This window comes from Hyperolius riggenbachi, chromosome 3 (genome assembly GCF_040937935.1).
Source record: "Hyperolius riggenbachi isolate aHypRig1 chromosome 3, aHypRig1.pri, whole genome shotgun sequence".
NCBI lineage: Eukaryota > Metazoa > Chordata > Amphibia > Anura > Hyperoliidae > Hyperolius > Hyperolius riggenbachi.
The window spans coordinates 184,865,809-185,009,987 of NC_090648.1; the positions used below are offsets into that span (position 1 = coordinate 184,865,809).

The 144,179-nt window shown below is 43.8% G+C and overlaps 1 protein-coding gene and 1 long non-coding RNA gene across 2 annotated transcripts in view; one reads left to right on the forward strand and one right to left on the reverse strand.

Annotated features, from left to right (window-relative positions):
- Positions 1-231: 231 nt before the first annotated feature.
- On the reverse strand, positions 232-66,139 carry SLC24A5 (solute carrier family 24 member 5). The gene is made up of 9 exons (XM_068272514.1): positions 65,868-66,139; positions 36,156-36,335; positions 32,546-32,629; positions 28,194-28,300; positions 26,775-26,875; positions 23,199-23,482; positions 21,574-21,780; positions 5,053-5,154; positions 232-574 (listed from the first exon to the last, which is right to left on the reverse strand). The coding sequence occupies exons 1-9, from the start codon at positions 66,046-66,048 to the stop codon at positions 252-254; spliced, it is 1,569 nt and encodes a 522-aa protein (XP_068128615.1). The 5' UTR covers positions 66,049-66,139; the 3' UTR covers positions 232-251.
- Positions 66,140-78,585: 12,446 nt separating this feature from the next.
- Positions 78,586-144,179, forward strand: part of LOC137563232 (uncharacterized) — a 237,068-nt gene continuing 171,474 nt past the window's right edge. The window contains exon 1 of the long non-coding RNA XR_011030296.1: positions 78,586-78,732. This is a non-coding gene — a long non-coding RNA (uncharacterized lncRNA). The remainder of the gene's footprint in view (positions 78,733-144,179) is intronic.

The window sequence follows — 144,179 nt, forward strand, 5'->3', positions numbered from 1 at the left end:
TACATAGTAAAGCAAGTGTAGTTTTTAACTGTACCCCATCCAGAATAGAGGCACTTTAATGATGGGTCCACTTATGAGTTAGAGGCAAGGCGGCACAATAATGGCCACTCTCCACAAATGGTTAGCCCTTGCCCTATCCTATTCTTACAAACTGTTTTAGTTCTACCTTTCATAATCATATCTCACATGCACAAAGACCTTTGATGACAATAAACCACAGACATGTTGAGGTTTTTTTTCCATGGCGTTTATTAGTCACCACAGGTACGTATAGGCATATTTCCTATAATTCCCAGTTCATACAGTATTGATAAAGTGGCAAATAGAAGATACATGATTAGACATATCACACCAAGCTTCTTATCAAGCTTCCATCCATTTACATGTATTGCCACAAATATAAAGACGATGGAGAACAAAAGGGAGATGGTGGTATAAGTTAATCCCGTACTATTCACTTCCACAGGGGATGAACGGTCTATGAAGACTGTCTTAATGAACCAAGGGACGCCCAAACATAACATGTCAAATACATTAGAGCCTACAATGTTTGACATGGCCATATCTCCTTTACCTGCAAGAGAGACAAAAGTAGTCACTGGCAGCAGAGATGATCAGTTCACAAATGTACAAAGTTCTAGAAAACAGCTCATGTAAACAGTTCTACCAAATCTTATAGGGAACTTTAACTGAAAAAAATATCTTGATTTTTACTTACCTGGGGCTTCTTTCAGTCTATCCGGTCCCTGATGTATCGCCGTCACCCCATGCACTGTCCTGGCCATGAACACCATCGCACTCCCATAGCCAGGAGCTTTCTGTGTGTGTAAAACTTGCAACTGCATAGGTGCAGAACACTCACAGCCAAAGGAGCACTACCAAGGAAGTGCGTGGCTAGGGACCCACATGCACAGTAGTCTCAGACCGTCTCAGTCTGGGATTTTACTGTGCCGACAGTGGTGAGTGACCAAATAGACTGTGGGGGCTTGTAGGGGCTTCAGCCCAGGTAAGGGAAAAAAAAATCAAGGTTTTTTTTCTCCACTTAAATTCAATTTTAAAGGAGTAAGTTGCATATTGTCAAGTGGCTATTGATCAGGATACCATTATTAAGGTCCGGCCCATAACTGACCATACGAGTACCAGTGTTGACGCATTAGCATTCTGCTGTGATATGTTCAGCAATATGCTTCATGCAGGTGCTGAATGTACGTTTCATGAGGTATATAGAAGTAGCAGCTGTCCTCCGAATACTAGTGAAACGTTTATTTTTTCCCCCAGCAGTCCCAAGCATGATATTGTGAATGTTGCCAAGTTAATTTTGTAATAATGGGTTTAACTATTTAAAACATTCATTTGATTACTCAAGATACAGAATGTTGTGGTGCATGGCCCGGCCCCTGTGAGGTTTTACCCAAATAAACGAATACACATCTTTATTTTATTTTTTTTGCTCTGATGTCATGTTCCTCTCTGTGTAGTTGATCAGCACATAATCTCCAAAATACTCCCTTTATGATGATGCCAGGCACCAGCACCAAGTAAATTCTCAGAGTTTCTGTTGCCTCTTCTTCCACTAACAAGACTCTCCTCTCCGCAATACTCTATAATAAAAACCTGTGTCCCTGCGTCACGCTGTCCCTGTGTAGCTGGGTCCATGCTTTTTTCTATTGCGCATGTGTGCAGCACGGACCTGGACAGGAGCGGCGGGTGAGCTCATGCGCACTTACATGCAGCGGCGGTATCACTACCTAGAGCCCGTTTTTAAACGGGCTTAGGTAGACTATTCAATCATAAATGTTGCAGCTAGACTTCAGATACGCCTCATCTGCTGCTATGCTGGCTCTCAATTCATCTCAGCTAAGGTGTAGCTATAAATTATGATAGTTTAGAGTATTATGTCAATGAAGACTCTAGCCCTAGGCACACTTGAAAATACCCTAAGGTTAGGAGTTGACATGACAACATACCAGGGCCGGATTTCCCATAAGGCACTGTAGGCACATACCTACAGGTGCCTGATTAGTGAAAGGTAGGTCTCTCCCGCCCCCAAGTGCCTCCCTTCCTCCTTTCCTACACAGAGACCTGAGTAGGGAGTAAATGATATTTACTCACCTAGCTCTTTGCATTCCACTGACAAAATCTCCCTTCAGTCAGGGGCATCTCGAGCTACTCAATACTGAGAATACCTCAGGCTACCTAATGCTAAGGGACATCTGTAGCTACCTATGACGGGCAAGGGAAGTAACGGCTCATACACACGGGTACCCCGTACCGGCTGTCGCCGCAACCACGAGGCACGCGCGTGTTGAGGTGACAGGTCGCCCGTGTGTATGACGCGCGCGACCCCCCCCCCGAACCGTCGGAGCTGTCTCCAGGCGATTGACATGTTCAATCGCCGGCTACAGCTTTCGCCGCAACTGTCGCTAGTCCGCGTGTGTATGCGGACTAGCAACAGGAAACACAATGCAAGTGAGTGGAGCATCCGGCCGGGGGATGCTCCATTCACAGACAGCTTCCGCCGTGTCTCTGCCTTTCTGGCGAGACGTGTGGATAGCTGTCGCTCCCTGGTCCCTTGTAGCCATGCAATGGGGGACAATTGTCCCCCATGTGTATGTAGCTTAAGGGATAAGTGACAGCTGGGCCAGCCAGCACACTTAAAGGGCACTTCAGCAAGGGGGTTTGTTGGTTCATGGGTGGTGAAGTCTAGGGGGCCAAGACATCTGTGCCTATAGGCTCCTGTGACGTAAATCCAGGCCTGCAACATACTGTATGATAACATAAGTGCAGTAACCCAAAGCTTTACAACACATTTCTCAATTTCCTCAGTTTATCCTAAACGCTGGCATGGCTATGGTCCTCGAGGAATGGAGTTGGACATCCCTGTAGAAGGGCAACCATTAGGGTGAGTTTATTCCCTTTGGGGCAAGGTAAAAGTGAGGGCACACATTTGCAGCTCACTTTAGAGAATAACTGATGGACAGTTGTAGATATGTCAATTTATTTGTATTAACTATTAAATATTTTGAGTTTTAATATCCTTTATATTAGTAACCAGTTTTTCTTTTACATTTCATATGTTAGAGAAAGCAGTAAGCCTTATTCAGAAAGATATTTTTTTAGATGACCTTACAGAGAATAACCCCCGGAGGAAACAACTCAGTAACAGTCCATGTTTCGCAGGTAACCTCACATATGCATAACGGGGTTGATTAGCGACTCATCTGTCTGTCTAGTGGCTGAATAGTATAATGGTTAAGGGCACTGACAGAAGAACCGGGTTCAAATCTCGGCTCTTCCTATTTAGTAAGCCAGCACCTACTCAGTAAGGAGTTCTTAGGCAACACTCCCTAACACTGCTACTGTCTTAGTGCACTATAGTGGCTGCCTTACAAGCAATTTGAGTCAGATAGGAGAAAAGTGTTATACAAATATTGTAATTATTATTATCTATGTGGATGCTACATTTCTGAAACACTATGATCATTACCCCTTCAGTGCATATGAAAGGTTACCTGCAAAATTTGGCTGTGAGGCCAGGTCTGGGAAACATTCATATCTATGCAACATAGTGTCTACATAGTCAAATATAATAATAGATGTGCGCTGAGATATTGTAAGTCCTTCAACACATCAGTCCATAAATTGCATAAAAATATTCAGCCTCCTGTATCTTGCTATCAACAGTAATCTCTTCAGGTCCACCACCAGATGCACCCTTATAAAAGACACACTCACCAGACGTCTCTGACCACTGTTAGACTGGTCAGAGAAAGCATGAATCCAGGAGCCTTGGTGCTTCAGGGTCCTGGCACAGGTGATCCCCTTCAGATATTAAATATCTTTCTTTCCTCCTCATTAATAGATTACCTTTAAAAAAAAGCTTCTCATAGCGTGATACAGTATAAAAATATAAAAAAACTTTATTATTAAAAGCCACTCACCTGGTCCTTGGCATTATGTGCACATAGAGTTTTTATGGCGGGCTCTCCCCCGCTGCCTATGCTGGGCTGATGGTTATCTCCCGTCCTGCCACTTTATCCCTGGGATCCGCCGCATACATCAGACAGGGGCCGCCGTGCACCTCCACTGCCGACTTCCTAGTATCTCCAGTCTCCGCCCTATCGATTTCGTCACTGCCTCGTGACTCATCAGGGGAGATAACCATCAGCCCAGCATAGGCAGCGGGGGAGAGCCCGCCAAAAAAACTCTATATGCACATAATGCCAAGGACCAGGTGAGTGGCTTTTAATAATAAAGTTTTATATTTTTCTACTGTACCACGCTATGAGAAGATTTTTTTAAAGGTAATCTATTAATGAGGAGGAAGGAAAGATATTTAATATTTGAAGGGGATCACCTGTGCCAGGACCCTGAAGCACCAAGGCTCCTGGATTCATGCTTTCTCTGACCAGTCTAACAGTGGTCAGAGACGTCTGGTGAGTGTGTCTTTTATAAGGGTGCATCTGGTGGACCTGAAGAGATTACCGTTGATAGCAAGATACAGGAGGCTGAATATTTTTATGCAATTTATGGACTGATGTGTTGAAGGACTTATAATAATAGATGTGCGCTGAAATATTGTATTTCACTTTGAGAACGGTTGTAGCCTAAAACCAGATTGAAGCGCACTCTGATAACGCATTTTTTGTAATAAGTTTTATATACTGGAGAGCTTAGATATTGATTAACGATAGTGCCTACATAGACAAGACAAAGAACATTTATATCACGCTTTTCTCCTGGTGGACTCAAAGCTCCAGAGCTGCAGCCACGGGTGACCAGGATCATTAGGAAGCTTTGCCCAAAGACTCCATACTGTATTACGTACTGGCTTGAGTTTATATTCAAACCTTGGTCAAAGGGCTCAAATCCCACATCAAAGGCAACAGCCTTACCAGTGCGCTATCCAGCTGACCCTACATAGGACCAAGTAAACATTTGTGATCTAGACTTGGCTTAATCAGATCCTAGAATACAAAAGCTTTGAGCCCCTAGATCAAAGACAGAACTTCAGAAATTCGAAAATTGAAAGCAAGTAAAAACGTAATGTACCTTCTCTTGCCACAAGCACACTTGCAACAGTGTCCGGTATGCTTGTTCCAGCAGCTAGTAATGTAAGGCCCATCACAGTGTCTGGAATTCCCAAGGTTTCACCTGTAGTTAGTAGAGAATGAAATTATAATAGGTGACAGAAGTTTGTAGGTCAGATGTGTGCTCACTAATAATAGTTACCTTCCTAATTATTGTTGTAGTTACCTTAAAAGGATAACGGCCATTCTTACTGAAAAGGCCCTTCTGACATCACAGGGACAAACTGCCCCCCTCCCCACCAGGGGCCCACCAGGGAGGTGAGTGTAAAGGCATTTGCACCTCCCCCCTCAACCCCTTAAAAGGGAACCTGGACAGAGTAAAATTATTTAAAATACACACATGATGAGCCGGCAAATGAATATTACATACTTACCTCTGTGTCAGTTCCTCTCAGTAGCTCACCATTTTCTTCTTACGAGGATTCCTTTCAGTTCGGTCAAGATTTTGTCAGAACTGAAACATCAGTTGCTGTCAGTTATATATCAGTTGCTGTCAGTTATAACTGAAAGGACAACTGATGAGCAAGGTAATGTCCCTATTTCCCTATGGCTCAAGTGGGCTATATTATAGTTTAACCTATTTTGGTTCCTGGACGTAGAAACTACGTCCAGGAACCATGCGCGCTACCGCGAGCTCCCGCGGCCGATCGCACGCGTGCACGCGCACTCCCGGCCGCGGATTCGGTAGCCAGGGAATCAATGTATCGGGCTATGGTGCCCAATCACTGATTCCTCTCCCCCGCTGGAAAAGCGACAGCTTCTCTCTGGAGCTGCACCTTTTCTGCCCGTTCCCTCCCCGATGCGTCACTCTAAGCGTGTGTTACACTTAGAGTGACGTCATGTAAACAAACTCATGGCCGCCATCTTGTGGCCAAAAAGTAATACTATAACTGAAATTAAAAATAAATTAAAATGAACACACATTTACATTATAAATCTATTGTTTACCTCCCACCCTCCCGAAACTACCCAAATAAAAGGTTTACTATAAAAAAAAAAAAAAAAATTACAATAAAAAAAACAAAAAAAAAAAACATGTAAATATTTACCTAAGGGTCTAAACTTTTTAAATATCAATGTAAAGATGAAATATTTCTAATTTTTTTTATTTTAAACTTGTTAATAGTGATAGATGCAAAATGGAAAAAATGCACCTTTATTTCCAAATAAAATATTGTCGCCATACATTGTGATAGGGACATAATTTTAACGGTGTAGTAACCGGGACATATGGGCAAATACAATACGTGAGTTTTAATTATGGAGGCATGTATTATTTTAAAACTATAATGGCTAAAAACTGAGAAATAATGAATTTTTCCATTTTTTTCTTATTCTTCCTGTTAAAATGAGTTTACAGTAAAGTGGCTCTTAGCAAAATGTACCCCCCAAAGAAAGCCTAATTGGTGGCGGAAAAAACAAGATATAGATCAGTTCATTGTGATAAGTAGTGATAAAGTTATAGGCTAATGAATGGGAGGTGAACATTTCTCACGTGAAAACCACGGAACCTGAATGGGTTAACAGTGTGATGACCAGGAAGTTATTATGTGGTAATGGCCATTTTCAAAATGGAAAATGGAGAATTCAATTGATTACAGTGGACAAACAGGACTCAGGAGAGGAGAAACAGATTGAGGAATACACTACACGGGAGGAAAGTATGACATTTACATGTTTATTTTGACTTAATTTACAGTTCAGGTTTGCCTTAAAGAGAAACTCCGACCAAGCATTGAACTTTATCCCAATCAGTAGCTGATACCCCCTTTTACATGAGAAATCTATTCCTTTTCACAAACAGACCATCAGGGGGCGCTGTATGACTGATATTGTGGTGAAACCCTTCCCACAAGAAACTCTGAGGACCGTGGTACTCCTGGCAGTTTCCGGTCTGTGAACCTTGTTACATTGTGGGAAATGGCTGTTTACAGCTGTTTCCAACTGCCAAAAAAAAAATAAAAAAAAAATGCAGCAGCTACATCACCTGCCAACAGTAAAAATGTCACTATGTAATAAATGTCAGAATGTAAATCAGGGATTTAAAAGATTTTACAATGGGCAAACACTGACTAAATCATTTATACATAATTGTAAAAATGATGCACTTTTTTTTTTATTACATTATTTTCACTGGAGTTCCTCTTTAAGGTGGACCCTGGAAATTTTGATGTCAATGTCATATTGCCACACCTCCTTGCAGTGCAGCACCCCTGCCATAGCAATGTTCCCTGGTGAATGAGAATGGGAGCTGGAGGTAAGTGGTTGCAATAGCCATTTTCCCCCTTCTGTTAGCAACACATTTTCTGGATCCCAACAGCAACTCCTAACCTAAATACCAGTACCAATAGCTCTGACAACTTACAACACAACTGACAACACCGCTGTATACACAAGTGATCAGCCAAACAACAGTAACTCCACAACATCCTAAATGGTATATACAAAACTCAAAAAAGGCATTTCGATGAAGAAAATAGAACCAAAAGTATGACTTCCGTAGCACATTCCAGCTTTCTGGAGCAGAACTGCAAAGATCTGGCATCCAAAACAGAATGTTGAAACTTTATTATTATTATTATTATTGAAACTTTGTTGCTCATCACCAGAGTTCAGGTACTGGAAACTTTGTAACCCCTGGGGATTAATGGACTTTGCAATACTAACAGATACTGCTTTCTGGCACTCCATTCCAAGAATTGGAGACTTTACAGCCTTATGGATACATTACATGACAGCAATATAAATAATGCTTCCTCGTATTTACTAGTCAGCCAAAATACCATAGGCATTTTAGAATTAAGGATAAGGGACTTTGCAATAATTGACAGATACGATTTCTTGCTATTTACTTCAGAACCCAAACACGGGTTGCCTTCCAGCCCTAGGAATGACTTGCAGTACTGTCAGATACTGTTTTCTGAGATTTACTCTGAAGATCAAGTATTGGAGACGTTCCATCACTAAGAACAAAAGACCCTGTAACCTTGACAGAAAACTGTAATGTTTGGGATAATCTGCTTCTACCTACTTCTCAGAGGATTTATGAGCCACTGCATTCTTAAACTTTTACAAGCCATTGTGTTAAGAATCTTGACACACACTCCCAAAGCTACAGGTTACCAGGAAAAAATGCAGCTTTATCACTTGCTGTGTTTCTTCAGTCATTCTGTTGAAATAAACCTGCTATAACTGACTTCTTTGTAATGGGATCTCAAACTTATCCTCTTTCATAGCACAGTGATGAGAACAAAGTTTAGACATTTTGCTGTATTAACATTAACTACTGAGAACTTTTAATTGTCTAGTGTATTGAAAGACAAAGCTTTATTTCTAGAACATTATAAAAATAAGTGCTTAAAGAGACACTGAAGTGAAAATTAAAAGTCAAAATAAACACACACGTCATACTTACCTCCCGTATAGTCTGCTTATCTTATCTCTTTCTCCTCTCCTGCATCCTGTTTGACGTTGGAATTCTCCATCCTCCATTTCAAAAATGGCCATTACCCCATAACAGCTTCCTGGTCAGCACACAGTTAAACTAACATCGTCCACTTGAGCCATAGGGAAACATGGATATTAACTTACACATCGATTGTCCTTTCAGTTGCAACTGACAGCAACTGATATATAAACAGCAACTGATGTTTCAGTTCTGACAAAATCTTGTCAGAACTGGAAGGAATTGTTGTTAGAAGAAAATGGTGAGCTTCTGAGAGGAACCAACGGCGAGATAAGTATGCAATATTAATTTGCAGCTACATCATGTGTTTATTTTAAATAATTTTACTTGGTTCAGGTTCACTTTAAAATTACTCTTATCCAGTACAATGTCAGAAAAAAAGGAGACCTGATGTCATCTGTTTCAATATAAAATCCGTACATAGGTATGTCCCTTTATTAAAGGCATACCCTTCACTGCAGATAAGCTCCCGTTTCTTTCACTGCTGTCTCCCGTATGGTGCCAGTTAATCTTTTGTCTAATAATTCAACTATTTTTGCTAAAGGAAGAGGCTAAACTGTTACAGCAGTTCCACCTACTTACGACCCCTGCTGCGATGTCATGCATGACAGCCTTCCCCCCGTGTGCACTCTTCCCTGCATTGCGCTACACATCAGGATGAGTGACTGCGCCTATGACACCTCCGTGCACAGTGCATGCACAGGACCTCATGCTCAGATGTATCAAAAAGTGCATGCTGCCTTCCCCCGGAAGTACTTCCTGGGTCGCAGCCATCTTGCTTACAAAGTCGTTTTTTTTAAATTGACACTAAATTTCACTAACTTACTATTCCTCTCTGCTTAGAAGTCAAGCAGAGAGGGCTAATTGCACAGCGAGAAGGCTTCATCACAATCACATGACCAGTGGGATGTACAGTAGATTAGTAATCTCCCACCACAGGGATGTTAATCTACTTTAGGGCTGCTCTAAAAGACCTAGATAAATCAGGATACAAACATTAAATATTAGATTTAGCCACTTTTCTTCCAACTTTACTGACTTAACTCAGAATTGAGGAACAGTAAAAGCTCACACATGCTTACAACTTAACCACTTGAGGACCGTGGGCTTTACCCCCCTTAAGGACCAGACCCTTTTTTTCCATTCAGACCACTGCAGCTTTCACGGTTTATTGCTCGCTCATACAACCTACCACCTAAATAAATTTTGGCTCCTTTTCTTGTCACTAATAAAGCTTTCTTTTGGTGCCATTTGATTGCTGCTGCAATTTTTACTTTTTATAATATTTATCAAAAAAAGACAAATTTTGTCAAAAAAATGTTTTTAACTTTCTGTGCTGACATTTTTCAAATGAAGTAAAATTTCTGTATACATGCAGCACGAAAAATGTGGACAAACATGTTTTTGATTAAAAAAAAAAAAACCCATTCAGCCTATATTTATTGGTTTGGGTAAAAGTTATAGCGTTTACAAACTATGGTGCAAAAAGTGATTTTTCCCATTTTGAAGCATCTCTGACTTTTTTGACCACCTGTCATGTTTCATGAGGGGCTAGAATTCCAGGATAGTACAAATACCCCCCAAATGACCCCATTTTGGAAAGAAGACATCCCAAAGTATTCACTGAGAGGCATGGTGAGTTCATAGAAGATTTTATTTTTTGTCACAAGTTAGCGGAAAATGACACTTTGTGACAAAAAAGAAAAAAAAAAAAAAAGTTTCCATTTCTGCTAACTTGCGACAAAAAAAAAAAAAAAAAATGAAATCTGCCACGGACTCACTATGCTCCTCTCTGAATACCTTGAAGTGTCTACTTTCCAAAATGGGGTAATTTGTGGGGTGTGTTTACTGTCCTGGCATTTTGGGGGGTGCCTAATTGTAAGCACCCCTGTAAAGCCTAAAGGTGCCCATTGGACTTTGGGCCCCTTAGCGCAGTTAGACTGCAAAAAAGTGCCACACGTGGTATTGCCGTACTCAGGAGAAGTAGTATAATGTGTTTTGGGGTGTATTTTTACACATACCCATGCTGGGTGGGCGAAATATCTCTGTAAATGACAATTGTTTGATTTTTTTTTTACACACAATTGTCCATTTACAGAGAGATTTCTCCCACCCAGCATGGGTATGTGTAAAAATACACCCCAAAACACATTATCCGGTTCAGCGCCGCAGTGCCGAAAATCTCATGCATCCGAGCAACGTTCACCTCCCATTCATTCGCCTATAACTTTATTGCTACTTATCACAATGAATTGATCTATAGCTTGTTTTTTCCGCCACCAATTAGGCTTTCTGTGGGTGATACATTTTGCTAAGAGCCACTTTACTGTAAATGCATTTTAACAGGAAGAATAAGAAAAAAACGGAAAAAATTCATTATTTCTCAGTTTTTGGCCATTATAGTTTGAAATTAATATACGCTACCGTAATTAAAACGCATGTATTTTATTTGCCCATCTGTCCCGGTTATTACACCATGTAAACGATGTCCCTATCACAATTTATGGTGCCGATATTTCATTTAGAAATAAAGGTGCATTTTTTCAATTTGCGTCCATCACTATTTAGAAGCTTATAATTTTAAATAATATAATAACATATTCTCTTGACATGCATATTTAAAAAGTTCAGACCCTTGGGTAACTATTTATGTTGTTTTTGTTTTTTTTTTTAACTGTTTTTTTTTTTTTTTTTTAATAAAAAAAGTGTATGTGGGTAATTTTTGGTGTGGGAGGGAAACTGCTAATTTTAAATGTAAAATAATGTTTTTTTTTTAATCAAAAATGTATGTGGGTGCAGTTTACTATTTGGCCACAAGATGGCCACAGTGAAAAAAGTCCTAGATGCGAACCAGCTCGCATCTGTAACTAAAATGCTGAGGAGTTGTTTCCTGGGGGGAGAAATACCGCGCTCTCTGGAGAGAAAGCGTCGGTATTTCTGCGGGGAAGTTATATTCCCATTCACTGATCGGGGGGCTAGCGGCGGGCAGCGGGAGCACGCGCGGGGGCGCGCCCGATCGCGCGCACGAGCCGGCGGCAGCACCAGTGCCTATCTGGACGAGGAAGCTCGTCCAGATAGGCCGAACTGGTTATACTACTTTTCCTGAGTACGGCGGTACCACATGTGTGACACTTTTTTGCAGCCTAGGTGCGCTAAGGGGCCCAACGTCCTATTCACAGGTCATTTTGAGGCATTTGTTTTTTAGACTACTCCTCACGGTTTAGGGCCCCTAAAATGCCAGGGTAGTATAGGAACCCCACAAGTGACCCCATTTTAGAAAGAAGACACCCTAAGGTATTCTGTTAGGTGTATGGCGAGTTCATAGAAGATTTTATTTTTTGTCACAAGTTAGTGAAAAATGACACTTTGTGAAAAAAAAAAAAAATCAATTTCCGCTAACTTTTGACAAAAAATAAAATCTTCTATGAACTCGTCATACACCTAACAGAATACCTTGGGGTGTCTTTTCTAAAATGGGGTCACTTGTGGGGTTCCTATACCGCCCTGGCATTTTACGGGCCCAAAACCGTGAGTAGTCTGGAAACCAAATGTCTCAAAATGACTGTTCAGGGGTATAAGCATCTGTAAATTTTGATGACAGGTGGTCTATGAGGGGGCGAATTTTGTGGAACCGGTCATAAGCAGGGTGGCCTTTTAGATGACAGGTTGTATTGGGCCTGATCTGATGGATAGGAGTTCTAGGGGGGTGACAGGAGGTGATTGATGGGTGTCTCAGGGGGTGGTTAGAGGGGAAAATAGATGCAATCAATGCACTGGGGAGGTGATCGGAAGGGGGTCTGAGGGGGATCTGAGGGTTTGGCCGAGTGATCAGGAGCCCACACGGGGCAAATTAGGGCCTGATCTGATGGGTAGGTGTGCTAGGGGGTGACAGGAGGTGATTGATGGGTGTCTCAAGGTGGGATTAGAGGGGGGAATAGATGCAAGCAATGCACTGGCGAGGTGATCAGGGCTGGGGTCTGAGGGCGTTCTGAGGGTGTGAGCGGGTGATTGAGTGACCTAGGAGCAGATAGGGGTCTAATATGATAGGTAGCAGTGACAGGGGGTGATTGATGGGTAATTAGTGGGTGTTTAGCAGAGCAGGGACAAGGTCCTCCAGCACCCAAGGCTGAGACACTGAAGTGCGCCCCTCCACCCCTACCACCCCAGCTGTCACTCACTGATTGCTGTTAGACTAAGAGGGCCACAGGGCCCACAACCTCCCCAACACCTTAATATCTAGTTATTTGGCTTGCAGTCACTGCTATGTATCCCCTTTTCTTATTTCTTTATGCTTCATACACAATTAAGAATGACAGCTGAATGAATTGTGCGCCCCCTCCTACACTGCGCCCTGAGGCTGGAGCCTCTCCAGCCTATGCCTCGGCCCGGCCCTGGTGTTTAGGGTAGAGAACAGATGTAAACAATGCACTTGGGAGGTGAACGGACGTCGGATCTGCGGGCGATCTATTGGAGTGGGTGGGTGATCAGATTGCCCGCAAGGGGCAGGTTAGGGGCTGATTGATGGGTGGCAGTGACAGGGGTTGATTGATGGGTTGCAGTGACGGGGTGATTGACAGGTGATCAGTGGGTTATTACAGGGAAGAACAGATGTAAATATTGCACTGGTGAATTTGATAAGGGGGGTCCTGAGGAGAATCTGAGCGTGTAGGCGGGTGATTGGGTGCCCGCAAGGGGCAGATTAGGGTCTGATCTGACAGTGACAGGTGGTGATAAGGGGTGATTGATGGGTGATTGATGGGTAATTAGTGGGTGTTTAGGGTAGAGAACAGATGTAAACAATGCACTTGGGAGGTGATCTGACGTCGGATCTGCGGGCGATCTATTGGTGTGGGTGGGTGATCAGATTGCCCGCAAGGGGCAGGTTAGGGGCTGATTGATGGGTGGCAGTGACAGGGGGTGATTGATGGGTGATCAGGGGGATAGATGCATACAGTACACGGGGAGGGGGGGGTCTGGGGAGAATCTGAGGGGTGGGGGGGGGGGGGTGATCAGGAGGGAGCAGGGGGCAGTTTAGGGCAAAAAAAAATAGCGTTGACAGATAGTGACAGGGAGTGATTGATGGGTGCTTAGGGGGGTGATTGGGTGCAAACAGTGGTCTGGGGGGTGGGCAGGGGAGGGGTCTGATGGGTGCTGTGGGCGATCAGGGGGCAGGGGGGGGGGGGAAATCCGTGCGCTTGGGTGCAGACTAGGGTGTCTGCAGCCTGCCCTGGTGGTCCCTCGGACACTGGGACCACCAGGGCAGGAGGCAGCCTGTATAATACACTTTGTATACATTACAAAGTTTATTATACACTTTGTATGCGGCGATCCGGGTGCTAGTAACCCGCCGGCGCTTCCGAACGGCCGACGGGTTACAGCGCGAGGGGGGCGGAGCCAGTCCCCGGCGGAGGATCGCGTCACGAATGACGCGATCACTCCGCCCATGCCCGTACAAGGACCACCGCCATTTGTACATGCGGCGGTCCTTGCGGGGTCCACTTCCCGGCCGCCATTTGTACATGCGGCGGTCGGGAAGTGGTTAAATGGCCCCAAAATGGTTGTTCAAGTTAGAGCCTTTGCCAAGTGCATACAGGTGTCCACCAACAACTTGTTGGGGATCAAATTTGTAAATCCTGCCTGATCACTATTATGTCCAACTCACAGCCACTCCTACGCTGCCCTCTCCTCTCCATAGAGCTAAACATGGTACTTGCCTAACCCCAGGCAGTATGGTTTTGTAACAATCAATTATACAAGCAATGCCTAAAATTATCCGCAAAGAGAATGTAGAGTGGGTGTGAGTGTGAGTGTGAGTGAGTGAGTGTGTGTCCTAAGAGTGTCACACCTTGAAAAAAACGTATGTAGTCATTCCTAAACATATAGGGGTGAAAGTTCTAGGTGCCCAGCACGGATCCAGACTTCCTTTCAAAGCTGCCCTTAAAACATGTTTCATTGGTAAAAGGAGCGGCCAGTGTGAACGCAAAATGAGCAACGGTCATGGTATGCAAGAGAAAACCATAGTAAGATCTGCAGTTTGTAGTCAATTTTTTTACTGGATTTCAGAACCAGACCGGAAGAGTCTAGTCTCTACAGTATGCATCTCTACAAGTAATTCCAGACATGCATCTGCCATCACCCAGGATTCCTGACAGCATTAGCATCCACAGTGCTGTAGAAGGGTGTATGGGCATGCATTTCCTTCTGCTTGATCATAGGTGGGCATACACATCTCTGTCCAGGTATAATGCTGAAGCTTGGTAATAATAGTAGTTGCTTATGTACTGGAGGCTGATAGTAGTAATGGGAACAGCAGTAACCAATAAGAACTACTACTGTGTCAGGTGTTTGCATTGCAAGGATTTAAAGTGGATCCAAGATGAACTTTTACTCATTGCATAATTGTGTTCCTTTCCTATTGTTTGTAGGGCATTCCTCAAGCCAAATACTTTTTTGTTTTTGTTTTAATACTCTAATTCCCTATAAACTAAACAAGCCTAGCCTACAGCTTTTCAGAGAGCCTTTGCATTTTCAGACAGTAGCAAGGGCTCATGGGAGCGCAGTCTGGGCAGGAGGAGGGGGAGGTATTACTAGCCAGAGATTTCAGAGGCAGAGGGAGGAGGAGGGGGGGGGGGGTTCTTTTTTTTCTGAGTGCTGAAGATGCAGATTATTATTATTATTTATTTATAAAGTGTCAACATATTCCGTGGCGCTGTACAATGTAAGAAAACAAACAAGGGATACATAATGATACAGACAATGATATACATCAAATATGAACACTGATACAAGATACAGCACTGCTGATCACAATTTGATTTAACATGATGACTAAAATGTATAAATGTCTAACAGTGTGCAAGCAATTAAATTAATAACATTCCATGACACAAAAGGGTGAGAGCCCTGCCCTTGCGAGCTTACAATCTAAAGGAATGGGGTGGAAACAAGAGGTGGGGAAGTATACAGTATATGTACAGGCAGTGCGTAATTAGGTTATTTAGTGGGTGCATGGCCTAAGCTAGAGAATATGCTTGTCGGAAAAGGTGGGTTTTGAGGGAGCGTTTAAAGATTTCAAAGGTTAGAGAGTGGCGGATGTGTTGTGGAAGGGCATTCCAGGGGAGGGATGAGGCACGTGAGAAGTCTTGTACACGTGAATGTGAGGAGGTAATTGTAGAAGAGAATAGAAGAAGCTTGTGTGCAGATCTGGGATTGCGGTTGGGTTGGTATCTGGAGACTAGTGAGGAGATGTACAGGGGAGAGAGATTGTGGAGAGCTTTGTAGGTTAGGGTAAAGAGTTTGATCTGAATCCTCTCATTAATTGGTAGCCAGGGCCCTTTCACACCAGAGGGCTTTTTCGGCGTTTTAACGCCACAGCCGAAGTTGGCGTTTTCCAAGTTAAAATGAAGTCCATAGACTTTCATTTTACCTTTCACACTTAACGCTGCGTTTTGGAGCATTGCGTTTTGAAGCTCCCAGGAGCTTTTTTAGGGCTGACCGCGGCGTTTCTCATTACAATTGATACTAATGTATTGGCGTTAAAACGCCTTAAAAACGCCCTGAAAACGCCTTAAAAGTGCCAGCAGCCAAAACGCAGCGTTTTAGCCTTTTACCGCTGCCTGTAGTGTGAAAGAGCCCTGAAGAGCTTGACAGAGAGAGTCAGCAATGGAAGAGCGAGAGGAGAGATGAGTGAGTCGAGCAGCAGAGTTCAGTACAGAATTGAGCGGTGCTAGTCGGTTAGTTGGAAGTCCACCAAGCAACATATTGCAATAGTCCAATCGAGATATAATAAGAGCATGTACTAACATTTTGGTTGTGTCATGGGAGAGAAAAGGTCAGATACGTGCTATGTTTTTCAGTTGGAAATGGCAGGAGCTGGTTAGGGAGTTAATGTGAGGAGTAAATGAGAGAGAAGAATCAAATATTACCCCCAAGCACCGTGCTTTGGGAACTGATGTTAGACGTGTTGTTAACATATATTGCAATATCAGGTAAAGGGGTGGACAGGGATGGTGGAAAGACTATTAGTTCAGTTTTATTCATATTAAGTTTTAAGAAGCGAGAGGACATGAAAGAGGAAATAGCGGACAGGCAGTCGGGAACCCATGTGAGGAGGGAGTTAAGGTCTGGGGCCGAGAGGTACAGTTGTGTATCATCTGCATATAGGTGGTATTGGAAACCAAATGAGCTGATAAAGTTACCAAGACCGTGCATGTAGATGGAGAAGAGGAGGGGACCGAGGACAGAGCCTTGAGTACCCCTACAGACAGAGGATGTGAAGAGAAGGCCTGATCTGAATAGGAAACAGTGAAAGACCTTCCAGAGAAGTAGGAAGATATCCAGGAGAGAGCGAGGTCCTTTATTCCTATAGATGAAAGGATCTGTAGGAGTAGAGTGTGGTCGACAGTGTCGAATGCTGATGACAGATCTAGAAGGAGGAGTATGGAATAATAGCCTTTGGATTTAGCTGTGAGGAGATCATTAGCTACTTTGGTGAGGGCTGTTTCTGTGGAGTGGTTTGGCCGGAAGCCAGACTGGAACTGATCAAGCAAGGAATTTGCAGATAAATACTGACTTAGTTCAGCATGAATGTGGCGTTCAAGTAATTTAGATAAGCTTGCCTGTGTGTAAATGTTTACAAACAACATTGCTGCTGTCATTGTATCACAGGAAGAAATAATCATATTCTATTGAAGCTGTTTGCAGATATCTAAAAACTTTAGATATATAGACAAGTTACTTGTTATAGTTAGTTTTTCATCTCGGATCCGCTTTAACCATGAACCTTATTCTGCATCTGATGCTTATATACAACAACTATTGCAGTGTTTTTCTAACAGTAAATGCTAAATGTGTAAATCCGTCTTGTAGCCAGGACTTTAATTAGAATAACCTGCTGTCAACACAGGTACAAGTATCAAGAGACCTCTAATACTTTACATCAACCATTCTGTACTACCCCCTTCCGGCATTTCAGGGCTACTGTAATGGGTATTAGTATTATTGTGTGTTTAGGAGTATAGTAGTGCCAACATTACTACAGCGATTTAGGCACGAACACACGCATGATTGATGTCGCCCAACAGGGATCAAGACCCAATCCCTCGAGTAAAATTGCTGGCCAGAGGCTGTTAAGACACAAAGTCAGCTGTAAAGCTGACAATGTGCTCTGTTGCTATGTGGGGAGGCGGAAGGCCGAAGGAGTGGCACAGAAGTGACATTATGCAGCTGGCAGGGCGAACAGCGAGAGGGAAGGCATCACCAGTTGCTTGAGCTGCTTGCCGGGCGGTGGTCGGGGTCCACTGTACTTACACCGGATTAACATCAAAGGCCATTGTTATTGGCCACCTCAGCCTACTTTAATCTAGCAGGTGTACGGGGCTTTACAGAGTATATAGTCATGCCACTAAAGGTTCGTACACACGCTCTACTTTCAGTAAAGACGGGTTCGTCAGACCCTCCCACTGGGCGGGTGTTCCAGCGACAGTAGAACGTGTGTACAGTTTGTCGGCAGACTGAGCGGATCGTTCAGAAACAGCCTCATCAGTTTGCCTGACAGACTGTACACACGCACTGCTGTCGGCAGAACGCCCGCACAGCGGGAGGGTCTGACGGACCAGTCGTTCCTGAAAATAGAACGTGTGTACGAGCCTTAACTGTTCCTCAGGAGGTGCTAAACCCTATAGGCATAGCTCCCTTATCTGTAGGTCTAGTATTTTTACGCAGATAGGGTCCTGGCCCACATTTTAATTTGGAACCCTTGCACTGCAAGGCGAGAGCGATAGCCACTACACCACGGGGCTGTCCAATAAACATGTTCTGGACCACTGCTCCCCTTTCCTGTAAATCCACCCTACCACCTACCTCAATGCGAGAGGTAGTGCTGAAAGTCTCAGTCCCATTCATACATCAAGGGAAATATATGGGCTGCTATGCTATTACTGAATGTAAAGAAGTGGAGTCTACAACGTTGTTCATCAAAGTCATCTTCCTCCCCTTCCAGTCATTCGCCTTTAGCTGCACTGAGCCAGAAGCTTTCATCAATTTAATGACTGCTGAAGACTGGCTCTCCCATACACCAATTTCTAGTAGACACCACATAAAGTAAGAAGCCCAAATCACGTTTGTAAAAATCATTGTACACAAAGAGCAGACTTGGACTGCATTTTCCTTAACAAATCTGTAATGCCACATAGGTTTAAAAAGTTTAAAAGTGCTACAATGCGATTGTTAGAAATACACATTTTTATTGCTAGAAAACTTCCATTCAAGTTTTGCTGAGAATATACCAAGTGCAAGTGATTCCCTACAGCCATAGTCTTGAGGTTTCCATGTGAATATTACTCTAACACCAACATAAAAATGTCATTATTTTCAGGCTGACTGGTCATGTCAAAAGTCAAGTCATGTGACAGCCTTCTTTTAATCATGCCTTTTTAGAGTGAAGACATGTGACAGTAATCCCTGGGCTAGGAATGAAAGGGATGATCTATGAGAATTCCAGCTATGCACTTCTTGGCAGTCTTCGGTATAACTGTAATATTTGTTCACACAAGTGGCTGATTCCAAGGATATGAAATTCTACAACCCAAGCCATTATATAGAAGAAGAGAACATTAGAAATCTGTGAAACATTTTATACATCAGTTTTCTTGTACTAAAAGATAATAATGCTACTATCTAGTCAGTCCTCTCCTATACTAATAATGCAAATACCGGTACTCAAAGTGTGGCTGTTAACTATGTGCTGCAGAAGCAGACAAGATTTTCTACTTCACTGAAAAATGTGGATATATATTGGATCCTCTATCCTCAATGTGTAATAAAATCAGTGCGTGAACAGGTTTGCCATTAGGGAATAAAATGTAACCTATCCAAATGAAAAAATATATATATATATTTTGATAACTAAATCTTATTTTATACCTCAACAAAAAAGTCAAACATATAACTGGTGTAAAATGTGACAAAATAACTCATTAATATTGGTCTACATGTGAGCTGTGTGTATTATCTGGGTTTAAAGCTGATCTAAACCCAGGACTTTCTCTCTGCTCTAAAAAGGTAAGCAACAGCATAATGACCTATACAGAAAAACATTTCTTTGTTAGGCTAGGTTTCCACTTGTGCGTGGTGTCAGATTTTTCTCTCAGAAAATGTTGGACATCGTGTATGATTCGCATACAATGCTTTGTATAATACAAATTTTCACGTTGCGTGAAAATTCCCATTAGATCTATGGTTACAGGAAGTTGTCAGCAGTCATGACTAAGCTGTTACTAGGCAGAATATGTTATATTTAACTAATGCGAATCTTAGTGTAAGCATTAAAACGCGTAAAAATTTACATGCAAATTTTCACAAAGCAGAAAAATCTTACATGATTTTTTGCAGGCGGAAATTTTACTCTACAGTGGAAACGTAGCCTCACTGCTTCTAGAGCTTCCAGAGATGCTGCAGTGTAGTTACTTCCTGGTTTCATGGAAGTGCATACAGGGGTAAACACCTGTGTTTACATATAGCCTGTGTGAACGGCACACCGTGGCATAGTTCAGACAGAGATGACAGCTCAAATACAGGGGCTCATTACCTCCAGATAAGGGGGAATTAGACATGCTGCTATCTCTAAATACAAACAGGGTGAGGTTCTCTGTGTTTTCCTTCTCTTCTGTGGAAGAGTTTAGGTCCTCTTACTTAAACTGTAAGCATCTAAAGTAGAGCATGGCTTGGTGCCCAAACAGAATGGCCACCTAACTTGAGAGAATCTCCCTGCAAAGCTTTCATTAGATATTCATAAGGACCTATCCCATCATCAACAATGGGAAAGATCACTAGAACTCAGTCCCATAGCAAACCGCAGAGGGACTCCCAGGCCTCTCTGTGTATGGGAGATTTCTGGTAAAATGTTCTCCAGAGTGCGGCCTCTATGGACTGTGAAGCATCTAAGATGGTCCTGCCCTGTGGACTCACCTTATCAAACTTGCCAGACAGGAGCACAACAGAGGGATCATGGGGGCAATAATTGAGATGGCAGAAGAAATTAAACAAACCCTTACTGTCATCATAGTAAAGCGAGGGAGGGAGGACATTGAAGCCATTATGGGGAGGCTTATAACCTCTTTGACTGATAACCAGAGGCTGGTTAAGATGAATAGACACATAACCCAGAAGACCAAAACAATCTCAGCGTCCCTGAATCTATCCAGCCAAATCAAATCTGAACAGAGAAACAGTCTTAACAGATTTTCAATGAATTGCTGGAACTCCCTAAGGAAGAGCCTATTGATCTTATTAGAAAGTATCATGCGTTGAGACCCAGGGGTGATGAGGCCAATGTGGGCGAGGAGGAAGATCACCTCCTCTCCAGGGATATTGTTTGTTGCCTTCCTTTCTTTCCAACTAAAGGAGGACACTATGAAAGCAGCCAGATCCCAGGATGCTGTACTATTTAATGGTGCTCAGGTTTCTCTTCCAGGATTTATTATCCATCGCCCGACAGAATCATAAACTCTTAAGGCACCTGGAATGTGTTTTTAATGACCAATTGTATTGTTTACTGTGTAGTCATAAAGATGGAATGATGTTCTTACTTTAAGATACTGTAAACATTAATTGATTAGGATGACTGAAGGTATCTGAAAACTGAACAGGAAAATAATGTTTATTCAACATATTTACCTCATGTAACTCATTTATAAAAGGCTACGTTTATAACATTTCCCTTGCTGCTGGAAACATTCTCTCAAGTAACCTTGACAGAGGTTAGTGCTAGATAGTTTTTAATGAATGCTTTTTTTTAACATTAATTTATGCAGGTTTTAAGTGCCCCCTTAGGCCAACACAGGGCTTTGTTTACTGAGTGTTACAAGCATGAGATCCGGAGTGTTGCAAATTCATATAGAGATCAGATAGAGATGCTCCAATGATAAGCATGGCAAACATTTTCATGGACAGAGAAGAACATTTCCTAAATGCAGGAAGAACACAGCGGATAAAATCCATGAAAATACCCATACCTACCCACAATGGTCACCATCCACACAAGAATATAGGTCACTCCAGAGATCCAGACAGCAGCCATTATAAATGTCAGGATGAACCAATTATGCCAAGCCTTTCTTCTGCAGTCAGGTACAGTCAGGTAGAGCAATGTAATGATTGGCAGTGACAGGACCCATAGAATTCTTTTCACATCATCATCAGGCATCGTGAACACACTTGGAGGGTCTATTATATAGAAACGTACAACAAAACAAGATAAGCCAAAGTGACATATGTCAGAGCAGGGATGGAGAATCTTCTCAAGACAACCCTTGCAACTACAACTTAATTAAAGTTCTCCATTTTCTAAGGGCAATCTTGGTTCTTGCCATGGGAAACCGTAAGCTATGAAGTCTTGTTTTCTAGACAATAAATCTATTTATGTCTTGGCTATTATAATTAGTGGCAGGAGTGACTTAGATCTACCTCACTGCACTTTGTATACATTATTGGAAAGACTTGGTTTCATATTGGTTTGTGACTTAAAGTGAATCTGTAGCATCAGAAAGCTTAAATGACAACTGTAGTGAGAAGAATATGGGGGCTGCTAAATGTATTTCCTTTTAAACAATGCACACTGCCTGGCTGTCCTGCTGATCCTCTGCCTCTAATACTTTTAGCCATAAATGCTGAACAAGCATGCAGAGCAGATGTTTCTGACTGGATTAGCTGCATGCTTGTTTCCAGTGTGTGATTCAGACACTACTGATGCATGAAAGGTTAACAGGACTGACCGGCAACTGGTATTCTTTACATGGAAATAATTATGGCAGCTTCCATTCCAGGTGTCCTTTAATTATCAGAAATCTAACAACACTGCAATAGCACAAGAGTCTCAGGTGTGAATCTTGGCCAGGGATATCTGCATAGAGTTTGTATGCTGTTCCCAGGTTTGCATTAGTTTCTTCTGGTTATTGAATTACTTACCAAAGGCCAAAAACACAATAGTACGTTAAGTTATTAAAGGAACACCATCACAAACAATTGTAAAATTTATGTATGTATCTTCCAGAGTAAAATGAGACATATATTACTTTTCTCCTATGTTGCTGTCACTTACATTAAGTAGTAGAAATCAGACAAAACTGACAGGTTTTGGACTAGTCCATCTCTTCATGGGGGATTCTCAGTATGACCTATATTCTTATTAAAGACACTCCCTGAAAACGAGTTATACAAAGATGCTGGCCAGCCTCCCTGCACACTTTTCAGGCAGTTGGACAGAGCAGCTGCCATGCACCGTGTGCTTTTGAAACTAAAGAAAACCCTGAGAACCTCCCATGAGGAGAAGGGCTAGTCCAAAAACCTGCCAGTTCTGTAAGTGACCGCAACATAGGAGGAAATAAATGTATGGCTCATTTTACTCTGAAAAAAAATGTACTTATTTGTATGTGTTTACATAAATTTTAAATTGTACAATTTTCATGATAGTGGTCCTTTAAAATTTCTGTTAGGCTGTTGGTAACTGTATTACAAGTACTGGCTATACATGCGTCTCCTGCAATTTTCAGTATGTAAGCAGCTGCAGTTTACGGGAACAAATAACCATCCAACCAGAGCACATTTTTTCATATAAAAAGATGCAGTCAATACCCTTTACTGACCTTCATAAAGTTCATTTAGTCCATGTAGGCTCAGAGAGAGCTGAGAGTAATCCGAGTCTTCTTGGAAGATGCCACTATCGGATCGGGATTGGTGACGAACCACACGGACGCTCTCTTCTTTCCATCCCAGCAGGGGCTGCTGCTCAGTGCTTCCTTCCATTGCATCTGCAAAACATCTGCAGCAAGGGCTGAACTTGCTTACCACATACTGACTAATTCTAATGTCAAAGATCAACACTGCAATGTACAGTGTGTACACCAGAAGCAATGAAGCAGATTCATACCTAGAACAGAAGTAATATATGCGTGTTACTAATATTCACATTTTTACACCTGAAAACAAGTATGTGATACAGGTAAACAGAAGCTAGAAACTTCCACATATGACGTTTGAACTGAGAACCTTACATTCTTGTCTAGTATTACTGTAGAAACCGTATGAATTTTCAAAATAAAAAACTTCAATCCCCTGTGCCCACGGTTTAAAAGTAAGAAATAAAAGTAAATAAAGTAAAAATTAAATTAATCAATGACATATGATATGGACAGGGCCGGCCTTAGGTTTCCCAGCGCCCTGAGCGAAACCAGATTTTTGTGCCCCCCCCCTTCATCCTCTTCACGCGTGCACACGCACAGTTAGCCCCCCCCCCCCTTCCCTAATTTGGAATGATAGCACAGCACTGACAATGTTCACCACGCATTATAGCCGCATTGCGCCCCCCCCCCCCCCCAAAGAAAAACGCCCTCAGACTCAGTTTAGGTATCTAGCCAAGTATAGGTGCCCCCAGTATAGGATATCATGTGTAGGTACCCTCAGTATAGGTAGCCAGCTATAGGTGCCCCCAGTATAGGAAGTCGGGTGAAGGTCTCCCCCCATATGTAACCAGGCGTAGGTGCCTCCAGTATAGGTTGCCATGTGTTGGTGCCCTCAGTATATGTAGCCAGGAGTAGGTGCCCTCCCTCAGTATAGGTAGCCAGCTATAGGTGTCCCCAGTATAGGAAGTCAGGTGTAGGTGCCCTCAGTATAGGTAGCCATCTATAGGTGCCCCCTTGAAAGCAGCGCCCTGAGCGACCGCTCCGGTCAAAGGCCGGCTATGGATATGGAGAACTTCTATAAAGTTCTCCCGAATTGCCTTCCTCATATCCAGGAACACCACTAGATTTTGCCAGGAGCCTATTGTGAAAACAATCATTCAACTCAACTGCAGGAATAGTGCTCTTCCTTGTCGCTACAGTGAAGCGGATTCCCGCCCACCCAGAGGGGTAGCTATGGGGAAAAGGGGGACATTTGTTTCTGGGTGCAGCACTGTGAGGGTAGTCAGCATGGACACCACACCCCTTCATGCGTGAGAGGCAGCTCGCTGGCCACCCAAAGTGCCCCCACTTCTCCTCCTCCTTTCCTCTGCAGAGAAGTGCAGGAACATTAATACTACAACAGCATAAAACTCACCTGCTCCAATATCATATCTCCTCTGCAGCACACCCAGAGTTGTCTCCTTGGTAACAGCGGTGTAATTTGACAAGAGATGCAGCTGTTACCAAGGAGAGGATGCTGGGCGCTGCAGAGGAGAGATGACATCATCGCCGGAACATTGAAACTGGTGAGTCTTTTGCAGCCATCAACACATCTGAGTATCTAACGAGGGGTGGTGGGTGCACGTGTGTCTAGCTAAAGGGGTGCACATCAGGCCATCTGAATGGAAGGGGGGCACACCTGGCTATCTAAAACAACATTTGTACATTTGGCTCTGCCCATGATCACGCCAACATTCTGGTGCGTGGTCACACCCAATTTTCTGTGCAGGACTGTCCAGAGGAGGTTGCAAAAACAAACTATGTCCCTGAGCACTGAAAATTCTAGCTACCCCTCTGTGCCCACCTGCTAATATCCCTCAGAAGGGTGGGCAGGGTGCTCCATTGCTGTAGAGGCGGGAATGAGAGCATAAGTTTTGCTTATGTAACGCTGCCAAAATTCCTCTTTGCAGTAGGGGTGGACACTTGTTTTCACGATGGACTTCTGGCAAAATGGAGTGATGTTCTGGATTACAGTAATGAGATTTCGAGACTTATCGAAGCTCTCCAATGGCATATTCCGTTTTACAAATTCAATTTCCTATTCAGTAAAACACCAAGTGCTCTTCTAATTACTAACAATATTATTGTTTGCTCAATCTTCTTCACTACATTAAAATCCATGACCTACAAGATGATACAATAACACATCCAACAGAATTCTAAATACACAGTAAGATACTTTCTGAAACAACAGTACATGAGGGATTTCTTTTAAGCTGCGTACATTTTATTGCTACTCTTCGATCCTCATGTACAGAATCATTCAAATCCATAATTTTCACTGATGAGTACATATGAAGGCTCGTGCACATGCTTGACTAAAGTTGGCTGAGGCGACTGATGTCGCACACATGCTGCTCCATTGTCCCTCCTCCTTCCCTCTCCCCCCTGCTTAGCAACAGAACACATTGGCCTCAATTCACTAAACTTATCTCCTGTCTTTAATAACTCTTCTAGAGTTGTTACCATGGTGATAAGGCATGTAGTATTCAGGAAACATTTTACCTCAGGCAAGCCTAAAGTTAACTCTTCTGTCTTTAAATTTATTCTCCAATCCTTAAAATAACTCCAGAGTTAAAGACAGGCTGTTAATTAGCTGCATGTGAAAATAACTACAGAGGAGGTAAATTAACTACAGAGGAGGTAACTTAAGGAATGAAGAGGTAAGATAACTCTCTCACGTGTGGAGGTAAGTTTTCTCTTGCCTTATTATCTCCAGCATGATCTTAGTGAATTGAGGCCATTGTCAGCTACATTGCTGACATTCGTCAGTACTGGCCATCCCAGCAATGCCGCCCAAGGGGATTGGGTTCTGATCTCCGATGGGCAACATAAGTCAAAGATGTGTACACACCTTAACTGCTTCTGGCCATCGGTGATTGAAATCTACGCAGTTTGTGGCCGATTATTCCTGCCAGGGCGTATATTTCAATCACTGCTACTCTGTCTGCTTGCTCTCGCCATTCCCGCTTGCTCTGCTGTCACTCTCAGAGCAGAGCTTCTGTATATTGGGTAGGACCTGAGATTGCTGTGAGCCAATCACAGCAATCACCTGTCTTAAAAGGACACACATGGCTCTGGTCCTAAAGAGGCCAAAGCCATCATATCTCAAAGTGCTTAACAGGAACTGTAGTGAAAATAATGTAATGAATAAAATTATTTAAAAAAAAAATTATAAAAAAAGTATAAGTGATGACTATAGCTCGACTTTAAATATTCAGAAATATGTGTCAAACCGAGGTCGATCATTTCTGTGGCTGTCCCCTCAATGAGACATTTTATGGGTTCCTGAATACTGACCAGATGCATTATTTTACTCATACTTAATCTGAATGTATTTACTGTAGAATTCAATAAGCAGTTGGACTGGATCCTTCAAAAGACTTTGGCGGGCCCCGGTGCCAGTGCCCCACCTCCTCAACCCAGCAGAACGGTTTCAAACATGTCATACAGAGATTTCCAGGAACACAAAAGTCTTTCAGTCCGTCAGAGTTTACCTACCAGTAAATTGTGTTGTCAAACGTTATGACAATTACTGCTCCCACGCTGATTGCATATGCAACACAATCTCGAAATAATGGCCAGCAAGATATTCTTAGTATCTGTGTGAAGAAGGAAAGAAGATAAATATTTAACTCTGGCTTGCCGAGCCATGAGATACTAACATGCATTTTAAAGAGCTCATTATTCTTTATAACTGCCACTTATATATGCCAGTATTATTATTTAAACTAAACATTACTTCAGCTGGAAATCACGCAGTAATTATACATCGGGAGGCTGTGGTTGCTCCGTCCATGTGTTGAGGGTCATGTACACGTGTGCAATGCATCATGATATACTGTATACTGTACGTATGACATGCATGCAGGTGCTGGTTTTTGGCACACTTGGTCCTGTGCATTTGCTGGCATGGGTTATGCCCGGGGCCATCTTCTATCAATGAGATGAATTAAAACCCTTTGTCCTGGCAGCATTATTTATTGAATTTATAAAGCGCCAACATATTACACAGCGCTGGACATTACTTTAGGTTACAGACCATATTTAGGGGTGACATACAGCAATATGACAATACATGAATACAAAAAAAACCATATCACGCTGCACAGTATGAGTACAAGGTAATGCTTAGTCAGTCACTGGATGGGAGCATGGAGATTAGGCAAGTTAGGTTCACTCAAATGCATAGCATGGGTTCACAGTAATGGAGGTGCATGATCAGGTAGGACACACAAGGAGGAGCACCCTGCCTGAAGGCTTACAATCTAGAGGGAGAGGTAGGGACACGAAAGGTAGGAGGACCAGAGTTCAGCTGCGGGTTTAGAGCACTTGTGAGGGGTGGTAGGCCAGAGTGAAAAGGTGAGTTTTGAGGGCCTTCTTGAAGAGGTTGAAGTAGGGGGCATTTAAAAATCTGCTAGCATTTTGCGGATCTGCTAGCGGGTTTTGATGTGCACCGGACCTCAGCCAATATACAGCTTGCTAACTACTCCACCTTGTGTTCCCACTTTCCCTATCCCTTTAGTTTATAAACCTTTAAAGGGCTGGGCTGTATCCTCCATTGTTTCTTGTAACAGCTGCCTAATTACTGGATAATAGTTTGCAGTAAATTGCAGCTTCTCTCTAGTGCCTGCATCTTGGCACAACTTCCATCCACTAATTATAGGTATCACATGCACATACGACACCGCCTAATGTTAATCTATAAAAATTCTGCCTGGCTGGTAAAAGCATCAGAATGTTGGAAAAGTGCTTGGATAAGAAGGACACACACCACTGCTGCTCTGGGAGGCAAGATATGCAGGGCAATGCTGAGCTAGTCAGTTCTAGCCTGGTTTCTTCTTTCCCCCTTTAGCTAATAGTATTAAGCATAGACTTGCTTTAAAATGCATATCTATGCTTAGATAATATATTAGGTACTATACCATAGAAGAACAAGCAACAAGCGGCACATATTCCAAGGAGATTGTACACAGCAGATCCAACTATAGTGCTGATTCCAATATCACCTTTGGTTACAAAAACACCTGAAATACAAAATAGAATGAAAATGCATTAGACTAGCACCTGTCAATGATTAGGCTAGCCATAGCCAATATGTACATTATTATGACCAGAACATTGTAAGACACTGAACATAAAAAACTAAACAAAAAAGTATACTGTGACAAATTCATATTTTAACAACATGCTCAGATTGTGGGTAAAGCATTTGGTATTTTATCACATAGGGCCTGATTTATTATTGGCTACAAAAGAATGGATAACTCAAGTGATCCAGAAAACCTATACCAGTGATGGCTAACCTTGGCACTCCAGCTGTGACAAAACTACTAATCCATCATGCCTCTGCCTCCCCGAGTTATGCTAAGAGCTGTCAGAGTATTGCAATGCCTCATGGAACTTGTAGTTCCACCACAGCTGGAGTGCCAAGGTTAGTCATCACTGACCTAGACTGTATCAGTTTAAGATTGTCTGCTCTTAGGTGACAACAGTGTATAGCCTTATTCTGAACCATATCAGTCTACATTCTACAGTTAGGGTTGAAAGCACGAGTGTCAGCCATTCTGCACCAGAAAAAAACCAACACATATACTGTATAAATAGATAAATACTTGTATTGTACTGTCCACATTTTGATTTCAGTAGATTTTATATAGTAAATAAAGAAAACACGTTCCAGGCATTTTCCATCTTTACAGCCTCTGACTAAAGCCAATCCTGTGGGAGGGGCAGAAGGGAAGATAACAAGCTTCCCTCTACCCGGCACTGTACGTGAAAAGAGCAAGGTTGACAGAGATGAGATTCCTTACAGCAGACACATTTAGGATTATATTGGAATGCTTGCAATGGAGGATGAGGATGTAGACTACATAATAAACACAGTGCAGAGTGTAATAGGAATGTAAATGTTCTGTGTTTGTTGTTGTGTTGTGTTCTGTTCTGAATTTCATTTTGTCAATCCCTCTTAAAAACTATGCTTGGTACATGCCCATTCAATTTCCCGTCAGATCGACATGTCAAACCGATAATTTCCGACATCTCTGATGTTCTCTCGATCAATAACTGGATCAATTTTGCGCAGTAGTGACCAGAAACATATATCCAGTTATCGAACCATAGCTGTTTGGACATGTCAGAAATTATCAGTTCGACATTGGGAAATTAAAAGTGTGTTCCTGTTATAGCAGTCATGTGATGACAGTAGCATGAATGTACTTGCAGTGAAACAGATTTATAACAAGAAAAAAAGAAACAAAAAAACAGTACTACGTACTCATTAAAGTGGATCCGAGGTGAACTTTAACACATTGCATAATTGTGTTCCTTTCCTATTGTTTATAGGGCATTCCTCAAGCCAAATATTTTTTGTTTTTGTTTTAATACTCTAATTCCCTATAAACTAAAAAAGCCACGCCCACAGGCTTTCAGAGAACCAAGGGCTCATGGGAGCTCAGTCTGGGCAGGAGGAGGGTGAGGTGTTACTAGCCATTGATTTCAGAGGCAGGGGGGGGGGGGGGGGGGGGGAGGAGGAGGGAGAGGGGATTAGGCTGATGGCTCAAGATACAGATAAGCCTGCCTCTGTGTAATGTTTACAACAACATGGCTGCTGTCATTGTATCACAGGAATAAATAATCATATTCTATTAAAACTGTTTGCAGCTAGATGTGCTGTGTAAACCATCTACACTTTAGATAAGATATATAGACAAGCTACTTGTTATAGTTAGTTTTTCATCTCGGATCTGCTTTAAATAGAAAATCGTTAATGTAGATGCAAACATTTACCGTATATGCAATGGCATCATGTTAATTCCCCAACGTTTTAGCAATCCTCGCTATAATCGGATATGCGCCAAGCAGTGGGGGTTGCATACAGTTTTAATAAATTTAATTCACGTGGAGGGACATTACTGAGAGTACCCGCAAGCTTAGCTAGCTATTGTACTGTGAATTGCTTAGACACATGACAATACAAAAGGATATCTGAGGGCATTTTACATTTAGGGTAAGCGTTGCGGTGTGATGCGCCGACCCTGCTTGCTCAACGGCAAAAAAAAAAAAAAAATCAATTCACATGATCCTCCAGCAGAGTGCGCTGGCAGAGTCATATGCATAGTGCCACCCCCACATGCCGCCCTTGCCCAGTAATGCACTCCCTGGCAGACAGGAAGTACGTCACTGGGTGACGCCAACAAATGTACATTCTTTGCGTCATCCATTGACTTCCATTCATTCCACCGAAAGTTGTACAGTAATGCACTGCTGACTTTGCTGTAGGTCGGCAACGAATTGGAAGCGCAGCGGAACAGTATGCGGCTAGTGTACTAGGCCCCATACACTTTCTTTGCTGTTGCGTTACCCCGTGTGCAGAAAAGGTAACGCAACGCAAAAACGTGCCCACGTGTAAAAGGGGCCTGAAAGCTCCTGAGTGTGCATAAGTATACTTTATTCAGTACTTATGTTTATTAAGAAAAAAAAAAAACCTTAGATCCTTCAATGAAGATATGATCCGAATCGCGAGCGGATCACAAAATACTAGGTATGAAAAAAAACTTTGACCATTTCCATTAGTGTGATCCATTTGCAGCACAAGTTTTTCCCTGAGCACAATAGTCATCCTGCTGAATTTTGTGTGCGATTCATCTCCTGTACTTTGTATAAGAATGTGGGACAATCGCATAGCAATTGCACCGATGTGTCATTTTCAGGTGATTTGGCCATTTCTTGCTCATTTTTCCCCCAAAGCAAAATTGCAAATGTAACACTGCAATCACTTCATACACCCGATGGATGATTGCAGAATCGCAGTGGTGAAAATTGGAAAGAAACATGATCGCAGAGCAATAGCAATCATGTTTTCTTGTGAAAAAGAGCCCTAAGTGTAAGGAATAGACTATTTTCCAGTTTACAACTGAAACATTTGATGTAATTCTCACAGAGCTGTGTGTATGCAGCATGTGTCCTTGTCGTTTGTAATTACACCTATATTTGATTTGCATACAGAAGATGTGTGGTCATACATGAGAGAATCTCTCATGGAGTGCAATAGGCAGTGAGCTGGCTGGCCCTGTTTATTTGGATTATCACTGCTACCAGCAGCCGATTACCATAAATAAATAAATGCTTGGCTCAGAGTGTATAGCCTTTAATTGGATTGTGTTATATCTATCATGGGAGCACATATGTGTTGTGGATGAGCAAGCCCTGCATTGGATTATCTCTTATCAAGGTTTTAAAGTTCTAGTTCATTTCATTTAATACAACTTTGATAGACAGACATTTTTTTAATTAATCGTGCATAAAAATATTTGGTTAAAAACCTGGAAGATTTTGCACAATAGTAGAGAAATATAGCTGCTGCACCAATTCATAGATCCTCAATAACTGACAGCTGCTAGCTCACAACCAGTCAGTTTTAAACCTTCCTTCTTTAGTAAAAGGTCATGCAGGGAAAGGGGTGGGCAAAATTGTGATTGCTCTGTTTTAAAGAGAACCTGAACTGAAAATTAAAAATCAAAACATAAACATGTCATACTTACCTCCTGTGTAGTGTACTCATCAATCTCTTTCTCCTCTCCTTCATCCCATTTGTCCGCTGTGATCAATGGAATTCTCTGTCCACCATTTTGAAAATGGCCATTATACCATAACAGCTTCCTGGTAAGCTTCTGGGAGGAACTAATGGCGAGGCAAGTATGTAATCCATTCATCCATATGTAATATCCATTTGCAGCTACATTATTTGTTTATTTTAAATAATTTTACTCAGTTCAGGTTCCCTTTAAAAGGGACAGTTTCCACTGAGTGCCACAGCCGGTTCCAAATCGGACGTGACACCTGTGCTTTTGCGGTACTGCAGCCAAAACGCCATAGCCGTGCCTTGCACGGATATAGGGATGCGGTGTGCAGAAAACTGCAGCCGGCATGATTTTTGGTGCTGTACGCTATTAGGATGCAGCCTATTGATTTCAATAAGCTGCGATTCCGCATTCAAAATCACATGTGGAAATTGATTGCAGTTCGTGGATAGTGGAAATCGATCTATGCCTCCCTGCTGACTTATAACTTATCAAGGTCGTCAGCCTCTAGTTGCGAGGTGTGGCTTTAAAGTCACTGGGAGAACAGGGAATTGGCTAATAAGGCATCTTACGAGTTCACAAAGAAACTTCACTTTTTTTTATAGATAATGTAGCTTAACATTCTATTGCATGCATGTAAAATTGCATCTGAACTTGGTATTTAACATTAATTTTATAAAACAGCATTACCTAGAAATGCAGTGACAAATTCTGGTGCTGAACTTCCCACCGCCATGAAGGTAGCTCCAGCCACATCCTGGGAGAGGCCAAGGCCTGAATAGTAAAGAGACAAAATCAGAGAGCTACTGGGACTATCTCACACATGCTGAAACCTGCAGGTTTTCCCTGACTTATAACCCACAGACAATTAACACGCTCCTTGTTTCCAATTGTGATGATTTTGACATCTGGGAGCTGGCAATATAAATGAGAGACATACAAATATGAGATCTGCTTTTGAATCCATGGGATACCAGCCTACAGTGTATTTGTGCCTTTAAGCCAAGAATAATACGCTTCTCCTGAAGAAGTAATTTATACAACGGCCTTATTCACGAAACGTGTCGAGAAATCTCCACATATGTACATGATCAGCTCAGAGCTCATACATTTACTTATGCCAAATATATATTTGCTTATCTAGCATGTGATGAACACTGTAGTCTTTCAGGTTTTTCACCTTCTTAGTTTTCATTTGGCTAATATTCTAGGTATGTTCCTGAAGGCAAGGACTGCATAGCACGCATGATTCTAGAGCTGCTTGCATTCATCAGGCATAATATGCATCACAAAACACACTGTACTGATTTTTATACCATTTCATTTCAAGTTGTTAGTATTTTTACAAGATTTCATAGCTTTATTTTGTTTTTGCAATTAAAAGTTTTGCATCGAAACTTTATTTTATAAACACGTTTAAAGTGACCATGTAGTTCAGTGTTCCCCAACCCTGTCAAGGTCCAACAGTGCATGTTTTGTTGAAATCCACAGAGGTAGTCAATCAGCTCTGCTGAGACATTAATTACCTCACCTGTGCATGTGTGTGGTTTGCTGCAAAACAAACTATTGATGGGCCCTGAGGACTCTGATGTAGTTCATCCATGCCTATAAATCCACTAGAATGTTGTGAAAGTCTTGTGTTTAATAAAAGCACAGATGCAGTCTTTCTTTTTCTGCCTTATCCAGCCAAAATTTTTCTGTTCAAAATTGATTACTGAGTAGTAAGAGTCTCAGGTGGAATTTACTGACCAGGGCCGCCATCAGGGCATCTTAGGGGGGGACTGGTGTATGGGGCCCGAATGAGTATAGGGCGCGAGTGAGTATGGGGCTCGGCCAGCAGTACCATGCCCATGAGTCCCATTTGCAAGTAATGTGTCCTTGCAGAGCCAAGCTGATACTTAGAGCAGCTGACTACATGCACTTGCTCCTTACTCCTCCCGACGGTGGCATGGCAGGCATAGGCTGGGCGGGAGAGAGGAAGCAGAGCATCATGCAGAGACATTCTTTGTTCCAGCATAGATTGCAGGTGCCTTCCCGATTCTCTGCCACCTTTCTCCCACTCAGCCGATGCCTGTTGTGCTGCCGCTTTTGAAGTTTGGGGGAGTGAGAAGCAAGTGCGCACCACATCCTGCCCTGCTGAGCGTGTCTCCAGCCGCTCCTCAAGCACCAGAAGCTTCAGCAAAGCTCTACAAAAAAAGAGGATGAGTCAGAGCCCCTCCTCACCTCACCACAGGTGTCAGCTGCTGATCGAGGTCTGTGCGTACTTAGCCCTTTACTGAGGAATCAGGAAATTTGGGTGCCAGAAGCACCATGGAATTTTGGGTGCAGCCATAGTCGCCAATAGAAATTACAATTAAAGTTGTGCGCCCGATAGGATAGTGGGTGCTGGGGCCCCCTCTATGTACACTGTGATCACAAAAAGCGAGCTCTTGTGCCCACTATTTGTAGCTGCAGTTTGCCGCCTGCTATTTTTTCTGGTGCCTCCGGTGCCCAATTCTCCCCCCATAGTCTTAATTTCTATGGTTGCCTATGTTCTGTAGCGCCTAATATTTTTTATTTTTATGCGCTGCGTATATGCTTGGGTTTGCGGTGGGTGAATGGTTATGCATTGGTAGTGGTGGTGGGGGCTGGGGGGGTAGTTTAGATTTACTTACCTGGGTCCTCTTTCTCCTAGCAGTCTATCAGGTCTCTTGCTGTAGTTCCGCTGCCCTCCAGTCTGCCACTGTCCCCTCAAAAAGATTACAGCTGTGGTCATGGGCTACTGTGCGGGCATCAGGAGAGGTCTGCGTAACTATCTTGATCATTCTCCTATGGTCAGGAGTGTTCTGTGTTTGTGCAATTTAAGTGTTTGTGAACTGTGCAAGAGCAGAAGGCTCCCAGATTCAGGAGTGCGATCTAGAGAGGCCACAGATGTGGTTGGGTATCTTTGGAAGGGTACAGCAACACCCTAGAGGGCAGCAGAACTCCAGTGAGGGACCAGATAGACTGCTAGGGGCTTGAAGTAGCCCCAAGTAAGTAAACCTAATCCCCCCCAGCCTAGATGTCTGCGGGGAGAAGACGTCAATCTCAGCTGTGGTTACACCCCATATGGAGGGAGGTGGGAGTGTTGCTAGTAGCCGTCATGTCAGTACAGGTGAAATGGTGGCAACACTTGTTATGTGGCATTAGAGGATGGCCCTACTATATGGCCTCAAAGTGGGTAGGATTGGGTCTGAGGAGGTGGCTACCAAAGAAAGGACGGGGGGGGGGGGGGGAAGAGAAAAAATAAAGTGTCTACAATTCTGGAAAAAGGCACTTTACATGACACAGTTGAGACCATACCCGTAAACAAGGCTCTGACTGGCTGGCCTTGCTGTACACAAAGGGGACTTTCAAATGTATAGCCGATATATGCACAGCACTCTCTCTGAACGCACTACCTTTGCATTATACGTTGAAAAGAAGCTGATCGTTGCCTCTATGCTGATGTAATTTCAAGATATAGAGACAACAACAGGAAGGCTCATTTTTGATGCAAATTGAAATTAAATTCGATTTTCTTTTGTTGGGGGGGGGGGGGGGGGGGGCTCACTTCTACACATAAGAAAATAGGTAAGGATTGGAATAATGTTTCTTAAACGCCTTGTAATGTATAGAGCTGACCTGGAGTGCATTGTTTTTTTTTCTCAACGAAAAACGGAGTCTCACTTTAAGCATTGTATCTTTGCTGTCTTCACATCTTCTTAGAGGAGCAAAATCAATAATGCAATATATTTGTGCTATTGATCATGGGCTGCTTTTAAAGCATTCTGTGAAGCAACATTTTTTAAAGGAAAATTAATCTTTCAATTTTTTTGTTATGCTGAAGTACAGATTCATACTTCTCTATTCCTTATATCGTTGACAAGGTACTCTGTATTTCACTCTGAAAGAATAGATTAATATAGCTCAGTGCACTACAAGCAGAAATACAGGTCTTCCCTGCAGTAATGAAATACAACTGAGATAAAAGGAGACTTCTACTGTAGATAGGGTTTACCAAGGAGACGCAATAGCAGCATATAGCCGCAATAGCAGCATATAGCCGCATTAGGGGGCGATATTGTGGCTGGGAACGCGAAGAATCACTCGCGTTCCCATGCCTGTCGGGTCCTGACGGCCAAACCGGAAGTGGTCGCCGGCGAGGATGGGAGGATCTCCGAGACACGGCGAGGGCACCGATCGACTGCAGGGGGCTGAGGGAAGCCCCATGTGAGTTAATGTCATTGTTTTTTTGCCAGACTTAAGGTTACCTTTAATGCAACTAGTATCTTGTACCTACGTTCACTGATGACTTCCAGGGAGGGGAGGAAGTAGCTATCACAGACAATGGACACAGCCAGGAACATATACATTATGACCAGGCAGTGAATGACGAGTCCTCCATCTTTTCTCTCCTGATCAGTAAATAATCCTTTGGGGAACTCCGAGGATGGCGAGAAGATGCAGAGTGTATTATTCTCTGAAAGAAACAAGCATGATTTAGACAGGAGTTATTCCTAGAAGGGACTTTTCTTCATAGTGCGCTTGGTCTTAAAAAGTGGACCTGTCACTTATATCCGACGTCTGCAGGCTTAAAGCAAACGCAAGCTTTAAAAGAAAGGGAAAAAAAAAATAAAAATGATAGTTACCCAAGTAAATGGAAGCCTCTGGATAGTCCAGAGGCTTCCCATCTCCTCTTCAAGCCCAGCATTGCCACACATGGACCCTCAGAACATATTCAACAAGAGGGATAGGCGTGATATATTATTCTGGCTGTGCATGAACGCCGCTGTACTATGCAAGCACAAGTACTGCTGCACCTGCGCAGTAAGCCAAGCTGCTCATTCTCCAGCAGCTTCGTGCTACTGCATAGACGTGGCCATCCTTACGCTTGCTCGTGCATGTAGGGGAGCGCAGCTGCAAACAAAGAGGGCAGCAGCCAGTGGTGGGGTCAAGAGGAGGTGGGAAGCATCTAGATCATCCTGAAGCTTCCCTCTACGAAGATAAGTATCTAAATATGTAACTTTTTTTTTTCCCACAGAGCTTGGGTTTGCTTTAAAGGGATACTGTGGGGGGGGGGGGGGGTCGGGGGAAAATAAGCTGAACTTACCCAGGGCTTCTAATGGTCCCCCGCAGACATCCTGTGTTGGCGCAGCCACTCACCGATGCTCCGGCCCCGCCTCCAGTTCACTTCTGGAATTTCTGACTTTAAAGTCAGAAAACCACTGCGCCTGCACGCCCGTGTCCTTGCTCCCGCTGATATCACCAGGAGTGTACTGCGCAGACACAGACCATACTGGGCTTGCGATGTGCGCTCTTGATGACATCAGCGGGATCGAGGACACTGCAACGCAGGCGCAGTGGTTTTCAGACTTTAAAGTCTGAAATTCCAGAAGTGAACCGGAGGCGGGACCGGAGCATCGGTGAGTGGCTGCGCCAACACAGGATGTCTGCGGGGGACCGTTAGAAGCCCCGGGTAAGTTCAACTCATTTTCCCCTGACCCCCCTACAGTATCCCTTTAAAGAGAATCTGTACTCTAAAATTCTTACAATAAAAAGCATACCATTCTGTTCATTATGTTCTCCTGTGCCCCTCTGTGCTGTTTCTGCAACTCCCTGCTGCAATCCTGGCTTGTAATTGCCATTTTTATGCAGCGTTTACAAACAAAAGACATAGCAATTGATAGGCTGAGAGTAGGTCAGTGTGTGAGTCATACAGAGTATGCAGGGGGCCTGGAGAGGGTGTGCATAGCTGCTGTCCTATCACAAACAGCACAGCACATTCCAGCCTGACTGCCTGAGCCTGACAGAGGAGAGAAGATTAGGTCATATAACAGAGATAACACAGCCACTGTGCAACAAGGAAAGGCTGCAGTAAGACAGAGCACATTAGAACAGGCATAGGAACTTATAGGATAGAAGAAATAATGCTCAAAATTTTGTTCTCTTTAAAGTTGCTTTCATATCACACTGCCTGCAAATAATAGCAACAGTTGTTTTGTCAGCAGAAAGCAGCCATAGAACTCCCCACTTCTCCACCTCTATGCTAGTTACTTTACGGGCTGTCTATCACACATAAGATACAACTCACGTGTAATTTTGCAATAGAGAAACAAGCGAGGCACCATCCACGATGCATTGGAGCATCATCACCAGCATAGACAGATTGCAGACAGCAAAAGTGTGACGGCCTAACAGCTGTTTTGCGGTACATCCGCTTCTTCAGAGACCTACTGTAGGTGACTGTAGGTCTCTGAAGAAGTGGATATACAGCAAAACTGCTGTTAGGCCGTCACACTTTTGCTGTTTGTAACCTGTCTATGCTGGTGAACAAATAAATACTCAGATGCATTGTGGATTGTGCCTCGCTTGTTTCTCTATTGCAAAATTGGACTGTACTGTATAGAGAGCACACCACAGGAGTTGCTGACCGTCATCTAAACACCCCACAAGTGCATTTGGTGCTGACTCTGTAACCTCTCAGCTCTGAAACAACTCACATACTTGATAAATATGAGTACTCTAATGAAAATAAAAAGGAAGAAATGAATTATTTAACTTTTTACTTTTCAGATGTCATAATCTGTATGTCTACTACTGTCTGATGGAGTATACATATGCTGGTTGGCATGTGTCAATTGCCAACCAGATCCTTTCTCCAGCCCCTCCCTCCTGAATTTGCTTATTAGCTGTGGGAGAGCCTCTCCCTGTGATACTGTGCGGCCCTGAGCTTATTTTTTATAAGGAAAAAAAAAAAAAAAAGGATCCAGGAGGTGGGCATGTGAATACCACTGTGAGCTATCCAGGGCACTGCTACATGAGTCATGTGCGTCTCCACCTGAAACCCCCCTCACTTCCTTTCTGGTAGCTTCTGCAAAGGAGGGAGAGATAGGTATATCAGCTACCTGCACCTGGTACCAGGGCTGGTTCTAGCTACAATGGGGCCCCTGGGCAAAAGTAACCAGGGCCCCCCCTGCCCCCCCCCCCCAAACATTCCCAGTGATAGCCAGATATGTCCCCCCCCCCAAATTATCACCAAAAACTAGCCAGATCCCCTTCCCCCTTCAATGTCAGTATAGTAACCTGGTGTGCCTCTATCCCTCTGCCAGCCAGAGGCGTATGAGAGAGAACGGCGCTGGAGACTTGGGTGCAGGATACAGCGGTATATGGCTGATCCTGCTTCTGCACAAGTCCGGGCCATGTTAATTACTATTCCCCCTCCAGGCCGCCATGGATAGCGGGGGAATGAAATAATTCGGCTTCCAGCGATTGCTGGAAGCCGAATTATTGGTTTAAAAGCAACTTCAGCTTAGTCTTCTGAAGTTACTCCCTGTGCGCCGCTATAGCCATAATTCCTATTACGGCCTATGGTGGCGCCGGCTGTGCCCAAGTCTCCTGCGCTGCTGCGCCCAAGTCTCCAGCGCTGGATTTGGCAGGCAGCCATATGATGTATTGCGGTGAATGGGGACACTTGGGAGCCCCTATGGATGTGGGAGCCTTGGGGAAATTGCCCCCTTTGCCTATATGGTGGCGCTGGTCTTGCCTGGTACCTTGCCTCAGCAGCATGTCACAGGGGGAGTGGCTATATAAAGGAAAAGATGCCTAAAAAAAAATAAATTAAAATCTTAACCTATTTTGGTTCCTGGACGTAGTTTCTACGTCCAGGAACCATGCGCGCTACCGCGGCCGATCGCGCGCGTGCACGCACACTCCCGGCCGCGGATTCGGTAGCCAGGGAATCAATGTATCGGGCTACGGTGCCCGATCATTGATTCCTCTCCCCCGCTGAAAAAGCGACAGCTTCTCTCAGAAGCTGCGCCTTTTCTGGCCGTTCCCTTCCCGATGCGTCACTGTAAGCGTATGTTACGCTTAGAGTGACGTCATGTAAACAAACTCATGGCTGCCATCTTGTGGCCAAAAAGTGATACTACACCTGTAAAAAAAAAAAAAATTTAAAATGAACACACATTTACATTATAAATCTATTGTTTACCTCCCACCCTCCCAAAACTACCCAAATAAAATGTTTACAATAAAAAAAAAAAAATACATTACAGTAAAAAACAAAAACAAAAAACATGTAAATATTTACCTAAGGGTCTAAACTTTTTAAATATCAATGTAAAGATGAAATATTTCTATATTTTTTTATTTTAAACTTGTAAATAGTGATAGATGCAAAACGGAAAAAATGCACCTTTATTTCCAAACAAAATATTGTCGCCATACATTGTGATAGGGACATAATTTTAACAGTGTTATACCCAGGACATATGGGCAAATACAATACGTGAGTTTTAATTATGGAGGCATGTATTATTTTAAAACTATAATGGCTAAAAACTAAGAAATAATGATTTTTTTCCGTTTTTTCTTATTCTTCCTGTTAAAATGCATTTACAGTAAAGTGGCTCTTAGCAAAATGTACCCCCCAAAGAAAGCCTAATTGGTGGCAGAAAAAACAAGATATAGATCAGTGCATTGTGATAAGTAGTGATAAAGTTATAGGCTAATGAATGGGAGGTGAACATTTCTCACGTGAAAACGACGGAACCTGAATGGGTTAAATACACCCAAATTTATAAACCCCAATAGCGGAGCAATAGGAGTACATGTTAAAGTACTAGATTAAAACTATGGCATTCCTGTTCAACAATTAATCATCATCTCATAAGTTTATTTTCAGTTGAGGTTTGCTTCAAGTGGGTTGTTGAGAACAAAGAGCTGTGACATCTGTTCACTTATTTTTATAGGTTCTGCTTATTTTCTGACCACACCTGTAATGTGTTGTGGCCATGCACAGCATATTTCTCAAGCTCAGCTTGGAGCATCATAGGCCTAGAGGCTGGAAGGGTGGACATAAACTATTTGACCTACAAATTGCAGTGTGTGTGTGTGTGTGTGTGTGTGTGTGTGTGTGTGTGTGTGTGTGTGTGTGTGTGTGTGTGTGTGTGTGTGTGTGTGTGCGTGTGTGTGTGCGTGTGTATTGTTTTGGTGTCGCTTCAGAAAACATAAAAGGAACCTGTAATGGTTCATGAAACAACTTGGAACTCCCAAAAGTAATTTGAACTCCCTTTTTCTGGATAAAGAGAACCCGAGGTGGGTTCTAAGAATACAATTAGCATACAGAGGATGGTTCTGCATACAATGACCAGCCTCTGCTGCTATACTATGCAGGAGAACAGAGGCGCCAAAAGGATAAAAGGAAGCTAAATGAGCCTAAAAAAACAAATTCTTGGTAAATAGAGGAGATAGTGGTGGACTTACCGCCTCCAAGTAGACACACAACGACTGTAGTAAAGACAGTCAATATATTTTATTTATGAACTCCAAATATGCAACGCGTTTCACAGGTTTTATCCTGCTTCATCAGTCATTAACAGCGGAGCAATAGCATATGTGGTCAGTAGAAGAGCCAGGCACAGAGCTGGGTCTATTAACAGTACAGCGCTGCGATCAAAGGCAGCGCTGTACTGGGGACAGCCGTGTGACACAGCTATCCCCCTGGGAGACATAAGAGTGTGAGCTTGGTTGGTGGGCAGGAAAGTGTGTGTGTGTGTGTGTGGGGGGGGGAGGAAATAACTTGTATGCTGAATTGTGTGGCCCTGCCGGAGCCCTTAAAGCTGCAGCGGCCTAATTTATAAAAAAAAAAATGGCCTGGTCTTTAGGGGGGCTTAAGCCCATGGTCCTTAAGAGTTTAATAGCTATGGGCACCGTGTTCACAACTTTCTGCCCCATTACCGCATTGGCACCTATTAGACACCTGCTGGGGATCACACTCAAATGTCCTGATTCCAGATGAAGCCTTGTACTTTACAGGAAAATTAATTTCTGGGTGCACCTTTTTAGAGATAAAGGAGACGTGGTGGGGTCTGGAACTCTCTGAATAGGTGTTAAGATGTAAGCAAGCACAGCTATAACAGATTTCTAAATCAGAAAATAATGTGGCGACCATGGTCCTGACAGTTTCCTGTCTGTGAACCACATTGCATTATGGGAAATAACAGTTGTTTACAGCTGGGTCCAACTGCCAAAAAAGCAAGCAGCATCTCCTTCGACTGACATCACCTGCCAGCAGTAAAAATGTCACCATGTGGTAAAATGTCAGAATGTAAATCAGGGAGAGGAAAGATTTTACAATGGGAAAACACTGACTAAATAATTTATACATAATTATTGTAAAAATGAAGCACTTTATTTTAATTACATTATTTTCACTGGAGTTCCTCTTTAAGTAACAAATATGTGACATGAACAAAAATCATGAGATCCTTAGCCCAATGTTTTTTTGCACAATGTTCACAGGCAAACACTGCAAACAAGCAATTCTTGTAACTGTACATGTGATTTGTACTTCGGTTTATAGTTTGGCCCACTCTTCATGAGCCAACTGTGACAGCTCTGTCAGCTTTGAAAGGTGCCTTTTCTAATTCTTTACAGATTTCTTTGATGAGATGAAACTCAGGGTTGATAGAGAACCTCTTCAGAACAGCATGTTTTGTTCTTAGCTGTTCTTGGTTACTTTTAACTGTGTGTTTTGGGTTTTTGGGTCTTCTTGTTGGAGGAAACATGAACTGCATTTGAGACAGAGCTTTTAGACACTTAGGGCTGGAACCCACAGGAGCGCTTTTGGCAGCGTTTTGGCAGCACTGCGATACGCTAGCAGTTTGCCAAAACGCTGGGCTAATGTTAATGGATGGGGCAACTTCCACAGGAGCGTTTGCGTTTCTCAGAAACGCAAACGCAGGACATGCAGCATTTTGGGAGCGTTAGCGCTTCAATGTAAAGTATTGAACCGCTAGCGGAAACACTCAGCAAAACCTAAACTGAGCGGTTTTGCTAGCGTTTTGCGGTTCACAGGACCAATCAGGATAAAAACGCACTAGCTAGGCACCCGCTGGGGAAAAAATACAATGTTGCAAAACACAACCCAAAACGCGCAAGAATCCGCTTGCAAACCGCTCAGACAAAACGCTAGCGGTTGCGTTTTGCGTTTGCGTTTTTCAGTGGGTTCCAGGCCTCAAAGAGTAACTGTCAGGCTGCAGAAGCTAATTTAAACCTCTATTCTCCTGTGTTAAACAGTTTAGACGGAAGCCAAAAAGGCAATAGTGAAGATAAAAATCTCTCTTACATTTGATGTGTGCTTATCAGCAAAGCTGTTAGACCCAAGAGGACGCAAGCCGCATACCATACTGCAAAGCATTCTGGGGCACTCCCCTCGGCTGCTAAGGAGAAGTTACAGGATCAAGTTTCAGCAGCTTGTAACTCAGTCCAGCCACAGCACAGATAAATCTCCAGGCAGAGTACACTGCAAGAGTCCGCTATTGTTCCTAGCCACATGGCTAATTAATATTCACTGCACACTAGTGTTATTCAGTACGAGCTTTTCTGTGATCAGGAAGCAGGCAGGACATGACGACACATTTGGCTTCATAGGAGACAGACAAACATGGAACCTGCCATGAGCTGTCAGGAGCATCAATCTCTGCATATACTATATACAAATTCTGTGAAGTACAAACGTGGACAGTGAAATGCATATGTAATGTAAGTACAGCCAATCTTTAGCTACTGATATATGTGTTTATTTTCTCTGAGACCTTATACCTAACAGCTCCTCTTTAAGGCTCATACACACATCAGACTATAGTCTTTGGAAACTGAAAGATCACAGACCAATCTTACCACCCTTCATGTAGTATGAGAGCCATACTCTACACAGTCTTTTCTATGGAGCTGAACTCCCCATCAGAAAAAAATCTTTGCAAGATGCTGCACACACAGATGCTGTACAGACACAAAAGATCAGTATCTGCAAAATATATGTTCCTGCCAAAAATCCATTCCTGCAAATTGCAATGATAGTCTATGAGATCTGCAGATCATTATACTCACATGATTTAACTGACATTCATCTGCAGATCAAGCAATCATCTGCAGATCTGAAAATCCATCCTGGTGGATCTGATCTGCAGATGAATGTCAGCTAAATCATGTGTGTATGATGATCTGCAGATCTCATAGACTATCATTGCAATTTGCAGGAATGGATTTTTGGCAGGATCAGATCTTTTGCAGATACTGATCTTTTTCTCCTGCGTTTTCTCCTAGGTTCTTTTTTCACAACTTGTCAATAAAATACTTTTTAAACCACCAGCAAGCAAGAGAATAATTTAAATCATTTTGATAGCACTTTTTCACCTACTTGTTGGTACTTTTTCAAATGCAAAGTGCTGAAAATGTAGTTTAAATATAAGATAACAAAAAAAGTATATCCTAGGAGAAAACTAAGGAGAAAAAGTTAATTGCATATGGGCCTTAAAGTGGATCTGAACTCAGAACTTCCTCTCTGCTCTAAAAGATACACAACAGCATAATAACATTTAAACAAAAACATTTCTTGGTTACATCTGATACAAATCCTGCAATAAATCTGCACTGTTTCTACTTCCGGATTCATGGGAGCAGACTTATTGTTTACAGCCTGTGCTTTCAAATGGGCTTATCTGCCATCTCTGCCATAGGCAGTCATGTGACACAGGGGAGAGATCAGATTACAACTTGTGATTAGACACAAATGAGGGGGAGTTAAACAGGCTAAACTCTCTAAATACATACAGGGTGCATTTATCTATGTTTTCCTTCTGTTCTGTGCAAGAGTTCAGGTCCACTTTAACTGAGCCTCCTCCACGTTTCACAGTAGGTATGGGGTTTTCTCTCAAAGCTTCACTTTCTTGTTTGTGGGCATGGAGCTGATGTCACTTGCCAAAAAGTTGCAGTTTTTTTTTGGTCTCATCTGCCGAAAGGATATATTCAGCAGTGGAGTGTTCTTGGGTCTTCTACCATTGGACCCCCAGTCACTTAAAAAAAAGTGACAGATGTGTGTTCAAACAGTTGTATACCTTAAAGAGAACCTGTATGGAGTAAAATTTAAAATAAACACGAGGTAATTTCAAATGAACATTACAGTTACCTTGCTATTAGTTCCTCTCAGAAGCGCACAATTTTCTTCTGACAGTGATCGCTGTGAGTTCTGACAACATTTTGTCAGAATTGAAATATATCAGTTGCTGTCAGTTATAGCTGAGAGGACAACTGATGTGCCAAGTAATGTCTATGTTTTCCTATGGCTCAAGTGGGCGATATGAGTTTAACAGTGTGCTGACCAGAAAGCTGTTATGGGGTAATGACCATTTTCAAAATGGAGGACAGAGAATTCCCTTGATCACAGTGGACAAACAGGACGCGGGAAAGGAGAAAGAGGATTGATGAGTAGACTACATAGGAGGTAAGTATGACCTGTGTATGGTTATTTTGACTTTTAATTTTTAGTTCAGGTTTTCTTTAAACTTGGATTTCAGTTTGTGTCAGATGCATACTTACCAGGTAGGTACTATCAGGGGCATAACTACCGGGGAGCAGCCGCTGCAGTGGGTCCCAGAGCTGTAAGGGGGCCCCCAACTACTACTTTGCTCCCTCTGATTAAGTGGTCCACCCTTCGGGTCAGGCGTTTTTGTGGTTACACTTGTTATGGGTGTGAAGATTACGATGTTCACACTTGTTTTAGGAGCCTTTCAAGATGGGCCCCCAGGCTGTGAGGACCGGGGTCCGTTAAAAATGGCGCCAGTTATCGTAGTTAAAAAAACAGTGCCCCATGGAGAACCACTATCGCTAGTTATTTTTCGTTTTTGACAGCTAAAAAACGGAGCCAGCTTTAAAAACGATATTTATGGTTTATATTTATATTTGTTTTGCTCCCAAACGATATTTTTTGTTTTAACCCTTGCTTTGCTGCCGTTTGGAAAATATCTGCCTGCCGGCTTTAATGTTTAATAGCAAAGCCCCTTTAAAAGCTAAAAACACCAAATTTGCAGGGAATGTTAAGAAGAAAATTGTGAACAAGAGGAAATTTTTTTTTTCAAAAAGACCTTATAGTTTGAGAAAATCGATTTTGAATATTCTTCTTCTGACCGTGGGAAAATTAAACGCCCGCCGACTTTAGCGGTTAATAGCAAAGCCCCTTTAAAATGCCAGAAACACCAAATGTGTAGGTAATGTTAAGAAGAATAGTGGGAACACAAAGAAAAAAAAATTGTTCAAAAAGACCTTATAGTTTGAGAAAATCGATTTTAAATCTTCAAAGGAGGAAAATGTATCTATTTAAATCGCGTACTGACATTTCCGCGGCGGAAACAATTCCTGCCGACTTTAGCAGTTAATAGCAAAGTCCCCTTAAATCCTAGCAACACCAAATTTGCAGGATATGTTCAAAAGATACTGGGAAACAATATTTAAAAAAAATTTTGGGGTTATGTTCAGAGTGTGGGAAATTTTTTGAAAAAAAATGACGTGGGGTCCCCCCTCCTGAGCCTCTGTAACCCCTTGTCTCCCATGCAGGCTGGGATAGCCAGAATGCGGAGCCCCGGCCGACTGGTATGGGGGGGCTCTGGAGGGGGGGGGGGGGGGGTGTGAGGGGCGGCCAAGCCTCCCCCTCCCCCCCGGAGCCCTCGTCCAATCCATGGACAAGGGGCTCTTCCCCACCTCCGGTGCCCCAGGAGGAGGTGGGGGCGATGACTCCCTGAGGGGGGGTTCATGGTGGCATCTGGGAGTCCCCTTTAAGAAGGGGACCCCCAGATGCCCACCCCCCTCCCAGAAGAAATGAGTATAGGGGTACAAAGTACCCCTTCCCCATTTCAACAAAGGGTTAAATGAAATAAGAACACAACCACGAGAAAAGTATTTTAATAATCTTAATTAACCACAAATACTTACCTGTACCTTTAAAAAAATGTTCCCACGCCAATATATCCTCGGAAATGATCCAACGAATAACAATATCCTCTCATCTTGCGATCTTCAATTACCTTGATTGAAGATCTCCCACGCCAATTAGAATACTATACCTTACAATGCGTCCTGCGTAGGGACGCATAGCACAGCTCCCGCTGTCCTCCCCGCCTCCTCACCTGTCACCCTCACCTAGCCTGGCACCTGGTGCACCCATGAGTGCCACCCTAGGTGAGGGTGACAGGTGCAGGCAGACAGGGAGAGACAGCGGAGCTGGCAGCTATACGTCCGCACAGGACGCATCCTAAGGTATAGTAACCAGCTCATAAAAGAGCCGGTTCTTTTTGTATTGAATCAAATGAATCGATTCTCATTTCTCCTGGGAGGGGGGTGGGCATCTGGGGGTCCCCTTCTTAAAGGAGACTCCCAGATGCCACCATGAACCCCCCCCCCCAGGGAGTCATCTCCCCCACCTCCTCCTGGGGCACTGGAGGTGGGGAAGAGCCCCTTGTCCATGGATTGGACAAGGGCTCCGGGGGGGAGGGGGAGGCTTGGCCGCCCCTCCCCCCCAGAGCCCCCCCATACCATGGACCATGCGGGCTGGTATAGCTCAGGGTGCGAAGCCCCAGTCGGCCGGGGCTCCGCATTCTGGCTATCCCAGCCTGCATGGGGGACAAGGGTTTACAGAGGCTCGGGAGGGGGGACCCCACGTCTTTTTTTTTTTTAATTTTCCACACTCAGAACATTGAAAAAACAAAAATTGATACCAAATTTTTTAAAAAAAGACGACGTGGGGTCCCCCCTCCCGAGCCTCTGTAACCCCTTGTCCCCCATGCAGGCTGGGATAGCCAGAATGCGGAGCCCCGGCCGACTGGGGCTTCGCACCCTGAGCTATACCAGCCCGCATGGTCCATGGTATGGGGGGGCTCCGGGGGGAGGGGCGGCCAAGTCTCCCCCTCCCCCCCGGAGCCCCTTGTCCAATCCATGGACAAGGGGCTCTTCCCTGCCTCCCTTGCACCAGGTGGAGGCGGGGGGGGCGACGACTACCTGGGGGAGGGGGGTTCATGGTGGCATCTGGGAGTCCCCTTTAAGAAGGGGACCCCCAGATGCCCACCCCCCTCCCAGGAGAAATGAGTATAGGAGGTACAAAGTACCCCTTACCCATTTCCACAAAGGGTTAAATGAAATAAAAACACAACCACGAGAAAAGTCCTTTAATGTTCTAAATTAACCACAAATACTTACCTGTACCTTTAAGAAAAAAATCCCACGCCAATCAGGTCCCACGACAGTATCCTCCATCTTGCGATCTTCTGATACATCTTGATTGAAGATCTCCGCCGTCCCGACGCCACACACGCCGCCTCCGCCGCACTGCTCTTAGCTATACTTAGTATAGCCAAGAGCAAAAAAGCATCTTTAAATTTTAGCTCCAATGGTCCCCATTGGTTCCTTAACAGACCAATGGGGATCAGGAGGATCCCCATTGGTTGATAAGGAACCAACGGGGAGCCTTGGAGCCAAAATTTAAAGATGCTTTTTTGCTCTCAGCTATAAGTATAGCTGAGAGTGCGTCTATATAGACGCATTAGCGCTAGCTGCCGCTGCCCTCCCTGCCTCTCCCCACCTGTCACCCTCACCCATGCTGGCACCCAATGCACCTATGGGTGCCAGCATGGGTGAGGGTAACAGGTGTGAGAGGCAGGGAGGGCAGCGGCAGCCAGCGCTAATGCGTCTATATAGATGCACTCTCAGCTATACTAAGTATAGCTGAGAACAAAAAGCATCTTTAAATTTTGGCTCCAAGTCTCCCCATTGGTTCCTTATCGACCAATGGGGATCCTCCTGATCCCCATTGGTCTGTTAAGGAACCAATGGGGACCATTGGAGCTAAAATTTAAAGATGCTTTTTGCTCTAAGCTATACTTAGTATAGCTGAGAGCAGTGCGGCGGGGGCGGCGTGTGTGGCGTCGGGGCGGCGGAGATCTTCAATCAACATGTATCAGAAGGTCGCAAGATAGAGGATACTGTCGTGGGACCTAATTGCCGTGGGATTTTACTGTAAAAGGTACAGGTAAGTATTTCTGAAGATCGCAAGACAGAGGATACTGTCGTCGTGGGACATAACAGATTATAGCGCGGGACCTTTTCCGAGGATAATGGCGTGGGATTTTTTTCTTAAAAAAAAGGTACAGGTAAGTATTTCTGAAGATCGCAAGATGGAGGATACTGTCGTGGGACCTAATTGGCTTGGGATTTTTTTCGTAGCCACCCTGGCGTTCTATTTCCCCAGGATTTCCGTGCAAAAAGTGGTTCAATTAATTTCCAATAATTTTCAACCAATTTTTTTTGCAATCATTTTTTTTATATTGAATTCAATACAGGTTATTGTATTGAATTCAATAAAAAAAAAGTGTTTGCTGCGAGATTTTGATGATGCTGTGTGACATTGGTGCCATCAACGCCGATCGACGGGGGACATGTGATCGCCAAGGGAGAAGCAAAATCCGCCAAGGGACATGGAAGAAGGCACTGGAGAAGCTATCAGAGGTACGCGGCGAGGGATCAGCATGCCAATGGTGAGTATAAGACCCAGATGTATAGCCAGATGTATTAGCCAGATGTGCAGCCAGGTGTAGTTAGCTAGATGTTTTGCCAGGTATATAGGGAGCAAGATGTTTGCTGGTGTATAGGAGACAGATGTGCAGCCAGGTGTATAGGAGACAGATGTGCAGCCAGGTCTAGGGAGTCATATGTATAGGGAGCTAGGTTTGCGGGTGCCTCTGCCCCCCCAACCCCATTGCCCCCGATGCCCCCTAACTGTGGCCGGGTGTCCCTTCTGTGGGGGGGGGGGCTCCCCTTCTGTGCTGGCTGGTAGTGGCCGGCGGGGATCCCCTCTGTGGGGGGGGGGGAATCCCCATACTGTGCGTGTGGGTGGCCCTTCTGTGTGTGCATTGGGGGGGGGCAGGTATCATCCTTCTATGGGGGCTAGTCGTGGTGGGTCGGGGACACCCCCTTCTGTGGTGGGTGGGAGGTGGGGGTCCCCATCTATGCGGGCTGTGGGTGGCCTCTCCCTCCTCTTCCCCCATCCCTCCCTCTCTGTCCTCCATGCCCCCCCTCTCACCCCTGATCCTGTGTCCCCCCCACTACACACAGCATACAGAACTAGCATCCAGCCACCCTGGGAATCCCTGTGCAGCCGGCGGGGCAGAGAATGTGTGGGGCTGTGCAGGGATTCCCCTTCTTTGCCGGCGGGTGGCTGGTGCGGGGATCCTCTCTGTGCGGGGGGCCGGGGATCCCCGTACTGTGCATGCGGGGTGACCCTTTTGTGTGTGCGGGGGGGCGGGTATCCCCTTCTATGGGGCTGGTCTTGGCCGGTCGGGGACACCCCCTTCTGTGGTGGGGGGAAGGTGGGTGTCCCCATCTATGTGGGCTGTGGGTGGCCTCTCCCTCCTCTTCCCCATCCCTCCCTCTCTGTCCCCCGTGTCCCCCCCCCCCCGATCCCGTGTCTCCCCCCTGTAAGAAGCCCTGATCTACTCACCTGAGGGCTTTCTCCTGCGGCGGCCACGATGGACACCCTCCTCCTCCATCGCGAAGTCTCGTGTTCTCTGTAATTACAGTACGCAGCTTGGTGACGTCACCAAGCCGCGTACTGTAATTACACAGACCGGGACTTCGGCGATGGAGGAGGAGGGTGTCCATCGCGGCCGGCGCAGGAGAAAGCCCTCAGGTGAGTAGATCAGGGCTTCTTACAGGGGGGAGACACGGGATCGGGGGGGGGGGGGGGGGGGGACACGGGGGACAGAGAGGGAGGGATGGGGAAGAGGAGGGAGAGGCCACCCACAGCCCACATAGATGGGGACACCCACCTTCCCCCCACCACAGAAGGGGGTGTCCCCGACCGGCCAAGACCAGCCCCATAGAAGGGGATACCCGCCCCCCCCGCACACACAAAAGGGTCACCCCGCATGCACAGTACGGGGATCCCCGGCCCCCCGCACAGAGAGGATCCCCGCACCAGCCACCCGCCGGCAAAGAAGGGGAATCCCTGCACAGCCCCACACATTCTCTGCCCCGCCGGCTGCACAGGGATTCCCAGGGTGGCTGGATGCTAGTTCTGTATGCTGTGGGTAGCACAGATCGCTACCCACAGCGTGCTGACAGGCATCCAGCCATCCTGGGGAATCCCTCTGATGAGGGAAAAGTGCAGCCGGCGGGGCAGAGAAACAAGAAATCTCCCTGGCAGTATTGACGAGCTCAGCTCGTCAATACCGCTTTCAGCAAGTTTTTCCTGGACGAGCTGAGCTCGTCAATACCGCCAGGGTGGTTAAAAAGGTACAGGTAAGTATTTCTGGTTAATTTAGAACATTAAAGGACTTTTCTCGTTGTTGCGTTTTTATTTCATTTAACCCTTTATGGAAATGGGTAAGGGGTGCACCCCTATACTCATTTCTCCTGGGAGGGGGACAGGCATCTGGGTTCCCCTTCTTAAAGGGGACTCCCAGATGCCACCATGAACCCCCCCAAGGGAGTCGTCGTCCCCCACCTCCTCCTGGGGCACCGGAGGTGGGGAAGAGCCCCTTGTCCATGGATTGGACAAGGGCTCAGGGGGGGGAGGGGAAGGCTTGGCCGCCCCTCCCCCCCGAAGCCCCCCCATACCATGGACCATGCGGGCTGGTATAGCTCAGGGTGCGAAGCCCCAGTCGGCCGGGGCTCCGCATTCTGGCTATCCCAGCCTGCATGGGGGACAAGGGGTTACAGAGGCTCGGGAGGGGGGACCCCACGTCATTTTTTTCAAAGAAATTCCCACACTGAACATAACCCAAAAATTTAAATAAAAAAATAAAATTTTTCTTTTTTTTTTTAAATAATTGTTTCCCAGTATCTTAACATATCCTGCAAATTTGGTGTTTTAAGGGGACTCTGCTATTAACTGCTAAAGTCGGCGGGAATTGTTTCCGCCGCGGAAATGTCAGTACGCAATTTAAATAGATACATTTTCCTCTTTGAAGATTTAAAATCGATTTTCTCAAACTATAAGGTCTTTTTGAAAAAAAAAAAAATTTCCTCTTGTTCACAATTTTCTTCTTAACATTCCCTGCAAATTTGGTGTTTTTAACTTTTAAGGGGGCTTTGCTATTAAACATTAAAGCCGGCGGGCAGATATTTTCCAAACGGCAGCAAAGCAGGGGTTAAAACGATAAATATCATTCAGGCAGGACAAAAAAAAAAATAAAATTTTAAAACGATAAATTTCGTTTTTAAAGGTCTGCACTATTTTAACCTTTAAAACGATAAATATCGTTTTAAACATATATCGGGCAGAAGGGGGCGCCATTATTTTGCCGGCGCCATTTTTCACTAGACGCGTGAGGACCACCAGGGGCAGACAAGGGAAAGGGTGTGAAGACCGCAGGGCAAATCTTTGCTTGGGGGGGGGGGGGGGGGGGAGGGATGGGTCCCATGATTTATAGTTAAGCCCCAGAGTGCTACCATGATTTATTTTGTAAATTAGCAATGCTTGTAAATATTACACGTAGAGCAAGTTTAATTTCAGTAATACAGCAAAACTTATCAGAGGCATATGAGAAAGGCCATGATGATTCATACCAAATTTTATGGGTGCGCACAATGCACAAGGCTAGCCATACATCAAACGCCAACTTCAGCATTTTTATGGCAATACTTAATAAGAGCGTAATAGAGGAATTTGTAATGTGATCTTGATAGCAATGTCTCTGCTTCTGGAGCGATGTACAAAATCCAGCACAGCTAATTTTCTTTACATTCATTTTTATTCTCAGTATCGGGAGGTAGATAAATTAATGTTAAAGGTAATTGTGCATAAATAACAGCCTCGTAAAATGATGCAGGCTAATCTTTTAAGATACATTTATACTGTAATGTATATTATGATTAGGATGTGCAGCTGTTCCAACTTTTTAGAAGCGTACAATAAAAAAAAGAAAAGGCGCTTGTCAGACTAAGTTCGGAATGAAGAGATTAATTACCGTCTAAGTTGGTGGATAAACTACATAGTGAAGCAGCCAATTTTATACCTTGCTGGATGTACTTGGCCAACATGTGATGTCCGCTGTCAAGGCTTCTTATGGCAGAAAGCTTGCAATTTATTACATATTGGCTTCAGACTCCCATCCTATAGAAGATGCGAAATCTAAAAATGTATATATTTTCAGATATATCCTCCTTGTATTTTGTCTGGTTTGAAACAGAGTTGGAGGAGTCTGTTAGGTGACAGCTCGGCCACACAATGGGGTGTATGCAATAAACTGTGTTAAGCAGAATTACATGCATCAAGTTTTACAGCACGATGAGTAGGGATGATCAGTGAGATGCAAATATTTTTGAGTTGCAGGATTACACAAATGTTTATGCAAATATATGCATATAACAATTAAGTTATCCAATCCATTAGTAATTAGTTAGTAATCCATACATAAACTCAACACTGCCCTAATCCTTTCTGCCAATAACTTCTTGTTGCACCCCCTCCTTTCGTGTCACCAACCCCTCCCTCCAGATCGTAAGCCTTTGGCAGGGCCCTCTCCCCTTGTGTATCATACTTGACTGTGTGCACTTTACCCAGAATTTGGAACTTGTAATTTTTACTGCTACCACTCCAGTGTATGATCTGGCATTGTACTACTATCTGCATTGTGTTGTGTATCTTATTGCTATTACCTGTATTGTTGTATCTATTGTCTACTACCTGTATTGTTCTGTCACCCCTGTTATTGTCTGTAATCCTATTTATTGTACAGCGCTGCGTAATATGTTGGCGCTATATAAATCTATTAAATAATAATGATAAATAATGATAATAAAGCAGGAAACTGGATAACATTAGGATAACACAGCCACATAAAGGCTTATGGCCACCAGGCCTGCATGCTATATAGCAATAGAGCCTAACATCCCACAGCATCTTCTCTAGCGAATAAAAAACATATGAGCAGTTAGACTCCATTCACACTTAGAAACACAAAACGCTGGCGATTTTTGCAGGAGTGATTTTTCCGTGATTTCACGCGGAAAAATCACTGAACACTGTGGCGATTTTGCCACGATCACGGTTAGCGCTTCTATAGTACTGAAACATGATTGGTGGGAAATCGCCTGAAAATGGTGCAGGTGACGTGTTTGCGTTTTGCATTTTGGGGCGATTTGCGGCGATTACCGCAAATCACCCAAGTAAGAACGGCCCATAGGGTTTCATTACACTAGCGCGATTAAAAAGCACTAGCGTTTGAGCGTTTTGCCAAAATCGCGGCAAAACACTCTAGTGTGAATGGGCCCTGAATGATATTCCCCACAGGGATCAAACCTGCTAGTTCTATGCCTCGAGCTGATCCAGCAGGCAGCGAGGCAATAATGGTGTTTTAAATGCCGCCACGCAGGATGACATCTGGTCTGGAAGTGCGTCATCGCGGAAAGACTTTTCGTTCGCCTGATGGACTGCAGACGTCACCGCTCCAACCCCTCTTCTGGCACACGCCAGGCATAAACACAGGACTCCCGGCTGGCTGTCCCTGCCAACCGCGAGAACCTCCAGCGAGCACGGCATCAACCTCTTCCACACCGTCCACTATGCCAGCTCCTCATGCAGGCTCCAGGAGTAAGAGGGTTCCCCTAAAAACAGAAAAATAGGTACAAAGACCTAAACTGGATGTTTCCTGCGTGGGAAACAGCAAAACTTAAAGGGTGATGTGGGTGAGGTGGTTTTATACAAATTTTATTCGGGTGTGTTTCCTTGGTGGAGGAACTGGCTATCTCATGTTATACGGCTGTCCTGGAGGATGAGGAGTGAAACTTCATTCTCTGCTGCATTGGCACACCTTGCTAAAGGATCATTTGAAAACACTGCAAGTTTAAAAAGGCGCGGCTATCTCCCCTAATGATTTTAGCGGCTGTACAGAAATCTTGGCACACACACTATTAAACTGGCACAGCGAAAAGACTACATACCAACAGCTAAGCAAACACCTCCACTAAAGGAGCAGTTTAAAAGGGCGTAAGGACTTGTACATGTTGTCGCTGCTATTTTCTATGTGTAGCCACTATTTATCTCTGCTATTTGTAGTCTATTTGTAGGTACAATTTGGGTGCTCTTTTAGGCCTGGTGCACACCAGAGGAGTTTTTCTGAGCGTTTTGAGTTTTTAAATCTGCTGCTAATGTTATCCTATGTGTCTGTGCACACTGGAGCAATGAGGTTTTGTAAAAAAAACCCCATAGCATTACATTGGGAAAAGCTTTTAGAGGTTTCAAAAGCTCTTCCCAATGTAATGCTATGGTTTTTTTTTAGAAAACCTCATTGCTCCAGTGTGCACAGACACATAGGATAACATTAGCAGCAGATTTAAAAACTCAAAACGCTCAGAAAAACTCCTCTGGTGTGCACCAGGCCTTAAAGGAAAGGTTCAGGGAGGGTGGAGAAAAAATAAAAATCAATTTCCACTCCACAGGCCGGCTGCCAGGTCGGGCTCTTCTGCGCTCCAAGTCCTGGTACTACGCATGCGCAGTACAGCCCGGCGGACGTCCGATGACGTCAGAGCGCCGGCGTGGGACGCAGAAGTACCAGGACATGGAGCGCAGAAGAGCCCGACCTGGCAGCCGGCCTGGCCAGGTCGGGTCGGCCACCAGGAGCCTGCGGAGCGGCGGCGAGGGCACCTCCTGCCTGCCACGGGCTGGAGGAAGCCCCAGGTAAGTGGAAATTGATTTTTATTTTTTCTCCACCCTCCCTGAACCTTCCCTTTAAACAAGATGTCAGGGTTAAGGTTAGTTGGGGTGGGGGTTTCAGGTTAATTGCCCACCAGGTCAAGGGTTAGGCACCACCAGCGGAGGGTTCTGTGCGAGAATAGGGAGTGGTTAGGTCACAGTAAAATAACATTACCAAATACCAATGTTTTACTATATGAATGTTGCAGAATATCGGTAAAAATACAGATATTCTGCTACCGCTATAATGCACCCTTTTAAATGGGCACCTTTTTCAACAGTATGCCTTACTGAAGCTTGTTCTCTGAAATGAGCCAATAAATCCAGTTTGTATGGGTTAGTCTGCAGATGGCATGCCAGTCATACCAGGTGCCACAGATGCCCACTAATGAGACAACCTTTTTTGTTCAATCTCACCATTTTCTATGCATTTTACTACTTAAAATATCCATTCAAAGTATATTCACTCAGTTTACCCTTAGATTTGAAAGGATTAGGCAAATAAAGATTGTATCAGTCTACACCATAAAGCTACAATCAAATTACGTGTGTTGTGGTGCATGATAATGTAAGTTTAAAGTGACACTAAAAGTGACCAAAAAAAAAAAAAAAAAGTAGGATATAATAAATTGTATGTGTAGTACAGATAATTTATAGAACATTATTAGCAAAGAAAAAAAAGTCTCATTGTTATTTTCAGTTATATAGCATTTTTTATTTTAATTTTTTTTTGTTTTAAATAACATTGCATCATTCTCTAATATTTGCAGTTTACAAATTACACTCTGTGGCCTGGTGCACACCAAAACCCGCTAGCAGATCCGCAAAACGCTAGCAGATTTTGAAACGCTTTTTCTTATTTTTCTGTAGCGTTTCAGCTAGCGTTTTGCGGTTTTGTGTAGCGGTTTTGGTGTAGTAGATTTCATATATTGTTACAGTAAAGCTGTTACTGAACAGCTTATGTAACAAAAACGCCGGCAAAACCGCTCTGAACAGGCGTTTTTCAGAGCGGTTTGCGTTTTTCCTATACTTAACATTGAGGCAGAAACGCATCCGAAATCCAAAAAATGCCTCACCCCGGGAGGATTCGTTTCTGCAAAACGCCTCCCGCTCTGGTGTGCACCACCCCTTTGAGATACATTGACCAAGTGGATCCGCAGCCGCAAGCGGCTGCAGAAACGCTGAAAAAGCCGCTCGGTGTGCACCAGCCCTGTATTTAAAATGATGAACCAGAGCAGAGCTAATGACCCTTTGAACTTTCTAGCAATAAAACCTTAACCTCCTTGCCGGTCTAATTCCCCCGGCAAGGAGGCAGCACAGCACTTTTTTTTGTAATATATATATATATATTTTTTTTTTAAATCATGTACCAAGCCCAGGGCTCGCTACATGACAGCCGCTGAGCAGCGGCAGCTCCGTAGCCACTCCGATCGCTTCCGGCACCATGGCGACGGGGCGGGATGACGTCACCGACGTCGGGACGTCATAGGGAATCCCGGGCCACCCCTCAGCGCTGCCTGGCCCCGATTGGCCAGGCTGCGCGACGTTGCGGATAGCAGCGGCGAGCGGATGTTACAAGCAACTAGCAAAGTGCTAGCTGCTTGTAACAAAAAAATAAATAAATTATGCAAATCGGCCCAGCGGGGCCTGAGAAATCCTCCTGCGCAGGTTACCCCGAACTTCGGGATAACCGGCAAGGAGGTTAAACAAACAAGAAACAGTGAGAGACTGGTTGAGATAAGTGCTTCAGAAAACAGTACTGTAGCCAACCCAAGTTGAGTTAGAGAGCTAAGAAAAGCATTTTTGCATAAATAACTGAAGTTTTAACTCTTCTTGCACTGAAAACAAGAGACTCATCTGTGCTACTAATGTTCTATTTCTTAGCTGTACTACACATACAACTTATCTAATAAGTTTATTTTCACTTCAGATTCACTTCAATTCAGATTGCCACTTTCACTTGCCTACGACCGCGTCACACCGATGGGCATGAACGCGGTGGCAGCCCCAGGACCGCCTAATGCCTAACGTCCTGGGGCTGGGCTTTGCAGGAGATCGCACGTGCATCTACGCTTGAATGACGGAGCTCCGCTCCGCTATCAGTCTCCCAGCTATTTACACAGTACAACGCTGTGATATATATGGCAGCGCTGTACTGGGGACAGCCGCGTAACACGGCTGTCCCCCTGGGGGAGACAGGAGTGATCAGCTCTCATAGCCTGATGCCTATGACAGCCGATCGCTGTCATACAGGCTGGCAAGGGGAGGGAGGGATAAAAAAAATAAAAATAAAATTAGGTATATTTAAAATAAACAATATACAAATAAACAAACAAACATTGGGGGAGCAATCAGAGCCCACCAACAGAATGCTCTGTTGGTGGGCAGAAAAGGGGTGGGACGGGAGGGTTTGAAATCACTTGTGTGCGGAGTTGTATGGCCCTGCAACAAGTCCTTGTTGCTGCAGTGGCCTAAATTGGAAAAAAAATAGCCTGGTCACTAGGGGGGTGTAAACCTACAGTCCTAAAGTGGTTAAGGGCCCTTGCACAGTAGCTGTGATACATTTCCTCAGTGTTCGAGTTTTGAAAAACACATTTTCATTCACTTGAATGAGAATCATGGCAAAATCGCTGTAAAATGGAGTGCAATTTTGCCATGGCTCTCATTCAAGTGAATAGAAACAGTTTTTCATAACGCAAATGCAGTGGAAACGCAGCGCAGCTAGTATGCAAGGGACTATACTTCCCCAGCAAAGCGCTGCAGTGAACCCACAATTATCTTATTCACATCGATGCTTTGTCTGTGCGGTGCATCAGGTTCTTCTGTAATAAAGCTAGATGAGCTGCACTGAAAAATGCGCACATTACGGTGCAGGTTATTCCGACAGAAACTGCCGCATGGCTGATGCGCTGATGATGTAAACGTTACATAGAAATAGAATTGCACCATTGTGTTGTGTGTTATAATTGCACAGCATTGTACGTTGAAACAGATTGCAATGGATAGCATTTGAGCATTTGAAAGGATCCTTAATATACTGTGTGCATCGTGATGTGGCTTTTCATCACCGTTGCAGTGCCATCCTATTGCAATACAACAGGCTTAGTGTGAAAGTTGCCTTAAGGCTAGTACACACTAGCAATTTTGATTGACCAATGATTGCTCAATTTTACCACCTCCATGTAGTGTGAGGGCCAAACAGATTTTCAATTCTATGCAGATTATATAGGTAAATGGTCATACTACATGGGAGGTGGTAAAATTGAGCAATCATTGGTCAATCAAAATTGCTAGTGTGTACTAGCCTTTAGGGCCCTTTTCCACTAGAGCGATTGTGATTGCTGAATCGCAAAATCGCAAATCGCTAGTGATTTTTAAATCGCTAAGGTTGCTACTTTATCATAGAAATCACGAGAAGTATTTTCCACTACAGTGAATCGATTTGGAAATCGCTAATCGCAAATCGCAATCGCTTGCTGGAGCGATTTTTACAATGATAATGCAATGCAAATGAAAATCGCAAATCGCAATCGCATAACAGAATTAATGAAAAATCGCAATCACTGGCGTTTGTGATTGCGATTGCTATCGCAATCGCAATCACAAATCACAAACGCCAGTGATTGCGATTTTTCATTAATTCTGTTATGCGATCGCGATTTGCGATTTTCATTTGCATTGCATTATCATTGTAAAAATCGCTCCAACAAGCGATTGCGATTTGCGATTAGCGATTTCCAAATCAAATCACTGTAGTGGAAAATACTTCTCGTGATTTCTATGATAAAGTAACAACCCTAGCGATTTAAAAATCACTAGCGATTTGCGATTTTGCGATTCAGCAATCGCAATCGCTCTAGTGGAAAAGGGCCCTTAGGATCTCCAACTTTAGGAATCCCCTATGAGCCAGACAAAAATCTGACTAGCCCCTGCAAAGTCCTGGTTCCTGTTAAACCAAAAACTTGCATACCTGAGAAATCGTTTGCTCATCTGCTATGTAGCAGTTACAACCTTCAGTGCGTCCCTGAAGCGTTTTTACCACTAATGAAAGTCTATGAGCTGCATGTAAAAACGCAAATATGTACGTTTTACATTGGGCATTTTTTTTAAAATACACAACTTGCTGCATATTTTTTAAAAACGCATGTAAAACACACATACTGCATCTCAATGGAGTCGCAGAGGTACACATTTTTACATGCGTTTTTGTAAAAACTATGTAAGGCACACACTAGTGTTTTTTTTTGTGCGGGATTCGCGCTTTGCGGATCGCTGTCGATCAGCAAAGCACTGCTGCACAACTAACTGCAGCGACTGCGGCACGTTTGCGATTGTCAATCTTGCACCATGATTCTCATTCACTAGAATGCGCATCGCAAAATGCAATCACAAACACATTGGCTATCATTCATAAAGGTGCAGTCGGTAGTGCGGGAAAACACCGTTCTTCTCCGCAATCGGTACTTAAGACTTCAGGGTGGTCATTCATAAAAAAACTTGCCTGTTGCGATACAAGTGCGGAGGTTTTCTGGAGAAAGCTGGCGGTAGCGTGGCGGAAGACATGCGGAAACATAAAAGTTGCCCGATTCCCTCCGTGCGCTCCTCTGTCTGATGCTGCTTGGGAGGTCCGTCCCATTCATTTACACGTAATCCGCCCGCCTATCGCTACTGTCGAGCAAGCGGTATTTTCCTTCTGCATACCGCTTGCTCTAATCTTTATGAATGGACGTGTTTGTAACTTTTTCTAGATAAATCTAGAAAAACTCCGCACAAGGCGGAAATGTATCGCTCTGTCAGCTTTTCATGCGGAAAGAGCCTTTATGAATGGGGATTTTGCAGAGTGGTCGGTAAAGTCACCGCTATTAAGCATTTCCGCATGCGGAAATGCTTTATGAATGATAGCCATTGCTGAAGTAATGCAAAATTGTGATCGCAATCACAAGCGATTGCAATTTGCATTTACAAGTGTGAACTGACCCTTACTGTAATTTATTCCATTGACTGGGGAAAAATTTAATAATGCAAAAACGTACAAAAAAACATATTGAAAAGACAACCACATGCAAAAACAAACAAACAAACAAACAAAAACAATAACCAAACCCTCTCCAAAAACAAAACTCACAGTGCAGAAAACGCATGGTTTTCTGCACTGCTTACTGTACTTCCAGCCTGAGACTACCTGGCTCACTGAAAAACTTCCCAAGTTGAAATACCAGCCAAATCCTGACCGATCCCAAACATCTTAGGTGTCTTCAGCTTCCTGCAGCCAGGGCCAAATTTACCATAAGGCACTATAGGCACGTGCCTACAGGCGCCCAGTGATGGAGGGGCGGATCATTCCCCTCCCCGAGCACCTCCCTCCTTCCCTATACCATCCTGTACGGAATGTAAATGAGAGTTTACTCACCAGGCTCTCAGCATTCCACTGATGAGATCTCCCTTCAGTCAGGGGCACCACTAGCTACTTAATACTGAGCAGTCGAAGGCACCAGCAGAAGGCACCAGCACAGGAACTCCAGTGAACATTTTAGTGTTGGCAGATGATGTAGCTGCTGCATGGTTTTTGGCAGTTGGAAACAGCTGTAACAGCTATTTCCCACAATGCAACAAGGTTCACAGACAGGAAACTGCCCAAAAAAGTTCGAACTTTTGTGGGAGGGGTTTCACCACAATATCAATCATACAGCGCCCTCTGATGGTCTGTTTGTGAAAACTAATCGATTTCTCATGTAAAAGGGGGTATCAGCTACTGATTGGGATAAAGTTCAATTTTAAGTTTCACTTACCTGGTGCTCCTACCGCCCCCTGCAGATGTCTTGTCCCCCGCTGGTCTTCAAGGATCCCCATGTCCCCCAGAGCGGGTCACTTTCCCCTTCTTCGTCTAACTAGATGAACACTACTGCACCCGCGCGGCTTTGTAGATTCATGAAGGGCGATGTTTAGGGTGCCAGGACATCTGTGCCTATATAGGCTCCTGTGATGTAAATCCGGGCCTGCCTGCAGCACAGACCTGTTGACCAGCATCTCTTAGGGCTGGTGCACACCACAAGAGCTTTTTAAATGCAGAGATTTTAAAAGCTCTTGCTAATGCAATCCTATGGGGGATTTTTTACAAAATCACATTGCTCTAGTGAGAACAGACACATAGGATAACATTAGCAGGAGCTTTTAAAATCACAAAGAGCTCATAAAAGCTCTTCTGGTGTGCACCAACCCTAAGGGCCCGTTTCCACTAGAGCGAATCCGCATGCGTTGTCTGCATGCGGATTCGCATAACCAATACAAGTGGATGAGACTGTTTCCACTTGTCAGATTTTTCTGCACGGTAGGGCCTGCAGAATTCGCCTGCGTGTGGAATGCAGGCGATTCGCAGGCAATGTATTTAATAGGGGAAATCGCACATGCGTTTTTTGCCGCGATTTCGCGTGCGAATTCGCACTAAAACTAATGTAGGTACTTATCCGTTAGCCGGGCGCATCCTCTAGGTAGCGACAAAACTCCACCAGAGTTACATCTTTCCCTACTATCCATGTCGGCCTGGAGGGGGAATAGTAATTAGCGCCACCTGCCGGATGCGCCCGGCTAACGGATAAGTACCCTAATGTACATTGAGCCAGGCAGTGACATGGTTAAAATCGCTGATAGCCTGCCTATGCGAAATCGCGGCAAAAATCGCATGCGGAATCGCATCCGCGTGCGATTTTGTCAGCGGTGGAATCCCAGCGATTCGCACCGCACTAGTGGAAACGGGCCCTAATTGAATTAAGCCATTCAGTGAGTGACCCTGTTAAGCTTTTCCCATGGTAAATAAGCCAATTTACATGAACATTAAAATGATTAAATTAGCCAATAACCATAGAATATGTTTATTGTGAACTTGAATGCCACTGCTGTATCTACCTTAGAAAATCCACACTTTTGTCTACATTGACACGGTTCTGAATGCTGATTTGGTTAGGATGTATATTTGCCATTATTATCTCTTTCCCAATGCAATAATCATAAAACACATGGATCCAGCAATCTTTCACACAAATGCATCAGAGCTGCTTCTATGTGTATATTCCCATTCAACTAATTATGATCAATTAAAAAAAAAAAAAAAAAAGTAATTCAAACAACAACTGAATTCATGCTGTTACATTTTGTTTTACCTTAAAGAGTAACTGTCGGGCATAAAATAAAAAATCAATTTTTTTTTTATCTGGTAAACAAGTAATATGGATGCTAACCAGGCAGTCCAAAAAGTTAAAATCTCTTTTACTTTTCTTGTTTATAAATGATCATTCCCCAGTTTACCTGGCTCTTAGGCCTAGTGCACACCAGAGCGGTTCGGCTGCAGTTTGCGATCCGCTTGCGGGTGCGGATCTGCTAGGGTAATGTATTTCAATAGGCTGGTGCACACCAGAGCGGGAGGCGTTTTGCAGAAACGCATACTCCCGGGCTGCTGCAGATTTTGGATTGCGGATGCGTTTCTGCCTCCATGTTAAGTATAGGAAAACCGCAAACCGCTCTGAAAAACGGCACTTCAGAGCGGTTTGCCAGGCGTTTTTTGTTACAGTAGCTGTTCAGTAACAGCTTTACTGTAACAATACATGAAATCTACTATACCAAAACCGCTACACAAAACCGCAAAATGCTAGCTGAAACGCTGCAGAAAAATAACAAAAAGCGTTTCAAAATCTGCTAGCATTTTGCGAATCTGCTAGCAGTTTTTGGTGTGCACCAGGCCTCACTTGGTACATTGCCGCACAAAGGAAGTTGCAGGGAATGCTGGGTTGTCCCTTTTTTGCTTCTGTACATTAGTTAAGTCTGAGGGGAAATAAAGAAGCAAAAAAAAAAAAAAAACCAAAAAAAAAAAAAAAACACAATCCGACAACCCAGCTGCAACTACCTTTGTGCGAACGTACCAAATAAGAGTCAGGTAAACTGGGGAACGATCATTAATAAACAAGAAAAGTAAAAGAGATTTTAACTTTTGGATCGCCTGGTTAGCATCCATATTACTTGTTTACCAGATAAAAATAAAGAATTGATTTTTGATTTTATGCCCGACAGTTACACTTTAAAGGACAACTGAAGCAAGAGGTACATGGAGGCTGCCATATTTATTTCCTTTTAACCAATACCGGTTGCCTGGCTATCCTGCTAATCCTCTGTCTCTGAGGGCTCGTTTCCACTATAGCGAATCCGCATGCGGGCACTGCACGCGGATTCGCATAGGTAATGTAAGTGGATGGGGCTGTTTCCACTTGTGCGGCTGCGGCAGCGTTTTTTGGTGCGGCAGAAATCTGCACGGCAGGGCCGTCAGATTTCGCGTGCAGAAGGAATGTGCGCGAATCGCTGCTAATGTAACTAATAGGGAAATCGCATGCGGGGTGACCATGCGTTTGACGCGAAATCGCATGCGATTTCGCATAGGTATTAATGTTATTTCACTCAGGCAGTGACATGGTTAAAATCGCATACAGTCTTACCTATGCGGAATCGCATGCGAAATCGTGGCAAAAACGCATGCGGAATCGCACCCGCATGCAATTTTGTCCGCGGTGGAATGCAGGCGATTCTGCACCGCACTAGTGGAAACGAGCCCTAATACTTTTAGCCATAGACCCTGAACAAGCATTCAGCAGATCAGATGTTTCTGACATTGCTAGATCTGACAAGATTAGCTGCATGCATGTTTCTGGTGTTATTCAGACACTACTACAGCCAAACAGATCTGCAGGACTGCCAGGCAACTAGTATTGTTTAAAAGGAAAAATGTCAGCCTCCATATCCCTGTTGTCAAAGTTGTCCTTTAAGAGGAAATTGTGTGCAAGCATTTAGGCTGCTTACACACCAAGACGTTACAGGCGCACGTTAGTGTGCCTGTAACGCTCCCCCAACGCACAGCAATGTAACACAAGTGGGCTGTTCACACAGCCCACGTTACATGTAACGCTGCACGTTCTGTGCAAAGTGCAGCATGCTACGGCGTTGGAGCGGCTATAGCCGCGTTAGACTGTTTGCACATGCGCAGTGGGGGGCGGAGAGGAGGCGGGGAGAGCCAGCTACAGTAGCCGCGCACATGGCTACTTAATATTCACTGCACTGGCGGGCACTGATTGGCCGGCGGGACCACGTGATGCGGAGTGTCTCGCTCCGCATCACGTGGTCCCGCTGGCCAATCAGCGCCACTCTGGGAGACATTATAGGACTCGAGCCGCCTAACGCGGCTCACTCTACTGTCGGCTCTTGCAGCACCATACGTTGTGTTAGGTGCACGTTATGCGACCTTAACGTGCCACCTAATGCAACGTCTTGGTGTGCAAGAAGCCTAAAATAACAAAATAAACCAAACCTTTTTATTGCACTCATTATTTTAAATGTTTTATATCTGACATGTAATGTTTGCTTAACTACACCATTTATAAAAGCTATAATTGATGAGATACTAATTTTAAAAGTCTATGCAAATTTTGTGGCAATTTGTATGCTATTGGCAAATGGCCCAGTCCATATGGGGAACACCTGAATTTGATTGGAGCAATTCCAAGCTGCATGCAATTCATAATAATTTCATGTTATGCTATAATTGGTGAGAGGCAGATATCTAGGTTTGCATGCAGGTAGCATGCGATTTGGAACTGAGCCATAAGCTTGCAGTAGCTGCAGCATTTGAGTGAATTGCAAAGTGCATGCTCCTTGCATACAAATCCAAATGTTTGCATTTCAATAATCATCTGGCGTTATACGTTTTGGCACACAGCAAAACTAACAATGGTCCTGCTGGGGTAAGGTCCACTGACACTGTAGCAGCAATCAAAGGGTCAGGGTAGGAACACACTAGGCAGCAATGCTAGCATTGCAGAAAACGCACATAATGCAAGTTAATGAGCCGCATGAAAAAAAAACCAAACAAAAAAAAAAAAAAAAACACGTCTGCGTTCTGCAATGTGCATTTTTAAAAATGCTGGTCTTGCTGCATATTTTTCCAAAACGCATCTGAAACACACATAATGAAAGTCAATGGAGATGCAGAGGTATTGTGGTTTAATGCATTTTTTAATGCTTTTAAAAAAAAGAAACAAACAAGTTTGATGATGTATTTATGCTTCCTGTTGACTTCCTAATGATATGCATAAAACGCATGAAGAAGAAAAAAAAAAAAAAAAAAAAAAAAAAAAAAAAAAAAAAAAGCATGCAACACATATGCAAATTATATATGCAAACGCAAATCCATTTAAACGCACACAAAATGCAAGAAAAAAAACACATGTGCTGGAAAAAATGCAAACCGCAAATGCACTAAAAATGCGCGGAAAACACACTAAAAAAAAAACTCCAAGTGCAAAACGCTACCTTTCCCTTTCCTGCCTAGTGTGTTCCCAGCCTCAATAAACACTCCTGAAATATTCCTAAATCAGACATGCGCACTCACAATGAATTTTCCATAACTGCCATAAGAATGTAGATCATAGAGAGCATAATCCAGGCACTGACCTACTTCCCTCCGCACCCGATGATTCGCAGGTAGTTCATAAGCCACCGCCTGGTACAGTAAGTGCACAGATGCCCACAGCAGTAGGAGGAAGGTGAAAGTGGCCAGTGCAGCCCGGTGGGGACCCCTGTTCTTCCTCCTCCCTGCCAGCCCTCCATCCAATGCTGCTGTAGCTCCTTCCATTGTCTGATCCTAGCAGCTCCTGGCTTTCTCTGCCATAGACTAGTAAGGAGAGAGGCCAAGTTAATCCTCATCATGTGAGTCAGGGTATCCTGTCCACATGCAACAATTAACCCTCCCAAAGAGTTACATCAGACCTCACTGCAAGTGGGTCATAAAGGAGTCCCTAAGGGGAAACCTTGAAAACAAAGTATTCGCTGGTTAAACTCAGATGATGGCCTATCACGAGGTGTATTAGTGCTTTCTTTAAACTCAGAGAGACATTTCACCAGAGGCTTTTTATAACCAAAGACAAGCCACATCTATCCTGGCAGCGCTGGAATTAGAACTATTTATCCCAAGCTTGCATCAGGACTGTCGTAACAGGACATGTGAAGTATGGAAGACTGCAAGGAAAAAGTTATAGTTACATTTTTTTCATTGATTACATTTTCAACAAAAAATCTTCTGTGACTGGTTTACGCAGGCTTGAGGAAACTAGCTGTTGCTTGAAGTAAAACATCAGCCGTGGTGTGCTGTACGTCGCGAAACAAGGGATCTCCTACCACTTCAAGACAAGTCTACTATCAACTGCTGGACTCAGTAACATAATCAAACATTCTTAAATATAAAAAAAGGTAATAAAAATAGTACTAATGCTTTCTATTTTTCTGGTTTGCAAAAAACATTTTTACACTCCTTATACCAGCAAATCTTTTGTTTATGCGTCTGTAATCAGATACATTTCTTACCCCTTGATAATCCTTGGGGCTCTTTCACACACTGTTGTGCTGCAATGGAAGATATCATGACGCTAGTAAGTGCGTAACTAGAGGGGACCAGGCTCTACCATTGCAGGGGGGCCCAGAGCTGTGGGTGGTCCCATCTACTAACCTTCCCTTCCTACAATACAGGGGTCCATCCTTCAGATCAGGTGATTTTGTGGCTACACTTGTTATGGGTGTGAAGATCATGATGGCCACACTTGTTTTATGACTTTTGTGAGATGGGCCCCATTCTGTGAAGGGCACCACCAAGGGGGAGGCAAGGGGTGTGAGCATTGAGGGGATGGGGGGTGGCATCAAAGTTTTGCTGGGTAGCCCCATGACTTGAAGTTACACCATTGGCGCTAGTATGGTTGAGGTGAGCCAGTGAGAAAGTCCATAGGGAAATTCTGCAAATGTGATTGGGTGGACAGCAACCGCTCAAACTACTAGGTTTCAGATTGGTTGTAGCAAAAGTGTGCCCATAGTAATTAGAATGTTTCAGGCCAGCTTCACACTAGTGATTGGCGGTGCAGTGACCGCACCACCAAAAACAGGCCTTAGGGGATTACCATGTTAGCACACAGTAATCCGCGTCTGGCATCCGGTCAAGCAGGAAGTGACGCACACTTCCTGTTCTGTAATGAAGAGCGTGCTGTGCATTGACCATATAATGTGTGTTTACAGTGGTAGTGAGGCATAATTATATTTTACTGAGCGCCTCACTGGTTACACCACAACACTACCGAGAGATGGGACTTTGTGGCTGTGTTGCATTCCGATCTTATTGCAACGCAATGGGCTCTATTCACAATCACACATGCGGTAAGAGATTTTTGACCACTATATTACCGCCAGTGATAATTTCCGAATTTTTTCCATATTCACTAAAACTTTTCCGCATGCCGGAACAATGCGTAAAAAAAATTTGTGGAAACATGCGTAATTACATAGTAAACATGCGGAAACCATGCCTAGAAAAAAAAAGTATTATCCAGCAAACTGAGCGCTCAAGGCTCCAGACACCATTAGTCAATGGGAAGCGAAATATATCACCAAGTACTAATAGGTGATATAAAATCGGTAGTTAAGTCAGAAATAATGCATCCCTTTTTATTTGTGAATTTAGATTTTTTTGCGGGAATTAACGACTTTTGCAGACTTTTACCGCACTTTTTATGCATGCGGTAAATAATCATGCATAAAATTTTATGAATGTCAAGTTGGTCTTATTTCAGTTGGGAAATTACCGCAAGTGCATTTCCACATGCGGAAAATGATTGTGAATAGAGCCCATTGAGCTCTATTCTCAATGATTTTCCGCATGCGGAAATGCACTTGCGGTAAATTCCCGACTGAAAAAAAAACATCTTGACATTCACAAATGTTTACGCATGAAATTTACCGCATGCGTAAAATTGTACGCATTAATTACCCGCATGCGTAACAAATGTGGTAAAAGTCTGCAAAAGTCGGTAGTTTCCGCAATAAAATCCAAATTCACCAAAAAAAGAGGCGTCTTATTTCTGACTTAACTACCGAATTTTTATCACCTACTAGTACTTGGTGATATATTTCGCTTCCCATTGACTTAAATGGAGTCTGGAGCCTTAAGTGCTGTGTTTGGTGGACTTTAATTTTTTTGTTTTGTTTTGGACAAGTTTTTTTATGCAACTTTTTTTCCGCATGGTTTCCGCATGTTTACTATGTAATTACGCATGTTTCCCAAAACATTTTATGCATGGTTCCCGCGTGCGGGAAACATGCGAACATTTTTAGTGAATGTGGAAATTTGTCTGTGTTTTCCGCAAGTTTACGACCAAAAAAACATTACCGCACATGGTTTTGTGAATAGAGCCCATTGTGTTCAATGTCAAAGGGCCCTAAGACTATGTTCAGTGGTGTGTTCCGGCATAACAGCCACTTGGTAATGTGGTTTACCGCATTGCACTGCACCTCCTATGCGATATTCACAGTGTGGCGGGTGCATTGTGGAGTAATGGCTTGCATCATTGCAATGCATTGCATGCAGTTACTGCAAAACACGTGTGTTAAACAGTAACAGTGAAGCATCCTTTTCATTGACTGTATGCGACACAACACATGAAGAACATGCCTTTGGCGCCTACCCATTTCGTTGCATTCCTGCTGTGACAAGCAGCTGCTGCACCTTTGTTTCTATGCTTCAGATTTTGTTAAGTTATCTTCATGCTGCATATCTGTAAGATTGTGAATTGTGGAAATCCTTCCTTAATCTATATCCACAGCATTCAGCTGCCCATCTTATCCATTACAATACATTAGCAGAAGGGCTGGATGATATTAAATTAGAAAAGAAACAAACGTTTGCTTGTGTGTCAAATAAAATCAGTGAAACCGCGACGCATCTTCCACATTTTTCATATCAGCGGCACAGTTTCACTCACTCAGCAATGTACTGTAGTGTCCCTGAGAACAGGATTTCCTCCCGTAGATTTCATTAGAGAGCTGTGAAATACCATTTTAATGCCCATTTAGAATAAATGAATTCTGATCCTCTTGCTATAATGCTTGCTGAGTTGCTCCCTTAAAATGTGCAGCTCAGTAAAGTCCATGGAAAATAAGCACATTTGATCTGAATACTCGTTCCAGGTGTGATTAAAGGACTCACGAGGCGAAATACTAAAAAGAAAACCTGCATGACATTTAAATGCATGGAGGACGCCATCTGCGCCCTCCATGCCATTCCGCCGGGTCCCCGCTGCTCAATGTCCCCTCGTGCCGGCTCCCGACCCCACAGCCCGGGTCGGGCTCTCCTGCCTCCACTAAAATGGCCACCGGAGCTGGCCGCGGCTGCGCAGTCCACATAGACACGAGTGCGGCTGCGCAGCTCTAGCGCCCCCCCCTCCTGATCCACGGTACAGGCTGTCTCCTGTAGCGTGGATTGGGGGGGGGAGGCCCTAGATCCCACCTGGAACCCACTACGAATCTATGCAGCACTTTAAAATCGCTGCAGCGCTGTGTGCAGCGAATCCTAGGGTGTTTGCAATTGCTTGAAAGCGTTTACATTAAACTGTACAGCTCTACCGATTTGCGATTCATTTTTTTTTTTTTTTAAATAACACTTTATTATACTTACCAGGCATCCTCCTTCCGTCTGTAGCCCCTTGCTCCCTAAAGGTAGAGGTCATAGGTACTTCTCTAGAGCAATTAGAGAAGCGCCTGTGAGCTCTTCCTTTAGAGCCCGTTCTCACCTGAGCGGGAATCGCGCAATTCCCGCTCATGGCAAACCACTAGCGGTTTTGCAAAAAACGCTACACAATGTAGCAAGTGGCAGTGTTCTCACTGCCGTGGTTGCGGTTAGCGATAACCGCAACCGCGCTGCATGCAGCGGTTTGCCGGCGGCGAGCGTTCTGCGATTAGCGATCGTGATTAGCGTGCAAAGCACGCTAATCGCGATTGCTCCAAAACCGCCGCAGTGTCCAGTGATTTTTCTGCGTGAATCGCGGGAAAATCACTCCCGCAAAGCTGACGTTTTGCGATTATAAGTGTGAACGGGCCGTTAGGGGGTGGAGCTATGGGCGGAAGAAGGAAATCAAGACACCAGGTGAGTATTTAAAGTTTTATTTAAAATGTGATCGCTCGGCCCCCAAAGCACTGCATAATCTCTGATAAGCGATTTATGCAGCGCTTATATACTTTTCATTGAGTGCAAACGCACTCAAAGTGCTGCATGTCCTGCGATTGTGATTACCCCTAATCTCAATCGCACTGATTGGTTCACCCCCACTCACTATCATTGGAAAAGCATTTTTGGAAATCGCCGGCGATTGTTAGTGATCCCAAAATGCTGCTGAAAACGCCGTAGTGGGTTCCTACCCTCAGCGTGTATACACGCATCCAATTTCGATTGGTCAATGGCTGTCCAATTTTACCACTTCCATGTGGTATGAGGGCCAACAGATTTTAAATACTATGAACATCTTGTGTAGGTAAGCTCTCACACTGCATGGAAGGGAAAAAATTGGCTAATCATTCACTAATCAAAATTGGATGTGTATACACACCCTTAAGCTTTGTTCACACTTTCAATTAGGATTGGCCAATCATTAACCAATTTTACCACCATCATGTAGTAGGAGGGTCAACAGATATTGAATACTATGAGCTGATTGTGTAGGTATATCCTCATACAATGTGGAGTTGGTAAAATTGGGCAGTGATTGGTTAATCATAGTTGAAGGTAGGTAGTAAGCTTTAACCTCCTTAGTGGTATGCCCGACACTGTGTAGGGCATACCGCTTGCTGGCCCCAGGAGTCCCCCATGCATAATGTGATTTCATGCCAGTAAACCCTTTAGCTAGCACTAGGCTAGCTAGTACAAGTGCCCAGCTCCCCCTGATTGCCTGTGATCCCCTCTTTAATACATGACCCAGCCAGGATCCAGCGATCGCGCAGCCTCCTTGCACAGCTCCGGTCTCTCTATGGGGAGGATCGGGTTTGCGCATGGTGTCAGCGACGTCATGTGTGATCATCCCCATAGTGAAGACCGAAGCTGTGTGGGGAGGCTGCGCCGATCGCTGGAGCCAGGCTGGGTAATGTATAAACAGGGGAGCAGCAGGGATCGGGGGATGCTGGACACTTGAGCTAGCTAGCCTAGTGCTAGATAAAGGTTTTACAAGCATGAGATCACATTAATTTTACATGGAGACACAAACTGCCAAAACCTCCTGAGCGGCGTAACGCTCAGGAGGTTAAGGTGCCCACTAAAGGCCCACAGACCAAATGTGGCCCTCCTTGCCATTTTACGTGACCCCCTTGAGCTTTACATGTGCAGTAAAGCAGTAGCAGTAAAAGAAAAACAGTACTGCCTTCTCATTCGGAGGAGGACCATATTTCTGCTTGACACATTGGCCTCAATTCACTAAGCTTATCTCCTGTCTTTAATAACGTTTCTATAGTTATCATCATGGTGATAAGGCATGTAGTATTCAGGAAACATTTGACCTCAGGCAAACCTAAAGTTAACTCTTCTGTCTTTAAGTTAACTCTTCAATCCTTAAAATAACTCCAGATTTCTAAAGTTAAAGACAGGCTGTTCATTAAGTGCGTGCGAAAATAACTACAGAGGAGGTAACTTAAGGAATGAAGAGATAAGATAACTCTATCACTGTGTGGTGGCAAGTTATCTCTTGCCTTATTTCCAGCATGATCTTAGGGAATTGTCAGTTTGAGCCCAAGTGCAGCAACAACCTATGGAACCTTTCCCGCCAGCAAAATTAGCATGGGACCACCTCCTTGGATTCAAATATCCATGTGGCTAGTAAACCATACACATACCTAAATTAACACCCCCCCCCCCCCCAACTCCCTCTCTCTACATAGTAGAGTAGCAGAGTAATATAATATTTGCTCCAGCGATGTGAATGTGTCGTGTCTCTCCTGTTCTTCCCGGCAGCTGCACACTCTGTGTTTCCATACCTCCAGCTTCTGGTCACATGACATGCATTCAGAGCCAGAGATATACAGCATAGAGCATGTGGATGTCAGGGAGATTAGGGGAGTCCAAAGCAGCACTGGAGCAGGTAAATATAAACTGCTCCAGTGCAGTACTCTGCCTAAGGGGGTGGAGTGTAGATCCAGGCTCGCCCACGATCACTATAGTTACGCCACTTTATTTAAGACCGTTCGATAAATGTTACATTTTAATAAACTATTTGGCCTACGACTTAAACTATGTTTTAAATTTTGGCTCTTAATCTGCTTGAGTTTGACAACCCTGGCCTAAGCGCTCAGATACCATATTTTTAGACTATAAGATGCTCGGGACTATAAGATGCACCTAGGTTTAGAGGAGAAAACCAAGGGAAAAAAATTACTAAACCTGGTACGTTTATAGTGCAGAGGAATCTTATGAACCTTTGCCACTCAATTATGTCCACCTATGTCGCCATCTGTATCCTGGTGTTCTCCTCTGTCATTGTTTGTCCCGTGCCCTCTGTTCCCCTGTGTCCACTTTCCATCTGTGCCACTTTACACCTGTGTCTCTTTTCACCTGTGTCTCTCTCTGTCCCCCATATCCTCTTTCCCCCTGTGTCCACTTTCCACCAGTGTCCTCTGTCCCCCTGGAAACACATGAGTGCTCAGATTAACAGGAAGTTGTCACATATAGCCTTCAGCAGGCTTCGAGAACCCATCTACCAATCAGGTGGGGGGTGCTACCCCAGACCTGTCAATCACGGCCACCCACTGCTCCCATTCTTAATTGGAGCCTGGTCTCATGGGTGGGACCATGGCTCCATCATTGGGGCCAAATACTGCACTCTCTCAGTAGCAGTGACCTATCAGTTGTCACTGCTACTGAGGTATATTAGTACACTATCGTTCTGACCCCAATTACCTAAAGACCACACACAACGCAGCTCCTCTGCATGCAGGTTGCAGTACTCAGATCAGGAACTATAAGCTGCAAGTAAAGGTGGCGGAGCTAAGGACAGGTAGAGAGGAGGAAGAACTGACACTTCTTCCCCTCCCATAATCATTGTTCTGCTCCAAGTGGAGGACTGTGCTTTGACATATCACAGCACCAGAAATAAAACAGTCTAAAAAGAATATTATTCTCAACCCGGTTCAGGGGCACTTGAAGGCTACATATAGCAACTTCCTGTTAATCGGAGCACACATATTATACAGAGCTGGGCAGAGGACACCCGAATATGTATTATTCGGACTATAAGACACACTGACCCCCCCCCCCCCCCCCTGTGCATCTCATGTGTGTACCAAGCTTAACTCCACTGCAGGGATCACATTGCAGTTCAGCAGCGTTTTGTCACAATGTAAAATCACATGTGAAAACACGTGCAATGATTTTCTATGGGTCCGCTGCATTTTCAGTAGGCATCTGGAACTGCGCATAGTGTTGAAAGGAAAAAACAACCTGCACTACTTTTCTGAAGACTGTATGCAATTCCTCATTGAAATCACTGGCTACTGTAAAAACACATGCATTAAAATGCACATATTGTGCGGCAAAGCGCTTGCCCAAGGGATAGAGTCCTGATCCCTGGAGAGGAAAAATCCTCACGTGTGTATGAGGCTTAAAAAAAGTTAGATACTCACCTAAGAAGAGGCAATGCTCTGGATTCCATGGATCCTTGTCCTTGCTCCGTGTCCTCAGTCAGTTTAACCACTTCAGGACCACCTTCTGAACCCCCCCTAAAGACCAGGCTATTTTTTGTTAAATTGACCACTGCAGCTTTAAGGCCAAGCTCCAGGGCTGCACAACACAGCACACTAGTGATCCCCCCCCCCCCCTTCTGTTGGTGGGGTCTGATCCCCCCAGTGTTTATTTTTTCAAATATTCGATGTTGTTTTTTTTTTTTTATATATATTTTTTACTGTTTCTTTCTTTCTTTATTTTTGTAAAACTCTCCCTCCCCCCAGCCAGCCAATTATGGCGATCATCTCTCATAGGCTTCAGCCTATGAGAGTCGATCACTCTCTTGTGTCCCAGGGGGACAGCCGTGTCACACGGCTGTCCCCGGTACAGGGCTGCTGCAGATCGCAGCGCTGTACTAACAGAAAAGATGGCATATTTGCCGTCTAACAGTCTCCCGAGTGGCAATCGACGCTCAGAGACTGATGGCAGGGCGGAGCTCCGCACCCCTCAAGCAGGAGATGCGCACGCAGCCTGTGCACGATCTCCTGCAGTAGCCGGCCCCAGGACTTGATGCAAATTGGCGTTAGGCGGTCCTGGGGCTGCCGCCACGGTCACGCCCATTGGCGTGGGGCGGTCTTTAGCTAGTTAAAGTACATGCCTTCGAGACTACTTTGAAATTCAATGGGGAAGGGGGATTAAATGAGGGCATAGAGAGAGGACCGAGAAGCTCTATTGGATCCAGGGACTTCCCTCTAAAAAGGTGAGTATCTAACTGTATTTATTTTTAGTTACTTCAGGGTCTCTCAGGGTTGTTCAGGACAAAGACAAGGAAACCAAAGGGATATGGAGGCTGCCAAATGTATTCCCTTTTAAACAAAGCCAGTTGCCTGGCAGCACTGTTGATCCTCTGCCTCTAAGGCCAGGGTCACAGCAGAGTCGCATGAGTTTTACAATGTGTTCTATGGGGAAAACTCATGAGATTCTGCTAAGTGTGTCCCTGGCCTTATACTTAGCCATAAACAAGTATACAACAGATCAGGTGTTTCTGGCATTATTGTCAGATGTGACAAGATTAGCTGCATGCTTGTTTCTGATGTTATTCAGACACTACTGCAGCCAAATAGGCCAGCAGGGCTGCCAGGCAACTGGTATTGTTCAAAAGGAAATAAATATGGCCGCCTCCATATTCTTCTCTCTTCAGTTGTCCTTTAAACCCCTGAAACCCAAATAGGCACCGGGGTTGTATGACTTCATGGCCAGATAAACAGGCTTATTTACACATTCAAAAATCTAATAGTGTTGCTCAGCACTGCACATGATGCAACTAAGTGGGGTCATCTATTCTGGCAGTTTGAGATGATTTGTTGATCAATCATGAGGTTCAAGACTGATATTCGTAATGTCTGCAACAACTTGTCTAGATGACAATGAACAGAATATACCACCGTGTAAATGACATTCTGCCACGACTTCCAGCTGACAGTGAACTCTGCAGACCGGATGGGTATTTTATAAATGTATCTCAAATAAAAAGTTTTGCCTGGACCTCTTGTGGACTTTATTCATTTCAGCCCTTCTGTGGATTTTTTTTTCCTTTGAGTTGTAAACACTGTCAGATTTTTTTTCTATATAATTCTGTATTCATAAATTGTTTCCTTTTCCCCTTTTTTTAACGTATAACCTTGACAGTCTGTTTTTCTCTTTTCTTATTTTAGGATAAACATAACTACTGCATAAATTACCATAGCATTGGAGTTAAATGTAGCTATTTTCCACATTTCGCTTTGCCGTGACCATGGTAAACAACTAAATTGTCATAAAATTACACGAATGACACGGTAATTGGTTGTACAGCATGGCACTGTAAAGGAGCACACAAAAATTGCAAAGGAATACACGGTAGTAAGAAACAAAGCAGTATTATTTAGTGTCTAATTCAGTGAGTGCAGGATTTTTACCTTTTGAGGCAGGGGTCACTTTTGAGCAAATACGCAGTGTTTTGCTACAAACCAAAAATGCATGCGGCATTGTGTATAATAATAGTTCATGGTGCCTGTGCATTTTCCGGAGGCATATGCGATTCTGCATTGTGTGGAAAAAAAATGCAATCTGCTTTACTTTCCTGCACAACGCATGCAGTTTAATTGAAATCAATGGCTACTGTTAAAAAAACCCTCAAGTTAAAATACTGTGCAAAACCAGGGCCGCCTCTAGCTACAAGCACATGTCAACAATCCAGCAGTTAATCTCACTGCTTTCCTCAAGCAGTGTTTGGAGTAACCATGATGACCGGATGCTAAGCGGCAGCAGTGTCGCTTAACGTCTGGTCACCATGGTTACTCCCAGCGCGGGCACCTCCATGACGATGAGCATTCATCATTCTTCCTTGCTGCTTCCCCTTAGTGCCGGCTTTTACCGATCGCATCAATATGCAACACCTGCACTAGGAGGAAACATCGAAGAAGAGAGGAGATCGCTCCTCATGGAGGTGCCTGTGCTGGGAGTAGGTGAGTTAACAGGGTGCACCTACCTTAGGCTATCTATACTTGAGGCACCTATACGTGGCTACTTATACTGAGGGCATCTACTAAACCAGGCTACCTATACTGGGGGCAACTATACCTGGCTACCTATAATGGGGCACCTATACCAGGCTACCTGTACTGGGGGTAGCTATACCTGGCTACCTATACTGGGGCATCTATACCAGGCTTCCTATACTGGGGGCACCTATAGCTGGCTACCATATGGGGGAACCTCTTCTTGGCTACCTATACTGGGGGCACCTATACCAGGTTACCTATACTCTGGGCACCTCTACCAGGCTACCTATATTGGGGGTAGCTATACTGGGGCCACCTAAACACACATTTTGGGCCACTTGGGGCTACAAAAACCTTAGCTGCGCCCCTGTGTAAATGTACTATTGTGCAGCAAAACATTTGCAGGGAATCGTCGGCCATTCCCACAGATGCAAATGTTATCTATTTCAAACTGATAAAAGGGCAGACTAATACAGTTGCTATGGACAGCAATCCTTTTTGCAAATGTTTCAGCATAATACTGTATTCCCCACATATGCTTGTTATAGAAAGATTAACTTATGTGGTTTATGCTGTGTTTAGACATCTGATGTTTTTGTAACTTTGATTTACGTATGTTGTATGAGGTGAAGGGGAGCTCTGCAACCTACTTTTGAGCTCTGATCTGCTTCTCTGAATAGGAGAAAACTGCTGTTTTCATGTGCTTCAGAATAAACTAGATCTATCCCTATCTAATGTGCTTTGCATGTTGAACAAAGAAAAGTGCATTTATCACGCGTAACATATTCATAAAAGGGGGGGGGGGGGGAGTGTAACATAAAGCTGTGATTACTTTGCAATACTGTGTAATGAATGTTCTGCACATTAAAGCCCAATTAAACTCAAAATTGAACAAGTTAATTCTAATTGCAATCACGTTGGTAAGAAAAATATAAACAGTGCATGGAGTCAAAGTGCTTGATAAAAAATACCTTTTTTTTCATGAGTCAAATGTGCTTGCTAGTGCTCTGCACAGAGGCGTAACAATTGCCCCTGCAAGGCATGCAGCCGAGGGGGGGACCCATTGGGGAGAAGCCTCTGAGGGGGCCCGCTGCTCTGGGGTCCTCCAGGAACGTTTTTAGTAGCCAGAGAGGTGCGCAGTGCATGAGGGGGGAGCTGCGGTCACACACAATGGAGGGGAGGGGGGACCAACTTTCCCCTATCCCTCACCTAGGATCTCTCCTCAGCGATTTCCCCCTCCAGAAATTGTGGGCACAGAACACAGGACTCACCTTCTGACTTTCATGCAACACAGCTCTGCTCCTGCGGGTCTTAGTCTGCAGCGCTCCTCACTGTACTTCCCGCTGCTGTGTGTGCTTATTGCTCTCCTCTCCATGCTACTTGTACTGGTGGACTTATACCTGGCTAACCTATACTGGGGGTACCTATACCTGACTACCTATACTGGGTCACTCACGTGGTGAGAGGTCCAGGGCTCACCTGTATCTCCCTCTGGGTATTACATGGTAGTTTAGGGGTCCTGGTCTGTGGCAGATTCTGGGACCCCTGACTGCCATGTGAACCAGTGTTTGTGGTTTTAAATTTCTCTTTTTGCAGCTTCCAGGATGCAGTTGATAGGTGAGTGGTTAGGGAGGGGACCAAGTGGGTGGTTACCTGCACACGGTGTGCCTGCTAAATGACATAAACTACGATTACGTCCAACCGAAGCCCTCCACCTGAATGCTGCTAAATGTATGTAATTCCTGCTAGATTTGATACAGCAGACAAAGGGTGTATACCATTGCACCCGATTGGCTGACAGACGTCTGCTGATCAGATATAAGGTAGGAATGTGCTAGCTGGGAGTGTGTATTTGCTTTTCATGTTTTGCTATCTATACTGGGTCACATATACCTGGTTAACCAAACTGGGGGCACCTCTACCTGTCTAAACCTATACTGGGGGCACCTATACCTTACATTTATCTAAGAGTCTTAAGTGTTGTCCCGTGAACAAATCTAATAAAATACAGTATTTACAAATATGTGAGCAGTGTACTCACTTTTGTGAGACACTATATCTAATGCATAGTGTATGGCTATGTTATTACTGTGCTGTATGTTATCACAGGTCCATGTGCTGTCTCCAGTGTTCCGTGCACAGGGACTTCTCACTGGCCAGTCAGGAAGACCTTCTCAATGTTCATGTCTGGACTTGCTCAACCAGCCTGATGCGTTAGCCTCATTTCACCACCCTCACATCAGACAAGTGCAAGTCTCTGGTAAGTCAGTGATATGGAAATATTCTGTGTCATTATACTAAACTTCCATTAAAAATTAAGTCAGCCAGCACTTTAGTCTATATCCTTCTTCTTTTTTGTCCTTTTTCTTTTGCTTCATCATTTGGCTGGTGATAAAAGTTGTAACAAGTGCATAAGGGGCCATGCTGATTTTTTTTTTTTCTAGTTTGTTTTCTGTTGCTCCAACTTTTTTTGTTCTTTTTTTCTTCATTATTTTTTCTAGTTCATGAACTGTAGTTATATATTTAACAATTTTTTGCGTGATGCCTTTCAAGTAACGTGTTTACCCAGAGTGCGCTGAGCTGATCACTCACAAAAGGGTAATAAATTAGTTACATTGTAACACATGGAATTACTTATAGCATAATGTACGAACAGATGAAAGCTGCCGATATTTATAGTTGCAAAATCTTGTTAAATCTAAGGGACTGGTTTGGCAGTCTCTTGAAAGGATAATGCTTTACTGTGCAAATAAACAAGCTCTTGGCCACATTACGTTTGCAGATACCTGCATTTCTGTTTTGTATTATGGAGTTTGCGTTAGCCAAAGTATCCTGCCTGAAAGCTTTATTTCTTTTCCTTTTTGGAGTTGTTAAATCGTATACTATATGGACCCACTTACATGAGCATTAAGGGCTATGAGCTTAAAGTGTGATTCCAATTTTATGCCAGTTTGCATTCTGCAATATTCCCCGTGGTTCTGCTTGACTCTGCCGGGCTGAGATTGTATCGGGATTGCTTGGCCTGACTGTTGCTGGATGTTAGCACTTCACCTTTTACAACTGGTGTCTGAAGAGCCTAAATGTAAGAATATTTGCGATGATTGAGTTATGGATATCGCCAGTGCTGATCATTTTGCAAGCTGCTATGTTTTTAGCTGTCGTTATTGTTATTATACATTTATATAGCACTGACATCTGCAGTATCTTATAGAGCATGTTGAACTGTTAATGTCAGTAATTGTCCTTCACAAGGGCTCACAACAGAATCCCTACTGTTGTTAGTTTTGGTGGTAAATCAGTTAACTTACCATTACGCATTCAGGAAGTGGGAGAAAACCAAAAGTGCGCAGAAATCCATGCAAGTGATGAAAGAACATACAACCTCCATGCAGATAATGTCTCAGATCTGAACCAGGATACCTATCAGCAACTTTTAGCCATCATGCTACCCAGCATCTGTCCATGTTTACCTGCATCATATCTTGTCTTTATACAGAAAATAAATACACAATGAAATACAATTAAAAGTGAATTGTGATGCTTCTTTCACCTAAAGGATTCATGTGATGTATAAATAAGCAAACAAATTGGATACACTGGCCATCATGGTGCTCACAATACTAGATAAGTATGGATTCTAGTACAGTTCTTCAGCACAGTGGAGATCCTCAAGCGCATTGTTCCTCTCCTCACTTTACCAGCTGGAAACTGCTCCATTGTGCACTATGCCATTTCCCTTCATTCCTCATCCATAGAAAGAGAACGCTTTATTTTGGTATACCAGAGCAATGTGTATGTACAGTGTTCATTCCCCACAGTGACACCCGCAGGATCGAGTTTGATCCCGACAGGCGACACCCATGGTATGTGTGTACTTACTTTTAGACCGTGAAAGGGATATTAGACTTTATCTATGGTAGAGATTAAAGTGAACCTCCAGACTAAAAATTTACTCCGCAGCACTGAGAAGGCTTGTTTCTTTAACAGTTTCACAGCATCAGAACTTTGTTTTTCTTACCCAAGCCTCATTTTTAGCTGCACAGAAGGAAACTGCCCTAACATTTTCCCCCTGATCCTGATGGGATTTCTGATGTTGTTGTTCTCCTTCTGCTGTTTTGGCGCAAATTTGTTATTTTTAATTTTGAATTTGAGATTTGAAGCCTAGCATGCGCAGCTGGGAGGGGTGATCAGGACACAGGACAGATGTCAGCTGTTACCTCCTTTCAACCAAAAAGATGACTGCCCCCATGATGGTTGCCCCTCGTTTTGCCATGGGGATGCAGCGTTTTAGCACTAGCCATAGTGCTTAGCAGTAATAAAAGTTAAAAGCATTGATTTTATTTGGCTTCAGAGTTTCTTTAAAAGGAAATAAACATGGAAGCCTCCATATCCCCTCTTACTACAGGGTCACTTTAAGGAAACATAGGTTAAAATGCCTTACTAGAGAAAAAAAACAGCATGATAATGTACATGCTTTCAGCGTACAGAAGATGCTATTTCCTGGTGACAGGCCTGCTTAATTAAACTGATTAAAATAAACAGTATTCCATGGCACAGCTGATGCTCTCTGTTTTGCAAAGACCTTTCCTTTAGCATTCTCTCTTTTTTTGAAAACAAAACACTGTCATATATTTGAGATTAGATCAGTACATTCTACTAAATGAGCATAGCTAGGAGAAGGATTAATGAAGTCACTTTAAAGGTGAATGTGAATTCTGACAGAACAAAATTGGGAAATGTCACAGGAGAAGACAAACAATGTCAATATATGTAATAATGACCCGGCAATGCGCTTTTATCAAACTGCAATTTTTATTTCATATTCCGCACCTTTGAAATGAGAGCGGCGATGGAGTTGACTTTGTGGGTGAATGGCAAAAATATATATATTTTGTCTTGGAACGCATTTCAGTAGTTTTAAGTCCATTGCCTTAAATCTTCAGAAGAACAGAGCTGGAATGATCTGTCTTGATTTTTGCAGGAATAACTTGTAGAAGTTCTCCCATCATGCAGTGCTTTCGGGAGGCTGCTCTCCTAGAAAAACGCCTTATGCCATTATTTATATGTGTGTTTCTGGTGTATTACCATTATTTTAGACTCTGCTGTTTGTTTTCCTGCCGCATTACCGAAATCAGACAAATTAGCCATACACTGTACAGTCTATTGTTATTAATTTAGTCAATCTGATTTACTGGGTGGGGGGCTGTTTTGGGGGGCTACCTGTTTTGGGGGTTGGTGCAGGGGGATTAGAAAAGGTAATGGGTGGTTTGACATGCAAATGCAATCTGGGCAACTTCACTTTCTTCTGCTTAATAAATGACACATAAACACTACCTGTTTCCACTACACGCAAATTTGATGCAGATTGGATGCAGAATGGATGCAGAAAAACTGACTCCAATGAATGCCTATGTGCCTGTTTCCACTAAACGCGATTTTTCTGATGCAGATTTTCCCATAGGTATTCATTGGAGTCTGTAAGGGCCTGTTTCCACTACACGCAGATTAGATGCAGATTGGATGCAGAAAAACTGACTCCAATGAATGCCAATGGGAAAATCTGCATCAGAATAATCGTGTTTAGTGGAAACAGGCCCATAGGAATTCATTGGAGTCAGTTTTTCTGCATCCAATCTGCATCAAATCTGCATATAGTGGAAACAGGCCCTAGGCTTAGCTTGATTGAGCATTACCTCTACACACAGCAAGTTGCTGTGTGTAGAGGTATACACAGGTGTTACATTTCCCAGGAGATAACAACAATATCAATTATGTATAGTTTTCAGACCTACCCAATCAATTATTCTCCTGACAGCAGGGGCATAACAAGATGTCCCCAGACCCCCTCTCCAGGTCGGAGTGCCGTCATAGGTGCCCATTAAAAACTCGAAGCGCATGCTATGTTATCAGGTGAGTTCAGTACCCAAATTTACAGTTATAGCCTTAGCCAGCCCAGTTATATCCAAGTATCCAAGCACCTATGCCTGGGGGGTCTTTAGGGTTAGGCGTGGAAGGGCTAAGGGGTTAGGCGCCCACCTAGAGTCAGCTGGGTGTGGGGAGTATAGGTTAGTGACCCTCCTAGGGTTATGAGTGGGGTGGTGATATGTTAGGTGCCCACCAGGGAAGTTATAGTGTTGGGCACCACCTGGGGGGATCCGTTTGTGTTCAGCTTTAAGAGGGAGAGTTCTGTATGAGAATAGCATTAGGATAGGACATTGTAAAATATTGGTAACATTCCTGATATTCTACTCCAATAGAAAATAGAATATCAGTAAAATTACAGATACACCCCTCTCCCCCTCCTTGTTTCTGCTTCTGCCCTTCTCCCCAAGGCAGAGTAGCACAGGGATCATATCCTACCCGGCTCTTCACATGCCAGAAGCCAGAGGATGGCTGCATAGAGTGTTATAGTCAGATGTTGAGTGGAACAGGTAAATATTAGACTGCTTCCTGTGCTTCTCTGCATTGTGAGGAGGCGGTGCAGGCCCCCATAATCCCTGGCTCCCTCCCACACACACAGGGGCTATTGTTACACCAATGTCTAACAGTTATCCACTAAACTGATGGCCAATGATGCAAATGACTGGCCTTGTCATGGCCACTTACCTGCCTGGATCTGTTGGCTAGCACTCACCGGTATCCATGGGTATTCTGGCATGTCTGGGAGTGACACTATATCTGCGGGCACGAATGCATCTGTGCATGATCCTTTTTACATCTGCTTTTTGGACGTATATGTATTCCACCCCCCCAAATGGCCATTTTAACCCGGGGAGAACCACTAACCAGTGCTGTTTTATTGCTGCATGCACCTTTGAGAAATTCTCCCTTGACTTAATCCTGTATCTACCTGTCCCTGTGGATGCTGACACTGGCCCGTGTGACTACCCAATCTGTTGCTTACCTTTGCTCTGTATGACGACCCGCTCGTGTGCCAACCTATGCTTATCTGAGAACCTGTCCTGTTGCCGAACCTTTGCCTGTAGAGACAACCTGCTGTGCTGCTGACTTCTGCCTGTCTAAGTTTCTGCTTTATTGCCAAACTATTGCCAATCCAAGGACCTGACTCATCACTGAGCTACTGCTGTTCCAGACTTAGTCTGTGAGAGAGCCTCTGCACCTTCCTGATCTTGCGCATAGCCCTCATGCCAACTCAACTGGTCTTCTAGTGCTTCTGCCCCTTTTCCTCCAGTTTACCCTGTTGTCCTGTCCTCCTACCAGGGTGTCTAGGTGGTAAGCTGCAAGAGTAGCTGTCCTTGGCACAGTTTCCACAACTTCAGGTACATCACTCAAGCCGTTACAAGGCTGGACAATGCCATTTGCCATGTGTGAGTGCCTCACTTTAGAAAACATGGTTGTTACAATATCAGGTGTCATTACTAACTGTTATTAAAACAAAAGGCTATGTCCTCTTAATCAAGTTTTTTTTTTTTTTTTTTTTTTTTTTTAGATCTCTTTGCAACACATGCACCCAAATTCCTGGTTAGCTTACTATGACAGATACGCAAACATTTGACAAGATCTGAAAAATAACTAGGCACAACTGTAAGAAATGGTCTAGAGCAGGTTCTGTTCTCATACAGTGTATAGTTCAGTCTCCATACAACGCTGCTTCATATCTGGGACAAGACAATATCAATATTGAGTTTGCACTTTCTTACTGTGTTTGCGCAAGTTTCCTCCAGGCACTCCATTTGTTTTTGCACATCCCAAAAACATCTTGTTTCTTTCTTGCCTGCCAAAAGAATTGTAATTATGTCTAGCTAGAGTTGTGATTACTATAGCTGTAGAAGGTCTGGCCAAGCACTTTTGTGACCAAGCAGACCACTCTTCTCCCAGCAGCACTGTAAGAGCTAATGTGAATCTCCACTTTCCTTAAAAAATGCAATCCTTATCAAATCATTTCCACATATTTTTAAGTATTTTAATAAGCTTTTCTACACAGACATAACTGTTATTACTGGAATCCCTGAGAAACCGCAACCGGTACTACAGTAACGTGTAGTCAAGGGATACCCAGTGACCAGATCCAGTGGTTCAGGTACTCAACAAACTATCTGCTACCACATGCTCAGGACAGAGAGACAAGTTCATATAGTACCAAATGGATAGAAGATCCAGCACTAAGCATCTTCAGAGGCTAATAAGGCCACATTAGCCTCTGAAGATGCCTAGTTAAGCGAAACGGTCGTTTCCCCAACTCCCACACCGTCCACAGCCTTATCAAGGGAACGGGTATGTGACTCATGCTGGTACAGCTATTTTTAAATGTATGAGCCTTGGCAATATTTTATCTAAATATTGCTATATTGTTTTTTTTAAGTGTTTTTATGTGGATCAAATTTTGATTATACTGTATGAAAAAAAAAAACCCTCTATGTTTTTTTTTCTTATGACTGAAGATAATATATAAATGTTTGCACTAAGTTGGAGTTAACCCTTTAAAGTGAAGCTAAACTTTTCTTGTATAGCTACTACTAACTACCCTAAATACAAGGCCTTGTGCGAAGCTTAGGGAGGTGCTTCACTGGAAAATGACAGCTTGAACTGAAGAAAGAGTATATGGGTGGGGGATACTTTATTTCTTTAATGTTAATTTTCCTGAATGGACATATACAACAGCACATGCGTTTAATATGTAGGTGCAGCAGCTGTTCATTGAGAGACCTACAAAACTGTCCCTGTCTTAGATAATGATATCTTGTACTTTTGCATTTTTATTTTTGTTTCATGACTTTAGATTTGTTGTAACCAAATATAGTTATAAGGTTCTTCCTTTTAGTTTTTTCCCTGCTTTTTCTGTGCAGGTTGTACCCATGATGGGAACTCTAAAGCGGATGGTGTTAGTGAAAGGTATGATAAGAGAGACATATGGAACACCAGGGCATTAGTTGTATGTTTATATATTAGTGGTCAGATGAGTCATCTGCTATGCTTGGAGCGCAAGAAGTTAAAAGAAGTTAATAGATCTATTCAGCAGAGATGCCACGAGTCATACCACTGCGATCTACACTCTAATTATACCCCTGCTGTAGTATCATGGCACATTAAGAATATGTTGGAACTCATTTGTGTTTCTTTTCACTGGAACATTGTTTTAATATTGTTGCCCTAGTGTAGTAATTGTGTTCTCGCTTTCCTTCTACTCTTCTGACATATAAGATTAACTTCCAGCCTTAGGCCAATCTGTCAGAGAAATGGGGGAATGCTCCTGATGTGACAGATTTGCCAGCGGCTAAAGCTTGAAACGCGATGGGTATTGCATCTTGCACAGAAACAATCTCTGCTCACTGAAGAAGAGAGCTATTACGGAATAAGCTCCGCACAAGTCGCTGGCATGCCATACATGGCTCACATCTCCAACCTTTCCTACAGCCAGAGGTTTTTAATAATCTTCCTCTGTGGAGCATGGGACTACTGTCATAACACCTGCAAGGCTTTCCACAAGCTGAAGGTCAAATGAAGTGGCACATTTTTATATTCTTTTTACTGTTGTGTCGGCACGGACTTTGCTACTCTGAGAGATAACGTGGCGGCGATTCCGGTTTGTGACATATTTCACTTTCATTGGACAGAACGTCTCTATTTTGCCCGGCTTTTTTGTGGCTAATGTCCAATAAAAACCGTGAATAGAACCTTTCAGCTGCGTGTTTTGAGTATTCCAGTAATCCAAGCGTTATTAATGCAAAAGCAAAACCAAATCTTGTGAAAAGCTTTATTCCATTAGGTATTTATTTTGCAGTCAGAATGAATATTGTACCTCCAATATTCAGAATGCAGTGTCTGCTCTTTCCTGGTGACTGTATAAGTCTCCACCTCAACCCGTTTTAGTCCTTTTCTAGTAGCTAAAGTTGGCCATTTACTATGGCCCATATGCAATTCACTTTTTCTCCTTAGTTTTTTCCTAGTTAATAAGTTTTTTGTTCTCTCTTTAAAACTTTTCTGCATTTCGCAATTGAAAGTACCAAAAGTAGTAAAAAAATAAATAAAAATGAAAAAAATATTTTGAGTATTTTCTTGCTGGCTGGGGTACAAAAATGCATTATATTGTCAAGGTGTGTCAATATTAACTTGGAGAAAAGGTTAATTGCATATGGGCCTATATGATTTTTTTTTTGTCAGCTCTTTTTCATCAATACAACAACCAACCTACAAAACAATTCTTTGCAAGCAAATATAAACATTTCTCGCTCGGCAATCAACATTTTTAAGATAATTTTCATTGTTACAGCCAGATGAAAGTTTAAAAAGTACCCTGATTAACCTGTGACTCAGAGTAGGCTGAGGGTGGCTTATAGTGACAGACATTCCCCACAGATTTGAAAGCAGAATGCAAGATTACATCTCAGAACGCAAACATATTGTAAAGTTTGAACAGGGGAGAGAGTGTGAGTGGCAATTGGCATGAGGGTGTTACATATCCTAAAGAACAACAAGAAGGCAAAACAAGTGGGGACAAGATTATGGCCACAACACCCTCAGCCAGTATATCTAAATGGCCTTCTTGAGAGAGCAACCCTGAGGATTTTTTTTGTAAAAAAACGTGCAAATGATCAAGACAAATTTCCAAAAATTTTTGGGGAAAACTGCATTTGCATTTAATGACATGGGACACAAGTTTGAGTCAACCTATAACTGCAGAAGAACATAGTTGCAATATTATGGTTCTTGGCAACAGAATGTCATGTAAAGATCTAAAATTGTCTTCAGGAGTAAAAGGCGGAAATGTGTATTTGCAGCTGACAAGACTTTTGCTTTGGGATATCTTAACTGGCATTCTACCTAAAACAACATGTGACATAAGACAATATTTTTTTAGAGTACAATCCCAAGCCTACAGTACATAGACATAGGCTGTGTCCCTTTTTATCACTGTAAGGACTAAGATTTCTTGCATGTAAATTGCAATTTCTCTTCAGTTGGACTATAGTAACTCTCACTGATGACTAATTAGAGACCATGCAATTCTTGCATGGCAGGGAAACACTTGTGAGTGTAGTTAATAGTTAAAAAGGACAAAACTGAGAAGGATATGGATTTTTCCTTTTAAAATCATACCAGTTGCCTGACTGCTGATCCTGTGTCTCTAAGGCCTCTTTTCCATGAACTGTTGAACTGTGTGCTCAGCAAGCAGTCACCAGGCAGCAGTGAACAGTTACCAGGCAGCAGTGAGCAGTTACCAGACAGCAGCAAGCAGTTGTGAGAGGCATTTCACTGCCTATCAACTGACCATGGAAAAGAGGCCTAATACGTTTAGCCATAGCCCTTCAACAAGCATGCAGATCAGGTGCTCTGACTGAAGTCAGACTGGATTAGCATCTATAGCATCAATAGATAGCGCTCCGCTTGTTCATCAACATCTCTGTAGCTGCTCCATGTGTGGTAGAACACATGGAGCAGCTGCAGAGATGCTCATTTCTGATGCTCCTAACCATCTGGTACTGAGATCTATTACATCAATCGGGAGAAGCCACCACCTGAGAACAGGAGAACTCATCTACTGATCAGCAGACCCATGGACCGGGGGATGGACATAGAGCGTTTTATGACCAATCTCACAGTGGTCACACCAGACGGGTGAGTGCAACTCTTATGGGGTATGCTGATTGATGTGATGAACAAGCGGAGCGCTATCTATTGATGCTATAGAGAGTGGCGACTCCAGGAATTTCTTTTGGGGGTGCTATGCAGGTGCTGGATAATTTTGAAGGGGGGCTAGGTAAACCTTTTTGGGAGTGTGGCCAAAAAGAGGGGCGTGACCAACAAAAGAGGGGCGTGGTAAAGTGCTGGAGTGTATTCCAGTGCTATATAAATACATAATGATATGGTAGGATATAAGAGTATGGTAGGATTAGATTGTGAGCTCTTCCGAGACCGAGAACCTGACTATGCACTCTGTAAAGTGCTTGATAAGATGTTACTGCTATATAAATATAGTATGGACATTACACTGACAGGATTAGAGTGTGAGCCATCTAGAACTGGGCCTCCCTCACTCACACAATGGGACTGGCTCTCCTCTCTCCGACTCCAGACCTCCCCACTCTGTCTCCAGTCCAGGCTCTGACTGACGGTCTCTCTCTCGCTACTCGTCTCTCGTCTCCGCGCTCTGGGCTCCCTCTCTCCTCACACCCACGGCTCCGCCCTCACTACGCCGACACCACGCGGCATGTGCAGTTTTATGCTGCCTGGCCAAGTGACGTCAGCGTGCGCTGCGCACAGAACATCTGACGTCAATCGCCGTGGCGCACACAGCAAGGGGGAGCCTGAGCAGAGCACAGCAACGTGAGTGGCGTGCTAGACGGGGCTGGGGCTGGGTTAGTGCCTGTGAAAAATTTAAGCAACTGAGTGGCACTGTACGAAAAAAAAAAATTCAGCACCTGTTTTTTTTTAGGGGGTGCTAATAGGGTGCTTGGAGGATTTTAGGGGGTGCTTCAGCACCCAAAGCACCCACCTGGCACCGCCCCTGGTTTTAACTCTTTTGCCTTGATAGTGTTATTATGCAGTGACCAAGCTCATACAGTTAGCGTTAAATAATAGTATTTCAATCTATTAAGTTCTTTTAAAAACAATATTTACAGTATTCCTAATACTTCAAACAACTGTTGCGTTTTAGTATATGTTTTCAGCGTCTCTCATTGAGTAACTAGAGCCTTCATAGAATCGCTTATTTGAAACTTAGGGCTGTGGTTAGCTTGAAAAAACAAAAGCAGCTCACTGATACCCCAAATGGCAATACTAAATATCTGAATATTTGTCAATCTTATGAATTCTTTCAGCAGCTGATTCTCCCAGTGTGTCACTGGATGCAGAATAAAACTAAACATTAGAGTGTCATATATACGGAGCTGATGGGTAGAAAGAAGCCTGAAGCAGGTGACGTCGGCACATGCACAATGACAGCTCTTCTAGCCATTTCTAGAGTTGCTGATTGCTGTTGCAGGCCATGATACCTCAGCTAAGATGCAAGATTATTATTGTGCAAACTTCAATGCTTTTCTTCTTCTGAAGACAAAGTAGTGTACTCAGATGTACTCAGAAACAACTGCAATAGCTTAAAAGCTGCTGTTAAATACCTATTTCAACCTCCCATTTATGAAATGCATTTGATAGTAGTAAATTTACTTTAATTTGGACTTTATAAAGTCATGCATTTTGATCATACTATGATCTAACGCCATACAAAATAAACCGGATACAGATAGGGGCATCAAACTTGGAGAAGGACTTAGGAGTACTGATTGACAACAAGTAATTGTATTCAATGCCAAGCAGCTGCAGCTAATGTAAATTACATTTTAGGAAGCATGAAAAAGGAATTAAAAACTTGGCATGCTAGCAAAATACTGCTCCTGTTTTTCTCTCGTGAGGCTGTATCTGGAATATGGAATTCAGCTCTGGGCAGAGCATTACAGGAGGGACATTACAGCTTTGGAGCAAGTGCAGAGACAAGCCAGAAAATTGATCAGAGGGACAGACGGTCTCAGTGACCAGCAAAGGTTTGATAAACTGGGGTTATTTAGTCTGGAGAAAAGACCCTAGAGATCTAATAAGTATAAATACATCAGACAGCAATACAAGAATTTGACAGACAAGCTTTTTGCCCCTAGGCTTGTGCAAAGAACAAGGGGACATGACTTTTGTGTATGGAGGAAAAAAGTTTCTGGCATGCTGGGAGAGCGAGCAGTACTTGTGATGGAGCATACGTTTACAAACAAATGACCCATTCACAATGTTGAAAAAAATTGGGTTTTTAAGAGCAGACAAATGCACGACCAACGCTATTTGCTAAAATGACACCCAAGTTTAAAGTACAGAGAAAAATTTATAAATTTGACTGATAAATGTTAAATGTTTGTGATGTTGTGTACAAAGCTATTAAAAAATGATTAACTTATAGAGCAAACTATGTCCTGCAAATGTACAATGTTGCTGAACTTTAGGAGTCTCAGAAATGTCCATTATTTCTTCTGTGAGGTGCCTTCCAGTGCTGTGAATTCAAGAATTTCCATCTTTCCCATTTGCACATAAAGAGAGCCCAAGGTGGGCTCATTAAATTAAATAAAAAATATGCTAGCCGCCAAAACTGCCGCTCTCCATGGCTCCTGTGGGCCGCACTGGCCCACTTTCACTTTGGTGACCTCTGGGTCACAACGCTGAAAGGAGAGATTGATTCTCTCTGACAGCACGTAGAGAGGCAGGGGAGGAGCAGAGGTTGTGGCCAGGGAGAAAGAGCTGCCAATGGCTCTTGGGGGTGCTATAGCGAAGTGGTGTGGGGGGCAGAGAGCGGTGGTGGGGGAGACAGAGGCATGTCATGAGGCAGAGAACATGGCTCTGTGTCCCATCTGCCCCCCATGGAACTGCCTCGTGTTCTCTTTAAAGCATATAAACCACTGCTGTACGTACCGTAGTTTTCTCCCTTTCAGTTTTTTAGAAGACAATGGGCCTGATTCATCAAGCTACGCTGCATAGCAGTGCGGCTTAATGTGAATGAGCGCCTGCTTTCACTCGTGGCCGATACTATGTTATTTTACACACTCCTTACATAGCAGCGAGCGCTGCTATATAAGGCAGGGAAAGTGGGCACTCCTGCACAGGGCCCTTATTCAATTCACCTTTTCTCCTAAATTTTTTCCTAGGTAATATTTTCACACTTTATCAGTACGATGCATTGTAAGCCACCAACAAACAAGAAAATACTCAGGATAATGTTGTCAGTACTTTTTAGTCTTGTGTTTTTATTTTGCTATTTTTTTCAATTGTAGAGTGCTGAAAAGTTATTTTAAAGAGAGGGTGGAAAACGACCTCCTAGGAGGAAACTTAGGAGAAAAAGTGAATTGAATAAGGGTTTATGTGTTACTCAACCATAAGGTCAGCTTTCCATGTCACCAATGGGGTTTTGATAGTTGCAGTTGTTCTCCAAAGGACTCAAAAATTGAGTTATTTTCCTCATTGACTTCAATGGTGTTCCATTTAATGGTTCTAAGTAATGTTTTTTTTTTCCTCATTGACTTTAATGGTGTTCATATTTGCGTCTTCCCAAAACAAGCCTTTGACCTGTACAGCTGAACTGCCATTAAATCAAATCGAGTTTCACGCAGAGACAAGGTTATTATAGCAATGCTATTTAAATGCATTACATGAATAGCCTTGGAATAAGCTCCTTTTAATGTCATGAATAGTTTTACATTTGATTGGACTTCCGCTTTACTGTAAATTTACTTTTCTGAATAGAAATTCTTACATGTGGTTGCTATGGATTTTTTCACTAGGCACAGTATGACTACAATAGCCTCTATATGCTGATGAAGGTTGTTTAGTGGCTTCTGCCATTAGGTAATTAATATAATGCATTCTTTTACATTGTGCTTTTTTTGAGCTTTATACTTAATGCTTCACTTGACATACAGAGCTATTGAAAGAATAGTACTGTACTGCACATATAGCGGTTCCAAAACACAATAGAGTGTTTTATTTAGATCATTTTCCCTCAAGTAAATAACATGTACGTGCTACCACTCACGGAAAAACCTCATTTTATTCTCTTCTATAACTATTTTTTATTAGAGGAGAAACTCCCCCCCCCCAAAAAAAAAAAAAATTCCCACCACACACTAGAGAATATAAACAGAGTGCTGTATAGGGTGGTTGCATAATACAGGGGGTCCCTGAGATACAAACAACCCGCCGGTCCTGTCACATTTCGTTGCACACTCTCCTCTTGCACTGCCCCAGCTTAGTGTGTAAATGCAGAGTATAGTGCAGCAGAAGCTATGCTTTCACCTCTGGAGTCCGGTGTTGTGCCTCCGCCTGTCTGCTCACCACTGGCCCTAGTGCCCAGCATCTCCTACTACATGTAGCAGGATTGCACGCTACATGAGGAGAGCCAGTACTAGAGGGAGCAGAAAACAGACAGGATGGTCACATAGGCACAGCACTGGACTCCAGAGGGTAGTTTAGAGCACAGCTTCTGCTGCGCTATACTCTGCCTTTACACACTGGACTGGGGGAGGGCAGGAACAGATAGTGGGACAAGGGGACAGGGGAAGGCACAGTGGGACAGAGAGAAGCACAGAGGTATGCACACATAGCTGGGTCATCGACAAGGCAACTTAGGCAGATGTCTACGGCCCCAGTTTATGCTAATCTACAACAAATCTTGCCAAAAAAGCTAGGTGGACATCAAACATGGGCCTAAAGTCGTTGCTTGCCTAGGGCACCATTTCACTTTAATCCATCTTTGGACACACAGGGGCAAAGGTGGCATAGATGAATTGAAGGAGGCACAAAAAAGAAGACTGAAGGAAGCACAAAGGGAGACAGAAGGTGACACAGTGGGGCAGAGGTGGCACAGAGGAACTAAAGGCGACACAAAGAGACAGAAGGAGGTACAAGAACCCATGGGGCATGGCTTTGTTTGGGAGGCATGGCTTAGTTCAGGGGCAGGGCTTAATACCCTGCCACTCCAGGCAGTAGCCTGTAATGCCTATGCCTAAAAATGCCCCTGGGGGTATATTCACTAAACCCCAATGAATAAACCAGTGCATACATTCTATAAGGCTTGGCAACGTAGTTGTTGCATGTACAAAGTGACTTATGTAAATTACATAATGAGCACTGTAATTTGCATAAAGCCTCACTCCCATAATGTCTCCATGGCTTCTCCAGTTCCTGTCTCCTGACATACCACCCCTGCTATCATTATGGGTGACCTCGACTTCCCCAAATACACTAAAGTACTACTGCCACCAAACCTCTAATGCCCACTTACTGCTATGAACGCTCTTAGTGGTCCTTTGCATCAGCACAGCTCAGTTAATTGCTTACCTGTGAACAAATGCATGTGGGCAAACAGAGGCTTTGTTTACTTCAAAAGCCCACCTTTACATTATCAAAAGCCAGGTGTGGTCTTCAATATGTTAGCCGTCAAAATAGCGTCTGGACAGGGAAGACGTCTGCGGCCATTTTGGTTGCAGAACCAAAGCCATACAGTTGCACTACTAAGGGGTCTATTAACCCTTCCAGTGATACATAATAAAACAAAAATGTATTTTATAAATTAAAACTGGAAAGCTAGTTTCCTGTGTCTCTAATACTTTTAACCACAGCCCCTGAACAAGCATGCAGATCAGATGCTCAGACTGGATTAGCTGCATGCTTGTTTCAGGTCTGTGATTCAGCCACTACCGGAGCCAAAGAGATCAGCAGGACTGCCAGGCAACTGGTATTGTTTAAAAGGAAATATCCATATCCCTCTCAGTTTAGGTTCCCTTTAAACAGTTTAGAAGGAAGCCAAAAAGGCAATACTGAAGTTAAAATTCTCTCTTACTTTGATGTTTGCTGAACAGCAAGGCTCTGTATTCCCAAGCTCCTAAGGAGGACAGCAGGGCGCATAACAGATACTGCAAAGCATTCTGGGGCTGCTTCTTCTCCCCAGTGCACTCCCTTGGTCCTCCCCTTCATTTCCCTATCCCGCCCTAAGGCTGCTTTCACAGTGGGTTACAGGCTCACGTTACAGCAGCTTGTAACAGCAGCCTAACTCACAGCACTGAAAAATCAATGTGCTGTTCACAGTGCACATGTTCGTTAGAGTATACTGCATGAGTCTGCTATTGTTCCTAGCCACATGGCTAATTAATATTCACTGCGCAGTAGTGTTGTCCGGATCATGAACCATTAGGATCTTTGATCCTGATCTTTTTTTGTGAGTCGAATCATCAGGAAGCAAGGAAAGGGAGGATATTACATCACAATTGGCTTCATACAAGACAGACAAACATGGAACCTGCCATGAGCTGTCAGGAGCATCATTCTCTGCAAATACTATATACAAATTCTGTGAAATCCAAATGTGGACAGTGAAATGCATATGTAAATGTAATGTAAGTACAGCCAATATTTAGCTACTGATATGTGTTTTTTGTCTCTGAGACCCTATACCTAACAGCTCCTCTTTAATAAACAAAGAAAAGGATTTTAGTGTTACTTGCGTTCTCTAATGGACTCCAGTGCTGGAAAACTTCAGTAAATCTCTCCCTTTGTGAAAAGTTTTACATTGTTTGTTTAAATAGTTTAGCAGCAAAACTCTCTTTATTTGAGGATGTTACACACATTCAGGTAATTGCTTTAGTTGTATTTTTTTTTTTTTTAAATGAAATGTTTTCTCTAAAGTAAATTTTGAGAAATAGCTCTGCTTCCAAAGTAAGCATTTACATCAGGAAAATAGATTTTGTGATTCTGCAGGGGATACATTTAGCAAGCCAGTGTGATAAATATGTTTCCTGTCTGCATCTCGATATAAAAGCTTTCCGCTAAATGACATGATATTTTTAGATTTATCATTTCCGACTTCTCAACGTGAGACTTCCTTGTGGTTTTCAGAGATTTACTGATGCATTGAGAGCTCATAACTAGGGCCTTTCTTAGATCGCTGTACCGTATGAACTTTGGAAATGTGAGATAACAACTAGAAATCTATAAAAATTAAGATGTCAGCTTTGAAGGATCTTATCGACTAACACCACCTACAGTGGTATAATAAGTGCTGGCTGATTTAAGTGGCAGGGATGCGGGGACGTTCGCTGGGAAAGTAACTTGGGCACAAGAGACTTTTAGCAAAGTTAATGATATGCCCTCTTATGCCCTTCCTATCTTATTTTCTGCCACAAATCACGCTGTTGAGACAGCATCTCTGTGGTCATTTTACCGGCATGCCTTATCTCCAGTTTTTACTGACATTTCCGATGCTCTATGGAAACAACAACAGATTAAGGTGCTTGCTCATTTTTAAAAGAAACTTAATCTGAGAGAAATATGTAGGCTGGTATCTTTATTCTCTTTTTTTTTTTTTTAAATGCCAAGTGCTTGCACATCATGCTGATGTTTGGAATTCGGTAGTCACATCTGAAACAAATATACATCTAGTAGAGATAGAACACCTCATTTGTACCATGCTTGTGCTGGGGCCAAGGGCCTGGTACATGATCTGCCGGTAAGATTGCTATGCGCAATAAGCACGGCCCGCGGTATGTGGGTAACACAAGCATTACTATGGTAATGCACATTACTTAAAGAGGAACTCCAGTGAAAATAATGTAATAAAAAGTGCTTCATTTTTACAATAATTATGTATAAATGATTTAGTCAGTGTTTGCCCATTGTAAAATATTTTAAATCACTGATTTACATTCTGACATTTATCACATGGTGACATTTTTTACTGTTGGTAGGTGATGTAGCTGCTGCATGCTTTTTTGGCAGTTGGAAACAGCTGTAAACAGCTATTTCCCACAATGCAGCAAGGTTAACAGACCGGAAACTGCCAAAGTATGTACTTTTCTTGTGGGAGGGGTTTCACTACAATATCAGCCATACAGCGCCCCCTGATGGTCTGTTTGTGAAAAAGAATAGATTTCTCATGTAAAAGGGGGTATCAGCTACTGATTGGGATCAAGTTCAATTCTTGGTCGGAGTTTCTCTTTAAAGCAAACCTGAACTGAAAATTAAAAGTCAAAATAAACATACAAACGTCATACTTACCTCCCGTGTAGTCTACTCATCAATCGTTTTCTCCTTTCTCACATCCTGTTTGTCCACTGTGATCAATGCTATTCTCGGTCCTCCATTTTAAAAATGGCAATGACTCTGTAACCGCGTCCGGGTCAGCACACTGTTAAACTGTAATATCGAATAATTGGACATATGTGGTTGAATAACTTATGGTTTAGTATTTGGAATCTTGGTTTATTTTTTGGGTAAGATTTAGATGAGCTATGAAACATCCATGCCGTTTGTTTTAGATATCTGAAGAGCTTAGATGATGACCAGATTGCTTTATGTAATTCAATTGTGCTGGATGAACTGTTCCTCGTTTGAGCACGCTAATTCTGTGTCATCTGAAAAATATTGTATTACTTTGCCCCTTTCTTACCAATAAAAGTTATTAAAAAAAAAAAAAAAATGTGAATGCAAACCAACTTAAATTCCTTGACCGGATCAACTACACCCCAGAGCAGGGCAGTTTCTAGGCTAAACTGCATCCTGCGCGAGGGTGTAAAAATTGCGTCGTCGTCCTCCCCCCCCTCCCCCCCCCCCCTTGGACTCACTCACAAACACTTACTCTTTAGGGCCAGTCACACAGCCACAGGTCTCAAGTAGATCTGCCTACTTACTAGTGACCAGCTGCTTATCCAGGAGGAGGCAGGGACCAGGAAAACACACAGGCCAAGAGAGCCCAGAAAGCCGACTCCTCCATGGGCGCCGACAGCCTACAGTACCGCTACAGGACATCAGGTGTCATCACACAGTGTTGACGTGATGATGACTTGATGTCGGACGCAGGCAGCTCAGGAGGAGTCAAGGAAGGGGATCGCGCTAGTAATCTTCTTACTGCTTACATTTGGCTGCACCACGCGTCACCAGCTCCCTATCGGTTATATTCTTCTGCCTGCTCCCCCCCCCCCCCTGTTCTACCATTTGGCTGCACCGCACGTCACCAGCTCCCTATCGGTTATGTTCTTCTGCCTGCGCCCCCCTTCTTTTACTTGCTGGTCTGCGCCCAGGGCGGTCGCGCTGTACGCACTGCCCAAGGAATGGCCCTGCCCCAGAGGAACTATATAAGCTTACCCCAGTATGCAGGCTTTAGTTGTGGACAGAGGTGCCAGGGCCATACTGTACTTATTTACTTATATTTTCTGGGGCTGCACCATAATAGGTACTTTCTGTGAAAGTATAGTAAAAGTAATTATTGACCTGTTACCATGCCAGTGTAATTGCACCTGGGGTGAGCAAATCAATCTAATCATAGAAAACTGGTGATACAGTTGCGTTGCTGGGATTCTACAGTAGAATTGAAATAGTGAGCTCTCACACTGGACACATGCACAGAATAAATAGTGCCCTTTTGCTCCACAAGTTAACATATGCTAGCAGTAATTGCCCTAAAGAATACATTCAGATCTAGGTCAGTTAGGAGAAAATAATGTTAAACCTCAGTTTAGTGGAATACATAGCATGCATACGTACAGTACCTATGATGCCATGTTGCGAAGGGGGGAGGATGGGGATGCTGGGGTAGAGACTATGCCAGGACACAGTCATTGAACGCACTGCTTGAATCTTTGGTAAACTGAATAAAAATTGTTCTTAGCATATTCATGTCTGTGTGTGTTGACTACAGTGTTGTGCTTCATTACTTGCTCTATAAGATGTATGGACAGAACCTCATTGTATCTTGGCACCAGAAGAAGACTGTTCTGTATTTCACTTTATTCAAAAGCAATACATGTACCTGTTTAAAAAATAATAATGCAAACCAGAATTATTTTTGTACCTCACTGACCATCTCTAGTAGAGGGTACTGGCCGTAAACAAGCATGTGGTCAATGAAACGTCAGCATCTTGCAGATATGTTGCAGGTCTCTGCGTACATACTGCCTCTGAAGAAGCTGGTTTAACCCAGCGAAACAGCTGTCAGGCACTTGATACCCCCACTGCATGTACCTGCTGTCTCCCCCACCGGAATAAAGGGACTTTTAAAGGAGTGGTGCCCCGCTTTTTTCTTCAACTCGATTATGTTGCAGGTCTCTGATGGTAAGAACAAAAACTGCATTCTGTTAGCATCACTTTCAGTTCCAAATTACAATGTCCTGCAACCTCAGAACTACCACTAAGCAACATTTAGCTACACTTCGCATAGCTGCGAGAGGATTACTTAAAAGATTGATTATGGATCTTGGGCTGAAGAACAGACTGTAGATGTTTTCCTTTTCCAGATATGCAAAACAATCATCATGAAAGATCAGTGAATGAATATGAATGTTTAGTTCATTATATTCCTTGGCAGAGGTGAATAATGAAGGAAGATGACCTGCCATTGCAAGGACATAGAGTAGCAATCAGTTTTGTCCTATCGTTGATGTGCTAAATAGTGTCGCGGACTCATGCATTGTTATATAAATGTGATAAGCACTGTTCAACATATGAGGGATTGGGTCCCTGGTTATTGTGTGTTAATTTAATAAATGAGTCTACAGTCTACACTTTGTTTGTGCCTTCTAGGTCACCACTGACCAAGATGGCGTTCCATGCCTATGTGTGATTAGATTATATTATTTGGATCTTTTATTTTCATAAGTGGCAGTCCTCTTTTATGATGGTGGGCACTGAAGATTTTGCTGCACTGAACATTTGGTCTGACATACGGTCATGGAGTCCCATCCATATTTGCCATGCTACCATTGCTTGGAGTGACCTTAATATTTCAGATCATCACCAGATGATCTGAAAGTCTGCTGGAACCTCTTTATATTTTCCACTAACACAGTGCAGTAACCATTTTCCTTCTTCTGGAAAATTACAGCAATAATACATTTATATGTATAGCCAGGGCCGGATTTACCATAAGCAAGCATTGTAGTCATGTGCTGAACTCTATGATGCCAGGACATCTGTGCCTATAGGCTCCTGTGAGGTAAATCCGTGCCTGTTTATAGCAGTGGTCAATATCGGCTAAGAATTCTTAACATGGAAGGTTATTAAATAGGGAAACCTTTATTATTTTGTGACTTCTTCTCATATCTGTCCCAGGAACATTGCAGGAAATATGTTGCTAGCCATTATCATAGTATAGTATAGCCATAACAATGGCCTGTGATCGATCGCAGCCACACTGCGTAGGCATAGGGATGGCCCGCGCCTGCGCAGTAGCATTGAGATGCTTATGCACAGCTTTTTCTCTGTGCACAAGTGGCTCTGGCTCTGGGTATTTTCTATTTTGCAAACAGATAGTATTTCAGGACTACAACCACTACCACTTCCAGTACCAGGGAGCAGGCATGGTCGGAATAGCCCATTTCCGTTTCCGGCACAATTCTGCATTCCGTCATATAGAAATTCCGTTGCCGTTCCATTCCGACGGTATACCGGGGCAGTATGTTTACTCCGGCCCACCAGCGGTCTGAAGTATGTTGACCCGGCCCTCAACCCAAAACGTTTGGGGACCCCTGGTCTAGAGGGTAAGACAGATACCTACTACACACTAGGTCCTGGTTTCAAATCCCAGCTATGGTATATAAGCATGCTTTTCAAAAAGTACAAATCCTTAATCATGCTACTTTTTCTATCGAATTGATCATAATGGAAGTATGGTTTATGCTACCGCCAGCTTTAGCATGTAGTGTGGGTCATGGTCTAGAGGTTAAGACAGATACCTACTACACACTAGGTCCTGGGTTCAAATCCCAGCTATGGTATATAAGCATGCTTTTCAAAAAGTACAAATCCTTAATCATGCTACTTTTTCTATCGAATTGATCATAATGGAAGTATGGTTTATGCTACCGCCAGCTTTAGCATGTAGTGTGGGTCATGGTCTAGAGGTTAAGACAGATACCTACTACACACTAGGTCCTGGGTTCAAATCCCAGCTATGGTATATAAGCATGCTTTTCAAAAAGTACAAATCCTTAATCATGCTACTTTTTCTATCGAATTGATCATAATGGAAGTATGGTTTATGCTACCGCCAGCTTTAGCATGTAGTGTGGGTCATGGTCTAGAGGTTAAGACAGATACCTACTACACACTAGGTTCTGGGTTCAAATCCCAGCTATGGTATATAAGCTGTTTTGAAAATCTGCAATTCCCTACTGCATGATATGGATGGGGGGGGGGGGGGAGGAGGAGGAGGAGGGAGAGAGAGATTGTGCTATTCCGGAAAATTCCGTCGGAATTATAAAATTTCCGCGGAATTCCGTTTGAGAGGTATAGGAATTCCGATTTGACTACCGGAATCGGAATTAACCTAATTCCGGCCGGAATCACGGAATTCATAATTCCGCGGAATTTTCTGAGCATCCCTACCAGGGAGTCAACCAGGCAGAACCTTGATCCATGAAGTGTGCAAAATCCAAAGAAGAAGGAAATGAGAGCAGCTGTGTCTCTACCAGGGTTTAAGCAACTTGCTTTTTAATGAATGCACCACTGGTGCAGATACACATTTTTCGATTAAGATGGACCTTTTCAGTTGCACTTGGAAAAAGGTCCATATGGACTGAAACATTGTGCTGCTGTATCTATGGTGCTTAAAGTGGACCTGAACTCTTGCACAGAAGAGAAGGAAAATGTATAGAAATGCACCCTGTATGTATTTAGAGAGTTTAGCCCAGTGATTGCTAGCCTTGGCACTCCAGCTGTGGTGGTACTACAAGTACCATGAGGCATTGCAATACTCTGACAGCTCTAAGCATAACTTGGGGAGGTAGAGGCATGATGATGGGATGTGTAGTTTTGTCACAGCTGGAGTGCCAAGGTTAGCCATCACTGGTTTAGCCTGTCTAATTCCCCTCATCTGTGACTAAGCACAAGCAGAGGAGTAGCTGTGGGTTGGCAAGGGAGGGGCACAGCACTGTGAGGGCGCTCAGCACGGCAATTGCACCCCCACGTGCATGGGAGGTGACTTGTATTAGCTATAACAAAGAAATGTTTTTCTTTAAAGGTTATTATGCTGTTGCATACATTTTAGAGCAGAGAGGAAGTTCTGAGTTCAGGTACGCTTTAAATAAAAAGCAAGTTGCTTAAACTCAGGTTGAAACCTAGATGCTCTATTTGTCTTTACATTATATTTTGAAAAGGCAGATTAGCTGGTTCTAATCTCCTGAAGACCACTGACCCACCCAAGCAGCCAGTAACCCTCCAGCTTGCCTGGAACTTATTATTATTTTTGGTTATTGCCTTTCTCTGCCATTCACCTACTATTGCTAATCAGAAGCTGGAGCCAAGCAATATGAGCTGCAATACATTTCTGTTACACAATATTTGTTGCATCTTTGCTGTTTTTCTTTATTTCCCCCCCTCCCTTTATCAAAGCAAAATATATTCTAATTGGAAAGCTAGTTCTGTTTTCCATGGGTTAGAATTTTAATATTTAATTTAGTTTGTAGTTTTTCTACAATTTTTAAACATGCTTTTGTTTAAATTTAGTGTAAGGCCCCGTTCACACTGCACGCGTTTCCAGCCGCGTTTTGGAAACGCGTGCAGGTGGCTGACACGCATGACATCAGACAGTGCATAGAGTGCACTGTCTGATGTTCACACTGCATGCGTTCTGGACCTGTGCGGTCCGGGAACGCATGCTGCACGCATTTTTTGCCAAAACGCGTGGCTGTCCCATTCACTTTTCAGTGATGGGATCAGCCACGCAACGCATACAAACGCGGATGGCGTGCGTTCGTATGCGTTGCATTCCGCGTGCGTGCCCGTCCGCGTTTGTAATGTGAACGCGGCTTAAGACATTCTTAAAATGTTGACCACGCCCAACCTCACAATTTTTCATAGCTTAGAAATCAGACCAAATAGTTGGCCTATCCCATGAAAAGCAATCTGTTTGCCGAGCTATCTGTGTATAGCCCCTAGGTGGCAGCATTTTATTGTTGTGAGCTAAATGGTAGAGTAAAATGTGTGTTGTTGCCAGTAAATTAAGAGCCTTGCCTTGAGTTAGTAGATGACATTTGTTTGAATTATCTAATCATTTCCTTCAATATAACTGGAGTAATTACCAGCGGTATCAGGTTAACATGCCTCTCCGTATAGCAAGCTATATTGTTTTATTGGGGGGAAAATCAGCTCATTTAAAATGGGAACATTTAAAAAAAGCTCTTTATTTAGTCTCTTATATTACATGTAACCCCAGTAAAATAAACACATAGGAGCTGTCAATATAAATCATGTATCGGCCAGTTTTGAATCACAAAATCCAGTCAATGACCTTTGACCTAGCTACTAATCACAGCAACTCGGGATTTATTTATAGAAATCAGTCAGCAGGGGAAATACAAGAATACTGTTTTATTCATATCTGAATGAACCAAAATAAGCAAAACAATTTTTACGAAGTAAATTTAACTATCAGTCATAACGCTAAATAAAAAAACAAAACACTGTGTTGATATTATGTTTTAAGATGAGATGGTTTTGAGTGTCAATTTTTTGGGGCAGAGTTCTTTGTCCTTTGATTCTTGGTACGACTGCATTATATATTATATACTTAAAGTAAGTTGGAACCTAAATAAAAAAAAAAATCAACCAGATATTTACCTAAGGAGAGGGATGGCTCTACGCCCTATAGAGCCTTGCTCCTCTCACTGTCCCCGCATTCCAGTGTTGGCTACCCCAGTAGCAGTATTCGCCAGTTGGTCAAATACTGCTCTCTGCCACCAAAGGAGGCTTCAGAAATCTTTGGAAGCATTAGTGCACCAGAAGATGGGCCACTCCTTACTGCGCCTGTGCAAGCATGCTCTCTTGCATGCTCATGCAGGTGCAGTACGGAGTGGCCTGTCTTTGGGAGCACTAGTGCTCCTGAACACATCCGAAGCTTCCTGCGGTGGGGGATACATACAGGGAGTCAGCGCTTAAAGGAGGGGTCTGGAAGAGGAGCGGGAAGGCTCATTAGAACCCAGAGCCTTCCCTCTCCTTAGGCAAGTATGTTTTTTTTTTCTTTTAGGTTCCCATTAGCTTTAATATGGTGTTTAAACTATCAGTTGCAATCCTGCAAAATAACTGAACAATAATTGTAAAGGTGGCCACCAATGATACAATTTTGCTGAACGATCATTTATGGACTATTGGGATCACTAATGAACAAAGTCCCCTAACCAATCCGATCAGATTGATGGGATCGATTTTAAAAATGAAAATTGTACGGTTAGTAGTACAAAGTGTACTTAAAGTATACCTTTTATTGGGAAGAATATAAAATGCAAAATATTAAATTTTTGTTGCAGTCATCCAGTAGTGTCTGAATGCAGCCCCAGCTCCATCAGGGTTCTTTTACAAATAAAGGGTTACATTCCCTTTTGCAGTGATGAGGGCACAGTCACATATACACTGCCAGCCCAGAATATGCCCCCCACACAGGCCTCTGTGAGGATACTGTGCAATTTGCTGTATACACAATGCCAGCCCCCTGGCACAGGAAAAAGATGGAAGGATAAGGAAGTTCAGTCATGTGAAGTGTAAAACTATTCAAAGATAAGTACACTTACGCTTACTTAACTTGCCCATATTCCTGTAATAGAAAAAGCAAAAAAAAAAAAAAAGCCATATTACCTTCTACTGAACAGTTGAGTCCTATGGGAGAAAAACGCATTACAAATGTTGTTGTATTGTGTTGTATTCTATTGTATTTCAGGCTACTCTCTGCTTGAGCCTAGCAGCCTACTTCCTTCATCCTGAAAAACATTCAGAGTCTACCAGCCACTAGAGGTATAAAAGGTGTAAAGATAAAAATGGTGCCCAGTGAAGCCAAAACAAGTTTTTATTTTTTATTTTTTTATTTTTTTTGTTTGGGCTTCACTGGCTATAAATAACAATATTTTCACACTGATCCCTCCCTCTACCGACGCCTAACCTTAACCACTCCCCACCCTTATGGGTAACCTTAACCACCCCCAAGGGCGTAACAATAGACCCTGCAAGGGATGCAACCACAAGGGGGCCCAGGAGTCACAAGGGGCCCTGTAGGGAGAGAAGTTTATTTTCCTTGTCCTGAGAGACTGACAACCAAAGACACAGAGCTCTCTGCACAGTTGTTCTAATGACTGCATCTGCTCAGCCACTGATAAGGAACTGTACAAAGTTTTGTAGAGAAAGATTTTTAGACAGTCCCTATTCAGTGTGCAGCAGGGTCTTGTGTACAGCGCCCAGCCGCCAACTTTTTTACCCTTCTCCTAGTGCTGTGTACTGTAATGATACTGGAGAAGTCTGCAGAGCCAGTTCTGCTCCATCAGAGATGGACAGAGTAAGTGTAATAAGCTGAGACTGGGAGCACACTCGACTGTTGGTTTTCTGTATGCGTTTTCTGCATACTATGGGCTTGATTCACAAAGCGGTGCAAACCTAGTTAGCACAAGGGAAGGTAGGATAGAAAGGTGCTGGCACTGCAGCTAGGGGTTCAGGGAGGGTGGCAGGGGTGCAGACCAGGTATCCGGTGCGATGCAGATAGACCAGCGTGCTCAGGCTCAGATAGACATCATATGCAGGCAGAGAAAAGGATGAGAAATGCCGGCACTGTTGTAAACTGCTTCTTTATTCATAACACATGGTGCAACATTGTGGATTCAATTGTATGCAATTTGAGACGTAACATACCGGTTTGCTGGTAAAGCTGTGCGGTGGGTGCTGGGGGATGAGAGCCTTACGGCCGTTTCGCGCAGATGCGCTTCTACGGAGGCTGCGGAGGGCGGCTGTTTGCTGTCAGTTTAAATCCTAAACAGATCAGCGTGCAGCCAATTGCTGCTAAAGGCACCGCCTCCTCTCCACCAAGGGCGGCCAATGACATGCTGGGTTACAGTTCAATCCAGCATGGGACGCATGGGGAGTAGCACTTCCTGGATACGGTGGCCTAAATAGGACAAACTTATTAGAAGTCCTTTGCAGGTCTGCATAAGGCTGTCGTATCATAGATGGAGCTCAAGCTCTAGTGACAGGAAAAATGCATAGCGGCCTGGACTTTTTACAAAGGGAAATTGGCCGCCCTTGGTGGAGAGGAGGCGGTGCCTTTAGCAGCAATTGGCTGCACGCTGATCTGTTTAGGATTTAAACTGACAGCAAACAGCCGCCCTCCGCAGCCTCCGTAGAAGCGCATCAGCGCGAAACGTCCGTAAGGCTCTCATCCCCCAGCACCCACCGCACAGCTTTACCAGCAAACCGGTATGTTACGTCTCAAATTGCATACAATTGAATCCACGATGTTGCACCATGTGTTATGAATAAAGAAGCAGTTTACAGCAGTGCCGGCATTTCTCATCCTTTTCTCTGCCTGCATATAACCTAGTTAGCACGCCTAAAGACTTTGGGGCATGATAAGCATTGCACTAAGTAGGTTAGCACCGCTTTGAGGGAAAAAACTCGTGCGCAAAGTTTTTGCACGTAAAGTTTTGCAAAGTCCAGTGCGCGCGAAACGTCGCATAGGATTTAATGGCGTTGCGCGTGTAAAAGTTTACACGCGTAAAACAGTACGCGCAAAACTTTGTGCGCGAGTTTATTTTATCACGCCTAAACTGAGTTTAGGCGTGATAATGGGCTTTTCACCAGCGTGCTATCAGTTAGCACGGCTTTGTGAATCAAGCCCTATGTGTGTCTGTATGTGTGACAACATGCACGTTTTATCACAGAAGCTGATGTAATTTGATAGAGATAATGCCAATTGAACAACATTGGTTCTGTGCAGGTAAAGGGGCAAAGGGCAAGGCATGGTAAAGGCAAGGGGGGGTGGAGGGTGCCTCATCCAAAGTTTCGCAGGGGGGCCCAGTGATTCCTAGTTAGTTACGTCCCTGCCCTCCCCACCCCAATCCACAAAATAAAAACATAAAAACCCTGGTAATTTTCTGGCGCCCAAAATGCGATCACACTAGAGCACACTGGAAGTATGAAATACTGCCCCTAAAAAAATAAAATGAATGGAAAAATGAGATTCTTGTACTTATCATCTTCTTCTGTCCTCTGTTGGCCAAGTAAAGGGAACCTTAACTGAGAGGGATAGGGATGTTTCATTTTCAACAGTACCATTTGCTTGTCAGTCAAGCTGATCTCTTTGGCTGCACTCTACGTCCATTGCATCCTGGCGCAATGTACAATATAATCATATTGAAATGCGATGGAATTTTATTTCAGTGGGGCCTATCACACTGTTCATTTTGCAGTGCAGTGCAATGAGTCCTGCCTGAAAAACACACTGCCTGCAGTACATTACCGGGTGACGCATGCAGCTCGCGGTACAGTGCAAACATACCGTATATACTCGCATATACCCCCAACCCCCCCCCCCCCCCCCCCCGTCCGACAACCGCCCACCTTCGGGCACTGTACTAGCTATACTGGGGCACTTTACTAGCTATACTGGGCACTATACTAGCTATACTGGGCACTATACTAACTATACTAGGGCACTTTACTAGCTATACTGGGGCACTTTACTAGCTATACTGGGGCACTTTACTAGCTATACTGGGGCACTTTACTAGCTATACTGGGCACTATACTAGCTATACTGGGCACTATACTAGCTATACGGGGCACTACCTACCCATACTGGGCACTATACTAGCTATACTGGGCACTTTACTAGCTATACTGGGACACACTAGGGGAACAAGGCGGCCAGCATTTCCTACCCCCGGCTTATATGGGGTTTTTTTACTGTTTTTTTTTAGGTAAAAGTGTGTGTGTGTGTGTGTGTGTGTGTGTGTGGGGGGGGGGGGGGGGGCAGCTTATATGCGAATATATACGGTAAGTATATGGACTGTATGCTGCACTGTAAGTGTCGCATTGCATTGAAAATGTTCAATGTGACTTTCATCAACATTGCAGTGTCCTATCTAAATATCTTAAAGGATACCCGAACTGAAATGTGACATAATGAGATAGACATGTTTATGTACAGTGCCTAGCACACAAATAACTATGCTGTGTTCCTTTTTTTCTTTCTCTGCCTGAAAGAGTTAAATATAAGGTATGCAAGTGGCTGACTCAGTCCTGACTCAGACAGGAAGTGACTACAGTGTGACCCTCACTGATAAGAAATTCCCCTTTGTTACCTCTTTCTTGCTCTCAGAAGCCATTTTCTGCTAGGAAAGTGTTTTATAGTTGGAATTTCTTATCAGTGAGGGTCACACTGTAGTCACTTCCTGTCTGAGTCAGGACTGAGTCAGCCACTTGCATACCTTATGTTTAACTCTTTCAGGCAGAGAAAGGAAAAAAAAGAACACAGCATAGTTATTTGTGTGCTAGGCACTGTACATACCCATGTCTATCTCATTATGTCACATTTCAGTTCGGGTATCCTTTAACATAACCCTTACTTTAAACATTACAATATTGATAACTAACGCCCTATACCTAACCCCCATCACCCCCCTGATACTACCCTTAAAGTAACCTTCACTAAAAAGCTAAACTTATGGGCCATAGCAGTATTTTGCGATTTGATTTTGATTGCTTGCAGATCGCAAAATGCTAAGTACATATGATTGTGCAGTGAGGTTTCTACTAGTGTGATGCAATCTTTCCTGATTGCTGAATTTTCCTTGCAATTTACTTTCTATACAAAGTGTAACGACATAGGATCACATAGGAATCACGGTGCTATGGCACATGGCATGGCCTGCATGGGTGACAAGAGGTTAAAAGTGCCTGGGAGGGGGACTCCATAATGTCTGCTCTTTTGAATTTGTTTTCAAATATAAAATCCTGAATGTTTCATTGTCTCACGGAAAAATATCTATTAAAGACTGAAACACAGGGAACCTAATGAGATTAAAACTGGTGCAATCCAATCACACTCTGGATTAAAAAAAACACGTGTTCTGCTAAAACTTGAAAAAAAAGTAAAACCTGCAAACTTTTAAAAAAAATTTTTTTTTTTACTTTTTTAAACATGTTCTCATCTTTGGCCCTGACATACATAGCAAGTTTGGCTACCCTAACTTGTAAAGTCAGTACCATAGACAAATTACTCCTAATTCTTGAGACTCGCTAATAAAGGACATAGAGGGATATGGAGACTGCAATATTTATTTCCTTTTAAGCAATACCAATTGCCTGGCTATCCTGCTGATCCTCTGCCTCTAATACAGCAATAGACCCTGAACATGCATGCAGCAGATCAGGCGTTTCTGACATTTTTGTCAAATCTGACCAGATTAGCTGCATGCTTGTTTCTGGTGTGATTCAGACACTACTGCAGCCAAATAGATCAGAAGGGCTGCCAGGCAGCTGGTATCGTTTAAAAGGAAATGCCAGTAGATATGGCAGCCTCCACATACTTTTCATTTCAGGTTCCCTTTAAAGCCAGAATTCAACCAGAAACTTGGAATTCCCAAAAATTCTGAGTTTAGCTATTTTAATCACCCCAAAGTGCAGTTGTAATTAGTTTTGTTTAAGGGTTGGTCATTTTATTCTGTTGGTGAATTCAGTAATGTTTGAGTAGTGAGCAGCACCAATAAAGAGCTAATGAAGTGACTGGAGAAGGGCCCTAATGTGGGTCCCTGAGGTCCAGGGCCCCTGGTGCGGCTGCAACCTCAGCATCCCCTATTGTAGCAATTGTTCATTATATAACATCAAACTAGTCTAGTTTGACGTTATATAATAATGAACTCTGGTTCATTATAGTTGGTGAGTTCACTATAGTTGGTGAGTTCATCAGTTTTTGTTAAAGAGGAACTGTCGTGAAAATCGTAAAATTTAAACCACATACAAATAAGAAGTACATTTCATCCTGAGTAAAATGAGCCCTACATTACTTTTTTCCTATGTTGCTGTCACTTATAGTAAGTAGTAGAAATCTGACATTACCGACAGGTTTTGGGTTAGTCCATCTCTCCATGGGGGATTCTCAGCATGGCCTTTATTCTTTATGGCCTAGTGCACACCGGAGCGTTTCCGCTGCGGTTTGCGATCTGCTTGCGGGTGCGGATCCGCTAGGGTAATGTATTTCAATGGGCTGGTGCACACCAGAGCGGGAGGCGTTTTGCAGAAACGCATACTCCCGGGCTGCTGCAGATTTTGGATTGCGGATGCGTTTCTGCCTCAATGTTAGGTATAGGAAAAACGCAAACCGCTCTGAAAAACGGCACTTCAGAGCGGTTTGCCAGGCGTTTTTTGTTACAGTAGCTGTTCAGTAACAGCTTTACTGTAACAATACATGAAATCTACTATACCAAAACCGCTACACAAAACCGCAAAACGCTAGCTGAAACGCTGCAGAAAAATAAGAAAAAGCGTTTCAAAATCTGCTAGCATTTTGCGGATCTGCTAGCGGTTTTTGGTGTGCACCAGGCCTATCAAGACATTCCCTGAAAAAGATTTAAATAATGTTGCTGGCCAGTCTCCCTGCTCTCTGCACATTTTGGCAGTTGGACAGAGCAACTACCATTCACTAAGTGCTTTTAAAAATAAAGAAAACCCTGAGACCCCTCCATGAAAACATGGGCTAGTCCAAAATCGGTAATGTCAGATTTCTGCTACTTAGTGTAAGTGACAGCAACATAGAAAAAAAAGTAATTTATGGCTCATTTTATTCTGGAGGAAATGTACTTCTTATTTGTATACTGTATGTTTACATGCATTTTGAATTTTAATATTTCCATGACAGAGGTCCTTTAAGTATCTGGGTATTTTAGTTTCAACCTGTCTACTATAAAGTCTCTGGGCCAGAAATGTACTAGTACTTATAGTGTAAAGTTTTAAGCAAATGTTATGTTTAAATAATAAAAATGCTCTTGCTGTTATCTGGCCTCAGGGAATCGGAATATAATAGTCCTGGCGACATTTGGTATGCTTCTGGTGTACATTGTTTTGTTTGTGCGGTTGTCTGTATTTCTACTTTATTTTATTGAGCCCAACTTACCGTAATCATTCTTTCTCTGATGAAGGCCTTATAAGCCGCCTATAATGTTCCATGGCTCAACTTTATCCCAACTATTATGTTTAAAATATTCATCAAATGTATTTCTAACTTGATCTGCATACATCAGGTTTCCATCAGAAAGGTATTATTTCCATAGATGGAGGAAGAGGATTTTTGTTAATCTTCCCTGATGGAAATTGTAATAGGGGCACAGTTAGTTGGACCAGTTTATCATCTCCATTGTAGAGACTAGGATTTTTTTTTTTGCGGTAGTTTGTCGATCAAAAAACTAAAACTAAAACACATTTACGCAAATGTAAGACTTTAGAGATATAATATATTTATATGGCACATTTAAGAATCGTACAGGTTTTCGTGTTACTTTACTGAAAAGGGATTGTTGGTGGGAATTTGCAAGGTGAGTCAGAGTCCACAGGGGGATCTATGATTAGACTGAAGTATCTACAGAAAAGTACATGACTTTACCTGAATCATTTTTGTTGTTAGACTGTTCCTAAAGAAGCTGGTTTGCTTTGTATTGGGGCAGTTTCAGGGGTGTAAGAATAGCCCCAGCGACCTCTGCCAGGGGGCGGGGTGCAGAGTAGTGTGGCAGTGAGGCTTCGTACTATACCTCATTCCAACGGTGGGACAGGTCCTCACTCCTATGCTCAGTGTAGCCTCGTGGCTCCTGGTGCTTGTCACATGGCATTGATAGTGCAAGGTGATAGGCTGCACAGCAGTGGTGTAGCAATAGGCAGTGCAGAGGTTGCAACTTCACCGGGGCTCCTGGCCCAGAGGGTCACTCCTTCAACCACTGGATTAGTTCTTCATTGGTGTTCTGTTAGTAGTTATCACCTCTGTCTGTGCTTAGAATAGTGGTTATCATTAACATACTGTTCTCCCCTGATTACATGCCTCTGACACTCGATATCAATTGTTCTGTATAGAGTGCATGATGGGGCCCCAATGTGAAACTCGCACTGGGCACATAGCTCCTTAGCTACGCCACTGCTGCACAGCAGCTACACTGAAGAAGAGTGAGATGGACCTATCCCACCGCTGGAACAAGGCAAAGTATGAAGCCACTGCTCTGCATCCTCTGTGGGGTGAGAAGGGGCATTCAGGACCTGCACACACTAGGAGGGGGGTTTCAGGGGCGGTAATTGGGGGGGGGGGGCAGCACACCCAAGGTACTGGGGTACTTGTTTTATCATCTCACGCAAGCATGCCTGTGGGGGAAGGGGCAGTCTGCAGAATTTTGCTGGCGGGCCAATTGTATTTGAAGATGACCTACAGTTAAATACAGCTTATAGTTAATTTACTCTTTTTTTGTCCTGGACTTGAGATCGGTGATCGAATGGGTAAATAACTCCCCCATTATCCAGGACCCCCCGTTGGTAAACCTGTGGTGATGTTTTTTAGCCGAAACCTTGCTGAAGATTTCTGGAGCTCTGTGGCCACCCACCTGTATTGCCGTGGCCACCACCCTGCTCTGCAGCTGTGGCTTAATAGGGAGCCCACGAGCTGGGGATGGACCATGGCAACATAGGTGGGGGTGGCCACAGAGATTTCAACTTCTTCGGCTAGGGTTTGAGCAAAACCTGCCATGCCAGTTTTGCTTGTGGGTGGGGTTTAAGAGTGACTCCTGCCTTCTGGCGAACTAGTGAGTTTGATTTGACTGCCAATCCCATGTTAAGGAAACCATAAAGAATAGGTTAACTATAAGAAATAATTGACTGTAGGTGCTCTTCAATTTATGCCTTTGTGACAGTTAAGGTATTTTTCAGACAGCAGATGCGTTGCCATTCATTGGATGCAAGGTGAACATATGCTCAGGAGGGACAGTAATAATAATAATAATCCGAACATTTGTATAGCGCTTTTCTCCTGTCGGACTCAAAGCGCTCAAGAGCTGCAGCCACTGGGACGCGCTCAGGAGGCCACCCTGCAGTGTTAGGGAGTCTTGCCTTGAACTCCTTACTGAATAGGTACTTGACCTAGCCAGGATTCGAACCCTGGTCTCCCATGTCAAAGGCGGAACCCTTAACCAGTACACTATCCAGCCAGTAGACCCTGCAATGGACCCATGAGCAGCACAGTTTATCAGTACAATACAGATACTATGTACTGCCTGCTGCAATGTGAACCAAGCCTAAAGCTATAAACTGTCCTATCTTTAGTGTTCCAGAAAAGTCACACATCTGTGGCATACTGCAGTGTCCTGTCAGGAGTCACTATAACCAAAGTGCTGTTGTTATAATGCAGTAAGTAAACTTCTGCTAGTCTACACATCTTCAAGCTCAGGAGATTACTCTGTAAAGTTGGTTTTATCACAAATTTAGACACCGCTTTATAAATATGGAGAAGCCTGCCAAATGCTTCAAAGACACCCTAATATGCCTCAGGATGTAAAAGTTTTCAAAGCTGTGAAGCCAACAGTAAATGGACAACTAGTTGCCTGCTTGCATACAGTAAATAGTGTGGTATGTGAGTCAATGAAATATAAAACGTTATAAGTTTCTAAATAAACCCCCAAAATATCAGTAAGTGGCTTGGCTAATGAACAGTTAAACCTAAACAAATCCTGAGGAGAGGGGGGGGGGGTGAAATCCTGAGCACAATTTGGGTAAAGAGGCCCCCCAATGTGAGTAAAATTGGATTCAAAGCAAGATAAAATAAAAAAAAATGATGAGGTGGCTTACCTCAATGATGAGATCTTGGTATGAACAAATAAATATTTCTTTAGCACAGGCAATGCGTTTCACGGGTCTAAGCCCGCTTCCTCAGGCCAATAACCGTGCCAATTGAAAATAGCCAGTCAGCAAAGGAAGCCTCCTAAGCAAATCAAGAGAGGCTCCCTTTGCTAATCGGCTTTTTGCAATTGGCACTGTTATTGGCCTGAGGAAGCGGGCTAGAACCTGTGAAACGCGTTGCCTGTGCTAAATAAATAAATATTCGCCCCAGTGTGAATAATTTTATTCACACTGGGGTGCCTCTTTACCCAAATTGTGCTTTACGTGCCCCCAACACGTGGATGGGTCTAGACCAGGGGTCTGCAACCTTTAAGAATCAAAGAGCCACTTGGACCCGTTTCCGAAAAGAGAATAAAAACTGGGAGCCGCAAAGCCATTATAAAACAGATATGACCCTAATATGCACAAATCGTTAGCAGATATGTCCCCAATACGCACAAATCGTTAGCAGATATGTCCCCAATACGCACAAATCGTTAGCAGATATGTCCCCAATATGCACAAATCGTTAGCAGATATGTCCCCAATATGCACAAATCGTTAGCAGATATGTCCCCAATATGCACAAATCTTTAGCAGATATGTCCCCAATATGCACAAATCGTTACATATGACCCCAATATGCACAAATCGTTAGCAGATATGACCCCAATATGCAGATATGACCCCAATATGCACAAATCGTTAGCAGATATGTCCCCAATATGCAGATATGACCCCAGTATGCACAAATCGTTAGCAGATATGTCCCCAATACGCACAAATCGTTAGCAGATATGTCCCCAATACGCACAAATCGTTAGCAGATATGTCCCCAATATGCACAAATCGTTAGCAGATATGTCCCCAATATGCACAAATCGTTAGCAGATATGTCCCCAATATGCACAAATCGTTAGCAGATATGTCCCCAATACGCACAAATCGTTAGCAGATATGTCCCCAATACGCACAAATCGTTAGCAGATATGTCCCCAATACGCACAAATCGTTAGCAGATATGTCCCCAATACGCACAAATCGTTAGCAGATATGTCCCCAATATGCACAAATCGTTAGCAGATATGTCCCCAATATGCACAAATCGTTAGCAGATATGACCCCAATATGCACAAATCGTTAGCAGCTATGACCCCAATATGCACAAATCGTTAGCAGATATGACCCCAATTTGCAGATATGACCCCAATATGCACAAATCGTTAGCAGATATGACCCCAATATGCAGATATGACCCCAATATGCACAAATCGTTAGCAGATATGGACCCCAATATGCACAAATCCTTCAGCAGATCTGAAAAGAAAAACCCATTTACTCACCTAGTCAGAAGTACTCCTGTCACGATCTCCTCCTGTCCCGACCTCCGGTCCCGACCTCCTTGTGGCGCGCAACTCCCTCGGCTCCTCTTCCTTCCTTCCCGACGTCACGTCCTGCCTGCACTACACTGCAGGGCTACGGGAAAATGGCCGCCCGAAGCCCTGCACTGGTCCGGCGGCCTCTCTGATAGGCTGCCGGCCAGCTGGCAGCACACGTCACACGCGCACATGTAACAAGTGCGCCGCAGCCACTGACACTCACTACCGGTGTAGTGTCAGAATGGGCAGCCCTGCAGCACCGGAGCCGCGACTGAGCCGCGGTCTAGGAGCCGCGGCAAAAGTGAAAAAGAGCCGCTTGCGGCTCCGGAGCCGCGGGTTGCCGACCCCTGGTCTAGACAGACTACACATGGTTTAAACCATAGCTATAATCTGTCACTTTTACCAAGGAGAGCGACCACACCCAGGTCCGGCTGGACCACCCCGAGTGGAGTCTGGCTTGTTGTCTCCACCTGCTTCTTGTGGTCGGGTGCCCCTGTGCAACCCGCCTGTGTGAGTAGTACAATTACCTTACGGCGGCCCTTACACTTCCAAACAGGGCATTCTACACAGCGCTTCCAATCTGAAGAGGCTGACATTGTAAGTCAGCGAAACATGTTATGGTTTCAGCACTCCTGAACCGCCTATCTCAACGGACAACCCCCTACTTTGATTACCTGGCAAATACAATGGGACTGGTAACTATGAAATGGTTCATTTTTCATGTGGTGGAATGCTGATGCAAAATTATGAACTGTTAGCTACCTGCTGGAGGATTTTGCTTCTGAAATATGTTGTTGGACTGTGAATGGGTCCCTTGGCTATCATACTCTGCTTTGCATGTTCAACCTATCTGCTTCTCTGATGATGCATAAGAATTTCAATCAGCTACATGCACAATTTGGTTGTGTCAATTAATATACAATCTGCGAGTGAGATTGTAGCATATGTGAAGGGAAGACTTTTTGAACTACCTACTAATCTACAAGCATCTTTAACCAGCCTGCTTTGCCGGCATATGTTATTCTGCATACTAACACTGCTTCAACTGCATGAGAGACCTTTCCCTTTAATTGAAGTTTTTGATCAAGTGCACTTTACTACTTGCATACCTCCCAAATTTTTGAGATGAGAAAAAGGGACACTTAAATCACGCCCCTGCCACACCCCTGGTCACACCCCTACCACGGCCCTAGTCACGCATACCATAAAGATTTCATAAGAAAAATATGTTGTTTTATAATTCAAAACACATCGGTCCTTTCTATCCTGGTTAATTTTCCTCCATAGTAACATTTTAAAATTAGTAATATATCAATTTAAAGGATGGGAATAAATTCAGTCAAACACATTTTTAGTATAGAAATATATATATTTATATAGAAAGAGGGACAAAGTTCTGAAAGAGGGACACATGAGGGGAAAAGAGGGACAGAGGGACAGGGCTCCCAAAAAGGGACTGTCCCTCCGAAAGAGGGACAGTTGGGAGCTATGCTACTTGGATGCTTTTTTTGCCAATATGGAGGACTGCAGCCTCCCTGGGGAGTCTTTTGATAGATAAGACTTTTTTCATTTTAGGATTTTATATGTGATACATATTGTGTGTTGTTATTTAGATGTGTATATATTTTTTGATATAATAAAAGTTTTCTTGTATGCACCCAAGAGCCAATTCTTTTCTAGTCGTTAAAATAGGACAATTACCTTACCTGTTGATATCCCGTATATGCAGGGCCGTTTCTAGCCCCGTTCAGCCGGTTCTGCTGAACGGGGCGCCGATGAGAGACAGATTGGGGGGCGCCAGGCAGAAGGAGAAGGATGTGACGTCACCAGGTGGGGTGCGTGCAGGTATGGCTTGTGCTATGGGCGCCATACCTGCCGCCATTGCCTGCGCCCCCCTCTCGCAATAATCCTATCAGTCAGTGCCGCCCCCGCCGCCTGAACATCTTCGTTATTGCAGGCATCAGCGCATAAGCAGTGTCAGAAGGACGCACGCTACTCGCGCACAGTGTACTCCACATGCGGAAGTGACTAATGACGTCACTTCCGCATGTGGAGTACTCTGGGCGCGAGTAGCGTGCGTACCTTCTGTCACTGCTTACGCGCTGATGCCTGCAATAACGTGGATGTTCAAGCGGCGGGGGCAGCACTGACTGATCGGATTCATCAGCGGAGGACTGGTCGCCGCAGATCTGAGGTCTCTAAACCCCAGTCAGCACCCAGCCCCCCAAGCAAGCCTGCACCCAGCCCCCCTAGAAAGCCGGCACCCAATCAGCACCCAGCCCCCCAGCAAGCCTGCACCCAGTCAGCACCCAGCCCCCCAAGCAAGCCTGCACCCAGCCCCCCTAGAAAGCCGGCACCCAGTCAGCACCCAGCCCCCCCAGCAAGCCTGCACCCAGCCCCCCCCAGCAAGCCTGCACCCAGTCAGCACCCACCCCCCAGCAAGCCTGCACCCAGTCAGCACCCAGCAAGCCTGCACCCAGTCAGCACCCAGCCCCCCCAGCAAGCCTGCACCCAGCCCCCCTAGAAAGCCGGCACCCAATCAGCACCCAGCCCCCCAGCAAGCCTGCACCCAGTCAGCACCCAGCCCCCCAAGCAAGCCTGCACCCAGCCCCCCTAGAAAGCCGGCACCCAGTCAGCACCCAGCCCCCCCAGCAAGCCTGCACCCAGCCCCCCCCAGCAAGCCTGCACCCAGCCCCCCAGCAAGCCTGCACCCAGTCAGCACCCAGCCCCCCAGCAAGCCTGCACCCAGTCAGCCCCACAGCAAGCCTGCACCCAGTCAGCACCCAGCCCCCCCCCCCCAGCAAGCCTGCACCCAGCCTCCCCCCAGCAAGCCTGCACCCAGCCCCCCCAGCAAGCCAGCACCCTGCGCTAGGCAGCAGTCTGCCCCCAGGCAGCACCCTACCCCAGCATGCACTATGCCTCAGGCAGCCAGCATCCTACTCTAGGCAGCTCCCTGCCACAGCCAGCTCCCTGCCGACAGCCCTCAGCAAGCACCCTGCGCCAAGCCAGCAATTAGGGGACAGCTATGGCTACCTAATATCATGGGGATACATCTTGCAAGCTAATACTAATACTGTATATGTGCACGTGGCTACTTAATTATTTTATCGGGGGAACATGGCTAGTTAATTTGTTTATGCAGGGCAAACTTGGCTACTTAATCATTTTATCTTGACGCACCTGCCTATGTAATTTGTTTGTTTGAGACACCTGGCTGTTTCATTATTTTATTTGGTGGTGTGTAACTACTTCACTATTTTATCTCGATGATTGTGACAACTTTATTTTTATTGTGCGGCACATGTCTACTTATTTTATCTGGAGGCATGGAAGTATTTGATCATTTTATCTGGAGGCATGAAAGTATTTGATTATTTTATCTGAAGGCAGGGAACTTATTAATTATTTTATCTGGAAGTGGGATTGCAACATGTACTGGGAGGGGGGTTGTGGGGTCAGGCCAGTGGGGGGGGGGGGGGGCATATTTTTTGACTCTCGAACTGGGTGAAATTTAGCCTAGAAACTGCCCTGCGTATATGAAAACATATTGCGTTATTGGGCTCCCGTTCTTTTGTCTCCTGTGTCTTTTCTCTAGGGTGCTGAGACACCCCGGCTACTCTTCCAAATCCTGAGGAGATCAAGCATGAAATCCTAAAGCCTGGTACACACATTCCATTTTCAGTTTTACCACTTCCATGATGGTTTACCCACATAATCTGCTCATAGTATTTAATATCTGTTGACTCTCATACTACATGGAGGTGATAAAATTGGTAATTGATAGGCTAATCATAATTGAAAATGTATATAAGGCTTAAAGAGAACCGGAGGCGGGGTTCTAGGAATTAAATCCCCATACAGAGGCTGGGTCTGCCTAAAGAGCCCAGCCTCTGTTGCTATTTAGATTCCCCCTAAGCCCCCCCTGCGCTCAGCGAGACCCCATAATTCACAGCCGCGCTGTGCGGCTGTGTTTACCTCACTAATGTCAGTCTCCGCTCTCCCCCGCCTCCTGCAGAGCTCCAGTCCCCGCCCGCGTCCCTTCCCTCCAATCAGCGTGGAGGGAAGGGACGTGGGCGGGGTCGGGAGCGATGCAGGAGGCGGGGGAGAGCGGAGACTGGCATTACAAAGGTAAACTCAGCCGCTGCTGGGAATTATGGGGTCTCGTTGAGCGCAGGGGGGGCTTAGGGGGAATCTAAATAGCAACAGAGGCTGGACTCTTTAGGCAGACCCAGCCTCTGTATGGGCATTTCATTCCTAGAACCCCGCCTCCAGTTCTCTTTAAGGATAGGGAGAGCAAAAGGCTATATCACATGCAAGATTTAAAACTAGTACACACTTTTAATTATGATTGGCCAATCACTGACCAATTTTACCACCTCTGTGTAGTATTAGGGTTTACCTAAACAATCTGCTCAGAGCATTCAATATCTGTTGACCCTCATACACATGGAGGCGGTAAAACTGGTCAGTGATTGACCAATCTTAATTGAAATTGTGTACCAGGCCTGGTGACACATCCAATTTTGATTGGCTAATGATCGGCCAAGTCTAGTACCTCCATTTAGTACTACATGAGAGTGGTAAAATTGGCCAGTAATTGGCCAACACAAATTCGAAGTGTGTACCAAGCTTAAAGTGTTCAATTATGGTTGGCCAAACACTGACAGATATTGAACACTATGAGCCAATTGTGTAGGTTAACACTCGTACTACATTGATGTGGTAAAATTGGTAAGTGATTGGCTAATCATAATTGAAAGTGTGTACCAGGCTTTAGGGTGTGTACACATATCCAGGTTTGAATTGCCAATGACTACCTTCATATACTATTAGAGCCTACCTACACAATTTGTTCATAGTATTCAAAATCTATTGGTCCTCATACTACATGGACATGGTCAAATTGGCCAATCATGAGCAAATGAGAGAGATACAGAGATATAGACATCACTCCTGAAGTGACCAGTCTCTAATATTAAAGGACAACTGAAGTGAGAAGAATATGGACACTGCCATATTTATTTTCTTTAAACAATACTAGTTGCCTGGCAGTCCTGCTGATCTATTTGGCTGCAGTAGTGTCTGAATCCCACCCTGAAACAAGCATGTAGCTAGTTTTGTCAGATCTGACCATAATATCAGAAACCTCTAATCTGCTGCATGCTTGTTCAGGGTCTATGGCTGAAAGTGTTAGAGGCAGAAGATCAGCACGACTCCCAGGCAATTAGTATTGTTTAAAAGGAAATACATTTGGCAGCCTTTATATCTCTCTCGCTACAGTTGTCCTTTAAGCTGCAGCTGCCTGCAGTGAACTTCTACTAAACAGTCACAAAGACAGAATCATGTGAACTCAAGTTTGCAGTGAACTAGGCAATGTGTTTTTCAATGGTAAGTTCAGGTGGGGGAATGTTGCTGCAAGTTTTAACCACCCCCTAAACAGTTAATCTACCACATACAGTACTTGATTGGAGCACATGTCATCTGGTGTGGGTGTCCCAATGACCTCCATTGGTAGGCTGTTGCTGAGTGGTCAGGAATTCCACTCTTAAGGTGGTTATTTAGTCTGGAATTAAACACATCCACAGATGGAGCAGTCCTGATCTGCAGTGGTAAGGAGTTCCGTAATGTAGGAGCAGCATGACAGAAGGCTCTGTGACCAAAAGTTTTCAAGTGGACCCTAAATAGGTACAATTCTAAGTAATTGGCATACTAGCGCCACCTCCAGCCTTAACTGAACACTGCCAAAACAAGAAAGTGGCTAATTGACAGTGGATCATTCAGCTTCCAAAAGGAACTTGAAGCTTAAAAAGTGTTTAAAAAAAAATAACAAGTTATCTACAAAAAATTTCTGTGAACTAAGGAAATAGTTGAAGGATTTTCATTCTTCTATGTTGTTTATTGTTAAAGAAGGGAAAAAACGTAAAGCTATAAATTGTGGCTGATTTGTGAGATTCATAAAAGCCTCCACCCAAGGATAGAGGGTATTTCACCCCAGTACTGTGGGATTTATGGCTCGCTAGGACATAAAGTTTTCAGAGCAGATATTCTCCTGGCCTTAGCACCAGCATGTGTCCTATAATAGTGAAGATAGATTAGACCTGTCTGCAGTCGCAGATGTTAATCTGTGCCTTATAATTCTTCAAACAGCTATGTATGATAGCATCTCACTTGTTTACATACCACTTGCTAACACTGATGTTCTGAGAGGCACAACACTTGTGTTCCAGTTATGCTGTGAAGAGCACTCATAAACAATCCCCTTGATACTGAGACCAAAAGGAAAATATTTCTTACGTATATGATGGTAGAAGTGAAATGTTTATGTATTACGGAAGCATCTACGTTCATTTTAGATGCATTTTCAAGGAAATTGACTCCCTAGTGCAGAGTCTTTCTTGGTATGCCTCCCTTTTTCCATATTAAACACAAACAAACCCTCTAGATACTCTCTCTGTGCTATAAGCAGAATCTAAAAATCATCACATATGCGTCATATAAATGAAAAAAAACACGTTCGTACTAATATTTGAATATACTGTGGTAGGGGTGGCAGAGAGGAGAATCACTTTTTGCAGTTTGACCACATCAGTGTCACTTCCCCTGCGTATGATGGCTCCCTCCAATGGCTCTCACGGTTTAGGTGCAAGACAGGGTGAGTTTTGACCAATTGCATGACGGCCTGGTACAACAGCTGCACCATGGCTGCTAGAGACGCCCTGCAGCGAGTTGTTAAAACAGTCAGAAGGACAACACTCACCTCGGAAAAGCCTTGTTTGAGCTTCCATCAGGTAGACGTTTTAGATCAATCAGACAAACAGTCAGACTGAAAAACAGCTTTTACCATCTGCCATAAACTTGATAAACTCTGAATCCTCTCTGAGGGCTGGGGCACACCGAGCGACTTTTTGAGCGTTTCTGCAGCCGCTTGCGTCTGCGGATACGCTTGGTCAATGTATCTCAATGGAGTGGTTCACACCAGAGCGGGAGGCATTTTGCTGAAACACATACTCCCGGGGTGAGGCATTTTTTGGATTGCGGAGGCGTTTCTGCCTCCAATGTAAAGTATAGGAAAAACGCAAACCGGTCTGAAAAACGGCAGTTCAGAGCGGTTTTGCAGGCGTTTTTTTTTACAGAAGCTGTTCAGTAACAGCTTTACTGTAACAATATATGAAATCTACTACACCAAAAACGCTTTACAAAACTGCAAAATGCTAGGTGAAACGCTACAGAAAAATAAGAAAAAGCGTTTCAAAATCTGCTAGCATTTTGCGGATCTGCTAGCAGGTTTTGGTGTGCACCAGGCCTGAAATAGTTAACATTTATGTACAAACTGTTCAAATATTTGAAATACCATAATACTTGTATAATTCTTCTATTTTTACCTTTGCTACCATCAGTATGTTCCTTATATGCACTGTGGGGCTGTTATGAAAAGTAAGTTCGTTGTGTTATACATTGACAAAAAAGTGTTTAAATCTTGAATTCTCAACTCTTTTTTGCTATATCTAACTGGTAATGCTTGCCATCAATTTCCTATGGCAGAAAATGGCACTGACAGTGCAAAACTGTAATGAAAGTAGAGAATTGAAAAACAAATAAATAATCTGGAGGGCAAAAAAAGTGAGAACTGTAATATTAACTGGTAAATGTTGTGAACATCAAAACAATTTGGCTTTGGGTCCACAGTTTGCAGTATTGCTAGCTGGACACTAGCACCTGATAGAGGCTTAATGATCTGGCAACCCACACATTGACCAATGGCTCTACTCCAAATATCAGTGTATGGAGCAAACCCATGGTAGGATCAATACAGTCTCTTTCAAGGGATGGATAGCTGCAACTTCTGATCCTACTTCACTGCCACAGCTTCCACTAAGTTGGGCAGCCAATAATGCCTCCTTACACTTTAGAATGAGAAAAAAACCTCATAGACTGGGATGGCCACCAAGAGGCTTTAGTAGATCACTGACTAAGCATACATTACTTCCAGCTTCTGGATTTGGGTTGAAAGCCTGTCCTGCCTATGTCTAGCAGCAGCCCTGCTTTTTGCATATGCTGTATAACTGATGTAGTGCTATCTGGTCCATTCATTTACATAAGCTTATTTATAAAAGCTGGTTATCCGATCTATGCATTAGTGATTTGCTTTCATGGCTTGTCATTTACCGTAAAGCAAAACTGCAATGGTTGGTTGTTCACTTGCAGTAACACAGAGCATTCCCACTACAGTGTAAATGCCTAACAATCTCATAAATCAAGAGGTAATCGTAGAAAGAAGCTCAACTACTTACATTTTGGCGTTCTTATGGGAAGCGGTTGCGGGCAGTTTCAAATCAGCTCCGCTGTACAGTGCCTGCTGATAGTCAAGTGAGGACTAAAAGTCGTTTTAATCAGATAACTTGTTAAAACTTGTGTAATCAAGGGCTTTACACCATGCTACCACGCATAGCCATTATATACACTTTTTTTCTTGAAATTGGAGGTTTTTTTCCATTATTTCTGAGTAGGAGCAGAAGGCCTCTTAATCAGGAAAGAAAAGAGTCTCTTGATTTTATTTTATTTTTTATTTTTTTAACCGCACAATCAAGTTCTGAACCAATCAATATTTTTTTTTTTCCTTCCCTTGAATAACGGAGCTTTGAGAAAGTAACCTTTTCTTTCAGCATGATACTGCTTAGATTACACACCGACTTCCCAAGGATTAAAATATCTTTCACTGCTCTAGAAAATGACGGTTGCTCTTGTTTCATATGTTAAAAGTGAAAGCTTGTCTTTTTTTGTCAACGGGAATATAAGCCTGCAGTAATGATAATTAATGGGTAGATGGGTACTTTGCCTTTGACACGAACATCAGTGAAGTCTAAATAATGTTTCTGAATTAGCATCCTGTTCCCATCTACAGCCTAAATCAACATACATTTATCCACCATCTAAGGCTCTGCTGGATAGCTAGCAGTTTTTGACTATTGAGAAAAAAAAAGTTATAAATTACCACTTACCGGAACTGAACTGTAATGTTAAGGTATATTTTAAAAATATTCCAGTTCCAGTGATCATCTTAGTTTCAACAGTGTCCACATCAAAACTGAAACAAATGTATTCCGTGGAGTCAGGTCATCTATTCTGCATACTTACCCTGGGTTAGTAATTCAGAAAGTATTACAAGACAAAAGACCACACCTTATGAAGTTTTCTAATGGGTTTTTTCCAAGGAGATATTTGCCAATAAAAGCCTTCAAACTCCTTATCAAAGAAGAAATTACTGAAAATCAGTGTGATATTACTTAACGGGGCACTATGGCGAAAAATTTTAAAATTGTAAAATATTTGCAAACCTATACAAATAAGTATGTTTTTTCCAGAGTAAAATGAGCCATAAATTACTTTTTTCCTATGTTGCTGTCACTTACAGTAGGTAGTAGAAATCTGACAGTAGAGATGGCCCGAACCTCCGATTTTCAGTTCGCGAACCGGGTTTGCGAACTTCCTCAAAAGTTCAGTTCGCGCAAACTTTCGCTAACCGCAATAGACTTCAATGGGGAGGCGAACTTTGAAAACTAGTAACACTTATGCTGGCCAGGAAAGTGATGGAAAATATGTTTCAAGGGGTCTAACACCTGGAGGGGGGCATGGCGGAGTGGGATAGACGCCAAAAGTCCCAGGGAAAAATCTGGATTTGGCACAAAGCAGCGTTTTAAGGGCAGAAATCACATTGAATGCTAAATTGCAGGCCTAAAGTGCTTTAAAACATTTTGCATGTGTATACATCAATCAGGGAGTGTAATTAGAGCACTGCTTCACACTGACACACCAAACTCACTGTGTAACACATCGCAAACAGCTGTTTGTGTAGTGACGGCCGTGCTGGACTGGTGCGCGCCATGGTGAGAGTGCAGGCCATGATGGTTTTCAAGCCCATATGGTCGCCGGGCTGTGGTAGCTCAATGATGGAACAACAGTGACTGTCCAGCTGATCAAATTTGGTCTGTCCACAATGAAGCAATGACCTTATTATCTTGGGTGTGCAAAGAGACCCCCCCCCCGAGACACTCATATAGCCGTTGGTCATTGCTTCATTGTTATACACAAGCCCCTTCACCGCGGCAAGGTAATGATCAGTAAGGGGAATTGGCACATGTACATGCCTTTTGCTTTGTTGTTGCAGCTGCAGTGCAGCCAGAAAAATGAGGCAGGTATGTACACACACCAGAAAAATTATTATAGCGGCCGCTGCTAGCGGCGGCCTTAAAAATTCAGGAATCCACCTGGAGTCCTGGACCCAGTTGGTGGTGGCGGAGAAGGCAGTCAAGCAGCCTGCGGGCAGAGTTGCTGTGTGGGGAGCGACTTAATCTTTGGGCAGGCAGTCACACGGCGTGCAGGCAGAGATGCTTTGTGTGGGGACTGACTTAGTCTTGGGGCGGGCAGTAGCCCTCCGGCATCCATGCCTCATTCATTTTTATAAAGGTGAGGTACTGAACACTTTTTTGACTTAGGCGACTTCTCTTCTCAGTGACAATGCCTCCAGCTGCGCTGAAGGTCCTTTCTGACAGGACACTTGGATGGCAAATTGGGACAGCTCTGGCCACAGGTCAAGCCTGCACACCCAGTAGTCCAAGGGTTCATCGCTGCTCACAGTGTCTACATCCAAACTTAAGGCCAGGTAGTTGGCTACCTGCCGGTCCAGGCGTTGGTGGAGAGTGGATCAGGAAGGGCTAAGGCGAGGCGTTTGACTAAAGAATGTCCGCTTGTCTGACATCACCATGAGATCGCTGGAGCGTCCTGTCCTTGCCTGCGTGGACATGGTAGAAGGATTACTGGCAGTGGTACCTTTATTGCGTTGTGGTGTGACATCACCCTTAAACGCCTTGTAAAGCATGTGAGGACACATGCTGCGTCCTGACCTCCATCTCTCTCCCGTGCACGGACCGGGCCCAGCCCTTGGCTTCTGCCATGGACACCAGCACACCGACCTGACACAGCTCGGATCCTTACAGGTCATTGTCGCATCTGCAGTACAGCGACGCCTGTCTCACGTAAGCAGCTCTGCGGGCATGGACTCTGCCATACAAAACCTGCCTGTTGCTGACTTATTGGAGCTTATGGCCTGTTATCCATTTACATGCTAATTATCAGCCTTTTGTATGTATCTGCAACAATATGGAACTATTTCCCTAACTATGCTTTCTGCTGATTGATAACACTGCTACACATGCAGATGCTGGATGATTATAATGCTCGCTGGTGGCCAATTTGAAATTGCTTTTCTACTGCTGATGGCTAACACTGCTATATGCTACATATACAGATGCTGGATGATTATAATGCTTGCTGGTGGCTGTGCATATGAACCATACCAATGCAAACGATATGTGATTTGCTGAATGCAGCCTCAGGACGACCGTTGATTACTGCTCATTCCGACCAGGTGCTGGTGTTTTGCTGTTGAACATTGACCTGTCCACATATGTCTTCTTGCTCCTTTTATGGACTACTGTAACTGGCTACATACAAACAAAGCTGCCGGTCTTGCATAGATTGCATTGATTCAAGCGGCTCTACTTAAGATTATACAGTGGGTTGCAAAAGTATTCGGCCCCCTTGAAGTTTTTCACATTTTGTCACATTACTGCCACAAACATGCATCAATGTTATTGGAACTACACGTGAAAGACCAATACAAAGTGGTGTACACGTGAGAAGTGGAACGAAAATCATACATGATTCCAAACATTTTTTACAAATAAATAACTGCAAAGTGGGGTGTGCGTAATTATTCGGCCCCCTGAGTCAATACTTTGTAGAACCACCTTTTGCTGCAATTACAGCTGCCAGTCTTTTAGGGTATGTCTCTACCAGCTTTGCACATCTAGAGACTGAAATCCGTGCCCATTCTTCTTTGCAAAACAGCTTCAGCTCAGTCAGATTAGATAGGCAGTGTTTGTGAACAGCAGTTTTCAGATCTTGCCCCAGATTCTCGATTGGATTTAGATCTGGACTTTGACTGGGCCATTCTAACACATAGATATGTTATGTTTTAAACCATTCCATTGTTGCCCTGGCTTTATGTTTAGGGTCATTGTCCTGCTGGAAGGTGAACCTCCGCCCCAGTCTCAAGTCTTTTGCAGTCTCCAAGAGGTTTTCTTCCAAGTTTGCCCTGTATTTGGCTCCATCCATCTTCCCATCAACTCTGACCAGCTTCCCTGTCCCTGCTGAAGAGGTGCACCCCCCGAGCATGATGCTGCCACCACCATATTTGACAGTGGGGATGGTGTGTTCAGAGTGATGTGCAGTGTTAATTTTCCGCCACACATAGCGTTTTGCATTTTGGCCAAAAAGTTCAATTTTGGTCTCATCTGACCAGAGCACCTTCTTCCACATGGTTGCTGTGTCCCCCACATGGCTTGTGGCAAACTGCAAACGGGACTTCTTATGCTTTCTGTTAACAATGCCTTTCTTCTTGCCACTCTTCCATAAAGGCCAACTTTGTACAGTGCATGACTAATAGTTGTCCTATGGACAGAGTCTCCCACCTGAGCTGTAGATCTCTGCAGCTCGTCCAGAGTCACCATGGGCCTCTTGACTGCATTTCTGGTCAGCGCTCTTTTTGTTCGGCCTGGGAGTTTAGGTGGACGGCCTTGTCTTGGTAGGTTTACAATTGTGCCATACTCCTTTAATTTCTGAATGATCGCTTGAACAGTGCTCCGTGGGATGTTCAAGGCTTTGGAAATCTTTGTAGCCTAAGTCTGCTTTAAATTTCTCAATAACTTGATCCCTGACCTGTCTTGTGTGTTCTTTGGACTTCACGGTGTTGTTACTCCCAATATTCTCTTAGACAACCTCTGAGGCCCTCACAGAGCAGTATTTGTACTGACATTAGATTACACACAGGTGCACTCTGTTTAGTCATTAGCACTCATCAGCCAATGTCTATATGCAACTGACTGCACTCAGATCAAAGGGGGCCGAATAATTATGCACACACCACTTTGCAGTTATTTATTTGTAAAAATGTTTTGGAATCATGTATGATTTTCGTTCCACTTCTCATGTGTACACCACTTTGTGTTGGTCTTTCACATGGAATTCCAATAAAATTGATTCATGTTTGTGACATTAATATGACAAGATGTGGAAAACTTCAAGGGGGCCGAATACTTTTGCAAGCCACTGTATATTTACGTGAACTGGGACTCTGTGCTGGGCCAGTGAAACAGATACCGGACTATCTGAGTATTATCCTTTAGGGACCCTACGGGGTCAATCTACCTTATTCAGCGGAGGTTGAGATTCAACATTGGCGGGTGCTTTAGGGGGCTCCGGGTTCCTTCAGGGGGAGGCTGGTGGGGATACGGGGTGGGCACATTTTTAATGTTTAATTTTAATAGTGATATATACATTGGATTAATAAAGTGTTTTTGATATAGTGATACATTATCTTTGGTGATTTGACTTTTACTTCTATCTCACCATTTTTTGACCATTGTAAAGCATAGTTGCCAGCTTGTTCTGCCAGTGCTGCATCCTTTCTGCCTTCAGGTGAGTTGGTAACACGTCCGCCACTTTGTGCCTATACCGAGGGTCTAGTAGCGTGGCCACCCAGTACAGCTCATTCCCCTTGATTTTTTTTATACGGGGGTCCCTCAACAGGCTTGACAGCATGAAAGATGCCATCTGCACAAAGTTGGATGCAGGCGTACTATCCATCTCCTCTTGCTCTTCCTCAGTGACGTCAGGTAAGTCCTCCTCGTCCCCCCAGCCACGAACAATACCACGGGAACATTGAGCAGCACAAGCCCCCTGCGACACCTGCTGCGGTTGTTCTTCAGCCGCCGCCTCCTCCTCCTCCATCAAAGAAACACCTTCCTCATCATCCGAGTCTGACTCCTCTTCCCCACACGACTCTTCCTCCTCTCCCCTCTGTGCTGCCGCAGGTGTTGAGTAAACATCTTGTTCTGATGAGAATTTATCCCACAACGCTTTCTCCTGTAACTGTTCCTGTTCATGCTCCTCTACAGCTTGATCCACCACTCTACGCACGGCACACTCCAGGAATTAAGCGTACGGGATCAAGTCGCTGATAGTGCCTTCACTGCGACTCACCAGGTTGGTCACCTCCTCAAACGGCCGCATGAGCCTGCATGCATTTCGCATGAGTGTCCAGTTGTTGGGCCAGAACATCCCCATCTCCCCAGACTGTGTCCTTCTACTGTAGTTTGTACAGCAGAAGGAAATGGCAGCGCTTCCAAACAGACGCTGCACCTGAATTGACTACCTGCACAGGTATGCAGAGCTCAAATAAAGGGCAGGTTACACACCTTGCATTCAAAACAGGTACAGTAAAGGGGGGCGTTAGCTTCAGCATAAGTTGTGCCCAAATTATCCCCAATAGACTCTCCAACGGCGGTGACGTGCCCCATAGGAGAGAAACTAACCACTAATCTAGCAGTGAAACATATAAAAAAGTGAAGCATGTTCAAACAATGAAAATTGTCCAAAAAAAAGAAAAAAAAGGTTAAAACCTCAAACTAATGTAACAGTGAAACATATTCAACAGTGAAACATATCCAACAGTGAACCCTAGCTAGTCTAAAATTAAAATCATAATCCTTACCTGGTGCAGCTAGCCATAAATGGTATACACATTTGTTCAGAAGACAGCAAGCAATGGGCAGCGCTCACAGGCTGCAAGTGAAGTGAAAGCTCCAGAGATATGCCCAGCCCCTTGGGGCTAAATACACACCTTGAATACAAATCAGATGCAAATTATGTGCTAACACTAATCTAAATTCTAAAATTTGAATGCAAGCTGACACCCCTGGAGGCAGCTAGCCTGAAGTATACTTAAGTTTGTACAGCAGAAGGAAATGGCAGCGCTTCCAAACAGACGCTGCACCTGAATTGACTACCTGCACAGGTATGCAGAGCTCAAATAAAGGGCAGGTTACACACCTTGCATTCAAAACAAAATATTCACTGTTGAATATGTTTCACTGTTACATTAGTTTGAGGTTTTAACCTTTTTTTTCTTTTTTTTGGACAATTTTCATTGTTTGAACATGCTTCACTTTTTTATATGTTTCACTGCTAGATTAGTGTTTAGTTTCTCTCCTATGGGGCACGTCACCGCTGTTGGAGAGTCTATTAGGGATAATTTGTGCACAACTTATGCTGAAGCTAACGCCCCCCTTTACTGTACCTGTTTTGAATGCAAGGTGTGTAACCTGCCCTTTATTTGAGCTCTGCATACCTGTGCAGGTAGTCAATTCAGGTGCAGCGTCTGTTTGGAAGCGCTGCCATTTCCTTCTGCTGTACAAACTTAAGTATACTTCAGGCTAGCTGCCTCCAGGGGTGTCAGCTTGCATTCAAATTTTAGAATTTAGATTAGTGTTAGCACATAATTTGCATCTGATTTGTATTCAAGGTGTGTATTTAGCCCCAAGGGGCTGGGCATATCTCTGGAGCTTTCACTTCACTTGCAGCCTGTGAGCGCTGCCCATTGCTTGCTGTCTTCTGAACAAATGTGTATACCATTTATGGCTAGCTGCACCAGGTAAGGATTATGATTTTAATTTTAGACTAGCTAGGGTTCACTGTTGGATATGTTTCACTGTTGAATATGTTTCACTGTTACATTAGTTTGAGGTTTTAACCTTTTTTTTCTTTTTTTTGGACAATTTTCATTGTTTGAACATGCTTCACTTTTTTATATGTTTCACTGCTAGATTAGTGTTTAGTTTCTCTCCTATGGGGCACGTCACCGCTGTTGGAGAGTCTATTAGGGATAATTTGTGCACAACTTATGCTGAAGCTAACGCCCCCCTTTACTGTACCTGTTTTGAATGCAAGGTGTGTAACCTGCCCTTTATTTGAGCTCTGCATACCTGTGCAGGTAGTCAATTCAGGTGCAGCGTCTGTTTGGAAGCGCTGCCATTTCCTTCTGCTGTACAAACTTAAGTATACTTCAGGCTAGCTGCCTCCAGGGGTGTCAGCTTGCATTCAAATTTTAGAATTTAGATTAGTGTTAGCACATAATTTGCATCTGATTTGTATTCAAGGTGTGTATTTAGCCCCAAGGGGCTGGGCATATCTCTGGAGCTTTCACTTCACTTGCAGCCTGTGAGCGCTGCCCATTGCTTGCTGTCTTCTACTGTAGTTGTAGAGGTACTGGGTGAAGGCTTTCTCCTGTTCTGGCAGGCGAGAGAACATAAGGAGGGTTGAATTCCAGCGAGTCGGGCTATTGCAAATCATGCATCTCACCGGCAACTTGTTTCTCCGATAAATGTCCGCAAAGCATTCCATGGCCATGTAAGACTGCCTGAAATGCTCACACAACTTCCTGGCCTGCTTCAGGACTTCCTCTAAGCCTGGGTACTTTGACACATATCTTTGAATGACTAGATTCTGCACGTGCCATGCAGGGTACATGTGTCAGCTTTCCCAAATTCAAAGCGGAAATAAGATTGCTGCCGTTGTCACACACCACGTTGCCGATCTCCAGCTGGTGCGGGGTCAGCCACTGATCCACCTGTTTGTTAAGAGCAGCTAGGAGAGCTGCTCCAGTGTCACTCTCCGCTTTGAGGCAAGACATGTCTAAGATGGTGTGACACCATCGTACCTGGCATGCAGCATAGGCCCTGGGGAGCTGGGGCTGTGTAGCTGGAGAGGAGATTGCAGCACCAGTAGAGTTGAACTGCCACTCAGCCGAGGAGGAGGATGACGACAGCGAAGAGGATGTAGCAGGAGGAGAGGAGGTGGCAGGAGGCCAGCCTGCAAGCCGTGGAGGTGTCACAAGTCACCAGGTTGACCCAATGGGCTGTGTAAGTAATGTACCTGCCCTGACCATGCTTGACAGACCAGGCATCCGTGGTCAGGTGGACCCTTGACTCAACGCTGTGTACCAGAGATGACACCTGTTACGCTTGGTGGTATATTCTCCACAGTCAGCACGACATGTATAACCTGACGTGAAGGAGGTACACACGCTAGCACAAGGAACCAGGATATCCCCAGTTTAGTGGAGGAGAGGACTGACTCCAACAGGAGATGTGGCGCACAGAGCAGGCGCAGATCCGAACAGCCACAAACAATCCTTTCACTATAGTGGCTCAGCGCAAGGTAGCGCTGAGCACATAAACCAGAACTCAGAAGATCAGGACAGGTAACAGAATGAACGCTTGCTAAACTAGTCACTGCTTAAGTGACAGCAAGCATCCATAACAATACAGACTGGAATGAGGCAGCCAATGCGATTGCAGCGGTGGCGTGCCTCACAAGGACAGGACAGAATAGTCGGGAAATAGAGTCAAAGAAGGCAGACGTAATACACACAAATATACAATAGGTATGATTTCCTAGCGTATTATGATTACAGCTATCAATGAACTACAAACGACTAACTGACATATGTATATATCGGCGATAAACCAATATATGACATAAGCAAGGAACACTAACTAAGAACTGGAGCAGGACTAGGAAGGATTCGCTACTTCTACGCAGAAGCGAGCGCAATCCACGCAAGACAACAGGAACAGGACTGACAAGCTAAGCACAGGTGATCACGATACGCGCAACCTACCAAAACGTGCTGGAAACTGACTGACTGACTGAACACAGGATATAAACAGTTCGAGTACGTATATATCAGCGACACTGATGTAACAACGTAGCACGAATACAAGGAAAATAACAAATACGCTAGTATGCGTATATATTAAACGATGAACCAATATATGATGCAAGACTAGCAAAGTAACAATCACTGATAAACAGAACAGAACTAGGACTCACTGACTCCTACGCAGGAGATTAGTGCAGTCCACATGAATTAACATTAGAACTATGAACACAGTCTGGGGCCAGAGCAGCAGCAGCAAGACAGGCTTATGCTGAAGCTATGATAGCCCGTGGAGCCCTGCAGGAAGCAGATCTTTATACTGAGGTCATCCAATGGGAGCAGACATGCAGATTCCCACACAGGTGAATGGTAATTACTCAATCCTGAGCTGGCCAGAACTGCAGAGCCACTGCAGATGGAATCAGCAACTAGTTTGAGTGCAAACCAAAACTATGCAAGCAAATGCATGTAATGACATCAAAAACTGCTTGTCTTCAGTAAAACTGCAGCCAGCAGTACATGCTGCAGACGTGATCATAACAACACCACTTGCCTCTCAACTTCACGGTATGCATTTTTAGAGAAGTAATTGCGGCCTGGCATCTTCCACTGCGGTGTCCCAATGGCTACAAATTTACGAAGACCTCCAGCAGTATGGTAACAGCTGGCGAGCTAACAGTTCCGCCAAGCCAGCTGTCAGATGCCGGGCAAGGGGGTGACTGGCAGAAATTTGGCTTCTTCCGCTCAAAGATTTCCTTCACAGACACCTGGCTGCTGTGGGCAGAGGAGCAGGAACTGCTGAATGTCAGAGGCGGAGTGGAGGAGGGTGGCTGTGAAGGTACAAGGGAGAAAGCGGCTGAAGATGCTGCACCTGAAGGAGGAAGAGGAGAAGGAGGGTGGCTTTTCTTTTGTGTGCTGCTTTTCCTCTGGTGCTCTTCCCATTGCAGTTTGTGCTTTTTCTCCATGTGCCTTCGTAAGGCAGTTGTACCTACATGGGTGTTGGCCTTTCCACGGCTCAATTTTTGGAGGCAGAGAGAACAGATGGCATTGCTCTGATCTGAGGCAGACACATTAAAACATTTCCAAACCGCAGAGCCCCCCTGGGGGTGATAGCACTATGGTGGCATCAGCAGCTGACGTTGAAGGGCATGTTGGCTGGCTGTCCATAGGTGGCGATGCATGGCACCGGACACTGCCACCAGCTGTTTCTGATGACGAGCTCCCCCTGCTTCTTTCAGGAACTCGTCTCCTCTAACTCCTCTCTGACTCCCCCTCTGAACTGTCCCCCTGTTCATCTCCTCTATTGGGAACATACGTGGCATCCGTATCATCGTCATCATCATAATCCTCCTGCCCAGCTTTGCTTGCCTCAGACACCTCCAAAACTGCACCAACAGCAGGTACTTCATCCTCCTCCTCCTCACACGTTACGTCCATAGTGTCGCCTAACTCAGACATATGAAGTGGTTTAACTTGCTTAGCACCTTCATCTGGTTGTAACAATAATGGCTGTGCATCAGTGATTTCCCCACCAAATAACTCCTGCGAACTGTCAAATGTAGTGGAAGTGGTACTTGGAGTAGCGCTGGTGGCTGCGGAAGATGAGGTGTTCTGTGTTAAATAGTCAACCATGTCCTGACAATCTTGGGAGTTGATGGGGCGTGCCTTCTTCTGAGCACTGTACTTTGGTCTAGGGCTGCAAAAAATCACATCAGCACGACCTCGCACAGACCTGCCGGGTGGCCTTCCTCTGGGTCTGCCTCTACTTCTGCCTCTACCTGTTTTGTCCATTTTGTCCGGATGGGGGGATGAAGTGAAAGGTATGCACTGACTTGACTAATACAGTGCGCAGTCACACAGGTGCAGTTAACAGGTATGCACGGAGTTGTATATCACACTGCGTGCACTCACGTAGGAAGGTGGGTGCACTGAACACAACAGGTAGGTATATGCAGTGATGGGTATTACTATGTGCACCTTTCACACACAGACAGGTACCGGACATGCACAGTGAAACTGCGTGCACTCATGTATGTAGGTGGGTGCACTGAAGTTAACAACAGGTAGTAGGTATATGCAGTGATGGGTATTACAAATGTGCACCTGTCACACACACACACACACACACACAGGTACCGAGCAGGTACAGTGACACTGCATGCGCTCACGTAGGTAGGTGGGTGCACTGAAGTGAACAACAGGTAGAAGGTATATGCATTGATGGGTATTACAATGTGCACCTGTCACATACAGACAGGTACCGGACAGGCACAGTGACACTGCGACGCTCACGTAGGTAGGTGGGTGCACTGTGAACAACAGGTAGGTATATGCAGTGATGGGTATTATAATGTGCACCTGGCACAGTAGTAATTATACCACCAAGGGGCCAAAGGCCAGCTGTGACTGACTGACATGGCTGTATATAATGCAAGTGGACCACACACACACAAAAAAAAAAGTAGATCACAAGAACAAGATTAGCTCTCAAAAGAGCTGTTGAGGGGTGCTTTTTAGCAATAAGAATCAGCAAGGAGCAAGCTAAGAAGCCTACAAGAGCCTAACTAAGCTTTCCCTATAGCTCTCTGCACAGCAGCTCTCTCTTCTCTAATTACTGCAGGGCTGCACACGAGTTAGTGGAAAGCCTGACGCTGCCTGCCTTTTATAAGGGGGGGGGGGGGTGGGGCTCCAGGAGGGAGTGTAGCCTGATTGGCTACAATGTGCCTGCTGACTGTGATGTAGAGGGTCAAAGTTGACCCTCATGATGCACTATGGGGCGAATTGAACTTCCGGAAAAGTTCGCGTTCGCAAGCGAACGCGAACCACCGAAGTTCACCGGGAACCGTTCGCCGGCGAACCATTTGGGCCATCTCTATTTGACAGAAGCAACAGGTTTTGGACTAGTCCATGTCTTCATAGGCGATTTCTCAGGGATTTATTTATTTTCAAAAGCACTTTGTGAATGGCAGTTTCTCTGTCCAGCTGCCAAAAAACTGTGTAGCAAGCAGGGAAGCTGACCAGCATCATTGTTTAAATCCTTTTAGGGAATATCTTTATAAGGAATAAAAGCTTTGCTGAGAATCACCTATGAAGAGATGGACTAGTCCAAAACCTGTTGCTTCTGTCAGATTTCTACTACCTACTTCTTATTTGTCTATGTTTGCACATATTTTAAACTTTAAAATTTTTCGGCATATTGCCCCTTTAACCTCCTTGAGGACCGCAGTGTTAAACCCCCCTAGTGACCAGGTCATTTTTAGTAAAATAGGCCACTGCAGCTTTAAGGTCAAGCTTCAGGGCCGCACAACACAGCACACAAGTAATCCCTCCCCCTTTTCTCCCCACCAACAGAGCTCTCTGTTGGTGGGGTCTGATTGCTCCCCTCATGTTTATTTTTGTTTGTACAAATATTTTTATTATTTTTTTTAATAAAAATTAGTGTTACTTTAAATGTTATCCCTCCCTCCCTCCCTCCTTGCCAGCCAGCCAATCATGGCGATCGGCTGTCATAGGCTTCTGCCTATGAGAGCCGATCGCTCTCCAGCGTCCTAGGGGGACAGCCGTGTCACACAGCTGTCCCCAGTACAGCGCAGCTGCTGATCGCATCGCTGTACATGTAAATAGATGGTGATTACGCCGTCTAACAGTCTCCCGAGCGGCTATTGCCACTCAGAGACTGAAGGCGGGGCGGAGCTCCGCCCCCCAAGCAGGAGATGCGCGTGCAGCCTGCGTGCGATCTCCTGCATTAGCTTGCCCCAGGACTTTACCCCGATCGGCGTTAGGCGGTCCTGGGGTTGCCGCCGCAGGAGGTTAAGTAACTGCATTTTAGTACTTTTTTTCAATTCCTAAGTGCTGAAAAGTTATTTTTTTAGATAGGTCTAAAAATTATTTCCTGGGAGAAAACTCAGGAGAAAAGCTAGTTGGATAAAAGCCAAAGACTCTCCACAGTAATTTCCAAATGCCACCTCACTACCTGTGCCTTAGACCCCATTTCCATCCCAGATCTCTTTATGCTGTAATATTTAGGTACAATGGGCCTGATGCACTATATGGCGGTAAAGTTGCTGTGCGCAGTTAGTGTATGGCAATTTTACTGGTACTAATGTAGCAAGAACACTGCCGTTAACCCAATAGCGCCATGTACGTTACCGAGATAAAGGACGTATTGCTATGGTAATGTGTGTGATGTATTGGTGCTAATGGGTTACCGGGCAGTGTTCTTGCTGCTTTAGTACCAGTAAAATTCTCACATGCTACCTGCAGAGGATAGACGTATAGTGCATCAGACCCAATATTCCTGGTGCAGTGTCCTTAAGGCATTGCAGTAAGCTTTCATCTACTCCTATCATCCAGCCTATGCCTAACCCTAATTTTCACCTAGGCATATTACCCTAACCTGTACCTCTCCTACAAAGCCAACCCTAACCTTCACATAGTTATGCTTATTAGTAGACAATTCTCCTCCCATATGCCTAACCATTAAGCCTTCCTAACTCTAATGCTTGGTACACATCATGCAATTTTCCTATCAGAACGATGGGTCGATCAATAATTTCTGGCATGTCCGATTTGCTCCAGATCGAGAAAATACTGATCTGAAAATCGATCCCTTTCTAAATCGGGAGCAGATCACATTCCAGAAATTATCAATCAACGCATTGATCTGATGGGAAATTGCATTGTGTGTATCAGCCTTAATTTATTTCTAATCCTATCTCTTCTTCTACTTCTTTTCAGCAGTTTTAGATAACTAGTGGTTCAGGCAGTTTTATTTTTTATTTACCATCACCTAATGGACATATTTTCCACAATTGAATAACTGTGGTGCCCACTCAGGCAGGGAACACACTTGACTTTCAGTTTTCCGCGCGCATTTTTCTGCATACTTTTTCTGCACACTAAGTGTGTTTCCATGCAGGAAAACGCACGCGTTTTTTTTACAGCAGCTGATGTAATTGATACAGAAAACTGCCAAAATGTGCAGAATCAGGATGCAGAATGTCAGTTTTTTTTCTGCGCGCGAACAACACAGTAAGTGTGAACTAGCACATTGATTAACATGAGTTATCAGTTTTTCTGTGCAGAAAACGCGCACGGAAACAGTCAAGTGTGTTCCCTGCCTGAATGGTGTAAGATAAATGGGAAAGATTTTGTCACTACTTTTTCATCAGTAAGGTTCCTTAACCTATTAGCAGCCCTGCACGGATTATCTCGAAACAGATTATGCATGCCAGGGCTTCTTCTAACGGCACATGCCATTTAGCTGCCTAATGCAGCTTTGCAGAGTGGCGCAAACAGCTTCTTTATATTTACCTTTTCTTTGCTGCTGGATTGGCTTCTCCTCTTCATCCACCGGCGGTGCTGCAATGCCGACATCCTCTTCAGAGTTCCGATCATGATATGACGTGATTGTAACCCAGGGGATGGTGTCAGCGTTGCAGTGCCGCCCGGTGGTGGAAGAGGGGTGATAGAATAATGAATTCTTTGCTACTAGGTTTCTGGTGAGCATACAATTCCCTTTCCTATTTAGAATGCAAAAGGATTTACACAGTATATTTGTCTGAAGATACATATTGGTGTATCATATCAGTTGAAATGCAATATAAAACAGAAGAACTGTGATGAGGATACCCTCTTCACATTACTAATAAATTCTGTTTTCAAAATATTGGTACCTGTGATCTATGACCCCAGAATCACTGTCCGAAGTTATTACAATATGCAAGTTTGTACTTTTTTATATTCTGCTTTAGGGATAGAAATAGTTTTGTGGAGTTTTACTTTGTAATGCCATCCAATATATATGGTAATTTTGGGCTTGGTACAAAGATGTACCTCTGATACCATTTGTATATTATAATTCAATGAATGAATGAATAAATCCATTATATTTGTGCCCCATTATTGTTACTCCCTGCATTTCATTTGTTTCCAGTATTCGGTAAAAAAAAAGTTGCCCATCATTTGTTATTTTTTTTTATTTTTCAGGAGTTTGAGACTAGAACTTTGCACTATCTGTAGGAGTAATTCAGATTTATTACAGCTATTTTGCTTCGATTCCTTCAGTGCTTTGGATGACTGTCTTGTGCAGTCTTTGTAATAATAACTAGGGGATAAGCCATTATTGAAAATATGCTCTAACTGACAGCATTGCCAGATCACATCGGATAGCTTGGCTTTGCCATCTGTAGGAAGAACGCGCATTTATCTTTTTCTTTTTTTTTTTTTTTCAGAGCATATTTTTTCTTTTGCCCTAAAAAATAATTTTAACATGTTGAAAATTCTCATTATTAACCCCCATCTTACTTATTTATATATATATGAAAGTTCATAAACCGTACAATATTCAACTGGCGGCTTTGTTAGACAATTGTTTTGCCTGTTAGTCCTCATACAGATGATAGTCAATGTTCATCCTAGATGATCGTTTGGCAATGTTTCAGTCGAACATTAAGCATGTGTATAGCTACCCTCTAAAGTCATTTAGTGAGATTCCTAAACAAAAAATGACATTGTCTTTTCACATTGGGTAATACATTAAAAGGGAGGCTGCAAGTCCCCCCCCCCCCCCACTTGCAAACCAACTATGATATGTTATGTCTAAGGGGCTCTTCACACATCTATGTGGAGGAGGTGACATGAGGATACTTGTATGAGAAAGGCTTTCGTTGTTACTTGCAGACAACTTTAACCACTTCCGGATTCCGGGTGGTTTGGCTGATCTGTGCTGCGGGGGCTCTTCAGCCCGCAGCACAGATCAGAAATCAGGCAGGGCGATCAGACCTCCCCCCTTTTTTCCCCACTAGGGGGATGTCCTGCTGGGGGGGTCTGATCGCCGCCGCGCTGCTGTGCCTAGCGGGGGGGCCTCCTCAAAGCCCCCCTCCGCAGCACTAGTCCTCCCTCTGCCTCCTTCCCTCCCTCTCCCGTCCCCTGTGTGTGGCGCAGGACGGAAAGCCGTCCTGCGCCGGATAGGATAGGCTTTAGCCTATCAGATGCCGGCGATCCCCGGCCAATCAGTGGCCGGGGATCGCCGATCTCCTCTACGGCGCTGCTGCGCAGCAGCGCCGTATATATGTAAACACCGGGGAAGATCTTCCCCGCGTGTTTACATTTACCCTGCAAGCCGCAATCGGCGGCTCACAGGGTGTTCACGGAGACACCCTCCGTGAACTGACATGGAACGGCCACTCATACGAGCGGCGTTTCCATGGAAACCACTTCAGGATTCAGGGGCGTAGTTAAGCGTACGCAGAATCCTGAAGTGGTTAAAGTGTAACTGTCGGGCATAAAATCAAAAATCAATTCTTTATTTTTATCTGGTAAACAAGTAGTAAGGATGCTAATCAGGCCATCCAAAAGTTAAAATCTCTATTACTTTTCTTGTTGATAAATGACCATTCCCCAGTTTACCTGACTCTTATTTGGTACATTGCCGCAAAAAGGAAGTTGCAGGGCATGCTGGGTTGTCTTTTTTTTTACTTCTTTATTTCCCCTGAGACTTAACTAATGTACAGAAGCAAAAAAGGACAACCCAGCATGCCCTGCAACTTCCTTTTTGCGGCAGCATACCAGATAAGAGTCAGGTAAACTGGGGAATGATCATTTATAAACAAGAAAAGTAATAGAGATTTTAACTTTTGGATTGCCTGGTTAGCATCCTTATTACTTGTTTACCAGATAAAAATAAAGAATTGACTTTTGATTTTATGCCCAACAGTTACACTTTAACAAAAGTTGACCAAATATCCACATCCATCTAGGGAAGTAGTGTAAATTTGGTCATTTATGATTCCATATCTACTGTATTTATTAGTGAAGATTAAAAAAATGAAACAAAACAGACGCTTTAAATAAATATCTAAATAATAAAGATACATTAAATATACAGCATTGCAACTCTTGTCTCTTTTCCAAATATTATTTTATGTGTTCTTTATCTGTGTTTCTTTTTGCTTGATTGCAGAATGCAGTCCTGACATTCACCCACATTGCCTTCCTTACAAAAAGTAACTGAGATTCCAGGCATTAGGATGTTTGAGTTTAAATGTAATTTTCCATGGGGGCTTACTACAATTCATTGCATGGATTGCCATAGATCCAGAAAAATAGACCAATGGAAACCTCAACAGTAAATTCAAATATCTTAATGTCAGACACCCCTACCTTCATACTATTACCCCAACCTTGGGAGGGGGTACTCAAAGGTAGGAAATGCATTTGTTCTTTCGAACAATGAGAAAATGTGCTTTGCAGTATTCATTCAATTCAATTCACTTTATTGTCATTGTGTAACACAACAAAATTACTTTTCATGACAACCCCACGGTGCATATAGGGAACATAGTGATAGTAACAAGGAAGAGAAGAAATTATACAAGTATGCCAGGTATTACAGATGTTTAAACAATTTGTACACAGTGTTAATTATTTCAGAGAGGATTCAGAGTTCATCAAGTTTATGGTGGATGGGAAAAAGTTGTCTTTAAGTCTGTTTGTGTGTGTGCGGATTGATCTAAAATATTTACCTGATGGAAGGAGCTCAAACAGGGCATTTCCAGGGTGAGTGTTGTCCTTGATAATGTTTTTGGCCCTTCTCACACTGTGAGTATTATACAAAAGTTTCAGTGATGGTAGTTCAGTGCCAATAATGGCTTCTGCTGTTTTAACAACTCGCTGCAGGGCTTCTCTAGTAGCCTTCGTGCAGCTGTTGTACCAGGCCGCCATGCAATTGGTCAGAACGCTTTCTATAGTGCATCTGTAGAAATTAACCAGCAGCCTCTGTGGGAGGTTAGCGCTCCTTAGTTTTCTCAGAAAGTAGAGGCGTTGTTGTGCTTTGCCAGTTAGAGCTAAAGCATTGTCAGCCCAGGACAGTTTCTCAGCGATGGCGACTCCCAAAAATTTGAAGCTGGAAACTCTCTCTACAGCCTCTGCATTGATCATTAGCGGTAGGTGAGTGGTCTTTTTGGTGGTCCTAAAGTCCAGAATAATTTATTTGGTCTTCTTTGTATTTAATAACAGGTTGTGAATGCACCATGCAGTCAGGTTCCTAAGTTCTTCTTTGTATGCAGCTTTCTCATTGTCTGATATAAGCCCAATGACAGTCGTATCATCTGCAAACTTAACAATTATGTTTGAGGTATGGATAGGCTGGCAGTCATGGGTGAAAAGTGCAGAGGAGAGGGCTTAATACACAGCCCTGTGGCACGCCAGTGCTCAGGGTAAGGGTGGAGGATGTCTGTTTTTCTAGTCTGACAGTCTGAGGGCGATTAGTAAGGAAGTCCAATAACCAAGTACATATGGAGGGAGCAAGACCTAGTGCATGGAGTTTGTTGGTCAGCTGGCTAGGTTCAATGGTGTTAAATGCTGAGCTGTAGTCAACAAGTATGTTATGGTATGGTAAGAATATATCAAAGAGTAATATATCAACCCTTTCCAAAGCACCCTCCAGCGTTAAAATACCTTTTTTTTTTTTAGTAGCTGTAGGGTTACTTTTTTATTTTTAATAGTGCCTCAGAAAATCTTTGCCAGACATTGCACTGCAGGGTAGCAGTGTAACAATAGCTCCCACAACCCCCACAACTGCAGGGGGCTATAGGAGCCGCTCGACCCCCCCTTTAACCCTTGTTGAGCTGAGTAAGCACAGGGAGCAAGCACTGTAGTATTTACTTAGTCCACACCCAGGTTGTATCATGTCTCTTCTTTTTTCTGGCATCTGCACATTTTATGCTGCCCTCCTGTGGCTCCTGATGAAATGACATGCATCGGGAGCATGAAGTCAGCATAAAGCGTGCACATCGCCACCTAGACCGAGTGTGATCGCTCCTCTCCTGGCTACTGCGCCCCAACAGGCATTATAAGATGAAGGATTGTGAACTGTAATCTTTTTGGCTTAGTAAATCAAGCCCAATATCTCTCAACTGAGGCCAGAGTGCCAGACTGAAAAGATTTCTGAAACTTCACAAACAATATCGCTGTACATCACTCCAAGCCTGAGTAATGGCTTGAGAACTATGCAATACGGAATACATATGCATGTGCAGACCAAGCAAATGGATGGAAATGAAACATGACAGCCTAGAGCTTCAGCTGAATAAGCTGCTGGCCAAATAGCCGCTGGCTCATGTGGATAACTCAGCAATGAGCAGTATCCATTTTTCTTCAACATAACTTGAAACCAAGAGTAATGGAAGGGGAGACGAATAGCACTTTTAATGAGGATAATGATACCCTTGTCACTGGTACTTAAGCTGCTGATAAAGTTCTTTTGTCTCAGCGAAACTGAAGATTTCATTTTGATTTTAATGCTCTGACAACTGAAAAATGCTGCATGTATCCAAGACTTGATGTAAAATATTTAACATCTACTTTAAAGGATATTGACTCATTTTCCCTTCTCCTTTTGTCAAGGAATCACTCTAATTGTTCAGGAGCAGAGTAAAGGCTGGGGAAGTGATCAATGTGGCAGAAACAAGCACTTTTGTTGAATTTAGAACTCTAAGTACTTAAGAAGTGATTTAACAATTATAATGTGGCTAAAGAGCTATGTGTTCCTGTGGCTGCAATTAGGAACTCGAAACAAGATCGCGGAAACAATGTTTTCTAGTAAAGTACAGCAACTTGCTCCTAAAGCATTTATAACTGATCTCTAGGCAGACAGCTGAGTACAAAGCTGAAATACCATCTATGTGAAATGTTTTATCTGTCAAATGATTTGTAACTCTGCCCAGCTATTCTTGTGATTAAAGTGAACCAAGCACCATTTTTAGCACCAAGGGAATCTCAATAGCACACTTTTTTATGCATGCCAAATATGTGGCTCATTAATAAAAAGAAAACCCTTAAATTTTACCTCTTCTTTTTACATTTAAAAGTTTAGCAGAGGCCTTTTTCCTCTTTCGTCCATGGTCTGCCCCACCGCAGAAGTTTCAGGCAGATAAGGACTGATATAATTATTTTATTGCAGAAGTTAGCACAGAGCAAACAAAATGCTTTCATCAGCAGGGGGCGGGTAGATTGGACACTATGCTTCAAAGAGTTTACAGAAGTCACAGATGCTAAGTTCACACCTTCTCCTGCATAAATAATCGGCGGCTAGAAGGGGAGGTGGGAACATGGCAACTCATATACATGGGCGTCCGCAGAAAATTTTCCAGGTGGGGGGGGCAAAAAGTGGGGAGCAAAAAGCGGGGCGGCGCGCTGGGTTGGTGTTGTGTGGCGCGCGTAACGTGTCAAAAAATGGGTGTGGTCATGAACCAGAATGTGGGTGTGTTCGTGGGTGGAGACAAGTTTACATGAACTAAACAATGGTGGGACATTAGATTAGGACAGTGGTGGCGAACCTTTAGGAGGTCGAGTGTCCAAAACTGCAAAGTCACTTTACTATCACAAAGTGCCAACAGCAATTTAAACTAAATACAAACGTTTTAACTCCTACATGAACATTATGGAAAATTAAGTTGAAAATAAACTGTGAAGATAAACAATTTCATCCATCGTACTCCTGAAAAAATTATTCATTTTTTTAGAACCTCCCAGTTTCATTTTCTGTTTTAAAAAGCGGAAAAAGTAGGTTTAATGCTATTGTCTCATATGATGATGATTCAGCTTTTTCCATAGTCTCGCAGTTGGCAATCATGTGACCCCCCAACAAAACAAATTCAGCAATCATGAGGCCCCCAACAAGACAAATTCAGCAATCATGAGGCCCCCAACAAGACAAATTCAGCAATCATGAGGCTCCCAACAAGACAAATTCAGCAATCTTGAGGCCCCCAACAAATCATGAGGCCCCCAACAAGACAAAGTCAGTAACCATGAGGCCCGCAACAAGACAAATTCAGCAGTCATGAGGCACATAAATAGACAGCTTTTCACATAAATAGGCAGAATGCCCCCTTAATATGTAGACACCTCTCACCTGGCAGCAGTTTCCCAAAATACACTCAATCTGACAGCAGTGGTTCCCCAAAAATAGGTAGCCCCAGGTCTATAGGTGTCCCCAGAATAGGTGGCCAGCGGTATAGATGTCCCCAGAACTGGTAGCCAGGGGTATAGATGTCCCCAGAACAGGTAGCCAGGGGTATATGTGCCCAGTATATGTAGTCAGGGGTATATGTGCCCAGTATATGTAGGCAGGGGTATATGTGTCCAGTATATGTAGGCAGGGGTATATGTCCCCAGTATATGTAGGCAGGGGTATATGTCCCAGTATATGTAGGCAGGGGTATATGTTCCAGTATATGTAGCCAGGGGGATATGTCCCAGTATATGTAGCCAGGGGTATATGTCCCAGTATATGTAGGCAGGGGTATATGTCCCAGTATATGTAGGCAGGGGGTATATGTCCCAGTATATGTAGCCAGGGGGATATGTCCCAGTATATGTAGGCAGGGGTATATGTCCCAGTATATGTAGCCAGGGGGATATGTCCCAGTATATGTAGCCAGGGGGATATGTCCCAGTATATGTAGCCAGGGGGATATGTCCCAGTATATGTAGCCAGGGGGATATGTCCCAGTATATGTAGGCAGGGGGTATATGTCCCAGTATATGTAGGCAGGGGGTATATGTCCCAGT

Bases quoted from the DNA above. Each gene is read 5' to 3' on its own strand.
- SLC24A5 (XM_068272514.1), bottom strand. From the start codon at position 66,048: ATGGAAGGAGCTACAGCAGCATTGGATGGAGGGCTGGCAGGGAGGAGG. The intron at 26,876-28,193 runs GTACCTAATATA...TTCTTCACACAG, and splicing joins GCTTGTTCTTCTATGGTATA to ATACTAAGAATATCTTGCTG. The intron at 23,483-26,774 runs GTAGGTAAACTC...CTTCTGTTCTAG, and splicing joins TTTGACAACACAATTTACTG to GTATGAATCTGCTTCATTGC.